The sequence below is a fragment of the Durio zibethinus genome, chromosome 12, assembly GCF_047325235.1.
Source record: "Durio zibethinus cultivar Kanyao isolate XHJ-2024 chromosome 12, ASM4732523v1, whole genome shotgun sequence".
In the NCBI taxonomy this organism is placed as follows: domain Eukaryota; kingdom Viridiplantae; phylum Streptophyta; class Magnoliopsida; order Malvales; family Malvaceae; genus Durio; species Durio zibethinus.
In genome coordinates this window covers 10974519-11118697 of record NC_143173.1, presented here as the reverse complement: position 1 = coordinate 11118697, position 144179 = coordinate 10974519, and the positions used below count along the sequence as shown (strand labels likewise).

General features: G+C 30.5%; 1 protein-coding gene, 1 long non-coding RNA gene, 2 other non-coding genes and 3 pseudogenes across 6 annotated transcripts; 6 read left to right on the top strand and 1 right to left on the bottom strand.

The window, feature by feature from the left end:
- Positions 1-3036: 3036 nt before the first annotated feature.
- On the top strand, positions 3037-7387 carry LOC111296773 (polygalacturonase-like; annotated as a pseudogene). Its single transcript, XR_016325867.1, has 10 exons — positions 3037-3429; positions 4108-4239; positions 4363-4530; positions 4654-4674; positions 5752-5959; positions 6049-6130; positions 6306-6414; positions 6512-6639; positions 6735-7064; positions 7147-7387. The product of XR_016325867.1 is annotated as a polygalacturonase-like (transcript).
- A 1581-nt stretch (positions 7388-8968) lies between these two features.
- Positions 8969-10829, bottom strand: LOC149515671 (uncharacterized; annotated as a pseudogene).
- A 396-nt stretch (positions 10830-11225) lies between these two features.
- LOC111296265 (zinc finger AN1 and C2H2 domain-containing stress-associated protein 13-like) lies at positions 11226-13708 on the top strand. Its single transcript, XM_022890467.2, has 2 exons — positions 11226-11583; positions 12707-13708. Exons 1-2 carry the CDS (start codon positions 11485-11487, stop codon positions 13502-13504), a joined length of 897 nt encoding a protein of 298 aa, XP_022746202.1. The 5' UTR covers positions 11226-11484; the 3' UTR covers positions 13505-13708.
- A 21746-nt stretch (positions 13709-35454) lies between these two features.
- LOC149515670 (small nucleolar RNA R71) lies at positions 35455-35561 on the top strand. Its single transcript, XR_016326368.1, has one exon. It is a non-coding gene; the product is annotated as a small nucleolar RNA R71 (small nucleolar RNA).
- Positions 35562-49165: 13604 nt separating this feature from the next.
- Positions 49166-132911, top strand: LOC111297511 (protein SEMI-ROLLED LEAF 2-like; annotated as a pseudogene). The gene is made up of 20 exons (XR_016326328.1): positions 49166-49187; positions 49601-49728; positions 50109-50180; positions 65957-66074; positions 69394-69503; positions 69643-69774; positions 71131-71390; positions 71466-71659; positions 71851-72068; positions 72555-72639; positions 72802-72956; positions 73067-73428; positions 115039-115112; positions 115741-115896; positions 130688-130885; positions 131229-131429; positions 131544-131691; positions 131747-131821; positions 132014-132242; positions 132318-132911. The product of XR_016326328.1 is annotated as a protein SEMI-ROLLED LEAF 2-like (transcript).
- LOC149515669 (small nucleolar RNA R71) lies at positions 91535-91642 on the top strand. The gene has a single exon (XR_016326369.1). It is a non-coding gene; the product is annotated as a small nucleolar RNA R71 (small nucleolar RNA).
- A 2270-nt stretch (positions 132912-135181) lies between the features above and the next one.
- On the top strand, positions 135182-136525 carry LOC149515668 (uncharacterized). The gene is made up of 2 exons (XR_016326257.1): positions 135182-135284; positions 136095-136525. It is a non-coding gene; the product is annotated as an uncharacterized LOC149515668 (long non-coding RNA).
- Positions 136526-144179: the final 7654 nt, after the last annotated feature.

The window sequence follows — 144179 nt, the reverse complement described above, 5'->3', positions numbered from 1 at the left end:
ACCTTACAATGAAAGAAATGTGTAAATGCATTCTTACTTTTTGAGTTTGAAATAATGATTGATAAATGAATAATGGCATGAAAGATTTCTACATTAAATTAAATAAGTCAAGAGTGATAAAGGCAGAATCGAGATGTTTAGTTCTTGATAAGGACATTGAATTTGGAAAGAGATTTCTTACAGAAAGAATGTGAGAATTAAATGGACGAGATTATTAAGAGTTACACTGGCTCGATCTTAGAAGAATAGTGTAACTTGGTCTTTGAAGAATCAAGGGTTCGAGGCCCAAGAAAAAAGCTTAAGAAACTTAAGTACCATAATTGAATGGGAATTAATTAGCAATTGCATAGTATTCATTGAATTTTTCATGCATCGCATTTCGCATTAGCATATACTGCATTTAGAAAAGTATGATGTATAAAATCAAAAAGCTAGGGTATTCCAAAATCCCACATAAAGAGAACAAATGTGAAGACTTTTTCAAATTTAAGAAAAAGCTTGTCAAGTAAGTTTTTAATTCTTGAAATAGGATATCTCTCGGTATCAGGATCGATTTGCAAGACCTTTGGGCGTAATCTTTTAAAATTCCTTCAAACATGATCTTTGACTCCTTTTGACATGATTGTCAAGGAGTATTTTATATTTCAAAGTTTTATTGCCTCTATTTAGAGGAGCCATTTATTTTCTTGAAAGTTCTGTTGCCTCTATTTAGAGAAGCATTTATTTTTCAAAGTTCTGCTACCTCTGATTAAATGAGTTATTTATTTTTCAAAGTTGTTAAGCCTCTGATTAGAAGAGTTATTTATTTTCTAAAGTTGTTAAGCCTCTGATTAAAGGAGTTATTTATTTTCCAAAGTCGTTGAGCCTTTGCCTAGAGGAGCTTAATCAAAATTTCAACCAAAAAAAAAAAAAAAAAGTCAAGTGGAGCTTTGAATGGGTGTCTACGTCTTTGCACAATTCCTGTTTCACAGAAAATGTGCAAAGATGGGCAGTTATAGACACCTAATTTGGTCCAGGCCTAGATCAATTGGGCCTAGTCCAAATGGGTAAGCCCATTTTGTATTTTGTATTTTATTTTATTATTATTATTTATCAATATATATTTTTTATTATTATTTATCTATTTATGTATTTTTATTTATCTATTAATATATTTTTTATTATTTATCTATTAATATATATTTTTTATTTTATCTTTTTTTTATTGATTTTCGGCTAGGATTAGGATAAAAAAAATTGGATTTGGCCATGACATTGGAGGCTGACAAAATTGGGATTGGATTCAAAGATTGAATCAAATCCCATAGGGAGTTGGGATTGATTAAAAACTCTTCTGATCAATCCCTATAAATAGGTCTATAGATCATACAAGAAAAGGAGAGAGAGGAAACAGAAACTAAAAAAGGTTCTGGTGTGTTAGAAACAACTTTAGGAATTTGTGAAAAAAAAATTTTAGAATTTTTGAAGTTTTTTTCTGGAAATTTTCTAGAATCCAACAAAATTTTTCGATGAGATTGAAGTTTTCTAACGTATTTTCGGCCAACTTTGAAGTTTTCGATGTGTTTTTTCAAATTCTGATAGATATTCAACCGAAATCTGGATTCTATTTAGAGAGAAAGAAGAGAAAAAGAAAGAGGAGAGAGAGAAAGAAAGGTGCAATCTACAAAAAAACTGCGATTGGAGCCTTTTATAACTGTCGAAAATGACGTCATTTTAACCTTACTATTTTCAGAGGATCAGCGCATTTTGAAATCGGGTGACCCGACCTGAGCACCAACCCGCGTCTCTGCCTAGACCCCAGCCAAACCGAGCCGAGCCATTTCCAGTCGAGCCACACGTTTAAACCACTTCTATCTTTTAAGTCGAGTCGCATTAAGTCGAGCCGAGCCGTTCCAAAGATTTTTTTTTATTATTATTATCATTATTATTATTATTAATTGATTACATTAGAATTATTTGCTATTCTTTATTTTATTTTTATTTTTTATTTTATTTTTTTAATAATTTTCTTAAAATAAAATTCTAAAAAATATTTTTGAGGAAAAGTTGAAAACATCTCGAAATTACAGTTTCAGAAAAACAATTTGAGAAAAAGTTTAAAATACCAATTTTTCTTTTTAAAAAAAATGTTTTAAGGAAAAGTTGAAAGTATCAATTTTTTTAAAAATAGAAACTCCTCAAATGCTTTTGAGAAAAAATTGAAAGTATCAATTTTCTTTGTACAAAAGCAATGAGTTTTTGAAAAGAAAAAGATTTATATCTAAAGCTGAATCATTATTCTTTTTTCATTTTATTTCTTTTCCTTTTTGTTTCTTGAATTTTCTTTAAGATTAAATAATCAGACGATGGAGCCTCTGCAAGTAAAACAGTAGTTCCCTTGCATACTCTTGAGGTGAGAAAATTTTTTTAATTTTTTGCTAAAAGTATTAGAGTCAATTGAGAATAATTTTCAATAATTAATTACTTGATAAATTTTAAGGCTTATTGGATAACACAAAATTAAGCTGGTACCATCTTTTGATAGACGTTGTGAGGGTGCTATAACCTTCCTCACATGTAACCGTACTTTCGAATCATATTCTGATTAACAGACTCAAACCTATTCTTTTAGAGACCCTTAAACTTAGGTGTTATTTGAAAATATAGATTCTTTAAGAGGTCAATCGCACCTAAACAAAAAAAGATTAGTGGCGACTCTTAAAGCCAATGTCTAGCGATAGATCATTAAATCTAGACGTTATGACAGCATTAATTTGAAACCATTTTAAAATATATAGTTTTTTTTTTTTTGCCTTAGAGATTTTTTAATAGTATATATATGTATATTCATATATATATTTATATTTATTTATTTGTTTGTTTGTTTGAGCAGTGGATGGAGCAAAAGTCTGAGGCTAAACCAAGAGATTATTTCGTCTGAATCTCTCATAGCCCAGACCATACCTCAAGAGTCTTGCCCAAAGACACTAAACAATCTCTCTTTTCTCAACTTTTTTCCCTATAAATAAAGAATCTCATCATTATACTAATACACCACCAAACCAATCTCTCCAAGCTTTCATATTAGTATAGTTTTTCGTTTTCTTCTATCTCTTACAAAAGAAGAAACATATGGCTCTACAAATCAGACAAGTACTAGTAGTGCTATATTTCATTACCTTTTTCTCTTTTTTCTTATGTTACAACACTTTGAAAGAGTAGCCACCTTCTTCTTATAATAATTACTTTGAAGAATTAGTAGCTGCTGGCTAGGATCCACAAGCATACCCTTCATATTTCAACACCATTGAAGATGGGAAGTTTAAGGATTTGATGAGGTCGAGGATTGAAGTTCTTGGCCTCCAGAGGTTAGGTATGACATCAACTTCAACCAAAACAGTTAATGTGGATGATTTTGGAGCAACCGGTGATGAAACTGATGACACCGAGGTTAGAATATATTAAATTTTGTTGCATTTTCCTTTCTTTTTTTTTTGGCAATTGTACTCTTTACATGCATGGCTATTTGATGATTTTCGTAATTATAGTTATATTGGATCTAATATACTTTAAAAAAAATGAAAATTTTGTTCGTTGATTTGTTTTAAAATCTAAATTATAAATCACATCATTAGTATGTGATTTTTATGTAATACTTTATTTTCATTCATCATTTGAAAAACTTAGTTTTCCTATTCACAATTTTTTTAATCTATTTCAAACTTAGTTAGAAGAATTTGTCACGTAGGAATTATATTCATATTTTAGTGGTGTGTTAAGGGAAGGATAAAACAAACTTAAAAGGTTGCAAATGAAAAAGTCAAGTTTTTTAGATCATCAAAGAAAATAAAACATATATAGCAAAAAAAAAAAAAAAAAGTCATAAAGAAATTGTGCATATGTCAATAAGTTACTTTAGAGATTATCTCAAACTAATTAATCTCTTATAATATATTTTTAAGCAAATTAATCTCTTATACTTAATTTGCCATTACATGTGAGCGTCCATTGCTGCTTGCAACTTGCTAGTCATTTCTTTATCTTTTTTTCTGCTTTTTTCCTTCCTTTTTGATGAGATTATACATGCAAGTCTAATTCCTCGATGTCCATTTTTTCTCTGGAACCAAGGCTTTTGAGAAGGCTTGGAAGGAATCTTGTTCATCAGGGGGTGCAGTTATTCTTGAGGTGCCTGAAGAAAAGTGCTATCTTCTAAAACCTATTAGATTCTCAGGTCCCTGAACGTCGAATCTCACAATCCAGGTTAGCCGAAAACATTTGAACCAATTACTTATATACATTTTAACATTGAATAATTACTTCAACCTCAAGGAATGGATCAGCTGAAGAACTTAATCGACTCGTACGTACTGTAAAAAATTTCAGATATATGGGACCATAGAAGCATCTGATGATAGATCAGACTACAAGGAAGACAGCAGACACTGGCTTGTCTTTGATAACGTTGATAATTTGTTGATTGAAGGTGGTGGGAATATTAATGGTAATGGGAGGATATGGTGGCAGAACTCTTTCAAAATTAACAAAGATCTTGTAAGCCTCCCCCCTCCCCCCCCCCCCCCCTTAAAGTTTGTCTATGTTTGCTCCATATTTTTATGATCTGCAATTCTCTAATCAAACGCTGACTTCTGTTGTATTTCTTTCATTGTTTTGCAGCCATACAAGGAAGCACCAACGGTAGGTCCAAATTTTATTGTTATTTTGTTTGTTTTCTTGCCAACATAGCTACTTATTAACCCTTTAAGTACTTGTCGCCAAAATAACTAAAAAAATCAGATTCACCACAGATTTTCATACGATTAAGACTTTATTTGAATGGGGGGACTTCACTTGAATGAATGGTCGATGAAAAAAAAATTTCATCCTGCCATCACTAAAAATTCAATCCTTAAACAATGTGTTTATATAGTGACAATTCATCAATCATCCAAATGAAGCATAAAAAATAAATACTATTAGGGTATTATTTACATCCTAATGAAGGAAAATCATTCTTTGCACTGTGCTTGTTGAAAACTTATAGTAATTATTAGTTTGTTGGTAGACAAAATTAATTGGAAAGGTTTATGTCTATGATTTTGTTATTTATTAAGTACTTTCATACTGTTGGAGGGACGTGAATTTCCTCAGCTTTGAGTGGAAGGTGGGAACAAAATGTACTTTTTCTTATCAAAATTGCAATTTTACCATATCGAGTTAACTATACCTTTCTCCCATGTTGGCTAAAGATTAAATGTAGCACGGGAGTCGGCTAGAGGTTGGGTAGTAGGGCCGCTGAAGGGCATTAGACTGCCTCCCAACTCTTCCAACTTAGTAAGAAAAACCAGGTTTAGGGCCCGAATTTCTGCTCATTAGATGAGTTTGAGTTAGGCTAAAATTCTTTTGCCCATCAGACTAGATTCAACATGGGCTTGGATCTTTTCTTATTAAGGCCGAGCTTAGGCCAATTCTCTTTAACCCAAAGACTGGCAGAAAAAATATGCTTCGGAGGTGGTGTTGTTGAGTCCAGAGGCGACTGGTTGAAAAAAAGCAGTCTAACGTCAAGTGTTAGGGATTCGAATCTCATATATTTTGGATGCTATCTTTTAAGGCACCGCATGAATAAATTAAATTAAGGTCTGGGTTGCTTTACTTTTTTTAAGTCTTACCTTTATTTTGTTCGTGCAAAGCCATTAAATAGTTTAGTCACAAAAAGTTTAGCCATGTTCATGTCAATTATGGTGTTGTAAAAAGTACTGGAAAACTGTCTTTCAGGCTCCCACCTTCTGCAAGAGCAAAAACTTGATAGTACGAAAATTGTACATCCAAGATGCACAACAAATTCAAGTTTCCTTTGAAAAATGCACCAATGTTCAAGCTTCAAGTCTAACGGTAACAGGCCCAGAGACAAGTCCTAACACTGATGGGATTCATATCACACATTCTCAAAACATCCATATCTCAAACTCTGTCATAGCAGCAGGTATATGGTAATCACACTAAAAAATTCCAAGTAATTTTAATTATTTGCACTACCTTAGTTTAACTTAATATTTTTGTTATGAACTGAAGGTGAGAATTGTGTCTCCATTGTAAGCGGATCCAAAAATGTGCAAGCCATGGACATAACCTGTGGCCCTGGTCATGGAATTAGGTCTTTCAACTCAAACTTAAGCTTATAAGCTTTTATTTTTCATTTTTCATTTTTGTTCTTAACAACAGCTAAGTCAGCCTGAACTGATCATTACAACTCTAAAAACATTGATTAAATCAGTCATCAATATTGATCCCATAGTTTTGATCTATCTGTTTGTGTTGATGGAAGGCAGCATTGGGAGCTTGGGATCTGGGAATTCAAAGGCTTATGTTTCTGGTGTGACTGTTGATGGAGCTAAACTTTCTGGAACCACAAATGGAGTTAGGATCAAGACATGGCAGGCAAATGCAGCCCTGTCAATAATATACATGATGTGAATTCAGGATCCTTTAATTACTCAGCTGACATTAACATCCATCTATAATTAATGATCTCCAGGAAGGGTCAGGAAATGCAGGCAACATCAAATTTCAAAACATTGAAATGTATAATGTGAGCAACCCCATCATCATAGATCAAAACTACTGTGATCAAGACAAACCATGCAAAGAACAGGTGATCAAAGTGCAATTAACTGTTTGTTTATTTATGCAAAAGAGTAATCTATTGCTAGTTCTAATCAGAAGAATTCGATTTGTTCAATTTGTGCAGAGCTCTGCAGTTCAGGAGAAAATGTGGTGTACAAGAACATCAAAAGGACTAGTGCTTCTGAAGTGGCAATAAAATTTGACTGCAGTAAGAGTCATCCTTGCCAAGGGGTTGTGCTACAAAATGTCAACTTACAGGAACAAGAAGATAGAACTGCCTAAGCTATCTGCAACAATGTCAAATTGAGTGAAGGGGAAACTGTTTTCCGTCAATGCCCTCGACCTCGAGAGGAATGGATATCAGTTAGGAGATTGGCCTTGACATGTAAAATATACTACAAATACAAATGGATGTTAATAACACTATCCAGATTATTTGTTAGAGTGAAGAAATCACTTTGGGGGTGAGACAATCACTTTATTTGTTTAAGATGCTTCTTTTTGCTGTCTTATGATTTGGTAAATTATTTCTTGGTGTTATTTCAGGTTTATCAGGGATTAGAACTGCTTGGAGGACTCACTTAGAAACTTACAGAGATTGCTTCTCATTACAATGGCTAGGCTGACTCTGTGAATTAGTCTCTATTAAAGAATAATGAAACCGCCTCTTATTTATTTGGAAATAGATGAGGCAGTTTGTTAATTTGATGTAGGATACACTGTAATAACGTTGTTGTAAAACCTGTGTGTTTGCCTTATTAATAAAATTAAATTCCTATATTCTTGCAGTAACTGAGACTAGTTTAAACTTTACAGCGTGAATCCCTTCACATCAAAGCCGATTTATACGCAGAAAATTTATCGGTTTTCCATTGGCTTCCTGTCATAAAGACTGCAAATATTCTTCATTAAATAGAGATACTCGACTTGGTTCATTTACAGCCTTAATTCTTCTTATGTAAACCACAACCTGAATCCCAGTTCTCCTTTTACCAAAAAAAAAAAAAAAAGACTAATTATAATTATTTCTTTCTTGAAATGGTTAATATCATGAATGATCCTAAATTATAGTAAAGTATTTGATGTGATATCTAAACTAAGAATTTGTTAACTAAAGTAGAACTTGTAGGATTGTTTGTTTATCATGTATCATTATTTGAAGCTAATCATATTATAGGAGAGTACCACATTAATTAATAAATTCATAATTCAGATATCATGTTAGAGATTTTTAAAATTCAGATAATACATTGAATATTTTATTATAGTTTAAAAATCATTCATGATATTAATTTTTTTTGGAAGTTAGAAACTCGAACTAGAACTAGAACAAGAACTAGAACAATTTTTGTGTGGGTATGTACACTAACAAGTTCCTGTATAGCAGGCAAGTAATATTGGTATTTAGTAGAAACTAGAAACCAAGTTTGGTTGCATATTAAAAGGATTTGAAGAGGGTAACAAGCGCTTTGTTTAGGACTCTTATTGTATAGAATACAATCACCATAGAGACATGGAAATGTATTCTAATATTGTGTAGTAGTACTAACAGATGGGCGCACCACTGTTGGAAAGCATTTTTTAATCTACTTAACAATTTCGTTTTGCATTCCATTATCAGATGGTGAATTGTGAAAGTTTAAAAATGAAATGAAAACCGATTATCAGGTTTTGTGCCAATGTTGGTTAAAGATAAAAGCAGAGAAGTCTCTTGAACGTGCAGAGCTGTGGCATAATTAATAATCTGTCTCTCTGGAGTTGGCAAACCTTCAGAGGCGTGGTTGAATATAAAGCCTTAAAGAGCTAGGTGCTCTGGTCATCTTATCCGATCTCAATTTTAGAAACGAGAAAGAGGATGATCTGAGTAGAAAAATAAATTTCCAGGTATGCGAAGTACTCACTTGTGGGATGACCGTAAATCGTAAAGCTATGATTAAACGTATCAATGAAAGTAAAGCATAAAAGATGACAGACTGCTAAAGCTTGTCATTTGTCCATGATCAATCAAGCTTGGACCTTGCGTAGTCAGATGAACATGTTTTACATGATGCTTTTAGTACCATATTTTATCTTTCTGAAAAAGAACTAACTAGCAACGTTAAGTTTTCATAAGACTTTTAAGATTTATGCACCTTATAAAATGTAGTGAAATATTAGCTTTTGGAAAAGCAACATTTGAGTTTAAATTCAAAATCTGGGCCCTGTAATTAGTGTATTTGCCTTTTCAGGTGGTAGACTCCTTCGTGGCTAGCTGTTGCACTGCTTTGACACCTGTAGAAATGGTAGAAAAGCATGCATGATTTCTGGCCTAAAAATTATCCTAAAGTTCCCAACATATAGCATAGATGAAAAATGTTGTTCCTGAGAAAAAGAAGAAATAATTTTGCTACTGATACATGTCATTGATGCTTTTGTGGTAGAGCATTTGTATCTCCACAATATACAATTTGAACTAATCAATAATCACTTACATTTGCATCAAAGCATCTCAACTGTGTGTGCATCTTTCATTTCTTTTCCTCTTCTGTAGCTGGCTTTGATTCTTCTGGGGAAGGTGGAGCTGCAGAAGGGACTCCCCCATCAATGCAACTTCTACACAACTTTTCTATCCATCCTTCAATGTCATTCTCCCCATTTCCACCAAAATGCCTTCCACCACATAGCCGAGCAATGATCCCTGCAATAACACCTATAATAGTGATCACAGCTAGCACTACAATCAGAGTTTCTTGGTTCCCTCACTGCAGGTGGTGCCTCAACTACCGTTACAAAATGATCCTGTAACCTTGCTTCCATAGCTCCCATGACCATGAAAATTGAACTAGATGCTCACAAACTTCTGTTTCTATTTTGGTACTGTAGCAGACTGCGAAGGTTTAGGATATGAAATGTACTATAGGAAACTAGGATGGAAAGAAAAAGTGAAACTTCATGTGTGTATGATGCTTTGGGGTAAATAATGTGGAGAGGAGGGAGAGAGCACTTTGCTTTTTTGGGGTGAAAGAGAGAACACTAAACTGAAATAGGATTCCAGAATTCAAAAAGCATTTCCAGTCTCACTTTTGGGTACTTTGGATCTTCTTTGGTGTGATTATTTCTCTTCCAGCTTTTGATTACTTTATCTGTTTTTTTATATTCTATTCAAATTTCAACGCCTTTTGATAACGATTTCGGTTTCTTTAAGAAAAATCTCAATTTTGAATATCGTGAATAGAGAAAACAGATTTAAGAGAGTTTACTTTTATAAAGATCCGACAGAACTTAATTCCGGATTATTCAGACTCAAAATAATTACCAAATACTGGGAGGTCTCATAAAAAATATATATTTTATTCAAATTGGAGAGCTTTTTGAGGTGTAAAACAGGATTGCCTGCTAGAAACTAAATTTAGAAGGGTACTTCAAACCATGACATTGGTGTGACTGGTGTCTTGAATTCATCTGTGCTGCAACCCTAGTGAAGGATCTTTTAATTCTCTTCCCAATTTGTGCTTACTGGTATCACAAGTTAATGTCAATTAATGTGACTCCCAAGATGAAATGTATTTTAGGTTTTTGGAACTTTCCCAGTTTGTCCCTAGTTGTTTGCTATTTTCTTGTCCCTGTTTAGAAGTAAGAACTCTACAATTTTACTTCCCTTCTCAAAGTCTCGCTCCTCTTGGTCCTGCTACGAGGCCCTGACCAGTTGGCTAGTTTGTCAATTTGCAGAAGATATAGACAGGCATGAAAATGAAACAGCTAAAAGAGTCACCTGACCGAGGAGACCTTTTTCTTGAGACCCTTCAAAGAGCAAGGCCCTGAACCTGAGCACACCATGTGTTAATGCAGGGTGGGAGAAAGAGATTAGGAAATAGTGGCTGGGATTTGCCTATACTTGTGGTATGTCTTACATAAAAGAAAACATCAATTATGGGTCACCCTGGAGAATAAATTTTTAGAAAGAAATACCCTTTTCACTATCATAGCTGTAGATGAATTTAGTGCCTCAGTTCAATAATGCAATCTGGCTTGGAAACTGCACCAGTTTCTGTACATCGTTCTTCTTCCAGGTATGGGAGAAAACAGGATCGAACATTTGATAGTCATCGGAGAATCTTATGATATTACAAAATGAGATTAAAATTTGTATGTTATTTACTCTTTTGAAAAAACGCTTCTTGAATGGATAAACCTTTGATACCCTAATTATTCTTGTAAATTTTTTTTTTTTACATGAGAAAAAAAACACTCGATTCTTTTAAAACAGGATATATGAATTTGTTTATTATTGAGTTAAATACTCATGTATTTTAACTAATTTACTTTAGTATGTATTTTTATTGATTAATTAATATGATAAATGTACAAAAATCATCTCCAAAATATGCATGATCATAAATCTAAAAGGAATTTATTACAAAAATAACTCACATAAGAACCAAAATATATTTGTTTTGTACACACATACATATTAATAATATAAAAAATTACTCCTTCCATATTATTTTATTTTCTTCCTTGATTTTTTAAATGAGTTAAACAATGATTATTATCTTAAATAAAATCATAAAAGTCATAAAATATTTTAAAATAAAATTTGCTAATTTCTAATCATACATATTTCTCTTTTTTTTTTTTTTTTGAAAGAAAAAGGACGACAAAAGGAAGTTTCAACGATTTTTTACGTTCTATTTTCCTCGTCTTTTCAACTTTTCATTCCGCCGTTCCTTAGTTTCTCTCTAGATACGCGGAATTCGAAAGTTAAGTTTCCTTCCCGACCGAATCGTACATCAAATCTCGGATAGCCCCATAAAAAGAAATTCAATCCTCCTGATCTTATGCCTTTTATTTTTTCGTTTTAACCATTCGGATTTTGCTGCTTATTTGGAAGGGAATCGAATTACAATGGGGACTCCAGAATTCCCAGATCTTGGAAAGCATTGCAGCGTTGAAGATTGTAAACAGATTGACTTCTTGCCTTTCACTTGCGATCATTGCCACCTGGTACGTTCCCCCAATTCATTTCTCCTTTCCTTTTCTGGGATCTTTTTTATTCAATCTGTGGGAGCTTGGTTTAGCTTATGTTCTCGGAAAATGAAATTGGGACCTTTGAAAATTTTCCTGGTTAGCTTTGATATCTTGGTTTTATTGGATTCATTGCAGTTTTATACTTTAGATTTATATTGGCTTGTTTGTTACCTATAGACCCTGTATGAAAAAAATTCAGACCAACTTTTTAAAATTTGCCATTCTTTTAACAAAGGAGGCCGTAAAGGAAGGGTTGCAGGTGCTGGGTTTTGAATCTCATACTTGCTGGATGTTACTTTTTATGTTGGGATTTGAATCTCATACTAGCTGGATGTCATTTCTTAAATAGTGGTGGCATAAACCAATACCTGATTCATTTGAAAACTGCATCTAATATCAGATATAGGGAATCAAACATTCTACTGGCTTTATTAGAATGTTTTAGTTTTAACTAATTCATACACAATGTTTTAGTCTGATTCTGATTGCTAATTGTTTTTTCTTACTACTTGCCTTTTTCTTCTAAAGTTTCTAAAATGTAAAAGCTGAAAATTGTAATTGATCAAAGAGGAGGAAATTACTGGAAATCATGTATTGTATTATACAAAATTGAAGTAATGTATTTTGTTAATTGAAGAAAATTGCATTTTTAGCTTTTTATTCTTCAAAAATATCGTTTGCTTTTGTATCTAAACACACATTTTGCTCATAAAAAGCTACAATCAAATGAACTTTAGAGATTGACCTAAACTTCATATAGTCTCAATACTATTGGTTGAGAGTCTAATCTATTAGTCTTCAATGATAAGCTATTATGATAATATCTTTGCTGAGATAAGCTGAGAACCACAGTGCTCATGCATTGTAGCTCTGCTTATGTTCTTTGATTGCTCTGTAGTTTTCTCTGGTTATGTTATTAGAATATGTTGGACTTTAGGATCAGAACTTTCAAATAATTTATATCAGGCAAAAGCTTGAATCTTTCATTAAATAGTTTCTTGTGTAATGGATTGTTGTTGTCCAACCGGTTACTTTGTTAAATTCTTTTGGTGAAATTTCTCCTTTTTATTCCAATGGAATATAACAAATCTTTCAACAGGTCTACTGCCTGGAACATCGAAGCTACATTAAACATCACTGTCCAAAAGCTGATAAAAAAGATGTTACTGTTGTTATTTGTCCGCTATGTGCTAAAGGAGTTCATTTGATCCCTGATGAAGATCCAAACATCACTTGGGAGACACATGTTAATACTGAATGTGATCCATCAAATTATGACAAAGTCACAAAGAAGAAAAAATGCCCAGCTCCTGGCTGCAGGGAAGTCTTGACATTCTCAAACACTATCAAGTGCAGGGACTGCACCATAGACCATTGCTTAAAGCACCGTTTTGGGCCTGACCACAAATGTCCTGGACCTAAGAAACCTGACTCAGGTTTTCCGTTTATGGGTCTTTTAAGCCTGAGTAGAAAAGAAGAATCAAAACCCAACGGAGCTCCTGCCACATCCTCATCTAAGTGGGCAACAAGCTTTCTTAATGCAGCTTCAAGTGTTCGAGCCTCAGCTGAAGCAAGCATGACAAAATTGAGTAGTGAAATTAGTCAAAAATGGCAAATTGCAAGGGATGGAGTGGGGTTGAGTAGCAGTAGTAGCAGCAGCAGCAGCAGCAACAGTGGGAGTGCAGGGCAAGTGGAGGAGTGCCCACGATGTGGAGCAAAATTTTCTTCAGTTACAACATTGGTGGAGCATGTGGAGAAGGTACACGAAAGGAACAACCAGTCTCGAGTCTTTAAGACGTCTATTGATGTCTGCCCCAAGTGTCGTAAAGGATTTCGTGACCCAGTGGCCCTTGTAGAGCATGTCGAGAGGGATCACGGTGGCACTTCAAAAACGTAAAAAGTTTTGGCTGCAAACTATGAAGAGCATACTGCTGGTGAAGTAATTGTATCATCTTCTATTGTTTCCATTTTCCTGGAGGTTTAAAGCTTTAGAGTTGTCTTTCCACTTGGGAAAAAGTTGATGATTACCCATTTTTTGTTTGAAATTGGAATGGTATTTGCATTATTACACCTTGAGTTCGCATTAAGCAATTCAGATCAATCGATCAACACTTTCCCCCCTTTGTTATTTGATTTCTTCCAGGTTGGTTACCCAATAAGTGGATTTAAATGAGCGAAGCCTTCTTTCGAAGGACAAAAAAAAAAGTAAAATAAGTGATGTTTACTTCAATTACACAAAGGGAAAAGGTTAAGTAATTAAATTATTTCCTCAAAAAGTTTAAGTAAAATTCTTTTTATTAAGAAATTTGAGATTAATTTTTGGAGTATGAAAAAATTGAAATTTAAAAATCAAAATTTAATATTATTTTAATAAAAATATAATTACGAACTAAAAAACAACTATAATTAAATTGTTGAAATCTAAATTCAATATAAATTTGAATGAATAAATAAAATTAATTACCATATAAATAACAAAAAAACTCAACATCTATAAACACAATTAAAACTGTCCTGCTCTTTTTTTTCTCTAATTTATTGGACACTTCTTTCACGTCCAAAAAAACAAAAATTTCAGATTAAATTAGGAGATAGAAAAGTTGCTTTCTGGGTGTTTGTCTATATCTTTAATATTTCTTACACACCACTGTCTTAAAAGTCAACAATTTTTTTCTCTTTCTTTTTTTTTTTCTTTACTTTCTTTCGCTGTCCAATCAAAACCAATCAAAACATTTTTTGACTTTTCCACACCAAAAATTCCTTCTTCTCGTTGCTTTTCTATATTCTTTCTTCCTACACCAAATTAAATCCATACTCTATATTTAAAAAAAAAAAAAATGACCATTACTTAAGTCATCCACAAGTCTTTTTTTTTTTTATCCAATGTCCTGCTCATATCTCTTACACCTAATCCATCATTTCACCTTTTCATTCAAGTTTACTCAGCTTTTTCATTGCTTTTCTTTCTATTTTTTTTATCCTTCCGGTCTCATTTCTTTCCACATCAAAATAAAATTTCAATCGCCTTCGTATTACTTTTCATTCATTTTTTTTTTAATTTTTTCTCTTCTTTATTTTCTTTCCCATTCAATCTTTTTCTTAGAAATCTTGATTATGAGTAAAATCAAAGAACACAGATTGTAGAGATAGTAACATTTATTTATTCTAGTGTATCAAAGAATATAACCACATTTATTTTAATATCCATTTATTTATTTTTTTCTTATTTTATTCTCTAATTCATCCATAGCATATGGTGATTTTTTAATTCCAAATTTTTTAATTTTAGTTTGTAGAATTTTAGGAATTTTTGGCCAGTGAATTAAGAAGATATGATTGCTCAATGATTGAAAATGAAATAAAAATGACCTTTTCTTTTTTTAGCCTAAGCTTTTTGTTTTCTTATTTTTCAATTTCATTAGTTTATTTTTAAAAATTTTTTTATGCTTTTATTGTAGCATAAAAAAAATTCATTATTGCATTTTTTAATGTAAAGCACTATAAAGAAAGATCATGAAGAAGCAGGTGAGTTTGCGTGGATAATAGATGTAATTTGCTCTATCTAATATATATCTTTAATTTTCTCAATTGGTTTATCTACATAGTGTACCTATTATCATTCACTCAAAATATAATACAATAATAAAATTTGTCCTATTTGTATGTTAAACATATTTTCTATAATTGATAGTTTTTATTTAGTTGTAATTAATTATTGCCACCTCAAGCCATTGTTACTAGCTTGAGAAGAGAACTTTTTTATCATATGATGCTAGATGTTTTCAATGAATGTCACTTAAAGATTGAGTAATCTAACTTATTTCATTGATGTGTTAAGTGTTCGATAAAGGGTACATGTATTTTTCTGCACCTTCAAGCTTGGCTTTCATCTTTACTTTGTTAAATACTATTTCATTTTTTGGGCTTTAGTCATAGGAAAGACAATAGATATACAGTGAATTGATATGAATGAAAAGATAACTGGTCTTGAAAGGCTAAATCCATTACCAAGGCCAACAAAGTATGTGCTTACACAAAGAATGAATTTTTGCATGTTCATTTTTTGCATGACTTTTATTTGTTTATATAGCTTTCCAAGCTTCCATTTTTGGAAAGTTGATAGAACTTTGAGTGATTTGGATCAGAAGCCCAAGACTTTTCTCTGCTAGAATCATATTTGAGTGAGTTTCTTTTGATAGCTAATGATTTTTCAAATTTTTGAATGATTGGTAGCAAATCTTCTTAATGACCCCCTTTTACTTTGTAGAAGATTCTTCAACATTGGCAAAATTTCCAAAAATGGATTTTTTTCTAAAGGATGTATATACATAGGTTAGAACACGCTTGAAACTGCTTAACTTGGTAAATATTTCCTTAGCAACTTTATATTTTCGATGTAACCATTCCATCTTGTCTCAAAAAATTTCTGTGATTAAAATGCGCTTTAGGTTGTAAATTAAGTCTTAATTGGAAAAATAAATTTTGGTCCAAAGATTAGGAGCCCAAAATTTTATTTTTAGTTTAATTTTTAAGTTAAATTTTAGTTTTATTATTCTTGTTCTTTTAGTCAACCCATCAAAATAAAAAAAAGAGTCAAAAAACCAAAAAAATGTGGGATTTTGTTTTGCAAAAGGAAAGCTATAGATTCAATATTAAATTGCCTAAGGAAAATCTTGAATCCCAATCTATTGAAAAAAAAATAAAAATTACACAAAGAATAAAATTTTAATAAAAATCCTAGATTCAGGAGAGTTATATTTTTTCAAATTGAAATAAGACTCAATGCCTATAAAGGGACTCCCAATTTGTGATTGTGGGATAAGAAGCAATAAGCAAAGAGCAAAAAATTCTAGTAATCAGAGTATTAAAATTTTATTATGGGTTTTGATTATGTCTTTCAAAAATTTGATTTAATCTTTTGATGTTTCCGTGATTGATTTTTGGAAATTTAGTTTGGTATTTTCTTGATTTTTGGAGTTGGATTAGAATTTTAGTTTTTCTAGGATTTTTTTTGGAATTCTATATTTATTCTGGGTTTTACTTGAAATTTTCGATGGATTTACGATGGTCAAAGGGATTTTGTGGCTAGGTTCTAGAAAAATTTGGGAAAAATGTTAAATTTTTTTACATTGGTTGAATTTTTTGGCATCAAATATTGGAATTAGTAGTCGAAATCTAGAAATTATTTAAATTTCATGGTGGGTTTTAAAGACAAGGATGAGAAAACCAAAGCTAGAGAGAAAGAGGGAAAAGAGCCAGTCAAAAGAAAAAGGCTGGAATTATTTTTATATAAGCTCAAAACGACATCGTTTTACACCCTTAAGATCCGCACTTTGACTTGGAGTGGATCTGTGCGTCGACCTATTTAAACTTGACTTGATCACAGGTTTCCTCTTTCCTTTTCACTTTTATTTAATTATTTATTTTTATTTTTATTTTTATTATTGATTGAATTAAAAAAGGATAAGAAAAAAAAAAAACTTTGTTAAGACATTTATAATTTGCATGTTCTAGTTTTTTAGTATGATTTTCTTTTTTGATTTTTGCATGGTTTTTATAATATTTAATTGCATGCTTTTATTTTGATTTTTACATGATTATTATATTTGCATGATGTTTTTGCTTGGTTATTTTTGTATAATTTATTATGATGTTTTTTCAGGATTCATTGCATGATTTTTTTTATATTTATTACATGATTTTTGGCATATTTTTTAATTGGAATAATATTTATTTACATGATATCTTTACATGATTTTTGGTAGGATTTTTATATGATATGACATTCGCATGTCCTATTTTGCATGTTTTGATTGCATAGTTTTTCTTTGATATTATTTTGATAGAATTTTTGTATGACAATGTTGTATAAATAAATAAAAGAAATTGTGATTTGATTTTTGATAAGATATTTAATAAATCTGACAATAGAGTTTCTTCAAGTGAAAACAAGTTTGTCTTGAATACTCTTAAGGTGAGAAAAGTTTTTTTTTTAGTGAAGACTTTTTTTTTAATATTTAAATATCAAAATTAACATGAAAAAAATCATCTTTAATTGAGGTTTAAATAAGATAACATGTGATTACTGAGGTATCAATTTTGGGCATAATAGAATGTTAAAACCTTCCCTACATGTAACTGACTCCCAAATTTAGTTATATTGATGTTGAACAAAATCTATTCTTTTTAGGAACTTTTTATTTAAGCCTATGCCAACCTTAAAAAGTATAGATTCATTTAGATAGCCAATCACACCTAGATAAAAAAATATTGGTGGTGACTTCATGATTTTTGTGTCTAATGGATAGGTTTTCAGATTTAAACATTATGACACCGATCTACACAAGCATTAGTAAGGTCTTCTATATGAAGTGCTCCCCTTTAAACTTTATATTGATGTTCAACTATCATCTTCCTTTTTTTAATCATGCATAGCACCATATTATGGCTTGCTTATATAAATCTTCACTTTCTAAATATAACCAACCTAGACATCTTAATTTTTTTCCTATAAATGTATATTATTATAAAAGTTTATAAAAAGTTTCAATAATTAGACTTTGAAAGAGTACTTATTACTCTTTATAAGCTATATATATAAGTGTGTATAGCTATTTACGTGTCTCTTTCTAAATTGAAATATTGACAATAAACTGAGTATTGTTTTGATAATTATATACATAATTTTTCTTTGTTTTAATGCATATAGCTTTTTGTATTGCTTTTTTTCTCTGAACCCTAATAGTGAAGGTAATGTTTAATTATTTATTTTATATTTTTATTACTCATTTACAGATTATAAATTATTAATCATTAATAATTAGATTATATTTTCAATGCTATAGTGTTCTCTATAATAGAAATATAATGGAGACTACTAATTGAATTTACTAATGGCCAAAATGAATTATTTTCTATGTGTATACTCTAACCTTCATTGTTATCTATGGGTAAGAAAGGGCCACAAATGGAAGTTTTTGCATTTTTAATATATAGTACTAGTCATATAGTACATGTGAATTTAAAACAAACATTCAAAAAAATTATACAAATTTTTTAGCAAATATAGCTTTCTTATGGCTTGACAAACATTTCCCCCAATTCTAAGTTGACAGCAAATCATTTTTTATTTAATTCATACAATTTTTGACATAGAGCTAATTTTGCTATAGAAAGTGTATCTACAATTCAGCTACTAGATGCCATGATGTTTAAGCAAAGGTATTAGTTAAAAGATAGTAATTGAACTGATATTAGATGTTTGCTTTAACATTAATGTTTAATGGCCATTAGTTCTAAAATAGTAATATTATAAGCTAATGCCTTCTTTTTTTCTCTATTGTTTCCTATATTCTAAGCAAAATATATACTTGAAATAAAATTTCAAATGTATTGTATTTTTATTTTACATCTTTGTTTTTGGTGCTTGTGTTTTTTTTGAATAATTCAGCTTTATATTGCTTTAGTTTGCTAATTTTAGGCTTAGTTATTCTCGCAATCATATTTCTTTTCTCAATTTTGTATTTAATGATTAACACCCTGCATTTCTTTTTCTTTTTTTTTTGTTTTAAATTTCCAAGTATTGAAAAGGTGAAAGTAAAAAAATAGTGGGAAGCTTTTGAGGGGTTCGTTGTACATATTGTTTGAATATAGATACTTTCTTTCTCAATTTTTTTTGCTATTTCCTCCAATTGGTAAGCTTAGCTTCGAATTACTTTCCTACTATTTATATATATATATAGATTGTGATAAATATTGCCAAATAAAAGCTTGAACAACTAACCAATTAACAAAAAATTATTTAACAAATGAAACTGATACAAGATTCACTATAGAATCTGCGAATGAAAAAGGCATTCATAATCAATACGTTTAGAAGTCTAAACTTCTTGCTACTAAGATAGATTTAATGTAGTGAGTTGATAAAAAGGCCTTTATAGTTAAAATTTTTTTTTATCTTTTATGTACTTTTTATGACTTTATTTTGTAAGCTCTCTTAGAAAATATTGGAATGCATTATCAATGATAGTGATACTAACATTGAATTGTTTCATGTTCACATTTCTCAATTTCTTTTTCATTTTTAATATTTATCTTTGATCTTTACTGAACAAGAGATCCTTATATCTTCACAATAATTAATAACATATTTTAATTTTTAATTTTTTGCTTTTTACATCCTTATATTTTATTTCTTCCATTAAAGGAGAAAATTATCTATTAAAATAATTAAAACTGTCCCTAAATTCTTTTATTCTTTAATTTGCTAAATAGTTCTTTAATGTCTTAAAAAAATTGGAGAATACATTTGGGGATAGAAAATTTGCTTTATTTATTGAAGATATTTGGCTAAGGGAGAGGGGAAAAGTCTAGAAAGGATAACATTAGAAAAAAAAGAAGACTAATGGGAGAAAAGAATTTTCTAAGTGTGAGAGTTTGTAGAGGTGGCAAAATTTTTCATTAAAAAAAAAGATAAAAGCTTCAAAAGAAAGGATTAAGAAAAAAAAAGACCAATAGGAAGGAAGAGGTGTGGTGGAGAAAGAGAGAGATAAAGGGAAAAAAATGATGACTAAGTTTTTTTTCCCTCTAATATCTCTTTGAGGTATTTTTTTATCCCATCTTTATAAGTATTTTCTATTCCTAATTTTAGGGAGATTACACTTTTTTTTGTTAATTAATTGCTTGGTTAAGTCTGTAGATGAAAAAAATTAAAATCGTGAAAATTTTTACAGTTTCCCTTTTCTTATGTATATATTTTTGGTAGGATAAAGTTTTGGAAAATCAAATGACATTCTAGATGGAGCACTATTGGATAATTGAAATCAAAGAACAAATGGTATCTTTCTTATATATATATATATATATAATTTTGATTATATAATTGGCATTGCATTCAACCAGTCACAAACCTCGTCTAGGAGTAAATATATTTATTTTTATTTTAAAAGATCTAAGATATATAATTTTGACTATATATTATGTAAAGTAAAGGAAAGACATGCATGATCCCAAATGATGAAGGAATAAATTCATATTAACATTCACTTTTATTTTAAAAGATTTAAGATATTCAATCCTTAAATAGTGTGCATCTTTAATAGATGGCTTATAAAGCATGTTTCCTCTTTTTCATTGCATGTAATAATTATTTTGTCCATATATCAGTTTGATCATTAATTTTTCAAAACATGCCCTTTAATTATTACTCTTTAACATGTGTTATAACTATAAAAAACATGTATATATATATAGTTAATGTTACTTTCTTTCTTTTTGTATAAAGTAATATCTTACTATAGAAATACATTTTACTATTATTAGCATGGGCTTAATTTTTTTGGTCCTGTTGAGGTACAATTGTATGAATTTATATGATATTTTTAATTTTTAAGTATTTATATATATTGATAATTTATCACTTTGGTTTTTAGTTAATGTCTTTTTTTATTTTGTTATTACATTTATTTTTAAGTAAATGATTTCTTAGATTCTTTTAACTTTATTTATTATTTTTTGATAGTTAATAATAGTTTGAAATTTTTTTTATATAATAATACGATGAGATTATGAAAAGCCTTAAGGATTTGAAACATAAATAAAGAGATAGGGTTCATATCCTTTTTAAGTTAGTTTTGATCAACATTTTATTGTGGAAATGAAATGATTATTATATATACCATAACATTAGTTGATATAAGTTTCATTACACAAAGAGGTAAGTTTTATGTTCTTTTTAAGTTGATATTGGTGAATATTCTATGGTGAAAATCATATGAGTATTACATTGGGTGGTATTTATAACATTGCTAATTACCTCGTCCATTTTTTGACATTTCAATTTTTTTTAATTTTTTCTGACAAGCTGAATTTCAGAATGTTATAGATTACATTTTTACAATTGGAAAGACTTCATACTTAATAAGTTGATTAGAATTTCAAATTTTTGTTCAAAAGTTTGATCAAAATCCAAATCAATATGACTATGAACTTTTGAAGCTTTCTTATTATTTTTGTTGTAAAAAGATTTATAAGAAAAATAAAGCAAGTTGGTTAAAATAAATACATGATAGTTTGCCATTTAATTTTGATTTCAAACTTTTATATATATATATGTGTGTGTGTTGCAAAAATTTTCATTTTCAATGACAACTTTTAAAAATTAATGAAAAAAAATTGATTGATTAAGGATGTTACTTTTTTTATCGAAGATGCCAAATGGTGCTCTATGCCAGAAGAACCATGATGAAATGGATTTTGAGTTTTTAGGTAACATTAGAGGCAAAGCTTTAGGGGATTCAAACCAATGTTTATGAAAAATGAACCATTTCTATTGGTAGAGAAGAAACATACAATCTTTGGTTTGATCATGCTAATAATTTTCTATTACTACAATATTACTTGAACTAATTCTCAAATCAAGTAAACATCAAAATCTATCCCCTATCTCTTATATGTTAATTGTTGTTGCCTCACTTTTTTTTTTTCTTTTTTTAGTTAAATCCTTTAGTTTTCTTCCTAGCTTCAATCACAACATTTTAACTAATAAAATTTTACGTGATTAAATGTGAACTTGCTATTTTAAAAAATGTGATATGATGTTCTTATTGTAATGTAGGTTGGGTTTATATATTGTACACTATGTGCTCTACTTTTGCTCATAATGATATCCCCTATTTCATTCAACCAGTTTTTCTTTTAATAGTAAAACTAAATTGTTTTATCAGTCTTCTTACTTAGAAATTAGATAACTATAGACAATTAGGCTAGAATTATAGTTTAGGATTATATTAATCAATAAATTATGAATTAATGTAATGAAGATTATGATGTGGTGGAGTAGTACTGATGGTTGTAGATAAAGTTTTGCTTAAGTTTCTATTCATGTTTTTGTCTTATTGGTTTGTTTTTAATGATTGTTATTTTCTTTGCATATTTTTTGTAGACAATATCCCGATAAAAGAGATTAAGAGAACAGATGTTGCACCTATTCATGGATTCTTTTTATCAAGGTGTTATTGCTTCTCCAAGCTATTTAAGTCCAATTTAAACTACCTTAATTTTAGATTTTTTTTTATGCTTTGAATGTTGATTATTGAATATGTTAAAGTCTTATAATATTGCATTTTCACATGCTCTTATATTGATTGAAGTGCCATTTATATTCTGCTTTTATCTCTATAGGTTGTGTTTAAAAGATAAATTGTGTTTCACAATTGACAAAAAAGCATCAATAGTGCAATGCTTTTCTAAATCTCTAATTAGTTACTTTGATTAGTAGGTGAATAATTTAGAAAATATATGTAGGACAATTTTTTGTCATTTCATTTTCAAATTTATTTTGTATTTTATGTTTCTTGGATTCCTTTCATTGAAATCTCATAGAGGTAAACCTACAACATTAATATTACCATCTTTTTTGTTTGAAAGGAAATGCCACAGTCATAAATAATAGTTAAACCCTTTATGATAGCAATTATCAAACCAAAACATATGTGAATTTTTCAATCTCTAATGTTTTGCATATAGTATTTAATGTAGTTTTTTTCTTCTATCCTATAAGCAATTTTCCTTATCAAATTTATTTTTTATTTTTTATTTCTTGGATTACTTTTATTTTATGAAAGTAAACTTGTAGCCTTAATGACAGTCTTCATTTTTGCTTGAAAAAGATTAACATAGTCAATGCTTTGATATGACAATTATAAAGTCTCCTTAAAATCAAAGGTATCTCTCTATCAACTTCCATACCTAGAACCACAAAATCAACAAGCAAAATGAATTTATCTACTTTCACCATTACATCATCCACAATCCCTCGAGGATATTTCAATGACCTCTCAACTAGCTCTAAAGTAATTGAGGTAGACTTTGCCTTTCTTATGCCTAATTTCTTAAAATTTGACCAAGGCTTCAAATTAATAGTAGTGCGTAAGTCACATAAAGCTCTATCGAAGGTTATACTATTATAGTGTAAGGAATGGTAAAACTATTGGAATCTTTCAAATTTATAAGTAAGCCTATTTGAATCAAAGATGTGCACTCACTAGTAAGTACAACTATCTTCTAATCTTTTAGTCTGCTCTTTTGAGAGATAATGTCTTTCATGAATTTGGTATAGGTAGGCATCTGCTTTAATGCATCCGTAAAAAGGATATTGATATGTAACTTTTTAAAAGCTTTAAAAATTTAAAGAATTGCTTCTTTTCTTTTTGCTTTCAAAACTTCTGATAGAAATAAATGTAAAGCCTAGGTGGCTCGACTCTAGGAGGAGCAAGCCTAGATGAACTAGGTAACGAACTTTGTGTAGGTGCTTGAGGTGACTAAGTATAAACTACACTTTTATTGCTTTCTTGCCTTTTTCACCCTTCTAAACTAGGTCTCTCTCAAACTCATGCTCATACTCATCAACTACTGCATCATAAGAACCTACCTGGATCAGGCCACTAGCTACCTATTTCTTATTTCTAAGGGTAATGGCTTTGCACTAATTTTTCTCCTTTTTCCTAGGGTTTATTTTTATGTTACTAGGTAAGTTACCTTGGGCGAAAGTACTAAAGAGTGTAGCTAACTGACTTATCAGGGTCTTTAGGTTTTAATTAAAGTAGTCTAGTTATATAACATGGTGTTTTGAGTCTACATCAAAGAGGTTTGGGCTTTGAACAGGGAACCTAAATGATCCTCTATTGAGGTTTTCTTCTTAGAAGGTGGCATAAGTGGATATGGAGGTGTGTACTATTATGGTTGTTACTATTGTTGATATGAAACAAAATGGAAACTTAGAGGTTCTATGATCTAGTGTATTGGGCCTGTTGTGGTGCCTAAATAGACTGAACTATGATAGGATTACTACATTGCTGATTCCAAGCAAGGACTGTGTTATTCCTCTAGCTAGGGTTGTAAGTGGAAGCATAGAAGTTGTTGGGTTACCTAGGGTTTTATCCTAAATAATGGATGTAGACACCCCATTTTGTCCAAAATTTTCTTAAGATTGAAATACGTTTCGACCATAAAATTAGGCCTAATTGGGAAGCTTTAGGCCTAATAGGAAGATTTCAATTTCAATTTTTGGTTTAAATTTGCTTTTTCAAAAAGTCAAAAGTAAAAAAAAAAAAAAAAGGGTTAAAAAAATGGAAGAGGGAAATTGGGTATTTGTTTGGAAAATCCATCATGAAATCGTGTTTGTGTGAAATTGGCAACAAAATCAAAGCCTTGACCGGAATCAAGTTAAAAACCCTAAACTAAAGCAAGGCTTTAAAGGCAAAATCATGAATAAGATAAAGCATAGATGATCAAATTGGTGATTTGGGGAACTAATGCTTCCAAAATTAAAGTGAATTGAATCCCTTCCTAAACTGGAATTGATCAACAAGCAAAAGATAGAAAAAAGATTATATAAAAACATTTGACAAAAAAAAAGAAATTGTTTAGCAAATTAGAGGAGTTTAGGGTTTTTTATTCTATAGTTTCTGGAAATTTTAGGGAAAGAAGAATAAATGAAAGTTTTCTATTTTTTTAGGGGGTTCATCGTGTTTAAAAATTGGTTTAGGGATTAAAATTCTAGGGTTTTTTTTTTTTAGATTATTGGTTTCTGGGTAAAAATGAGAGTTTCTAGTTTCGATTGATCAGAGTCCTTTTTATTGGAATTTGGATTCCTTAGTTTTGAGTTTCAATCTAATCACTTGGTGTTAGAAGTACTAGATTTGCTTAAGCTTCTGGATCCCTCTGATGTTGAGGTTGAATTTATTGTTTTGGGGAATTTTTTGGGTTTGGATTTGAAGTGATAGGAAATTTTTGGATTTGATTGAAAAATTGGGTTTTTCTGTGTTCATGAATCTCTCAGTGAAGATTGGAAGATTTCGATAAGTTCACCTTGGTAGGAGATAGTGGTTTTTGGGTTCATTTGAAGATTCTAGTGGCCGATTGAAGATTCCGACACTAGAATCTAGGTTCTTGGCTAGATTTTTGGAAACTTTAAATTTCTATTGAATGTTTAGAAAAAGTAAACAAAGAAAGAATTTTAGAGAGAGAATGATTAAAAAGATTTTGAACCAAAGAAAAATTTTGAGCTTTTTATACCCCAAGTAAAACAACATCATTTTGTGGAGGCGGGATCTTCACCCAAACTCGGGGCGACCCACATGTCAACTCGGTTGAAACTTGCCCAATTCATAGGTTTTAATTTTTTTTCATTTTTGTTATTTTCGATTTTGATTTTGATTTTGATTTTTTTCTTTCTTTATTTATTTATTTACTTATTTATTTGATTATTTTTTGTGTTACATTATTATTATTATTATTATTATTATTATTATTATTATTATTATTATTATTTCTAATTAAATTAAGGAATGAAGAAAAGAAAAAGAAAAATTGATAATGATGCTTTATTTATTTATTTATAATAATAATAATATTATTATTATTTTTTGATGATTATTAATTAATTGCATGATAATTTATATTGATTGCATGGTAATTGATATACTATATTATTGCATGATATTTTTTACATGATAATTTTTGTCTATTTTAATTTTAATTTTTTTTCAAATTAAAAAAAATGGTTTTCACAAAAAAAATATTTTTGAATCCTACCAAACTATTGAAGGATTTAAATCTTGAATTAAGTTTTACCAAACTATTGGAAGACTTAATGGATTTTCTTAAAATATATTTTTCACATAAAATGCTATCAATTGATTGAAGGACATTTTTAACTATAAACCTGATTTATAGATATTTATTTTTAGAAGTAAAATTAAATGAATCCGACGATAGAGCCTTTTCAAAGTATGACAAATAGTCTCCTTAAATACTCTTGAGGTAAGGAAATATTCTTAAATTATTACTAGCATATTAGAGTAATTTAAGAAAAAATTTCAATATTAAATTATTTGGTAAATTTCAAACATGTTTTAAGACTTGGATAACTTAAAATTAGACTGGTACCATCTTTTGGATGGGTGCTGTGAGGGTGTTATAACCTCCCTTATGCATAACTGTACTCTTGAAACTAAATTTTGGTTTTATGGACTAGAATTTACTATTTAAAGATACTTGAGTTAATCTTGGGACTACTCCTTAAATGGGATAAATTCTGTCAGATGGCCAATCACACCTAAATAAAAATAAAAGATTGGCAGTGACTCCTTTAATCCATGTCTAGTTGTAAGTCTACGGACCTATACGCTATAATAGTTTGGCGACTCCACTAGAAATATTGAGAGTCAAGCCAGTAAATAATTTCTTATTATTCAAGCCTAACTTAATAAATTTAAGATTTTTTTCCTTTCTTGTTTGTATTTTATTTATTTATTCATTTTATATATCCATTATTTATTTGCACATGCATAACATTAGCTTTACACCTGAGTTTTGTCTCTTAGGAGGGAGTAAAGAACCTACACCTTCACAAGATTTCATATCTCCATATGAGCTAGTGAAAAACTCTCACTCAAATTGAACCCATTCCTTTTGTATCCTATAATGGGTGAGGATTGGGGTACCTTACTAGTCTATAATAGACAATGATGTAAGAGACAATTTGAGAATCCTTAGATGGTCAAACCTTTGAACCTAGTATGTAAATAAACCATAAAGGTCCAAACCTAAGTTAGAGTCATGCCTTATCTTGTGTTAGAAAATCCTAAATAGGATATATGTGGGACATTTATTCTGCTTGTAAATTTATATATTTCTTTATGTTGGCATACTAACCCTTTTGGTTGTTTTTTGTATATATTATTCTTTGTATATATCATGTTTATTAACCCTTTTTCTTTTATTGTATATGCATGCATTTACATCATTAATTTCTTCTTATTGCATTCATGCATTTCTGCATTCAATCTCATGCATAATTGGAAGGTTCCATAAACATCACTTTATATATGCACCCTAATTATGGTAAATCAAGGTTCAAGGATAGCTTGACCAACTCACCACTAATATAACACTTGAGCTTAAGTCAAACAAATGGAGTAAGAAAATGCAAGCCACCTTGAAAAGTTAGAGTAGATTTAAGAAGAAATCAAAGAGGAGTTTAATAAAATCCTTAAAGTAATAAGCAAGTTGAATTAAGGAAAAATTGTAAAAGAAGATGCTAGACCTAATAAACATCTATTGCGGGATATTGTTGATCCTCTATATCCTCCTAGTCATGGCCCACCTTAAGCCCGGTCTATTCAGCACTTCATCGCAACAATTCATATTCCCTATAAGATATACTTATATAAGAATGCTATCTACACCAACTCAAGGGCAATTTCAAAGTTTTACTAATCTTATCTTCATTGAAAAGGTAGTAGAGCCAGTCTCGATTTGTAATTTAGATAACCTCAAAGAGAATGAGAAGCTGAAATTAAAGGCGGTTGAAAGTTTGGATGATTCTAAAGTTGGTCATTGTTAGAGGAGAAACTACAAGCTGTGAAAGGCATTAATTTTTACGGTTCTATAAAAGCTACTAGGCTTTGTCTAATACCAAATATGGTGATACCCTTAAAGTTTAAGGTACTAAAGTTTTGAGAAATATAATGGTACAAAATGCCTCATCACGCATGTTATAATGTGTTGTCGTAAGATGATAGCTTATGCCAGAAATGAGAAGTTACTTATGCATATATTCCAAGACAATTAATTGGTTTTACTATAAAGTGGTATGTCTAGTTGGATAGGACCCGCACCCGATCTTGGAAGAATTTGACCTGTTCCTTCATAAACCAATACCCTATGTTCTCGATATGAACGGAGAAGAAGGCAACGAAGTCCTTCAAAGAATATACCCAATGATGGAGGGATATAGCTTCTCAAGTTTAACCTTTTCTGACTGAGAAAGAAACAACTATTTTGTTCGTAAGCACCCACCCTATTATGAGAAGATAATAAGGAATGTAACAAAGAACTTTGCTAATATGGTGATCTTAGGGGAGATTATTGAAAATGCCATCAAGAGTGGCAAGCCTAAGGAAGAAGAAGCCAGTAGTGCTAAGAAAAGTAGGATGCCTAAGAAGATGAAGCCTAAGCGGTGAGTTTTAAAGGGCAATAGTTCAAAAGTTATGCTATATATCCATGATATGTTCATCCTGCTTACTACCCGGTAGTTAATAATATTGCATAAGTTCCTTACCAGCCTTATTTCCCAACCATGAATAACATTTACCCAAGCCCTTATCAACCAACCTTTCAAGCACCTGCATATAGGCCTAATCTTGTTACTATACCAATTTCAGGGCCTAACAATCAAGCGAGTAGTTTAGGAAGATCCAATGGCAACCTAAAGAGAGCTTGCATTGATCTTATCCTTATAACATACACAGAACTATTTCCAAAATTGGTTAAGAATGACTTGGTATCTCTAGTTTTTTTGGAACTATTGAAGCCACCCTATCCCAAATGGTACAATGTTAGTGCCACATGTGATTATCATAATGGGAATGTGGATCACATTATAAAAGCTTATCCTACTTTCAAGTATAGGGTACAAAGTTTGATCTAAGCAGGCTCGATGAGCTTCAATGAATCAGGAAAATTGAATGTCAATAAAGACTTTTTACCCAATCACCTAGGGGCATAATTTTGAGAAGGCTGATTGAAACTATTTATCATCTTAGAATTTCTTCAGAATATATATCTCTTTTATGTACTTGAATTTCACCTTATTTTTTATCACTTTAATAAAAATGGCAGATTTGATGCATTTTCATGATTTTTTTTTGTGAATCACTGTTATATACTTTTATCCTTTCCCATATTCATTCATTAATTTTTAATAATGAATGTTCAGACAATCATGCTAATAATTTAAGAATCGATTTTAAAAATAGCATTCATGATGATATATTTGATAAATTGAAATTTTTTATTCATTGGGACTGCTAATTAAAAGATGACAAATCTGACAAAGAATTTCACTTGTTGAAAGGTGAAAGTGATGCAGTATATGATCTTTGCAATGGTTCATTCATAAGTCTATTTTTAGTCAATCAATTTTCTCATTGAAAGTATTCATGTTGGAAATGATAAAATGGCTATTTTTCTTCTACCTTTCACAAAAAGAGTAAAATTATCCTTTGCTACCCTATTTGAACTTGTTGAAAATTTTTTTCAAAGAACCTTAACCAAGAATCAACCCTACATTGGGGGTAAAGTTTGGGAAGCTTGTTTATCCTTACTAATCCTAGGGGCAAAACTTTTTTGTGCTCAAATTTTTTAAAAAACATAATAAAAAAAGAAAAAAAAAAGAAATTCATGGGGCAAAATGTCAAGGTGCCCTAGGTGGAAAGAAATGATCCTTGATTTTGATTATCCTTGAAATTAGTTTTGGCTTATTTTATCAATTTTTTTCATAACCCTTTACCCTAGCCTACATTACATCCCTTAAAAGTCCATTTTGATCGAATGTGAATACTAGAATCATAAATTGAACTAAGCTAGATTTGTCATTGGATTGTTTAGGATTTTAGTGTCATTGATGGACCACAGGGAAAAGAAATTAAAAAAAAAAAGATGAAGAGGAGACGTAAAAAAAAACAAAAAAGAAGACTTAAATTGAAAACCTGAAAATGCGGTTTAAGTGAAAATGGAAACTTGAAAAAATAGTTTCATGTGAGGGTCCCAAAAATAAAGATGATGATTGGTTCAAAGATGTAGATAATGATGGAATGTGTTTTTGAAAGCGAATTCTGACTTAGAGTTCAAAATTGTTTGAACAATTATTATTTTGGATTTTAATACCCCATATTCATATTATTTTACTTTTGTTCGCCTTTAATTTACTATTGGCTAGACTTCCTTTTGATAATGAATACTCATTTTTCTTGTTTGCATTCCCTGAATGAATTGAGAAAATGTATAATGTGTGTTATAAATTGGAATGGTGATAAATAAATGAATGACAACATTCATAAAAGATTTTTCCATTCTTTTGAAAGAAATCCAAGATGATAGAAGTCAAAGAAGCCTGAGAAAATTATTTGAAAAGGGCAAATAAGGTGGCCTAAAGATGAATATAATGATGGATTGGTCAACATAACCTATGAGTTATGACCAGATGAGGAAAATGACATGGATCAATTGATGAAATTTGTTCTAAAATCATTAATGTTGAAAAGCTAAAAAGTAATATATGAGATGGAGTCTTGAGAACCTTGTTACTATAATTGAAATTTCATGGCATTGATTTAGTGACATTTGCATTACATACATTGTGTTTACATTGTTTTTTAAATCTTTGATAATTGCATTTGCTTCATGGCTGGGGCATACATTTGCATCATGTAGAAAACATTTGAATCATAGTATGACATTTGCAATATTGTTTAAGGCATGCATTTGCATCGTTTATTGAGAATCTGGATTGTTACAAACATTTGCATCATGACATTTCCTGTACACAAGAATTTGACTTTGATTGGAGAAAAATTTTGACTTTTGAATCATCGAATGAAAAAGATCTTTCATGATGAGATTTTTTTGATAAAGAAAACTTTTCAAACTTTTCAAATATAAAGCATTTGCTTCAAGTAGCTTTTCAAATAAGAATCTTTCAAATTTTGGATGCGAAACCCAAAATTTTTTTTGAATGAGAATCTCTAAACTTTTGGATATGAAGTCATAAAGTTTTTGAAAAAAACTTTAAAAACTTTGGATATGAATCTCTAAAATTTTTCGAATGTGAATCTTTGAAATTTTGATGTGAAACCCATAAATTTTTCAAATAAGAAGTTTTAAAATTTTGGTTGTGAAATATTAAAGTTTTTAAATGTAAAATTTTGAAATTTTTGATGTGAATCTTTATGTTTTTTGAAGGAAAATTTTTAACTTTTGGATGTGGAACCCAAAAACTTTTTGGATGAGAATCTTTAAAATTTTGGTTATGAAATATTAAAATTTTTTGAAGGTGAATTTTTGAAATTTTAGACGTGAAACCCAAAAATTTTTCAAATGAAAATCTTTGAATTTTGGCTGTAAACCTTCAAAATTTTTATGTGAATCCCTAAATTTATCAAATATAAAACTTTGAATTTTGGATGTGAACCACTAATAAAAATCTTTTGAATGTGAATGTTTGAATCTAGGAATTTTGGCAATAACAAAATTCAAATTCTTTCAATTATGAAAATTCCTGCAAACTTTAAGTTCTTGAGAATCTGAAAAGGTTGAGAAATTTTCATCTTTATGAATTTAAAATTCTTATAAACCTAAATTTCTTATGAATCTGAAATTTTTGTGAACCTAAATCTCTTGCGAATCTTTGAAGTTTTTACAGAGCTGAAACTCTTACGAACATGAAATTCTTACAAATCTAAATTTTTGTGAATCAAAATTTTTACAAATCTTCCATTCTTGCGAACCTGAAAACTTTTGCAAATCTAAATTCTTGTGAATTTTCTATTCTTGTGAATTTAAAACCTTTGCGAGTCTGGAACCTCTATGAAATTTGAAACCTTTACGAATTTGAAACGTATACAAAACTTGAAATATATGCAGAACCTTTTATGCAAACCTTTGCAAATCTTGAAACCTTTATGGATCTTGGAATCTTTGATAATCTTAAATCATTTATGAACTTTTAGAACCTTTGTGAAATTTTGAATTCTTGCGAATCTGAGAACCTTTACAAATCTTGAATCTTTTCAAAATTTGAAATCATTATGAATTTTTTTGCGAATCTTGGAGTCTTGGAAATATTCAATTTTTGTTGTGGAACCTTGCGATTCTTTATAGTTTGCAAACCCTTGAATTTCCAAATTGTGAATTCTTGGATTTTAAGATTTTGTCAAATTGTTTTGAACCTAAATAAAATGGATGTCTCTTGTCTTTGCGCAATTTTTGTTTCGCAGAAACTGTGCAAAGAAAGTTAACTATAAACATCCTATTTTGTCTGAAATTTTCTTGGGATCGAAATCAGGCTTCAACCATAAAATTGGGCTTGATTGGGAAGCTTCAAGCCCAATAGGAGAATTTTAATTTTAATTTTTGGTTTAATTTTAATTTTTCAAAAAGTCAAAAAAAAGTCAAAAGTAAAATAAAAGAAGTGGGTTAAAAAAGGGTAAGAACAAAATTGGAGATTTTTTAGGAAAATCAATCTTGAAATCATGTTTATATGAAATTGGAAACAAAATCAAAGCCTTGACCAGAATCAAGTTAAAAACCCTAAACTAAAGTAAGGCTTTAAAGGTGAATCATGAATAAGATCAACTATAGATGATCAAATTGGTTATTTAGGAATTAATGCTTCCAAAATTAAAGGAAATTGAATCTGTTGATAAATTGGATTTGATCAACAAGCAGAAGATAGAAAAAAGTTTATACAAAAACTCTTGATAGAAAAAAGAAAGAGATTGTTTAGCAAATCAAAGGAGTTTAGGGTTTTTTATTCTATGGTTTTTGGAAATTTGGGGGAAGGAGGAATAAATGAAAGTTTTCAATTTTTTTTTTTTAAGGGGGTTCATTCAGGGATGGCAACGGGTCGGGTCGGGGCGGGTTTTTGCTCGCCCCGAACCCGACCCGATTTTAAATATACAATACCCGTACCCGTACCCGACCCGAAAATTTTTTTATTTTTAATACCCGAACCCGACCCGACCCGACAGTGTATAAAATCAAATCCGACCCGACCCGACCCGAAATTAATAAAATATTATTTTAAATATAAATATAAAATTAAATATATATAAAAATATATATAATTAAATGTAAAATTTAAAAAATAATTAAAAAAATAAATTTTTTATATATATCGGGTCGGGTAGGGTCGGGTTTGCTTAAAACCCGACCCCGACCCGACCCCGAAATTTTTTTGACTCTACCCGACCCTACCCGACCCGATACCCGATTTTCAAAAAAAAAAAAACCGACCCTAAGGGGTCGGGTCGGGTCGAAACCCGACGGGTTCGGGTGATTTTGCCCACCCTAGGTTCATTGTGTTTTAAAAATTGGTTTAAGGATTAAAAATTTTGGATTTTGTTTTATTGGATTGCTGGTTTCTGGGTAAAGATGGGAGTTCCTAGTTTTGATTTATCAGTCCTTTTTATTGGAATTTGGATTCCTTGGTTTTGAGTTTCAATCCAATTGTTTGGTGTTGGAAGTCCTAGATTTGCTTAAGCTTCTGGATCCCTCTGAAGTTGAGGCTGGATTTATTATTTTAGGGAATTTTCTAAGTTTGGGTTTGAGCTGCTAGGAAATTTCTGGATTTGGTTAAAAGCTAGGTTTTTTTGGGTTCTTCATGAATTTCCTGACGAAGATTGGAAGATTACAGTGAGTTCATGATGGTCGGAGACTGTGGTTTCTAGGTTCATTTAAAGATTTTGACACTGGAATCTAGGTTCTTGGTCGAATTTCTAAAAATTTAAATTTTTCGTTGAATGTTTAGAGATAGAAAACAGAGAAAAAAAATTTTAGAGAGAGAGTGAGTGATCAGAAGGATTCTAAACCAAAGAAAAGTTTTAAACTTTTTAGATCCCAGGTAAAATGATGTCGTTTAATGGAGGCAGGATCCACGCTCCAACCCTAGGTGACACGCATGTCAACTCAATTGAAACTCGCTCGATTTGTAGGTTTTCTTTTTTCCATATTCTTTTTATTTTCGATTTTATTTTTTTCTCTCTTTGTTTATTTATTTATTTATTATGTGTTACATTATTATTATTATTATTATTATTATTATTATTATTATTATTATTTGCATGATTATTAACTAATTGCATGATAATTTTATAATAATTGTATGGTAATTGGTATATTATATTATTGCAGGATAATTTTTGTTTATTTTAATTTTTATTTTCTTTCTAATTTCAAAAAAATTTCATAAAAAAAAGAGTTTTTCAATCCTACCAAACTATTGGAGAATTTAATGAATTTTCTTAAAAAATATTTATTGCATAAAATCCTACCAACTTATTAGAGGATAATTTTCAATGAAAAATCTTACTGATAGATTGAAGGATATTTCTAACTATAAACTTGGTTTATAAATATTTATTTTTAGAAGCAAAATTAAATGAATCTGACAATGTAGCGTATTCAAAGTATGACAAAGAGTCTCAATGAATACTCTTGAGGTGAAAAAATATTCTTAAATTATTACCAACATATTGGAGTAATTTAAGAAAAATTTCCAATATTAAATTATTTGGTAAATTTCAAACATGTTTTGAGGATTAGATATAACTTGAAATCAAACTGGTACTATCTTTGCATAGGTGCTATGAAGGTGCTATAAAATTTACCACGCATAATTGTACTTTCAGACCTAAATTTTGGTTTTGTGGACTAGAATATACTATTAAAGATACCTACATCAATCTTCGGACTCCTTTTTAAAGGAGATAGATTTTGTCAAGTGGCTAGTCACACCTAAACAAAAAGAAAAGATTAATGACGACTCTTTTAATCCATGTCTAGCAATAGGCCTACAAATCTATACATTATGATAATAGATACTTTTTGGGTTACTAGGAAAAGACTCCCCTAGATGACTTACCCCACATACCTTATAACTAGCTACGGAAGTATGGGTGAACCTGGACTAACTAGGACTTAGCTAAAAGGATGTAACCTTAAGATTCAGTGATTCTAAAGATTTGGCTAGAGAATCTACCCTAGCACTCAAAGCTATAAACTTACTAAGTTTATACACCCCTAAAGCTCTCCTAAGATGTTGTCTATCATTCGACCTCTGGTAGTTATTGGTGGCCATATCCTTTATTAGATCATAAGCACTATTAGAGGTCTTATCATAAGCACTATTAGAGGTCTTGGGCACCTCTTGCTATAGCATATAGGATAGTTATACTATTTGGTATCAACCTATTATAAAAAATCTGAATCTCTAGCCATTTAAGTAATTTGTGGTGTGGACACCTCATCAAAAGCTCTTTGTATCTTTCTCATGCCTCATACAAGATCTTTGAGTCATGTTGGGAAAAGGTTGTAATCTCATTTCTAAGCTTGGCCATCTTAGCTAGAGGAAAAAATTTAGCCATAAACTTCTAAACTAAATCATCCTAAGTGGTAATGGAATTTGGTGGCATCAAGGCTTACCGACTATTAGCTCTATCTTTAAGGGAAAAAGGAAATAACTTAAGCTTAATGGCGTCCTCAGTAACACCATTATATTTAAATGTATTACATATCTCCAAAAAGTCCCAAAGATGGGCATTCAAGTCCTAATCAACCACACCCTATCTAAAGTTAGCGCAATCAAAAGATGGATACGAAACTAACCTAATGATGAAAATAAAATCAAATAAAGCACGAAGCATGAGTATAATGAGATGCAAACTCGCAACATGTAAACTGAGTAAAGAACAAGAATGTATAAAAGCTGTAGCTAAAATAGAATTCAATGACATGAAAATGAATTAAATTGTAAACCTAATCTAAGAATGGAAAATGACAAGTGCAATGAACAAGGAAAATAGTAGCTAAAGAAGTATAACCAAATTAACTAACTTCAACTACCAAGCACTAACTACCTTAACTCACTTCAACTTCCATCTAAAAAAGCAACTAGAAAAATCTTTAGAAATGAATTAAGCAATCTATAAATTGTAAAATACAATAGCTTAACTAAAGTAAAAATAGAATTGAATTAAGAATTAAGAAGTAAAAACATAAAATTCAAAAGAACATGCAAAAACCGAAGATGATGTGCAAAATTGGAAAAATGCAAATTCAAAAAACAATGCAAATTAACGTGCTTCAATTTGTATCAAATTAAGTTGTAAAGTGCAAAAATAGTGAGTTAACTAAAATGAAAACAACATTTACAGTACAATTAACAAAAGAAAATTGCAAGATCTAAGCTAAAAACATGAAACCCAAAAGTGTAAGCAAATCTAGAAACTAAATGATCAACTAGAGATCTAGATCTAATTGGTGTAAAATTAAATGAACGTGAACTAGAAATTGAAAGAATGTCGAAAGAACTATAAGAGAAACAAAATTAAAAGCAAGAATTAAAAATAAACTATAAGAATTTACATAGAAAATTGAAAAACTTAACTAAATTGGAATTTATAACTATCAAGTCATGAAAGAAAAATTAAGATATGGAACTTGTTAAAGGGAATGAACTCAAACTGAGCTAGAATAACCTAGATCTACAAGTTTATAACATGAATCAACAAAGAAATTACTTAAAACAGCTTAAATCCAAGCTTAATGAACTTCAATTTATATAGACTGCAGAAACTAGAAAATTAAAGCAAGTGCAAGAAAAACTAGCGAAATAGCATGTAAATGCAAGAAATTAAATGCAAACAAATAAAAATTAATAAGTCAACAAATGAATTGAAGAGTGTAAAGCATAGGGATTGCAAACCAAATGCCTAGCTAGGAGAGAGGTCCTTTGAATTGCTATTGCTCAATCAAGGTCCAACTCTGCCACTGAGTTCAACCATAACTTTAAAATTAGATCTAGAATTGTGTAGATGGAATTTGAAAGAGATTTTCTCCATATTCAAATATCAATGAGTTTCAAATCCAAGAAAAAAAAGTTGGCTCCAAACAAGCAAGAATTGAACAAGAATCGATCCGACAACCATAAAGAGGTCAAAACCACAAATAGCCAAATAGCTTTGAAGAACACTTGAAATCAATTGAAATTGAACATAAAAACTTAAAGATCTTCAGTATTGAATAAATCAGAAAGTGCATTAAAAATTAAAACAAGTAAATTTTACAGGAAAATAAAGGCAATTTTCTTCAAATTAGCCCTTTAAATGAGCATGGAAACTATTTGGAGTGAAAAAAAAAAGTAAAATACAAGGAAAAGGAAAATGTAAATACTAAGCTAAAAGTCCTTTTATGGCTGGTCACTCTCCCCTATTTATAGAAAAATGGGAGGTGCTTCAACAACTAAGAATGCAACAAAAAATTCCAATAACTATCCTCCTTCTAGATCTTTCTTTCTCAACTTCTTTGAATTCTTGGCTGGCTTGTTTGCTTCCTCTAGTATTCCTTTTAATTCAAGCCTCATTCTCATGATCCAATACACTGCAAGAAGTTAACATTAAGGCCAATAAGAAGCCTTCAACTAGCCAGCTTAGCAATTCCAATTGGTCCCTTTTTGAATCTTTAAGTTTGCAATCATGCTCTTTGATCACATGGCCCATGCATCCAACGACCATGGTTGAAATTTGCCCCTTCATTTTAATGCCAATAGTAAACAACTCTCTTTTCAGTTTGTTTCCAAAATTTAGATCATTAAGTGGATATTTTATGCATTATAAACCCTAGAAAAATTATGGAAAATTACAAGTGCAAAATAGCTTTGAATTACACTAATGCATCTATTACCTTTCAAGCACTTGTAAGAATACTACAAAGGTAATAGTGCACTAATGAGCTAAGAAAGACATTTACAAATGAAAAATATAAGAATTAAGAACTGAAATAAAGTTTCATTAAATTCAATTATGCTAAAGAAATCATAGATGAAAGGGTTGAGGAAGACTCCTATAAGTGGCAATAAAATACAAGCACATTAGTTTTGACCTTTTCTAGCTTTTAGCATAAAAAATCCTTCAAAATGAGTTCAAAAACTCGAAATTCCTCATTTTCCATATTTTTACCTATACATTGAACATTTATGTATTTAGTAGTATTTTTGCCAAATTTCCCAAGGAAGAAGCTAAAATTCAAAAGAAATTGCACTAGAAAAAGGCAAGAAAATGTAAAAATTTTAGTGCAAACAATAATCGCTCAACCTATTTTAGTCAATACTAACAAGTATACCTAATTGCTTGTCTTTATCATATCTAAACCATTACACTACAGCTCATTCCTTGGCTTAGCTCTTTCAAAATTCATCATAATACCTTTCTCATCACTAGATCTTTGTCCCGAAAGATCAAAAAATGAAAAATGGGACTTAAGCACCGTATAGTCTTCCCATGTTGCATTTCTAGGACCAAGGTTGGACCATACTACCAAAAGCTATGTCATTACTTTGTAATTTCATTTCACCACGCGTTTATCTAACACTGCAGTAGGGTATACCAATGGTTGACCTTTTTTATTAATTTTTTATGGTGAAATACTAGGAACCACATTAGCCTCTAATTTTTTTCTTTAACAAACTCATGTGGAAAATTGGATGAATTCTTGAAGTAGTACATAGTTGTAGTTTATAAGCTACTACACCAACTTTAACTAAAAATAGTATAGGGACTGTAATACCTCATAGAAAGCTTCAAATTCTTTTTTAAACCTAAAGTGGTCAATTTATAAGGTTATAGTTTTAGGTACACAACATTCTGAACTTGAAATTCCTTTTCATTTCATTTCTTGTCTGCATAAAATTTCATTTGTTATTGAGCTTTTGCCAATTGGACAATTAATGAACTTGCTAACTTGGTCTCTGTCTCTAACCACTTCTTCCACTACTGATACCTAGGTAGAAGTTTCAACATTCAAGCCTAATTACGAGGCTTATAATCGTATAACGCCTAGAAAAGAGACATTCTTAAAGTTGTGTGGTGGCTGGTGTTGCACCATCATTCAACTAGGGTAGCCACTGAGCCTATCTCTTGGGCTTTAATAAACACATGTATCTTAGGTACTGTTTCACACATTGATTCACTTTTTCAGTTTGCCTATTAGTCTTTATGTGGTAAGGAATGCTAAGTTGGGGATCTGTTCCCATCAATTTCATTAACTTTTAACAAAACATACTAATAAATAGTTTATCTCTGTCAAATATAATAGCCTTAGAGGTTTCATGGAGCTTATGAACTTGGTTTAAGTATAACTTTGCTACATCAATAGCAATATAAGGATAGGTAATTGGCAAAAAATAAACATACTTGGTAAACGTTTCTACTACAACCAATATGCACATAAACTTCTACGATAGAAGTAGCCCTTCAATGAAATCCATAGATATTACCTCCCAAGCTTAAGTAAGAATTGAGATAGGTTGTAAGAGCCCAAGATAAAGAAGGTGTTCATTTTTATTTCTTTGACAAAATCACATTACTACACATGTTCTTGAATTTGCTTCTTAACCCTCTGGTGTATCATGCAAAACTTGGATGATTTTGTCCCTTAGCAATCCATTATTGCCTATATACACCCTCACTTTGAATCTGAGCATTCCATTACCTAATAAATGATGAATAATGAGCTGAAGCCATTTGTTGCACCACCATTGCTTTAATTTGTTGTTAGTTACATCATCATCATTATAGCTTTCTTCAATTTCTTTCACCCATCCAGGTGTGATCACAGTAGAGCACAAACTATTGATTTGTGCTTCTTCTGTGTGTTGTCGAGATAGGGTATTTGCCTCAATGTTCATGCTACCTTTCCTATATTGGATTGAATAATCCAAACCCAACAACTTGGTTAACCTTTTTTTAAATGAAGCAGTTAGCTTTTGCTCTAACAAATGTTTCAAGGCTTTGTGGTCAATCTTGATTATAAAAGAACCTATTTCCAAGTAATGTCTCCATTTAGTTACAGCCATTAAAATGGCTAAGTATTTCTTTTCATATATGGATAAATTAATATTTTTAGCCCTAGTGTTTTGCTTAAATAAACAATCGGCTTGCCATATTGGGATGAGACTACCTCAATTCCATTTTTTCTTGCATCAGTCTTTAAAATAGAATAGTTTGTTAAAATCAAGTAATGCTAATATAAGAGCCATCTAGAGATGTTAAAAAGCTATTACTTTTTTTTTAGTCCACTAAAACCTATCTTTCTTAAGCATTTTAGTAAGTGGCTTACTGATCACTCCATATCCCTTAATGAATTTTTTGTAATACCTTATTAAGGCTAAGAACCCTCTCAAAGACTTTAGGTTTTTTGGTTGGGGCCATCGCTATATTGCCTCTACCTTTGAAGGGTCAGTAGCTACTCCATGTGATGATATGATATGCCTCAAATACTCAACCTATTTTTGTCAAAAAAAAAAAAAACACTTGTTTCTTTTTGCAAACAACTAGTTAAACATTAAAGTCTAAAAAATAGTATGTGATTATTTTACATGTTTTATTATGCTAGGGCTATAAACCAATATATCATAAAAAAATAATACAAAATTTTAGGAGTAAGGTGCAAATATATTGTTCATTAGGGATTGAAAGGTTGTAGGTGCATTAGTGAGTCCAAATGGCATTACCTTGAACTCATAGTGTTCTTGGTGAGTTTTGAAGGTTGTTTTTGGTATGTCATCCCCTTTGGCCTTGACATTCCAATACTCTAACCTCAAATCAATCTTAGAAAAATAATTAGCTCCATTAAACTCATCCAAAAGGTCTTTCACTATAGGTATAGGGAACTTGTCTTTCACTATCATGGGGTTTAACTACCTATAGTCCAAACACAAACTCCACATCCCATCTTTATTTTTGACTAACAAATAAAGTGAAGCAAAAGGGCTTTTGCTTGTTTATATGATAAATGAAGATAGCATTTCAAAAACTTGCCTTTCCACTTCAGCTTTCTGGTAGTGGGTGAACCTATAAAGTCATAGGTGATAGGTTGCAATCCTAGCTTTAGGGGTATACTGTGGTCTTGAACCCTTTTTAGTGGTAGTCCTTTAGATTTTTCAAATACATCATTGTAAGAAACAAGCAACTCCTTAAGTTCTGATGGAGTCTTAGATTCCTCATAATCCATATTAATCATGTATATTTCCCTAAACATTTTTGGTTCTTTGTCTATTAACTTCTATAATTCCTCTCCTAAAATGAGTTACAAACTAGTATTATTACTTCCTTTTACTAATTTAACTTCATGTCCTTCCTTCTGGAATGTCGCTATCATTTCGTTAAAGTCAAAGATCGAGGGATTGCATTTTTTCATCCAATCCACACCCAACATTATGTCACTGCCTCCGATTTACAATACCCTTAAATCATGCTTGAACTTGTGACTCTGCATACACCACTCTAATTGTTTTTACTTGACATCATTGTATAATCTCTCACCATTTGCAATGGTGATGGCTAAAGGATTAGTCTGCATTAACTCTATTCCCTATGTCACCCATTTGGGCATTACAAAGTTATGGGTACTACCACTATCTATGAGTACATTAAGCGGTCTTTCTTTGATAATGCCTTGAATACTGATTGTACTATGATCAGCTTCACCATTCAAAACATTGAAGGAGACATAACTGCTATTATTCCCCTTTTCATGTTGTCTTATGTCATCAGCTTCTTTTTCACATACCTTAGCTTCTTGTATCATTTCGTCTTTTATAATAGCATTCAACTATTTGATCTTGCACACATGACTAGGAAAGAACTTATTCCTATATTAAAACACAAATGCTGTATTTTTTTTTCTATTCTAGGGTCATTTGTTTAGGAATCAAGGGTGTTGTAGTGCTAAGGTTTTTTTGTGTTTGGGTCCAGGGTGTATATGAATTTTTAGGATATTGGTTTACGTTTAGGTTTGGTTTAAGGTTGATTTATGATTTTTACTTTCAAGCTCCAAGGATAATTCATGCAGTCTTACATGTTTATTGGCTATATACAAGGTCACAGGTTCACTAGCTTTGACTCTAAGTTTGAGCTTATCCTTTAGCCTATTGACAAAACTAACAACAAAATAGGATTCTTCTAAATAAAGATTGGTTTGCAGCTTGAAGGGTTTAAGCTCTTCAAATTTTTACCTTCATATTCTTCTACTATGAATTTTTGGTCAATTTGTTAAACTTCTCAATCACATTACTATAGGTTTTATCGTAAAATCTTTGGCATAGATCCATTACAAATTCTAGTCATGTCAGTCTAAGATTCTACATCTAATACCCTTCAAACCAGATTTTTGCCTTGCCACTTAGCTATATTGCTACTATTTCAAGCTTCTTTTGATCTTCTATTCCAAATATAGCAAAATATTTTTGGCACTTCCTTAACCACCCCTAGGATTCACTCCCTCAAATATTGGTAATTCAATTTTAAGCCTAGTGAGAATGCATTCATTGAGCTAAATTTAAGAACTGGCTTTTGGCTTTTAAGAAAATTATTTTGGTTTTGTAGATGATTAAGGCTACTGTTTGGTTGGTGTTTGGGTAATATTCTATGACCATTAGGATTAAGGTTGTATTTACCATACTCATTAATAATGGTGATCTTTATAGGTTCTTACCTTCTTTTCTAGGGTGTGCAACGGGTATTGATTGTTGGGCCTGAAGCAATAAACACAACAACACAAAAGCAATATATCGTAATAAACTCATAGTAATAGACAATAATCAACAATCAACAATGTAAGAAAAATAAAGCACACCTAAATTTATATGAAAAACCCTCTAGTGTAGAGGGAAAAATCCATACCACCAGAAAAATCTTCACTATCAAATAATGGATATACAAAGTTCTTCTCTAGTTAAACTAGAGCTAATCAACAACTAGAAAGACAATTAGATAAATCTCACCTATTACTAGAAAAGATAATTGGAGAAATCTCACCAAATAGGTGACTTAAAAAATATACCCTGAATTTGTTCCTAGAAAGCTTCAAACCCGATCTTCATCATTTAGAATGTAGAGCTTTGAATCATAAACTTGTTGATAAAGTTTCAGCTCAATCGACTACGGATCAACTTTTGTTCAACCAACTCTCTTTTCTTCCTTTTTTTTTATTTTTCCTAGTTTTTCCTCTTTCTTTTCTTAATTTGTGACACCACCTGAAAATAGCCCCACCTCTTTTTATTAAGTAGCTAGTACTCTGTGTAAAAAGGAATACCAAGGCCCATGGCCTTTGATTGGTCCAAACACAACCACATGGGATTGGATCCCATTTTCCTAACAATCTCCCCACCAAGCCCTATTAGAAGGAGATTCATCATCATAACAGTTTCATTTGGAACTTACCTTGACCAAGGAACTCATTTCGGTCAAGTTACTATAAAGCTCAAGGTTTTACCTAGGAAGTATCTTAGTCAACATATCTATTACATTCTCATTAGTATGGACTTTTTTCAACAACATCTGCTGTTCTTCAATCACTGAATGTAACTAGTGATATCTAACATCAATGTGCTTTGTTTTAGCATGATACATGACATTCTTACTCAAATCTAAAGCACTCTGACTATCATAAAACACTACATATTCTTTCTGATTCAACCTTAATTCAAGAAAAAAAATGTTTCATCAAAAGCATTTCTTTACTTGCTTCAATTGTTGCAATATACTCAGCTTCTGTAGTTGATAAAGCAACATACTTCTACAACTTAGAGTGTCAAGACATAGCTCGTCAAGACATAGCTCTTCCTGCAAAAGTGAACAAATACCTTGAAGTAGATTTCCTACCATCAAGATCACTTACCATATCAATATCAGTAAACCCTTCTAGAACTGGTTGTGAAACTCCATAACTCAAGCACATTTTTGAGGTATCTAAAAATCCATTTCATTATTTTCCAGTGAACCTTTCTTCGATTAGAAAAAAATCTGCTTATTACATCAACTGTATGAGCAATGTCAAGCCATGTACAAACCATAAGATACATTAAAGAATCAACTACAGAAGAATAAGGAATACTAGACATAGCTAGTTGCTCTTCCCTAGATATAGGATGAGATTTCTTACTTAAATGAAAATGGTTGGTAAGTGGACTACTAACTAATTTAGCATGTTACATTTTGAATCTATTACGTACCCATTCAACATACTTTTCCTATGATAATCATAGTTTTTTAGCTCTCCTATCTCGGATAATGTCTATATCGAAAACCTATTTTGCTAGACCTAAATCCTTCATATCAAAGGACTTAGACAATTGTTCTTTCAACTGACGAACCATACCAACATCTTGTCCCACAATCAACATATCATCAACATATAATAAGAGAATAATAAAGTTACCATTAGAGAATTTTCTGACATACACATAAGGATTAGCTACCATTTTTTTATAGCTAGATTTACCATAAAAGAATTAAACTTTTTGTACCACTATTGCAGAGCTTGTTTCAAGCTATACAAGTTTTTCTTCAGTTTACAAACTAAGTGCTCTTTCCCTTTCACTTCAAAACTCTTAGCTGATTCATATAAATGTCTTTTTGCAATAGGTTGATTCATATAAATATCTTCTTGTAAGTCACCATGCAAAAATATAGTTTTAACATCAAGTTGCTCAAGCTCAAGATTCAAACTAGATGCTAATCCCAATACCACTTGAATGGAACTCATCTTCACAACTAGAGTGAAGATCTCATCAAAATCAATGCCCGGATTTTAAAAAAAACCTTTTACCACCAGTCGAGCTTTATACCTCACTAGTTTGTCATTATTTTTTTTCAACTTGAACACCCATTTTTTTTAACGACCTCCTCCCTTTTGAAAGTTTAACAAGATCATAAATACCATTTTTTTACAATGACTCTATCTCTTCTTTTATTGCTTTTAACCAGTGTTCTTTATCAGGAGTAACCTGCACATCTTAGAAGCTCTCTGGCTCTCCCTCACTAGTAACTAAAATAAAATCTAAACTTGGATACCTGGTAGATGGCTTGTCCTCTCTAGTAGATCTTTTAAGCTAAAACTCTATACCATCTGATGTCGAAGGTAGCTCATTTTGCTCAACACTCTCAAGTAGAGAGGATTGCTCCCTCTGCTCAAAACTAATTGCATCTAGCTCATCACTAACTATGGTTGGCTTATTCATATCCCCAAGTCTTATTTCTTGCTCATTTTCACTATCTGTGGCTCTTTCTTATGAAATCCCTATTGATGTTGCAACATCACACTCTATAGTAACCCATGTAGTTTTTTCATTTTTCTTAAAGTCTACTATGATTTTTTTTTCATGACAAACCACATCTCTACTTCTGACTATCTTCCTCTTTACTGGATCCCATATCCTGTAGTCAAATTCCTTATTACCATATCCTATAAAAACACATTGAGTGGTTTTACTGTCAAGCTTTGACCTCTGTTCTTTTGGCATATGCATGAATGCTTTACATCTGAAAACTTTTAAGTAAGAGTATGAAGCATCTTTCCTTGTCTACACTCTTTTTGGAATGTCAAAGCCCAAAAGAACTAATGGTGATCTATTAAGCAAATAACAAGTTGTGTTGACTACTTCACCCCAGAATGGCTTTGGTAATTTTACCATCCTTAACATACATCTGACTTTTTCCATAATGGTGTGATTCATCCTTTCAGCTACACCATTATGTTGCGATATTCTAGGTTTTATCATCTCATGCATGATCCCATGCTTTGAATAGTACTCTTTAAAGTCTTTGGATGTGTATTCCCCACCATTATCAATCCAAATACACGTCAAGGGTAACCTTTTTATCTTTTCCACTAAAGCATGAAATTTTTAAAAATACTACAATACTTGATTTTATTTTTTAATATATACACCCAAGTTTTACGTGAAGCATCACCAATAAAAGTAACAAAATACCTGCTACTACCTAATGGCTCAACCTCAATGGGACCACATACATCAAAACAAATCAATTCCATTTTATTTTCTTTTTTTTGAGAACTCTTACAAAAAAAAACTTTACAATACTTACTAAATAATAAATAATGATTACATGAATCGAGAGACATACCTTTGGTCAAAGGAATAAGATACTACTTTGCCAAAACTCGTAACCCATTCTCACTCATGTGTGCCAACCTCTTATGCCACAAGTTTGCTAAAGCATCATCCTTAATAGCATTTATCTGGTTGCCATTCAATTGTATCCATGTCTTATACATTGTGCAGGATAATTTTTCCCTTGCAACTACCATAGATTCTTTGAGAAGCTTTCACTGCCCATTCTTTTGTCAAATCTTATATCCTTTCTTATTAAGGACATTAATAGCAAACAAGTTCATTCTCATATCCGTAATGTGTCTGACATCCCTCAAAGTCAACATGCAGCCTGTACTTGTTTGTACAACAATATGACCAATCCTAACAATTTGTGACACACTATTGTTTCCCATCTTGGTGTAACCAATGTCTCCTACTTTATAAGTTGTAAACAACTCTCTCTTAGAAATACAATGATATGCTACTCTTATGTCAGCTATCCACTCAATGTCGAGATCATTAACATGATTACAATCACCACATATACAAATCAATGTAATTGAATCACTATCTAAATTCATTACTGTAATATTGTCATCATTTGAACTCTTGCCTTTCTCTTCTTTCCACTCTTGCTTTAAGATTTTACAATGTCATTTTACATAACCTGCTTTACCATAATGGAAACACTTTACTTTATTTCTGGACTTGGATCTATGTTTAGACTTACTATAGCCTTTTGAGTTTTAACTTCTATCGATGTTTCTACCCCTGTTCTCTGTGATTAGAGCTTGATTCTCAGGGTTTGAATCTTTTCACCTTGCTTTTTCATTAAGCATATTGTCATTTACTATCTCCAATGTCACCTTGTAATCAGGAGCTAAATTAAGAACAGTCACAACTAGAGTATTCTAGCTATCTGGCAATGAACCTAAAAAAAATAACGCCTTCATTTCATCATCCATCTTAAGCTCCATAGTAGTCATCTGAATTAATATATCTTGAAAATCACTCAAGTGCTCTGTAATCGATCGTCTATCATTGTACTGTAAAGTTGCAAGCTTTATAAAAAGCATAAATTTATTCATACCTGTTTTTCTCTCATATAATGTTGCCAATTTTTTCTCAAACAGTATGGGTATCTATCTCCTACGCTACATGATGGAACATGCTGCTATCAACCCATTTTCTGATTGTAGCTAGTGTTTTCCTACCTAATTTCTTTCAACTTTCATCTTTCATATCTGTTAGTTTAGTTGAATTACCTAACACTGGCTCATACAAATCTTTGCAGTATAAATGATCTTCTATCATAGGCTTCTAAATTGAATAATTTGATGCTATCAATTTTCTCATGAAACTTGTATCACCTTATATGATCTCAAACAAAATTTACTTTTGTTTTGGTTTGCTTCTGTATTGATGTCTTAAAATAACCTCACTTTGATACCACTTGTTGGGGAGATAAACCACACTTGAAGCCCATTGGAGCACATCAGAGAACCGATACATACATGTTGGACACCGCTTGAGCATAAAAGCTTAAGCTATTAGTTTTTGGGTCCTGCATGCATATATAGGACATCTTATTCAGATTTTTTAATGATGTGGGATTCTTTACTCACATATGAACTATATCCCAACATTGGTTACAAGCTGCTAGCCTGAATGTCTCATCCTGCATCAATTTGAGCTGTAACTACTTCTTTCTGCTTCCAACTCTCCAACATCTCAGTCATTCTAGCCTTTAATTCCTTCTCTTCCCACCACTTGGAAACCTTAGATTCAACGGCCTTCATACTCTCCAACTACTTTCATATGATGTTTACTTGTTTCAAAAAAGTTCCACCATTAGAGATTGTTTCTTAACTTTTCCCAGTTTCAACTTGAAATCGTATGGCACTAATACCAAAAATTGTCTCAGACTGAGTAACTTAATAGTAGATGTAATGAAAAGTAGCTTAAGAAATAGAAAAGAAGTCAAGGAAGAAGAAGAATTTGGTTAATCTGTTCATAATAATCCCATCCTATAGTTATCCAATTTTTTATACATAAATGTGCTAATATCTTTTTACAGATTCTTTTAAATTCTAGAAATAATAAAAGTGGAAATCACAAAACAGAAAAAATAACACCTGCCCATGCATTGTCATGCAAACGAGCAATAACCGCTCAACCTATCTTAATCAACAGTAACAGCTACACCCAATTGCTTGTCGTTATCAGCATCCAAGTCGTTACTCCCCAGCTCATTTATCTGCTCTGCTCCTTCCACTTTCATCAGTGATCAAACTTCAAGGTATTTTTTTTGTTACAATGTTCAGAGTATCATTATTGGCAGGCGGCAGACGCCGAACTGATATAGCATTAGGGGAAAAAAAAACGGTATTAGAATTTAGTTTTAGCACATATTTTTAGAAAACGAGGCTAGTTGAATTTTGCGGTTAGGAGAATGTTGGAAACGCGGTGACTGGTTTTCATTGTTTAGACGAATTTCCAGCCCCTGCTTTGCTCTTTCTGGCATTGATCCGAGGTAACTTTGAAATTTTTGTTTTTTGATGAAAACCCATTTTTTAATCTTCATTTCCTGGTAATTTTATCAAAATTTGCATTTTCTAGATATCCTTTTGTTATTTTATGTACTTAATCCAATTATGTTGGGTTCTTATCAAATTTTGATTCAACATTGCATTTTGTTGGTATCCTTTTGTTTTCTTGATGTTTTAATCCAGATTTTGATAGCAGTCAGTCGTAATTTGATCAAAGTTTGTGAACTCATACGCTGGATTGTTTCTATCCACCTTATAATTCATAGTATTTAGTTTGGTTTGATTTGGAGGTTCAAAGTTGTGACACCAGGATTGTTTGTCACAGGTTGGTGACAGGATTTGGGAGGTACCCCGTTTGTTGTCAAGCTTTGTTTTCCCTTCTGGGCATTGAAGTCCAAGTTTTTGATTGATTTAGAAGGGGTAGAAAGCAGAAGGATATCGAACATTTTTTAGCTATATTTTTATCATTTCAAATCTATAAAATATTAAAAAAATGAGCTTCATCTCAGGTGTGATTTCGAGGCAAATACGAAGAAAATTTATATAAGGATTTTAGGTGAAGTGTGTGAAGTTTTTTTTTAAAAGTGATTTTATAAAAATTTTAATAAAAAATTTCAAACCGATAGATTGATAGAGTTTAATGATTGATAGTGTTTAATGTGAAAATCAATAATATGTAAAAAAAATTATTTAAAATGTTATTTATAATTCAAATCTGATTAATATTTATTCAACCGTAAAAATTCTATTAATATTTTTATTAAAAATGATTATCTAAAAATATATATAATTTTTTTTTAATTTTATACACTTGATATATGTAATGAGATTTTTCAATATATCATTTTTTATTTTCAATTTTGATTTTTATTTAATTATTTTTAATTAAAAACTTCACAAATTTCATCTAAAAAATTTTATTTAAATCTTTCCCGACAAGTATTACCTGCATGCGGTAGTCTATGTTCCTTTTGCCCTTCATTGCGGGCAAGGTCCAGACAGCGTGTCAAGAGGTATAAGAAGCTGATTGCCAAAATATTTCCTCGTAATTTTCAAGTTTTATGCCTCATATTTTTTCTTAACTTTGAAGATCAACTCAATGCAAAGTTAAGTTAGCTCGTGCTTGTTTATGTGTAGGACTTGATAGTATTTTTCCAGTTTTGATACATTTGCATATGTACTACTTTATAATGCAGTCACACAGGTGGCCAAAGTTCAGTGACAGATCAATTGAACTAATTTAATTCAATCATTAAATAGGGTTTAGCTAAGAAAACATTAGTCATTAAACGGTAATTTTCTCATTTTAATCATTCTCTAACTGTATCATGGATGGGATTTGCGGCTTTAGCATATATTTGTCTTTCTTAGTAAATTTTTTCTCCACCCACTTTATAAATCATATATAAGTTGAACTTTTTATCTTCTGATATGAGGAAGGACCGAATGATTTCAAGATAGGAAAACTGTGTGAATATCCTTCAAACAATCCTTTACGCATCCCAAAGGTACAATATATTTGCAAGCCTCAGAATAATGTTTTTGATGTGATTAATGGTATTTTTGAAATCTTACTGTGTCATACTTGTGCATGCATTTGTCGTTCACATAAGAGGTTGTTAGAATCTTAATACTTACTGATAAAATGCATGTTGATATCTGGTTGTGACCAATGCCTCCACTTTGCACTTGCTTTTTTTGAGTTTCATGAAATTTTAGAAACATTCTTGAGAACATAAAGTTCAAATAAATTATGATGAGTATGAGTAGAACTCACTGCCAAAAATTAGAAGTTTGTGATAAATAATTTTCAGTTTTTGATTTGGTTGTCTTAAGAACCTGTATTTAAAGAGACAGCTTCTACCCTTGAAGCAAATGGTACTCACTCCTCGGTGAAAAGACATGCTGCAAATGTAGCATGTTTCTATAATCAGATAGGGAAACTCAGAAACCTTCAAAGCTTAAAAGTATTGACATTTCAAGCTTTGTACTTTGGAAAGAAGCTTAAACACTTTGTATTGAAACATGGAACCTATGTTCAAATGAATTTTTGGAAACAATTTCCAAGACTGGCATGATCAGATCTCAAAGTAAGCAATTGTTTTGGAAAGACAGTAATGGTAAACTGCACGGAATGATGTGCTGTTGATCAGATAGCGAAATCGGCATAGTGTATAAAACTGAGCCAAAATGTCAACTGAAAAACAGTGATACCATGTAACATACTGACCATCAATTGGAAAATCTTCGTATTAACCAAATTGGCATTCTATTAATTATTCTCAGTATTTAACTGTACTACAGTGCTGGCTCATATGCACCAACATGAGATTTATACATGATTCTCTGTCCTGTAGTCTGATATAGAGTAGTTGTATTTAAACTATTTCATGCTTAGTTTCCATGCTGAAACAAACCATTATATTCATTAAATCCTCATTACAATATAAAAATTTTTTCGTATACTGACGGTCAAATTACGTTAGTAAAAGAGACATTTACTAACAGATTTTTAATACCGTTAAAATATACCATAACTTTACTAATATTTTATACAACCATTGGTATAGATAAATTTTTTTTGATGGTATATAACTATCAATTAGTATAAATATGTTATATATTGATACTTATCTATACTGACGATCAAATTATGTAAATAATTAGTATCTATACTAACGAATTTTTATTACTGTCAATATAAACAGTGCCTATATCAACATTTTGTAAATTCATCAGTATAGGTAAACTTTTTTTGATGGTATATAAATATCCATCAATATAAATGTATTATATACTGACAGTTATAATAACCGTCAGCAAAAGCTAAAAAAATATTTATTCTTATTTTTTTTAAAATATTAATTCATAATATTTCCCTCTAATAAAAATTTTCAAAAACTATAATTTGATAAAAGCTATAATTATTAATAAAAAAAATTTGTAACTTAATTAATTTTAATTGATAATAAGTTTTAAATAAAATTTGTAAGTATTATATTAATTAATAAATTTATAATTAAATATTATACTCAAAATTTTTTAAATTTAAATATTATATTAATTTGGTTTCAATTAATATTTCAGTTTTAATATGGTTTCATAAAATTTTAAAATCATTCTAGATCGAAAGTCAAATTATAAATAATCTACATATGTAGTAGTATTTATATTAATATAAATATTTTCTATGTTATTTGTAAAATTTTTTTTATAAAATAATATTTATCATTCACTATATTAGTAGTTTGAGATTTTAAAGTTTAAGAAAGTGGAATGAATTTAAAAAATGATCACAAGGGGTTTGACAAAAAAAACACCTTCAATATTTCGTAAGAGAATATTCAATGCGTTTTTTAGGCAAAGACACATTGAATATTTCAAAAAAAAAAAAAAAACGCTGAGATTATTGAAGGCATTTTTGACAAAAAATATCTTGAATAATTCATGGATTATTAAAGGTGTTTTTGGCAAAAAAAAAATGCATTGAATAATCCATGAATTATTCAAAGCATTTTTAGCCAAAAATGCCTTCAATAACCCTATTTAATATTTTGTAAAGAATTATTCAAATCATTTTTTGGCTAAAAACACCTTTAATAATCCCATCATAAAAATTAAAAGGGATTATTTAAGGCGTTTTTGATCATAAATGCCTTGACTAACCCCATTAAATTTTTTCTAAGGGATTATTCGAGGCATTTTCTCATAAAAAATCTTAAATAATCCTCCCAAAAAATAGGAAAGGATTATTGAAGACATTTTTGGCCAAAAATGCCTTCAATAATCCCATCTAGAAAATTGGAAGGGATTAATAATCCCCTTAAATTTTTATGAGCGGATTATTAAAGGCATTTTCAATCAAAAATGCTTTTCAATAATCTACTCATAAAATTTTAAGAGGATTATTCAAAGCATTTATGGAAAAAAATGCCTTCAATTTAAGCCATTTGACTTGACTAAAAAAAATGAAAAAATAGCCGTTACCATTTTGAAAAGCATGTTTGGAAATGAATGTAAATCAGTTATAGGTTTATGCCCAGAAAATATTTTGTTTATATATGTGATACTATGAATTACATTTTAAAATTTACATTACGAATATTGTAGTATTTCAATAAATTGACTACACATTCAAATTTATAACTAATAACATCGCTATATAAATATACTTTTTTCAAATAATCGTACTCAATATATGTGTATTCATATAAGCTGCCAATTGATATAAAAACAAATATATACCAATAACATTAAAGCAATACCCCAATCTAGAAACTTAAGTTATCCATTCAACATGGCACGTTAAAAACATTATAAAAAATGAAATGCATATATTTACACCAAACCAACAATCTCCAACCTCAAGGTGTAGCGAATGATAATATATATTCAGACCACTCTTTACAGACTTCATCAAATTCATCTATCATGAAGATTCATTTACTCTCCCACTATAAAAAAAATCAAAAGTAAATGTTAATAAATGAGAACATAATTTAGCTTTTTTTTGGAAGATATTACGATTGTATGAAATTAATACTAACCTTGAATGGTGTGGTCATAAAATCATATAAAACTATCTCTCTCATAAAACAAAGGACATAATATCCACATTCAGTATATCCTGATCGATGAGATACTTGAAAAATAAATTTAGTGGGTTTAGAAACATTTATCTAAATAAACTTAGCATAAAAGAATAAATTTCACATTTATTAGCAATGACACCCAATTTATCTTTGCTTTTTTTTCAACTCTAGACATTCCCCTAAATTGAAAAGAAAAAAAGTACTTAATATAAAATTAAAAGTAATTATGAAAAAACTGAAGATAATATAATAAGATGTAATACCTCTTTATAAAATTTTGAATATCGAGGTTAGGCTTCGTCATTGGTTGAGCGAAATTAAATAAGTATAGCGTAAAGGAATTGGTATCATAATAAGCTACTAATGATGATTGCAAAATAATAAGAATGATATACTCAGATTAGGCATCAATTAATATTCGGGTAAGGTTGGAATAACTACTTGTATGAATATAACTTATGCAGCATTATACAAGACCAAAAAATAATCAGCCTATTTTTTCAAGCATTGACTCACATGATGATCACAAAAAACGATAGTCCCACTCTCTTCACTAATGCAATTTGAGTTAATGAATCTAAATCTATGGGTCATTTATCTTGCCTTAATCTCTCTATACAGGAACCTGTATGGTAACAATTAATAATATTAGTTAATAATACATCATAATATAGATTAATACATATTGACTTTGTATATTTAAATTTATAAGCTAACCTCATATATGCAACAATATCAGAAGTTGATATTTCATACAAGGTACAATATTTCTTAATCTCAGGCCCCTTAATGTAAGAACCTAATAGATGATCACATAACCCATCCTCAAACTCAACGATAATGAAATTTTCTCCGAATAAATGATCAAGTGCATAATTAAATAACACATCAATGGCAGCCTAAACAAAGGTCATCCTCTAAGTCCCAATATCTTACTACAATATATAATGAAATATAAGTATTAAAACCAAATCAATAAATATAAAAAACAAATAAATATTAAGTAAATAAACAAAATCATACTTCATGCCTAGTACCAGAGGTTAGGTTTCTACTTGACTTGCAACGGAAGCTTGTCCTAGCTAGATGATGTTATCTGATTGGCCTACAGGCATGCTAGGCTATATTACTACCAACATCACCTCCAAAACTACGAGTCATCACTATTGATCATTTAGGAGTTGCTCATGGTCATCAAGTCTTTGCTGTTGTTGCTCAATGATTGCTTCATATTGTTTTTAGGTTGATTACTAAAGAACTTTGATGGCAACACAAATCTACCAACCCTATGAACTTGACTATGTCTTTCTTTCACTCCTAATGCTAAAGATAATGGATCTTTGCCATAATGGGTTGTCAGTTCACTGAATTTAATTTTAGTAGCAAAATCATCCTAAAAGACAATAATAAAATGGGTCATAACAATAAATCTATACAAGTATAGAGTCATGCATATAAGCATAAAGTCAATCATACGTGATATAATAGGTAGTTATACATACAATCTTTTTAGCCATTCTTTTAGTTTTTTCATCGACAAATGATCCATCATTCCGTATATGCTTTTGTTTCCACACATCTTATCTAAAAACTTTAGTGCTAGAGCTAGATGATTCTTAATAAATTAACACTATATAAGATCAGAATATAATAAACAAATGTTCATAAATATTCATTTATAAGTATAAAACAAGTGTGTGAATACTTACAAGCTCATACTTGACATTTGCATAACCCTTTCTCAATGTCCAATGGTGATATACTTGTTTGGCCTAAATGTTCTTTTATTGTTCTTTGATTTTCTAGAAAAAAAATTACATAAATCACATATTAAGATATTGAATATATCACATAAAATCTTATAAATAATATTTTGTAATGGATAAGTGTACAAGAATTCTTCTAATATTCGATCTCGAACAAAATTCATCCAATCTTGATAACTTATAACATCTGCATATGATGAAGGTGGAACAACCAAGATATCACTATGATCAATAAACAGTAAAATATATTGAGTTGTCAATCTGCTTTTAAATTCTCTAAATGCTTTTCCAGTCGATTGCAACACAAGTTTTTTACATTTAATTGGGACATCGAACCATTCTTAATAAATTTAACATAATTAGTATGAACACATTGAATTTCAATCAAATGATCATTTAACAAAATTTATGAAATAGTTAATGAACATACCATAACTGACTCCTATATACGATCTTTTAGATCATTAGAAACTCATCGTTAATTATGGTACATAATAGAAATGCTACTACAGATGATTGCTCCAATATGACTAGCCAACTTAGCAGCTCCATCAAACATAGGCTACCCACTTTGATTGAAGTCAACGTGAATTTTCGTGTTAATTACTTGAATTTGTTTATTTCATCCCCTTACTTTTTTTTTCACTACAGGTGTGTCTCTTCGTGTTCAGTAGCAAGAGAAGTATGTTGTTTGGATTCCATAATACTAGCAATTTTGATCATAATTATATTAAATAAACCAAATTGTCCTCTAAATTTCACATAATATGTAATAATCATACTACAGTTACTACACCAATATATGTAAAACATCCTCAAACCAGTAATATTTTACAAGTACAAGCCATGTTGTGATTCCCACCTTAAATAAAAATTCCATGCAAACAAATGGTGAGTAAAAAAAAATACACACAATTTCCATAATACCATTAAGCAAACCATAATATTTAAACCAAACTACAAAGAAATACCATACATGCAATGAAGGGAGATTGGATGACTAAGGTGTGGTAAATGAATAAAAATATATATAGTAAAGAATGAAAAAAACATCTATATCGAAGAATATAAATAATACAAAAAATAAATAAAATAAGGATATACCAATATAAAGAGAGGTGCGATGACATTCAGTTGTTAAAGTTCGACGATGATAAGAGAAAAGAAACCAAAAGGCAAACTAAATGGGTTTAGGGGTTTTGGTTTGGTTGTAATGCAGCTTTTAATCATTCTCTGTAATAGCAGTGGATTCCAAAGTTAAAGATAGGGGAATAAATTTTAAAAATGATTAGTAAAGCATTTTACCAAAAAAAATGCCTTCAATTTTTTATAAGGGAATGTTAAAGGTATTTTTTGGGCAAAAATGCCTTGAATATTTCTAATAAAAAATCATGGATTAATAAAGGTATTTTTAACAAAAAATTCCTCGAATAATCCCCTCTAAAAAATTGGAGGGGATTATTGAAGGCGTTTTCGACCAAAAACGCATTCAATAATCCATGAATTATTCAAGGCATTTTTGGCTAGAAACACCTTCAATAACCCCATTCGATATTTTGTTAAGGATTGTTCAAGGAACTTTTTGGCAAAAACACCTTCAATAATCTCTTCATAAATGCCTGAAGGTGATGATTCAAGGTATTTTATCACAAAAATACCTCGAATAATCCCCCAAAAAATGGGAGGAGATTATTGAAGGAGTTTTTGGCAGAAAACTCTTTGAATAATCCCTTTTAAAAAATTGGAGGGGATTATTGAAGGTGTTTTTTTGCTAGAAATGCCTTTAATAACCCCATTCAATATTTTGTTAGAGATTATTCAAGACGTTTTATAAAAAAAAAAATACCTTGAATAATCTCCCAAAAATGGAAAGGGATTATTGAAGGCATTTTTTTGTAGAAAATGCCTCAACTAATCCCCTCTAAAAAATTGGAGGGGATTATTGAAGGCATTTTTAGCCAAAAATACCTTCAATAATCCAAGAATTATTCAAGGAATTTTTGGCCAAAAACGCCTTCAATAACCCCATTCAATATTTTGTTAGGGATTATTCAAGATACTTTTTAGGCAAAATTGCTTTTAATAATCTTTTCATAAATGCCTGAAGGGGATTATTCAAGGCATTTTATCAAAAAAAAAAAAAAATACCTTGAATGATTCCAAAAAAATGGGAGGGGATTATTAAATGCGTTTTCTTGACAAAAATGCCTTCAATAATCTCCCGCCTGAATAACCGATGCCCAGATTTTCTAGAGATTATTCAAGGTATTTTTTGGCAAAAAAATGCCTTCTATAATCCACCGTCCTTACTTTATGCTCCCATGTTTGGGGAATGAAAACCTTTTAAAAGAATCTAAACTTATTAAAACAAAAATAGTGAAAATTTTGTTGCTACTATCTTTACCTTGCTTTTCAGTCCTTACCTCACCTGAAGCTTATCTCATTTCACTCTCCCTCACCTTTGATCTTTTTAACTTTGTAGCTAAAATCCTTGTTCAAATTTTCAAGCTTTAAAACTTAGTTTTCCTGGCAAAAATCCCTTATTTCTACACAATTTTTACAAGCTGCCTAGATCTTTTTGCAATTGTGAGTTATTTCAAATATTTTTATTTTTGTTTTGAGTTACTTTCCTTCTATCCTTTGCCTTTCTCTTGCTTATTCAACCGAAACTGATCATGGTTGTGCTTACCCTAAAAATACATAAGTTTAATTATAAAAATATGTCTGAAATATTATTCTTAATGAAAATATGACATTATGCTTACATAGTTTAATTTTATTTAGTGCTTAAATAAAATGCTATTATTTTACTTTAAGTTTTTAAATTAAATATAATTTTATTACTAGGGCAAATCATCTTACATTCTATGGATAAGGCATAGATAAATCTCATGTCAAGAGCCAGTGAAGAATACATAAAAAGAGTCACTAGTTTTTTAGACTTTACCTTTGCAATATGATCTGAAGATGGAAAAATTTGGTGTCCTTATGTTAATTGGTCAACACATTTAGAGTTTGTAGGAGAGATGCATTTGATCACATAATATGTAATGGTTTTCTTAAAGGATATGTTCAATAGGTATTTCACGAAAAGGTCTTGGATGCATGTTTACTTACTGGAACAACTAATGACAAAGAAAGAGGGCTAGGTCCTGACATTCATGATTTATTACATGATATGATGATTAAAGGAACTATGAATGTTGATGTGGGTAACATACAAGCTAGAGATACTAATGAAGAGCAACACCATAGTCATAGAATTGATAGTGACAAGTTTTATGGTTTACTTAAATATGCAAATGAGAAACTATATCCAATTGCGAAAACTTTGCAAAGTTTTCCTTTGTAATCTATTTGTTCCATATTAAGTGTTTTAATGGTTGGGCAAATAAATCTTTCAATACATTGTTAGAGGTTTTGAAACTTACTCTACTAGAGGGTAATACATTGCCAAAGTCTTATAAAGAATTGAAAAAGATGGTTTTTACCTTAAGTTTGGGATACGAAAAAATCCATGTTTGTCCCAATGATTGCATGTTGTTTTGGAAGGATAAAGCAAATGAAAAAATATGTTCAAAATGTGGCACTTCTAGGTGGAAAGAGAGCTTGAATGATGTAAAAAGTGATCCCTAAGATATATTGTCAGAAAAAAAAAGCTGCTAAAATGGTTTCTTTTAATTCTAAGACTACGAAGGTTATTCACGTATTCAAAAACTGTTCCTTTGATAACTTGCATGAATATAAGTGTACTAAGGATGGACATGTAAGACATCTTGTAGATTCTCTAGCTTAGAAAGAATTAGATTCTTGATATCTTGAGTTTTCTTTTGACTCTCATAATATTCTTTTGAGATTGGCTTTTAATGGCTTTAACCCTTTTAAAACTATGAGTGTAACACATAGTACTTGGCCTGTTATATTGATACCTTATAACTTGCCTCTATGGATGTGTATGAAATAGCCAAACTTTATTCTTTCCCAACTTATTCCTAGTCTAAAAGGTTCTAGAAACAATATAGATATATACCTAGAACCTTTAGTATAAGAGTTGCAAGAACTTTGGGAAGTTGGTGTTCAAACTTTTGATGCCTCAAAAAATCAAAACTTTCAACGACATGCAAAATTAATTTGGACTCTTAATGACATTCCTACATATGCCAATTTGTCTGGGTGAAGTACTATAGAAGAGCATACATGTCCTTGTTATAGATTTGATACTGCATCTAAGTGGTTACAACATGGTAGAAAGTATTGTTACATGTACCATCATAGGTGGTTGCAACCTAATCATAGGTTTCAGAATGATAAAAACTCATTGAATGGGACTCGAGAATTTAAAAGTGCTTCTTCACCACCATTTGAGAGTAGAGTGTTAAGACAATTGGAACAATTAAATGGTAATGAAAATGGGCCGAGGTAGAAGAAAAGTATTTTGCTCACATTACCTTATTGGGAATATTTTCTATTGTGTCACAATCTTGATGTGATGCATATAGAAAAGAATGTTTGTGATAACATTCTTGGTACATTAATTGAGCAAGAAGAAAAGTCAAAAGATAACTACAAAGCATGACTTAACCTTGTAGAAATCAGTATAAGAAGTGTTCTTCATCCAAAGACTGATCTTGGCACTAACACCTAATACTTGCCTCAAACTTTATATCAAATGAGCTTAATTGAAGAAAATTCTTTTTTAAAAATTCTCAAAGAAATAAAAACTCTAAATGAATACTTTTCAAATTTCTCATGTTGTGTGCAACTTAAACAATGAAGCTAATAGGGCTCAAAAGTTATGATTGTCATCTTTTAATGTAAGAGTTTCTTTCTATAGTAATACGATGGTCATTACTTGATAAGGTGTGCTTGGTTCTTATTAAGTTATGTTCATTTTTTAAATAACTTTGTTGTAAAGTTCTCGAAGAACATAAGCTTGAATTACTTGAGTCTCAGGCTGCATCAATTTTATGTGAAATGGAGAAGATTTTTCCTTTATCTTTTTTCACAATAATGGTACATTTAGTTATCCATTTGGTAAATGAAGCAAAAATTATTGGTCCAGTCATTTATCAGTGGATGTATCCTATTGAGAGGTATATCTTAAAGTGTTATAGATTTTTTTATTTAAATTTCAACTAGGATGTTAGCTAATGATCTTTTCTATTGAACTTCCATTTATATAGGTTTCTTCTTACTCTTAAATCATATATGTGCAATAGAGCTTGTCTTGAAGGTTCAATTGTAGAAGGGTACTTAGCAAATGAATACATAACTTTTTGTTCAAGATAATTTGATGGGATGGAAACTATTTTTAATCGACCCATCTGAAGTAAAGACAAGAATTCCTTTATAGAGGAAGAAATATCCATTCTTTCTACTATAGGAAGACCATTGGAAACATTAAAACATAAAGGTTTTAATGTTAACAAGCATAAAAGTGTCTCAAGAATTATACTTGATGCTATAACTTTGGTTCAAGCACATCGATATATGCTATTTAATTCTACTAAGGTTGTTCCTTTTATAAAGTAAGATCACTTATCTACATGTATATTATACTTGATAATTTTCTTTTGTAGTATATTATATAGTCTTTTAAGAATTTTTTTCATATAGAAAACATGAACAATTTATTAAGAGGCATAATCGATCTCCTTGGCTTATGCCATATAGATATAAAAGTTACAACGTGAAACTTTTCATGATTGGTTTCATGATCATGTAAGTCACACATCATGGTTTGGAATATGTAATTAAAGTTTTTATAGTTAGATTATTATTTTAACCAAATATAAAATTGGATAGGTTGCTAATTTGGATCAATAAAGAGATGCAAACATCATAGATCAACTTAGATGGCTTACTCATGGTCTAACTGATACTGTTAGAAAATACACTGATTATATTATTAATGGTTTTAGATTTCACACCAAGGCACGTGAGAGATACTTGAAAACTTAAAACAGTAGGGTTGTTGTAACAACCAAGATGATGAGTTATGTATGTACAAGAGATGCATGACCTATTGAGGGGGGAGTTAAATTATTATGGGATTTTAAAAGACATCATCAGTTAAATTATACTGGTAGAATGAAAGTTGTGTTATTTGTGATTGGATTGATATAAATAGAGGTTGTAAGAACGATAAATTTGGTTTCACTCTTGTGAATTTTTCATATCTAGCTTATAGTGAAACTAATTTAGTTCATGATCCTTTTATCTTGGCACACAAGCTAAGAAAGTTTTTTATGTGAATGATGAAAAACATAATGGTTGGGTTTTTGTCAAGCATGCAAAACTTAAAGATGTATTTGATATAGGTGATGAATCATCCCTATATAGAGAGTAAGAGAATGGAAAAATCCATGTTGAATTTGATGAAACACATGGTACTTCAAATTAGTTTAGAGTGAAGTTGATGATGAAGGAATGAAAGTCACACCAGAGATGAAAAATGAGCATGTAGAAGAAGATCCCATAGATGATCATAATAGGGAGGACATTTTTTAATTCTATGTAATAGTTTAAATTGATATTAAGGTTTTGCAATGTAAGACATAATTCACTAATTTTTTTTTTTTTGTGTTACTAGCTTGAATTACTTAATTTTATGTGATCATGTAATATATTAAATTGTACTTGGTGCTTTATATGGTTTGCCACTATCAAGTTCTTTGTTATATTGTACTTAGTATATTTTTTATATTATTAGATTTAGGATGGTAAAGCGTAGACGATTGAATACACTAGGGCAAATCGTGCTCTAGTTCTTAATTGCAAACACAATCTAAAGAACATGTGCCTATAGATCTAGAAACTTTACAACATGAGCCTCTATAAGAATCTCAAGAACCAATTTCTTAATCTACAAATAATGAAAATCAAGATGAACAAGTTGAACATAATTCAAGTATAAAAACACTATATTCTATTAGTACAATTTTTTATGTGTTATAATGTTGTACAATTACAATTTTTAATGAATTTAATTGTTTTTTCTACATGTAACTTTTTTTATGTAGGAAATGTTTAACATAAAAAAGCTTAAGGTCTTACATGTATGGCTGATATTTGGAATTTGGAAGAAGGGGAGCATGTTATTATTAAGGTCAATGATGATGCCATACCTATCAGTGATGAATCTTGCTCTTTAACCCAATTCATTGGTAGCATGGTGAGAATGCCTAGCTTTGCACCAATTAATTATACAAATTAGCATGAAATGTTGGATGATAAGAAGGAAAAAATGTGAAAGTATCAATACAATAATGTTTTAGTTGCTAGCTAATGCCATGACAATAATCTTTCAGTTTCTAGTTAATAGTACCAATTCATATAATATATATTAACATTTTCTTTCCAATTACCTCTTTCAAATTATAATTAAAGTTTGAATTTCAAAATCTAATTCTGATGGGCTCATTGATGAAGAAATATTTCAAAAAATTAAGTCTTGGGCACTAAGAAACATAGGTACTAAATAGAGGCAATGGAAGAACAGATTGAAGTCTAAATTTTATGATGAACACAAGACACTAGAGGAAATGGCTGCAAAGGTTGATGATTTTTTAGTAGACAAAAGTTAACTCCTATTTCTTGCTAAACATTGGTTGACTAATAAAACGTAGGTAAATGTTTACAAAAATACTATTTACTTTATTTGAACACTATGATAATAATTACAAGTTATTATAATATATCTTTTCTTATTCATTTGTTTAAAGGAACAAAGTGAGACAAATAAAACAAGCCATTCAAAATTAAATGAGCCTCATTATACAAGAAAAAAATTATTCTCAATGATCATTCAAACCTTAGTACATATATAAATTTTTCTTATCACACTCAATTAAATGAATATGAAGTTTACTTTTTATATGTGCGATTTTGTCATTACAATAATTAATGTTGTATCTTTGTAGAAACAAAAAGCTAATGGAATTCTACCATCACATGCTGAGGTATATATTTTTTCTTGTACATGTAAAGATGAAAGTGTTTTGAATGACAAGATAGCTGAAATTGTAGTATTTAATTTAGTTATTACTTGCTTTTACTTATGTTTAGTTTCTTTATACTAAAATGTTTGCTTACAATTTTATGAACTCATGAAACAAGGTTTGAGCAAAACTAGTGCTCAGAATTCTAAAGGAAGTTCATGAAAAGATGATGTTTATTCAAAAGTTAAAAGACTAAAAAGAAAAAGGTGTGTTCGTTGCATAGGTATAGTATATACTTCATTTAAACAATATGGTCTTTCATCTTTTGAATTGGTTCAGCATAAGAAAGAGGTACAAGAGTTGAAGGCTAAAATTAAAGACTTGAAAAAAACTTTAAGTACTGTATTATCGATACTTAAAAGGTAATTTTCTAATGAGAATATGGATATCTTGAATATCGTTACTCACATGGTGAATAAAGAAGTATATATAACATCTATTTTAGTTTATATATATGTAAATTATCATTTTGCTCATGAATCTTGAACCTTATTGAAATTTCTTTTGAATTAATTTTGGGTTCCTGATGCTAGTAGTGCTCTAGAAATCACACGTGAAAATAATCGTTCTTCAAATTCAAGCCATCAACCTAATAAAAATAAAAATGGTAAACTCGTCATCACATGATATATATGTGAAAATGCTATACTTGATACTTGTTTCTTAGATAGAATGCCAAAATCAATTTTGAATATAGGTTTTGAATCATGTAATTGTGATATTGAAACATTACCTATCATCTTCGCCATAATCATTAAATTCACTATGATTTAAAGCCTGCTTTTTTTCTCTTGAAAAGGCTTCATTACCTTTGAAAATGCTTTCTTATGATGTAAGCATGCTTTGTAGTTATAGACTTGAATGTTATAGTTAAAATATTTGTTTAATGATAGTTTTATTGACTAAAATAATCTTAGGTTGGTTTCATTAAGTTATTATTTAGAATTAAACTAAAAGAATGAGGAGATTACACATGCAAATTAGGTTATTTCTTGTTCATTCATGCATTACACTAATGAATATTATGTTTATAAAATTATTTTTGCTAGTATATAAATGGATGATTACCTTTTGCATATATGAATGAATAAGATGTTTATAAAATTATTTCTACTGGTATATGAATGGATGATTACCTTTTTACCTTCTGTATATATAAGATAATTTACAAGAATTCTAATTGGATTTTTTTATGCTATGCAGATGCTTTTTTTTTTTGTAGAAATCTATGATAGGATCATTTATTTTAGGAAGTTGTTTATTTACTCGAAGCATTATGTTTCTAGGGGGATTTGGTTTTGTTTTGAATGTTATGCACTTTGTTAAAATAAGGCTATTGTATTTTGTAATGCTTGATTGGTATATTGAATATTGTTAATGAGCTAGTTCATTAAGTTTTTAGTTATATAATGTAGTTACACTTGTTGACTTTTTCAAGATTTGTGATATTTTGTATGAATTAAAGTATTTTGGTTTTGGAAAAGGCTTGTAATAGGTGCATGTATGTTTTTTCTTATTGATGTGGTTTTGCAATTGTTTGCTCGTTTATAGATTTTTTAAGATTATCTTGTTCAGACTTCATTGAAGTTTTAAGGTGATCAAAAGGTCTTTAGGTATCTGGTGATGCAAACTTATGATTGTATTTTTTAGGATAAGGTGGTGTAACTCTTTATCTATGTTTGTTTTATTGATGTTTGTTTTATCGGACTTGGTACAATAACTTTAGTTTTTCACTTATACTAAGTTTGTAGATTATATATAATTTACTTTTAGTTTTAATGGTATTAAATATCTTTTACTTTATTGTGTTTTTTTTTTGTTTATATGAAAACATATATTATGATTATAAATAAATTAATATTAATAATTGAAAATATAATTTTTAAAAAAATTTACCAACGTTTTAACATTTATACTAACACATTTGATCATTGGAATATTTCAGATGATACTAACAGTCACCAAAATATAATAAAAAAATTAAAACATATAAGTCTATACTGACACTCTCTAACTGTCAGTAAAGGTAAGAAAATTAAAGTATAAAATTCTATAGTGACAGTCTCTAACCATCGATATAAGTATAAAAATTAAAAAATACAAGTCTATTATGATGGATGCTAAGTGTTGATATAGGTGAGAAAAACTATAAGTCTATACTGACAAGCGTTAAATGTCAATATAGGTCAAAAAAATTAAAATATATAAGTCTATACAGATGGGCACTAGCCGTCAGTATAGGTGAGAAAATTAAAAACTAAAAATCTATACTGACGGGTTTAAAGCGTTAGTATAGGTAAAAAAATTACAAGTCTATACTAATGATCATTAACCATCGATATAAGCAAGAAAAATTAAAACATACAAGTTTATACTGACGAGTGTTAATCATTAGTAAAAAGTATAACAGTGGAATACACAACAGATGTTATACCAACAAATATACATTTACTGTCAATCTTGAATCATAGGTATATCTCTAAAAGCTATTCTGACACCTTAAAAACTATGAGTATAGGTCTATACTGACAATGGATATACTGACTATTAAAAATTCATCGAAATACACATTTTGACCATCGATATAGAGTTTATGGTGCTATACTAATGGATTTTGGGATTTTACTGATGTTTTTTTTAGCGTCACTATATGTCAGATTTCCTATAGTGTAATTATCCTCTTTGCCATTGGATCGAAGTTTTCTTCCGTCATAATGTCTGATAAAATACCTTTTAAAGTATTTTGAAAATTAAAAATTCTAGTGGCGTCAGAAAAGCATTAATTAGATTATGCTTTTACATTTGCTCTGGGCATGCTCATGTCTATTGATTAGAAGAAATTTCTTTTTCTGTGATTTGCACATTTTGTAGCTAGTTAATTATGTTAATTATTCTTATAATCGGTTTTTGCAAATTTTATGACTAGATCACTAATTCCTTTGAACAAAGGTGTTACAATGAGTTGAAAAATAAGAATTTTCAATCTATGAAAATCGTTATACGTATTTACAAGAAATTGTTGGTCTTTTGTAAAGAGTAAATGTGAGTTTTTGTGTTGCAAAATTTATGGGTTTGTATCTCACTATTTTGGATCATGTGGAGACTATTGCATCATGAAATCTTTTGCGTTTTTTTCTTGTCATTTGCTTTCCTTTCTAAGTGATTTTGATATTCTATATTTCTTTAACCAACATTAAAAAGAAAAAAAAAAGGAAACGTTATTCTCCAAATTCTTATTGAATCAATATTTTTATAGTGTGGTGCTTAGAAGAGAGAGCAAGTCTATGTCAACAAGGAAAATACTCCAATTTCAATAATGAAAAGGCCTTGTGTTATTTAATTTAGTTCTAAACAAAACTTGGTTGAATGATTACACTCATAACCAAATGCTTAATAAACCAAAGATATGAAAATTTACCATACAGCTTTTGTCTGTATGTATTACCTAAGCCCAATTTCGTATTCTAATTAGTTGATCCAACCTATATATTAAAAAATAAATCAATAAAAGAAAATTTTTGCTAGTTTTCCTTTAATAGTTTCTCTAAGAGGAAAAAGAATACAAAAACTAGAAAAAAAAAACTCTAAGGAAGAGAAGAGAATGGTTGAGATTAAGAATTTAATCATATAATTGAAAATTCAGAGGAAAGACTTGTTTTTAAAACCCTTTACTTTTAGTTTATGTGAGAAAAGCCTAAATATTAGGTTAGGTTTTTAATATTTTAAATTTTCAAGCAACATTTTGGTAACTTTTCGAAAAGACTTTTCTAATGGTATTTATGGCACTTTATTTAGTTGACTAATTTATGAGGATTTAGTATTTCAATTTTTTAATTTTTAGGTTTCTGACAATTTTGAGCTACTAGAACTCCATACTCTAGTGGTCGATTTAGTTAAACTTTAGGTGTTTTTGATAGTACTAAATGTGAACTTTCTAATGGTACAATTGGTTTGTTCAGATGATTTATAGGCTAAGAGAATCAAAACCCAAATTAGGTTTTATGAATATAAAATCCAAAAAATATGGGCTATTTGTGATAATTTATCAAGTTTTGGCCTTTGAAACTTAGGCTTCTCGAAATCATTTTTGCTGAAACAAAATTCTAAGTTGTAGTATTACATTCCTACTTTAAATTCATGCTTTCTTTTCTCACTAGGAACTATAGGATATTTGAGATTTTATGGCTCAAAGTAAGTTAAATGATCACAGAATGTGAAAATTTTAGAATTTAAAAATTCTTGATTTTAATTATTTTAAAAAAATTGTTTCCAGCCATTATTTGATTTATTTAGTTATAAATTACATAAGTTTTAGTTATATTATTTTTAATGAATTTTTACTTATTTTAATATATTTTTATTGTATTAATTTCATATTATTAATAATGTTAAATAGTTATTAAGTTATATTCATATTTATATATATATATATATATAAAGATTACTATTAAGCATTAAAAATTAAATATTTGTAAAAATCTATATTGCTACTGATTTTTATGTTTTAATTCTTAATTTCATTTTTATACTTAATTTTAGGCATTTTGCTATATTAAAAGAAAATTTGTTTTCTATGCTAAAAAAAAATTACTTTCAATTAGTTTTGAATTATTGAAAAAATTGCCACACAACCCAATTTACTTTGGATGGCCCACAGAAGATTTGCCTCATTAAATTTATGTTTTCGAGATAAGTTTTGATTTTTGAATATTTCTTGAATTATTAGGATAATCAGAAAATTTAATGATTTGTTGCTTAAGTTTCGATTTTGCGCATCAAGTAAGTGACTTGATATCCTTTCGATTTTTATATCCTTAAAAATCAGCCTTAATATAGTTAGAGTTGAAATATATAATAGATATTGTTTTGTCCATTTGTTTTGTAAATCGGATTGAGTATACAAAATGTATATATGATTTCTTTGTTATGAGTTTTGAATATGGTTTGATATTGTTTTGATTTTCGAATATGATTTCATAATAATATATTTATATATTCATCGTTTGTCAAAATATAAAATTTGTTTTGGAATGATTATGGAATTTTATTTTGTATGAATTATGTTTTGAGAAAATTTATAAATATTGAATTCGTATATGTTGGATAATCTGAAAATATATTGTGATTTTTGTGTCCTAATATGACTATGTTTTGACCTTAACAATAGGAGTTAATTGTTGGCCATATCGACATGTACTTTGTGATGAATCGTGCCACTAGTTGAGAATAGTAATTTTTGTTCACTGTGCCATCAATGATATACTTCTGTCCCATTGCGCTAAAGGAGTTTCTATGATTTTTGTTTTGTCCCATTGCACTAACGGGGTTAATTATGATTGTCGGTGCAACAATCTACTTACTTCTGATATACTTTTGTCCCATTGCATTAGAGAAAAAATTTTGATTCTGACCTATGCCATAAAGGTTAAGTGCTGTCATAGTATGTTACAAAAGACTAAATAAATTTATAATTTTATGATATTTAATTTCATTTTGTGATCTGAGAATATGGTTTTGAGAATATGTTTGTGAATACAAAATTACCCAAAATATTTTTGAATCATTTAGTTAATATTTTGGCCTAAATATTTTGTGGCATACTTAATTCAACTGAGGAGATGTCGGTTACTTACTAAGTTGTCGTACTTATTCCTTTAATTTTTTTTTACTATTTCATATTTCGATGTTTGTATCTTGGGAAGCTTAATATCGATAACTACTTGATTAGCAAGATTAGCATATATCTTTAGCTTGGTATAACTTTTGAGTGAATATTTTATTTGATTCTAAAATATTTGCTAGTAAGAATTTTAATATTTTCGACTAACTCATAAAGGGTATAATTTTATAGATTCGAGATTTTGTATAGTATTAATTTGGAGATTCTCGAAAAGTTTGATTAGTATGATATCTATTGCCTTGCATACTTGTGAGATTCATCTCATGAGTATGTGACAATGATACATCCTAAATTTTAAGGTTCGGGAACGTGAAACTGTATGTTACAAAAGACTCTTTGTAGAACTTAATGATGGACTCCGAATTTGGGATGGGGGAATGGATCATTATGATTTATGATTAAAAAGCTTAATGAACTGACTAGATATTTTAGCTAATTGCAAGTTACATGGCACTGCAAGAGATTTTTCTATCGTATGGTATACAGTGTTTGGATAATCCCCTAAAGGTTAAGTGTTCACATCAATCATGTTCAACCTTTTACCAAAAGATATAAAACATCCAGATCGTATTTTCAAGGGTAATATCTCAATTTAATGTGCTTAAATAATTTTAACTATCTTTCTACTTGTAGTTTATCCATTAACTCACTTGATTTCTGGTTATCGATAATTTTATGGGACACAACATTTTCTGGTAGCTTACTGAGCATTATACAGACTCTGCTGGATCAAAGACGGCAGGATGAAATGCAAATTATAGGATGTCAGACTCATTTTGACTTTGTAAATAATCAGATCGGTACTTTTGGCATTACTTGTATGCTTCTCGCGTTATGAAAAACGGATTTCCAGCTTGTGGTGTAATTTATTTTTATAAGTTAGTAGGTTTATGGCAACATGCTTCAAACTCATTTTCTCTTCCCAAATTTTGCAGAAGGATGGTACTTGCATGTTTAACTTAGAAGGCTTTATTCCAAAAGTCTGTCAGTTAGCTCAAGAAACTGGAGAATGTGAAAGGGAAAGAAATCTATGTTCAGCTGGGCTGCAATCCCTTTCTTCAATGGTATTCATTCACGTGGCTCTGGTTTCTTGGAAATAGATGATAACAGTGAACCTTAACTGGTACTAACGATTATATAGGCTCTGTGAAACTAAACCACAAGAAACTAATATGCAGTATACTTGATGAAGGCAGAAGAAACTAAACCCGAAAGTTATGCAGTATATCACTACAAATAAGCTTTGGTGGAGTCATGCTAAATTATGAAATTTATTTTAGCAATTTATGATATGGGAATCTGGGCTGTTCCAGGGAGGCTAACTTCTTCGAATGATAGAAGTAGACTTCCTTTACCGGTAATCAAAATTGAGTATTAGTGTAATCTTTCCAATTATAAGCTCTAAATGATAGCCTGTGAGTCTAGGCTGTTTCAGTGAGTCTAACTTCTTAGAGTAATGGAAATTAACTTCCTTAAGATTGAGTGTTATATACTTATTGGAACTCCTAATAGTATGGTCAATACCCGCAATTGATATTGTTTATCTATTTATTTATTTATTTATTCTGTTTTATTCTTTTCTGAAAGGGGGGTGGGCTCTTTTAAAGTTTTTCATCCCATCTATTTTAGCATCAGCTCGTTAGTTGGTCTTTACCTCAAAAAGAGTTCAAAGTTTGACTCTCTTTTTCAGTTTAGAACATTAATTTGTTTTTTCTAATTTCCGTAAAACTCTTCTTTGAACCCCTATCCATGATTTAGCATACAATTACAAGGAAAATTGATAATATCTTTAGTAGGGCTACTTTATATTCTGCATTTAGTTACTAGCAAGAGATTACACTTTGTACTTTAACACATGTTGAATGGTAATATTTTGAGATTGACAAAACAAACTGACTTATAAATGCATGCCATGTCTGAGTCAGCGAATTGATTGCTCTCCCCGAGTCATTACATATCTCTAGGTTGTAATTTCACCTTAAATATTTATGCATCAGCACAGAAAACAAGAAGGCTTGGTTTAAGTATTGCAACTAATGAAAGTTCCTGCTCTGCGGTTCTCTTTTTCTTGGATTTGGAAAGTATGCAGCATTATGGGTCCATTAAACATACGTCAGTTCATTTAATTTGAGTGAAAGCCTTCAAGGCTTAATTTAATTCACTTGTATCCTGTTCAAAAGATTACACCCGTTGTGGGGAAGATGCCAAAACTTGCTTTCATTCGTCTTTTATCCCTCAAAATTTTACTTAAACTTGGCTGATGTTTCAGTACATCTATTAACATCTATTCACCCGAATAGTTTGTTCCTTTTTTTGCGGTTGACTTCTTTCCTGCTTTGACCCTCCTCTTTTCCCCCCGGTTTGGTTATCAACATTTTGTATGCAGCTGTTCTGATTAAGAACCTTTAATTTAATTGCAGTCTCTGAATTTTGGGAATATTGTTTCATACCATTTTGCATTAAAGGTGATTTTCAATTATCAAACACAGATTGTTTCAGTAGCTTTCGAAAATTATGGCAGCCCAAGGAAAAATTTAGAGAACCTTAATGGTGCCCAGACTCGGTGGGTGCAAGAAGTGCTAAAAAATGAAGGTGATGTCTCTCCATCGCCAGATGTCCTCGTAACAGTTCCTTCTTGGGGGACAATTGTGAATGACAAAAGAGAACTAAATCTCACGACGTAATCCTGTGACTCAAGTTTTGGATTCAATTTTGCATTTTACTTATTTATTTTAAACAATTACTTTACAATGAGTTTCTTTCTTTTTCCCTGCTTCTGGTCCAGGTTTTGCTTACAGAACATGGCAAAGCTAGCAAAGGAAGCTACAACAACACGGCATGTTCTCGAGTCATTGTTCCGTTACTTTGATAATTAAAACTTACGGTCCCTTCAAAATGGTCTTGCCTTTCCAGTCTTAAAGGATATGCAGCTTTTAATGGATAGTTCGGGTACTTGTGCATTTTTCAACAGTCAACATGTCTCATCTTTTTTCTGTTTTCTGTTTTCTGATTTTTTCTTTTTTTTTTTTTATTTTTTTATCATCTGCTTTCTGATTAATGTGCAATTCCTCTGCTTTTCCTAAAAATTATTACTTGTAAAGGTTGAGAAACTAATACTACTTGTTTTCCCTTGTTTGCAGTACTGAATACACATTTTCTGCTGTCTGTATTAGTTATGCATCTTGACCACAAAAATGTCCTCAAACAACCTGACTTGCAACTTCAAATTGAAAAGGTTACAACCTCTCTTGCTCAAGATTCAAAAGTTGAGCCTTCTATAGCAATACTCGGTGTAATTAGTGATGTTATGAGAAATTTATGAAAGAGCATGCATTGCTTGCTTGATGATGCTACTATTGTGAAGACTTGCACTATTATCCTTTTTAATCCCAAAGTCTTAGATTTTATCTTGTACAAATCATTTTACAAATTTAGGTTTAGATATATATATATATTATATCATATCCACACATTGAGATTAGAGACGTCATATATTCTATAATTTTTTCATCTTTAAAACTTGACGTCTTTGTCAAATTAAGTCCAACAACAAGATTAAGATCACACAAGATTTTGAAATTCTAAAAATGGCTCTCTCACTTAATAAATTTCACGACTTCACAATGTATTATTTAGTGATTCTCATGATTCAACACTTAATTCTCGTTAATTGAAGACTATTATAATATCATTTATAAATACTTATAGTTAATCTTCGAGATATTGTTCACTTTGATATAAAGATTTCATTATTTTATTTTATAAAAATATTTAATAAGTTTAAGTTTAATTTTTTTACATATATATCATATCATATTTTTACATTCTCTCAACATAAAATGAGAGCGTCACGACTATGGGATTTGAAACTATAAATTGGAACAGAAACTTTAATGAAGCAGTGGATAATTGACTTGTAAAGTTATCGCATAAGTTGGGACCGTTCTCTTATCATTCTTGAGTGAATGTTATGTTATTAAAATTTGGGTTAAAAAAAAAACATGTTCTAACTCTTTCTTTTTATTTTGAGTTCCTTTCCCGATCAAATAAACGGGTAACATTGCATTTTACTCCTGTGTTTTATTCTTTAGAACAGGTTGGAGACGCAGGTTCGATTCTTGATGTTATGGCTGTGATGTTAAAGAATATCTCAAATATTACTGTTATAGCCAGAACCACGATCTGTGTTGTCTATCGCACTGCTCAAATTGTAGCCTTAATTCTAAATCTATCCTATCTAAACAAGGCAATGATCATAATTATTTGTTCTTTTTTGTTGATGGAACATTTTATAGTGTTTTCTGTAGTTTTTTTTTTTAATTATATTTGTTGTTTGGTGTTTCTTTGTTCCCATAGGCATCTCTCGAGGCTTTGTTCCATCAATTACTCCCAGTTATGGTCCACCCTGACTCTGAAACACGGATTGGTGCCCACCGTATCTTTTCTGTTGTTCTTGTTCCATCTTCAGTTTGCCCTCAACCGTCCTCTGTTACTCCAGTAAAAAACAAAGCCTCTGGTATGCCAAGAACGCTTTCAAGAACTGTCTTTGTCTTTTCTTCTTCAGCTGCCTTTTTTTCAGAAGCAAAGGAAGGAGAAATCCTTCTTGAGGGAGAATGCTTGTCTAGAGAACAAAGAAAATGTCGCAGCTGCGGGGGAATTAAAAAACAGTAATAATGGGATTCTGATTAGATTGAAGTCATCTTATAGTAGAGCATACGGTATGATGCTGCTGATTCAAGATTTTCAGAGTGTAGAACAGAGAAGAAAATGAGAGAGAAATGTGAGAGTAAGAGAGTACAGAGAGAAGCAAGAGAATTTTGTAATTGATTCACCAAAATTGCACGACAGTCTCAATCACCACATTCTCTAAATATCCCAACGAACATGACGTCAGCCATATAACGAATCCAGCCAAATAACTAATCTCGTCATTAACAAACTTAACTAAATTTTAAAATTGCAATTAAGCCATTGGCCCAACAATGTGAACAGTCCATTTGGCCCACTTGCACACCACTTCCCTACTGTAGCTCATGACAATACTCCTCCTTGGAATGATCCTTGTCTTCAAGGATCAAGGGATGGATACTTCCTCTGCAGCTCATAGAAGATCTCCCAAGTGGCATCTTTAGGAAAACAATTGCTCCACTATACCAACACTCAAGTTACAGGCTTGCCTCTCTTCTTGGTCGTTCTTCGATCCAAAATCCTAATAGGTTCTTTAGCTATTATCCCATTAGTATCCAGTAAAGAAAGGCTAAATTGAGTTGGCTTTTTACCAATATGTTATAGTTGAGAAACATGAAAATTTTGATGTATTCGAGTACCTTCTGGTAATTGCAGTTTTTAAGCAACATTGCCTATCTTAGCCAACACCTTATATGGTCCAAAGAACCTGGTAGCCAATTTAAAACACGGCCTATTGACCAGAGATAGCTGTCAGTAAGGCTGAAGCTTCACAAAAACATAGTCTCCTTTATTAAACTATTTGTCTGATCTATGCTGATCTACTTGCTTTTTCATTCTGTTCCTTGCTCTGTTAAGATGGAATTTCTAGAGCTATATAGCGGCCTCTCGAGCTCGTAAACTTCTATCAACAGCCCCAACATTCGAATAACCAGGCATGTAAGGCATATAAGTGGGTACAGATTGACCATAGACAACCTCATAAGGAATAGTTTGAATGGAGGTATGATGGCTGGTATCGTATCACCATTCAGCCAAAGGAACCCACTTAGACCAATCCTTGGGTCTTTCACCTAACACATCTAAGATAAGTCTTAAGACACCTATTGACCACCTCTTTTAACCATCTGTCTGAAAATGGTATGATGTTGACATCTTTAACTCAGTCCCAAGTAAGTCGAAAAGTCTTTGCCAAAACATACTACTAAATACCCTGTCTCTATCAGATACAATGCTGTTGGCAATACCATGCAACTTGTATATATTATCCAAGTAGGCTTGAGCTACTGTGATGGCTAAGTAAGGGTGAGAGAAAGGAATGAAGTGAGCATATTTGCTCAACCTATCAACTACCACCATAATCACATCCTTGCCAAAAGATTTGGGTAAACGCTCAATAAAATCCGTAGACACATCTGTCCAAACACTTTCTGGAAGAGGCAGTGATTGCAATAGACTAGGTGATGTTATTGTGTCATATTCGTTCTTTTGACATATCACAGATTTACCTTAAAAACTACTTGACATCCCTCTTCATTTCCTTCCAATAAACCACACTTGCCATTCACTTCATGGTTGCTTCAATTCCTGAATGTTCCCCAGAAACTGAATCACGAAAATACTTCATCAACTCATTCCTAAAGTCAGCATTGGCTTTTACCATCACTTTCCCTTTCCTCTTCAGTTACCTGAATGCCAAGAATACTTGGAGTTTGAAACAGATCTACATTGCAACCTATGCATGAGTTTGATCATAACAAGATCCTCCACCCATGAGTGTTTGATCCTGTCAGCTAGATTACTATCAATTGCAGAAACAACATAAAACAGAACACCAGGCTTCTTAGATAAAGCATCTGCTACATAAAACAGAACACCAGGCAATAAGCTACCTTTCTAGCTCAACACTGCTTTAATTCCAATACTAGAAGCATCGGACTCAACTATAAAAGTTGAGTTGAAATCTGGTAAAGCAAGCACAGGAGCAGAAACCATGGCCTTCTTAAGGTCTTCAAAGGCTTTGGCAGCATCATTCAAGTCAAACCCATTTTTTTTCAGCAAGGTTGTCAGAGTTGGGCTATGGAAACATAACCTTTGGTAAATCACCTATAATGTCCTGTTAATCCCGAAAAACCTCTCAATTCGTTGAGACTTTTAGGAAATGGCCAGTCTAGAACACAATCAATCTTTTTAATATCCATGGATACTCCTTGCTTGCTTATTACATGTCCTAAATATTCAATACTTTCTGTACGAAGCTCACATTTGGGAAACTTAACAAGTAATTGATTTTGCTGTATTACCTCATATACTGTTGTAAATGAGACAGGTGAGTTTCCCATGCGGCAGAATAGATCAACATATCATCAAAGAATAATAGCACAAACTTCTTGAGAAAAGGCTGAAATCTTGAAGGAGTATTTTTAAACCCAAAAGGCATCACTAAAAATTCATAGTGACCATGATGAGTTCTAAATGCAGTTTTGTATATGTCCCCTTCTTCCATCCTTATTTGTTGACAACCGGCCTAAGGCCCAACTTAAAAAACCAACTAGCTCCTGTCAACTTATCAAAAAGTTCTTCTACCGGTGGAAAAGGAAATTTATGCTCGATAATGAATTAATTTAACTGTCTATAGTCCACACATAAGCGCCATAATCCATCCCATTTTTTCTTTTTGAACTAATACCACATGTGAAGGAAGAAAGCTTGTGCTATCCGTTATGACACCAGATTCTTTCAATTTTGCTACAAGCCTTCAAATAACCTTGAAAATTTAGCCAACAATTGTTGTAATAACAGCTTACCCTCCCAATCTCTCCCACGATCATGCAATGAATTTGCTTCCTGGAATCCAGTCAATAGTATTAGGCAAGTGCTATTACTAGCTAGCTTCAATTTAGCGAGCTACTTCTTGGTTGCTAATTGAACCTTTCCATCTATCATACATTGCAGAATATAGCAATTAGCATTCAATTCGAACTGCATGGTTAAAATAGTGAAATCCCATAGAATAAGACCCAAGGTTTGCAACCAATGAATGCCCAACATCATATTAAAGCCCATTAAGGTTAAAAATGAGAAAATCAGTATGTTGCTTAAGCCCTTGAGTTTCCCGGCACACCCCTTCGCACATCTGTCTAACAACCAAATTGTCTCCATTGGCCACAATGACAGTAATATCATTCACTAAAATAGTCTTACACCCTAATCTTTTAACCACAGCTTGGTCCAGGACGTTTTATGTACTTCCTGAGTCTACCAAGATTACTAACGATTGGTTCTCAATTTTCCCTTTAATTCTTATAGTTTGAGACCAGCTGTGCTAATTAAAACATGTAGGAAATGGTACAACCTCTACTCCACGAAAGTTTGTTTCTCCGAATGGCTCCAAACAATCAGAAAACTCTTCTTGCTCATTGGTATTATCTACACCCCCATCTACCAAAAGCTAATACAACTGTGAGTTAATTCATCTATGCCCCCTAGTAAACTTAACCCCACACTACATAAAGCCGCCCTTCTTCTTCCTTTCATCTCTTTCCTCGTTTATGGGTAATTTATTGTTTTTAGGTACAAGCAAATCTGTTTTGCTAGTATTCAGTTTGTAGTTAATGGCTAAGGCGGAATTTTGGTTGACACTTTTAGTGGGCTAGTTATAAGATAAAAATGAGGTTTTAGGAGTAGGCAATAAAGGTGCAGAAAAAGGTTTGATATGACTTGGTGCATTGGGCTGTAAGGTTGGTGCTCTTAAAGGATTTTATAGGGAATTATAGGTTTTTTTAGGTCGGTTGAATATCAATGACTCCGTTTGTTTGGCTAGGTTATAGGCATGCGTTAAATTTTTTGGAGAAACATCCTTACAGGCTTGGACATCTCAAGGTTAAATGTACTAATAAGGGTGCTAAGGGCATGTTCATTATATAGTTGTATCATGTTTAATAACCCTTCAAACTCTACATAATATTCTTCCACAGAATGATTTTGTTTTAAACTAATAAGCTCAAACATTTAAAGAATTCATTTGTATCAAATCTAGCCCGCATTTCACCAAAATATTCCTCCCAAACTACTTGAGAAAGCTTACCTCTATTTTTCATGAACCATTGATAACATTATAAGGCTTTTCCATCCATGTGCATCATAACCACCCTGATATTGTCCTGACTTCTAGTCTGATCTGCCTTAAAGAACTATTCCATTTTCGTCAGCCAACCTCAAAAATCGCCCTTGTCAAACCTTGGACACTCTATCTTAGAGTACTTTGTTTGCATTCCAGAAGAAAAAGAAAGCTCGCCAACTAATGAGGCCTATTTCATACCACTGAACTGCATCCTTTACTTTTGCTTTGTTGAGGGAGTAACAGCTACAATAGCATCCTCGATGTCCACCATTTTCAAAGAACCCTCGCTTTGCACCAATAACTGGTCAAACATCTTATACATTTTGGCTTCCAAACGCCCAAGGCCATTATTCATATCACTTTTGGGCAGTAATGGATCCCATCTTGGAGTTTAATTTCTCCAGCTCCTTTTGCAACTAACCAACATCCTTTGGCAATGGGCCAAACTCTTTTTATAGTTCCGTGGTAACCTAGTCTGCCATGCCAAGAGCAAGCTTTGATACCAATGATATGATGCTGCTAATTCAAGATTTTCAAAGTGTATAATAAAGAAGAAAATGAGAGAGAAATGTGACAGTAACGGAGTGGAGAGAGAAGTAAGAGAATTTTGTAATTGATTCACCAAAATTGCATGATAGTATCAATTGCTACATTCTCTAAATATCCCAAAAAATATGATGTCAGCCATACGACTAATCCAGTCAAATAACTAATCTTGTTATTGTCATAATGTATAGGTCCATAAACCTATCGATAGACACAACTTAAGAGTTACCATTAATCTTTTTTATTTAGGTGCAATTGGTCACTTAATTGCATCTATCATTTTAAGTAAGTTCTAAACTTGATTAAGGATTCCTAATAGAATAAGTTTTGATTTGCGTCTTAGAACTAAGTTTATGAGTTTAGTTACGTTTGGGGAAAGTTATAGCACATCTATATGCTCATCTAAAAGACAGTACTACTTAATTTCAAATTATTCTAAAGATCTTAATTCTAATAATCTTCTATTTAATTTTAATGTTTAAATATTGAAAATAACTTCTAAAATTCTCCATCAATTTGATAGAATTTCTACAAATTCTTCATCACCTCAAGAGTATTTAAGAATTACATTTGTTTTCTTAAAAAGGCTTCGTCATAAAAAAAAAAAAACTTAATCATCTAATTTTTTATTAAATTTTTCTTTATCGAAAAAATATATAAATCTTCCACTATTCGGACTAAATTTAGAATATTTTATTACTTTGAAATTTCTTAGAAAATAATCCATTTACAATTACTAAGAATTTCATTTAAAATTTATTTTTTTAATTTGTAAGTTTTATTTTTAATTTTATTAAAATTTTTTATAGAAAATATATCTAAATCTTTCACCATTTGAACTGAATTTAAAAATATTTTATTACTTAGAAATTTCTCAGAAAATAATCTGTTTGCGATTATTAAGAATTTCATCTTGAACTTATTTTTTTGATTTGTAAGTTTTACTTTTAATTTTTATTGTATTAAAAATATATCTAAATTTTTCACTATTTAGACCAAATTTAGAAGAATTTTCTTACCTAGAAATATTCTAGAAAATTATCCATTTGTAGATTTTAAAACTCACATCATAATGCTTTATTCATTATTTACTTCTTAATTTTTAAAATGAAAATAAAATGGCAATTATATATTTTTTTGAAATCTTATCTAAACTCTTTCACCATTTTGGTTGAATTTAAAAAAAAATTTTACCTAAAAAGCTCCTAGAAAGTCAACTATTTATGATTTTCTTAGGATTTCATCATTGGATAATTGCCATATATTTTTAAACAAAATTATAAGATATACCTTTTTTGATTTGATTAGGAGATAAATGTAATTACTTTTGTTGAAATTTCGTTTAAATTCTTCAATCATTTAGGTTAAATTTAGAGAAAATTTTCATTAAGAAATTTCTTAGAAAATTGACCATTTGAATTTTCTAAGGATATCATCATCTGACAATTATTAACTCATTCTTAAAATTTTATAAAGTTTATTTATATTTTTTCTTTACTTTGAAAATAAATATTAATAATTGTTATTGAAATTTTATCTAAAATTTTTCTTCATTTTGGTCAAAGTTAGAAAAATCTCTCACCTAAAAATTTCTTAGAAAAGTTTTCATTTGTAATTTCTAAAAATTTTTTTTCCGATAATTATGATTTATTTTAAAATTTTTATTAGTTTTGTTTTAACCTTTATTATATTTGTTATAATTTAAGATAACTTCTCATAATAATTTTTTCTAAAAAAATTTAATCAAGCAAAATATGTCAAAATAAATAAAATAAAAAGAGATAAATAAAACCCATGAAACAATTTAAAAAATTAAAGGAAAAAAGGAAAACCTATGGTATTGGTTGGGTTGAAAATAGGTCGGTGCACAGATCTTAGCATGTCGACACACAAATCTTGAAAATTTTTTAAGGACCAAAATGACATTGATTCATAATGGAATAAAAGCCAATATTTTTGTTTTCTTCCTCAAACCCTTTTGTTCTCTCTATTTATCCTTTTTTTGTCTCTCCTAGGCAATTTCTTGCCACTAGTTTCTATCGAATCTAGTTAGAAATTCAACTACTTTTGGAAAACATCGTTGGATCATTTGAACTTCTTTGGAAGTTGGTCAAAATTTGGGAATGATCACTGGAACCTAGCCGGAATATGGGAATGGTCATCGAAAAATTCAAGGATCGTCAGAATACTCATTGAAAACTACAAATTTTGTTGGAAACTGTAAATTTCATTGGAAAATTTTGAAGGGAATTATGTATCATTATTAGAGTTAATGCATCAAAATTTTAAAAAATTTTAATTCCCTAAAGCCAAGATTAATCAATAACATTATAAAAACAAACAACTTCATAAGTATGCATAAATTTCAGCTTAGGTGCTTACCTTGGATGCCAAAATTCTTTTGGTTCAATTTGGCGATCTTTCAAATAGATTTCAAGCTAAAAAGCTACCTAAGTGTTCAGCTTCTAATGGTAATCTACACTAACTCTTATGAAAGAAGCTTCCTAAGGTTTGGTAGAACTTTAAGTCATACAATAACTAATAAATGTTTGCAAGACCTCTTGTATTTTCTTGAGTGAAACCTTTTTTTTCTTATAACTTGATCCAAGAGAAGGCATCTTGATGTTCTTTTTATAGGGGATGCATTCGGCCACATTAGGTTTAATGCTTGGAATACAAATTTTCACAATTAATACTATGCTAGCTGAATGTGCCAAACAAGGGAAACTCTTTCTCTTGTTTTTATTTCCTCTATTTTTGGTCATACCAAAATCAAATTAAGTCTAATTTAATTTGTTCCAATTTTAATCTTTCTTAATTGTTCTATTATGTGTGACCCATTAGGTTCTTTAGCATATTGGCAATGCACATAAGCATTGTAAGCTTTAGTATCTAGCTATAGATGAAACAAACTTTTTATCTTCATCACCAATTCTTCAATTAGCCAATCTTATTATTGTAGATCATGATCAATGCTAACTTCATTGCCATGACCCTCTATTGCTAAAAAAAAGTCAATATAGCTTGACAACCTATCCGTGAATGGTCATAGTGCATAATTAATAGTATCTCGATTTGAACATTGAGTGTAGTTTAATATCTACTCAACCTTGTTCAACCATGTTAAGTCTTATCCTTAACATTAACTCATCAATAAGCTTTAAAACCATTCTAAACTCTTATTTTACTTTGACCAAAGATTTCTCAAGTTAATTCAATCAAGACTAGTTAAGGTACTCTTTTGATCACATAAGGTGATGAATCCTATCTTGATTACTTTATGTATCTTTATATGCCTCATGTTATACCCAACAATACTTAACTAGAGCATTTTTAGTTAGAACCATAAGTAAAGTAAAGTCAAAACATAACATTTATCATATTAGATCATAAGAAATCTCGAGTTAAAGGATCACTTATACAACCATCACATGAGAATATAGCTATAGACACTATGCAAACTATTATATAGCATTTTCATATTAGGTCACATTTAGTGAACTTGTTCTTATAACAAGCACTCACATGTTCGTTCAAGTTTACCCAAACTTCAACTTATGAGATTTGTTGCTTACTTCATAAGCAAAAACATAACCATATGCTAATCTCAATACATTTTGTCAATGTCCACTTATTAATAAAGCATCAATTAGGAACACTTTGGGAACATATAACTTTGATACAATTATGATCTCATAATTATAATCTCATTGTAATTCTTTTACAAAGCTTTATTTATATTCTGAGGATTTATCATACAAGCATCAATATTGAAATATATGTATACAAAATCAATAATAAAAAAATAAGACCTTTATAAGATATCAAATATCAAAATACTATAAATATGACAATATCTTAGCCAAAATATGATTCAGCTTGAAGTGCAAATACCAACAAATTCAAGTTTTTTTCAAAAATTTTCTAGAAAAAATGCTAGAAATGCCAAATCAAATCTTTTGGGCCTCTTGGATCCTTCAATAATTAATTTTTCAAGATTAAACTGGATCAAACTCTAACAAAAAATTGAATTCCTAATAACCAAACCTCATCTAACTAAAACCCTACATTTAGACTATATTCTTTTATTTGCTCTCTCTCTCTCTCTCTTTATCTATTCCTATTCTATGATTATTGTACTAAATATTAGCTATTTATAAAAGAAAATCAATAGCAATTTCAACTCATCTAGGACTACAAATTTAAATTTTGAATTATCACAAACTTAAATTTATCTTAAAAACAAAATCCTAATCCCAATCCTAAGATATCCTATTTCAATAAGCCTAAACTCTATTCAAATGCCTTTCTAATTCTCTTAATACTTTCAGTTTTTTCCTTTTTTTTTTAATAAATATAAGCAAATAAAATACATGAAATAAACTAAGACAATATGAATAAATAAAATAAAGATGAAATGTTGATAAAGGAAAAAATAAAAATAAAGGTGAAATAAAAATAGCTGGATAAAATAAACATAAGAATAAAGAACTAAAAGGATAAATATAAATGAAAAAGAAATAAAATATAAAATTTGGATCTTTAGGCTTAAACCTATATCAAGCCCAACGAACTTAGACTTCAGACTAAATAGGATATCTACAGTTACCTATCTTTATATAATTTTTGTGAAACGGGAATCGCTTTTCACAAGAATTGTGCAAAGACATAAACATCTATTACATCTAGCTCCAAATTACTTAACATACGTTTTTTTTCCAAAGGCTTATTGGAAACAGAAGCACAAAAAAAAAATTTTTCAAAGCTCCTTTAAAAAGAAGGCACACAACTTTGAAAAAATTTAAGACTCCTCAAAACAAAGTCACACGACTTTGAAAAAAATATATAAGGCTCTTTCAAAATGAAAGCACACAACTTTGAGAAAATTTAAGACTTTTTCAAAACAAAGCCATATAACTTTTTTAAAAAGTAAGGGCCTTTCACAATGAAGGCTCACAACTTTTAAAAATTAAGGGCTTCTTGAAAACAAAGGCACCATCTTTGAAAATTAAGGATTTTTTTACACCATAGTTTAATTTCTTAACCAAGAATGTTTTCTCCTTCAAAACTAAAATCTTACCTATGAAATTTTTCCTTAACTGAGGCTTAAAGTCTTATCACTACATAACTTTCACTAAAAAATTAGAGTATCCTACCTATAATCTTTTATTCGAGGACGAAAATCTTTAACTCTCTTACAAGTTCAATTCAAAACCATAATTTTAATCTTTCATAAATGCATGCATTAGATGTTCTAAATGCAATATATGTAATGCAAATAAAAATAATGTTATGCATTTCCACTTATGGTAAAAAGGTTTTCAAGATTTATTTCCACTTTTATACTTTCAGTTCCTATTGTCACATTGCATTGTCTAAACAACTAAAACCTTTGAATTCGCCTATGACCTTTAACCAACAACATTAACTATTTATATTCTCCACATTTTATTTTCATTCCAAAATCTTAAGTCTAATGTCCTTACCAGATTTTATACTTTTATCCCATTTGCCATTTACCCCTATTACTTTCTTTTTTTCCCAAGTAATGCGAGAATCTTTTATGCTATTAATCATTTATTTATCATCATTTCAATTTCACCAAAAATAAAATGCAATAAAAAATTTCTTCTATTCATTAGGGGTAAGTAACAAGAATAAGATAGGAAATGGCACGAAGAGAGGGATTTTTTTTAAAGAAAAAAAATTTGTCAAAAGGATAATAGGAAATCTAAACAAATTACAAATATAGGTGTTTAGATGGGATGAAAGTACCTAAAATAAATAATCAAAAAATCATGACAAATTAACCCTAGATTCTTTTTCAAAAACTCAACCAAATAATGTCCTTGATTCTTTAGAATTCATGAAAAACACCTGCCCTTATGTTATAAGATCTTTAACTAATGTCGTACCCTCATTCTATCAAACTACCTTTCTAGGTTTTCAATTTAGATAAACTCGCTTTGACTTAAATCGCTTTTTTAAGTTTTTAATCTAAGGCCTTCTTTTTTTTGTTATTTTTATTTTTTTTCAAATAAAGTACTTCTTCCTAGCATCAAAGTTTATTGGGTTAGGTAAATCATCTCCATCCATTTTTGCCAAGATTAGTGCTTCGTCTGAAAATACTTTCCACAACATATGGACCTTCCTAATTCGGTGTCCATTTTCCTATACTATTATGCTAACTTGGGAGAATTTTCTTCAAAACCAAATCCCTTTCTCGAAAACAATGAGGATGACTTTTCTTGTCATAAGCTTTCATCAACTTTTTTTGGTATAGATGATAATGACAAAGTGATGTAAGACTTTTTTTTCTCAATGAAATTCAACTATTTATATCAGTCTTAGACCCATTCAGCTTTCTCTAATCCATCTTCTCTTAAACCTCTTAAAGATGGGATTTTTACCTCCACTAGTAGTATAACTTTTATCTCATAAACTAAAAAAAATGAAGTTGCCCTAGTAGAAATACGGGTTGATGTTTGATAAGCTTACAAAGTAAATGGTAACTTCTCATGCTAGTCTCTGTAGGTTTCAAACATTTTTTCCAAAATTGTTTTACTATTTCCACTACCCCATTCATCTTCGAGCGATATAGTACTAAGTTATGATGATTGATCTTAAATTAAGCATACACTTAATTTATCATCTTCTTATTTAAGTTCATGGCATTGTTGAAAATGATCATTTCTAAGAGTTCAAGTTTATAGACTATCTCCCTTTTTATGAACTTGCATACCATAGAGTGTCACATTACCATATAAGGATGCCTTTACCCATTTCGTGAAATAGTCAATCATAACGAAAATAAATCTATGCCAATTTGAAGCCTTAAGGGTGATATGACCAATAAAATCTATGCCCCTCATAGAGAATGACCATGGTGGTGCCAAAATATGTAAAAAAAATAGGAAAAAAACAAATCTTATTAGCATAGTTTTGGCATTTGTGACATTTTTTAGTGTAATCAATGTGTCACTTTCTAGTGTGAGCCAATAATAACCAACCATCATGATATGCCTAGCCATCATATGTCTGTTTGCATGGGCTCTACAAATCCTCTCATGAACTTATTCAAGAATCTTCTTCACTTCTACTATCTTCAAACATTTTTAAAGTACATGATCTTTATTCATTTTATAGATAATGTCTATATCGATAAAGAACCCTATAGCTAGCCTTTTAATGACCCTTCTACCATTTTCTGTTGCATTCTCTGGATATTGCTGACTCTTAATATATCGTAAGATATCATGATAGCATGGTTTTCTGTCAGTTTTTTCTTCAATACTTAAACAATGTATTAGTGAGTCTTTGACGTCTAACATGATCGGTTAAATCTTGGTATTTGCATCTATCTTGATAACTACAACCAAAGCAGCTAAAGCATCAATGATTTGGTTTTCCTTTTTAAGTAGATGCTTAAATTGGATCATCTTAAATTGTTTGACCAATTCTGAGATATACTTATGATATTGAACTAGTTTAAAGTCCTTTGTTTCCTATTCTCCTCATAACTGATAAACAACCAAAGCTAAATCACGATAAACTCGTAAAGCTTTCATTTTTCATTCAATCGATGACACAAGCTTTATATTCAGCAACATTATTTGTGTAATTAAAATTCAATCTAGCTGTAATAAAATTATAGTGTACATAAGGAGATATTAAGATTGCCCTAATTCCATGTCCTAAAGATTTAAGGCTCCATCAAAGTACATCCTCAAAGATTTCTTAATGCATTCCTCTTCACCAACTTGACAAACAACTATTAAATCTTCATGTAGAAAACCAAGTCTCATTGGCTCATAATTTTTAACAATATGATCTACAAAGAATTTAGTTATGGCACTTCCTTTAATTGTTTTTTGACTCACATGTGTGATGTCGATTTCAAAATGCATCACTACCATCTTACAATTCTCTCAAACAATGAAAGCTTTTTTAAAAATTTACTTGAATGGGTCTAACTTTACTATCAGCCAAGTAGTATGGTATAACATGTATTGCTTAAGTATTCAAGTTGTCCAAGCTAATGTGTAACATATTTTTTTCAATGATGAATACTTAGACTTATAATCAGTAAACTTCTTGCTCAAGTAATAAATGACTTTTTTTTGTTTGTTTCATCATGTTGCCCCAACACACATCTCATTGAATTTTCATGTACTATCAAGTATGAAATTAGTGGTTTTCCTAGAATAAAAGGCACTAACACATGCAAACTTGATAGGCATTTCTTGACTTTGTCAAAGGCTTCTTAACATTTCTCATTCCATTCACCAAAATTGTGTTTTCGAATAAGTTTGAAAATAGGATCACATTCAAAAATGAGTTGAGAGATGAAACAAAAGATGTAATTCAATCTCTCTAAAAAATGACATGCTTCTTTTGGTGTACGCGAAGGAGACAAATTTTAAATAACATGTATCTTAACCAAATCCATTTTAATTCTTCTTTCACTTATCATGAAGCCCAAAAACTTTTTGAATTTTGCACTGAAATTACACTTAGTGGGATTCAACTTGAATTAGAACTTTCTCAACCTCTTAAATACTTTTTTAAGATTGATGATATGGTCATCTCCTTCACTAGATTTAGTAATCATGTCATTGACATGCACCTTGATTGCTTAGTTTTTTAATGCTCGCAAGTGTATAGATCATAATCAAGTTAAAGTGATATGAGTAAAAGTATTATCCCACAAAGATTATAGAATTAAAATGTTGGGTGGATTTCAAGTAACAAAGTTGATAAACTGATCCCTTATATCTAAAATAATGAAACTTGATTTGATTTGCGATAAAAGTAAACAAGAACATAAAAAATATATAGTATAAGCCTAGATCTACTAAATCAACTATCACTTGGCAAGCATTAAGGTTGATCAAATATAACTAGAAATTAATATGAAAAATGCTTGAAAGAAAGAAGGTTTGTGAAGGCCAAATATTGTATACGCATAAAAGAAATAATTGAAATAAAGATCTCATGAAAATTAAAAGCTTGAACTTGTAAAAGAACTATGGCCGAAGCTTGTAAACAATAAATCAAGATGTAAACTGAAACCAGAAATGAAAGATTGCTTTGAGAAAATTAGATCTTGAATAAAATAATACTTGTATTGAAATAAGAATTTAGAATACAATTTTAGCTATGGCTAATCTGTCACCTTCGACAAACTGTAAAAAAATGTAAAGAAAACTATGTACTAAAGAAATTGAAAAGAAAAAGAAAAAAATAGAATGTGAAGAGTGGGATTATGGAACAAGAACTGGCCTCCCCTTTTATAGAGGTTGGTTCAACTAAAAGGGTAAATATAAGTTCAAAGCTTTAATCCTATCAAAACTCTAAAGAATGTAGTTATCTTAATCTCTAAAGAAGGTGGTCGAATGTGGTCTCTTGCTTTTTGAATCATCTTAGCTAATCATGTTACTTTGAGAACTCATTTTGGATGTTAGATCTTGGAGTGCTTTATCTTGATCTTGCTTCTTGGTAGGTTTGGCTAAGGCTTGCAATCTACGACTTGGTATTTGTTTCTCATCCAATGTCTTGATTTTTATCATGCATAATCTTTTTTGAATCATAACTCTTTGAATGGATGATCAAAAGAGTTATTTTTGAACACAACTTGTTTTGGCCAAATGTCTTCCAAAGTTTTTACTTGTATAGAACTTTTGAATTATCACATGTGTGCATGAAATCCTTTTGTAAATGATGTAGCCAAATACATGTAGGTGTTTTTATAGTATCCTAACTCCTACTTCAAGTCAAATTTAGTAGTTTTACTCCAAGTCTAATTCCATTCCATCATTACATGCTTGTCTTAAAATTACAAGGATAATGCTTGTCTTGATCTTGCATCATTTCTTACATGAAAATCATAGAAATTCTACTCCAAGTAGAAAAACCTAAATATCAAGAAAATAAACATTAAATGCACCAAAATCAATCAAATTTTAAATTTTTTCCATTAAATTGAACATATAAATCACTATATACTTAAGTGCTATATTTAAGTCAAGCAAAATTCTTCAAGTCTTTGCTTGTCCTCAAGCAAAATTCTCAAATCAACATCACTAAACTTCAATATACATACTTACAAAGTCAAAATTTCACAACTTTCATTCATGCATTATTGCATAATACAAAGATAATTACAAACATAGATTCATAAGAAAATCCAAAAGTAAGCTCTCAATATCTTATAATTTTCAAGCATATGAAATTACTCCATCTCTAATCTATACATATAATTTAAATAAAAAGAATGAAGAACATATCATCACATATCAACACAAAGATAGAACAAACTTCATATGTCTACTTTCTTTTTCCCTCTTCTTAATGTTAAACTTATATAGTTGACTTAAGATCAAAAAGTATTTAAGGCTTGTAATGTAAGGCTTGAGTTCAGGTAAGAAAAAGGAAATTTAGGCTAAATAACCCTTTGCTTAAAGATTAAGAATTTGAGAACTTTTGAAACTTCTTCAAGACTTTGAGGCATCTCTTTATTCTTTTTTGAAAATTTGTTTATAGCCATTTTTAGCTTTTTATTTAGGCTATGCCTAACTTTTTTATTTTTCCTTTCATGCATTGCGTCTTCCTTCCTCTTAAATAAGTCAATAATAATTGTAAGCACATTGGGTTAAGGTAAAACAATAAAAAGGGATAATAATCAGAGAAAAGGCTTTTGGCTTTTTATTATGACTATAATAAACAAAGAAAAGGATGTACATATGGCTAAAAAAATAAGGGACTAAGGATGCATCATTTAAAAGTTCACTTGAAAAGGCTCAAATAGTCTAAAGAAATGCCTAGATCACTTTTTAAGTCAAGTACAGTCTAAAATTTTACCTCAAGTGTTGAGTAAGTAAATTCTAAACTAATATTCTTTCTTCAAATTTTTACGTAACTTGACATCTCACAAACTTTCTACCAAGATTTATGCATCTCATAGATCAAGAATAAAAGAAATATCCATAGAAATCATTCTCTAAAGAAAAGCATACTCATGAACTTGTTTCATGCTTCACTACATTCATACCTATCCTTATATCATACTCAAGTCATTCTTGAAAAATTAATGAAAAATCAACTAAGCTTGCATAATAAAGAAATTAGCATGTAAATTTGGTTTGAATCATAAAGCAAAAATGGTTTAAAAATTTTGAAAACATGTTTAGCTCAACAACCATTCTTTTCCCCCCACACTTACATTAAACACTACTTCTAAACAAAGCAATTAAAAACAAGGAAAAAAATACTCCCTAAATTTGTGTCAAGGTCGAATCTTCTTGTGTTCTTTATGAGGCTTGACATTACATCACTTTCCATTCCTATAACACAAAACAAAAACAAATCAAAGCATACCTATCCTAAAAATAAGAACAAAAAGCATAAACCACTAAAGTAAAACTTAGGTTGCTTATAAAGCAGCAAGTTTTAGTTAAGTTTGACCATCCCTAATTCTAAAAATTAGCTTACCTTTCAAGAGATAGTTTACCTTATTGCATCGTTCATTGTGGTATCACATAAATAGAATTAGTTCTAAGAGGTGTACTAGCTTTTCTTATAGGAATAACATAGGTTGGACTAGAATTCAACATGGGGGTTTTTGGTCTAAGGGTTTCACTTACAAAATTGCAAGGGCTAAGGTTTGAGGATTTTACTAAGTAGGCTTACTACATTAGGTCAAGAAGTTTAAACATCAAGCTTAACTCCCAAAGGTTATCCTTTTTCTTAACTTTTGTTATTAAGTGTACATCATCCTTATCTCTAAACACATATCCACCAATTACAAATTGTATTGTTTTGTCCTTGAATCTTATAATAAGGTCATAGTTATACATATCAATTAAAGCTTTTAAGATTAATTGGAAAGGTCTACCTAAAAGCAAAAGGGCTTCATTATCTTCTACATCTAAAGCAATAAAATACATAAAAAAAACATGCATACTAACTTTTACTAGAACATTCTCTAAAATTTCTTGTGGCTTTTTAATAGATTTGTTAGGAAATTTGATGGTGAATGTTGAAGGCTTCGACACTTCACAACCTAGTTACATAAAAACATTCATAGGCATAAGGTTAATACTAGATCCAATATCACAAAAAGTTTTTTTAAATTTTAAATGGTCAATTTTACAAGAGAAAGTGGAACTTCCTGGATCTCTTTGCTTTTTTGAAAAGAGTTATTGATGTTTAGGATTGTAATCTTCAACAAAAGTGGCATTCTACAACTCTTTGAGTAGCATTTTTGGTATTGGCATTGGTGGTGCTATCTCAATGGTTTGTCTTCTAGTAGACATTCTAAGTTTCATCCCCAACCTCTTATTTTCTTTGATTTCTTCCTCCTTCACTTCAAGTTGAGTATTCTTCAAAAGTGTTGTTCCCACTTGCATGAACATTTTTTCTACTTCACTGATTCTTCAATGAATTCCTTAGGATCTTTCTTATGAACATACTGTTCGGGATCTTTCTCAATTTAAAATTTTCTCTTTCCTTTTCATACTGCTCAATGCTTTCAGTGGCTTCTAATGTCATTTGATCAAAGCTTCCTAAGATCTCCCTACCATACCTTAATAGTTCCTCATCGTCCATTAGATCATCTCTCCCAACAAGGTCTACCTTAGGTTGTTTAACAAAACTAGGAAGGTTAACCACCATAAGTTCATCCATAATGTCATAATTATTAAAGTTATACATATCTTTTTCCCCAAATGAGTGCATAGCATTGCATGCTTCCTTGCCTTATTTTTTAGGGTTTGACTCAGTGTTACTAGGGAAGGTTCTTATAGGTCGGTTGGCTATAACATGACCTATATGGCTTTTAAGGTTTTTGATTGATGCAACTTGGCTTTGGATGTTTTTATTCCTTGCTTGCATCAATTGGGTCTATATTTCCTTAAAATTGGTTTTTTTTTTTTTTTTACGATAGGTTATAAGGTTATGGGTTAAGGCAAAAATTGTTATTTTGGTTAGTGGCTTGATGGTTGGGTTGATTCTAAGAAAAGTTAGGGTGGTTTTACCAATATAGGTTATATATGTTGTTGCATGGGTTGTAAGTGGGGTTAAACTGTTGGGTAAACATGATTGTTTCAATCCTAAACATCACTTATCACTAGAATGAAGTCCATCACATATTTCACAAGAAACAAAAAGGTTTTGAATGGTGTCGATTTGGTTGGTTTGAGATGGGTTCCAAATGCTTCAACATTTTAGTTAAAGCTACCAATTGTGAATTAATGGAAGTGAAGGCATCTAACTCATAAACACTAGTAGGCTTTTTATGTACCATTTTTTTCATACCCCATTGATAATTGTTAGCGGCCATCTCCTCTATCAATTCATGGGTTACTTTAGGAGTCTTGCTTATTATGGCTCTTTCAACAACTAAATCCAAAGTAATTCTCATGGATAAAGTAAGACCATTATAGAATATCTAAATCTATAGCCGTTGGGGAAGATCATGATGTGAACATTTCCTTGATAGGTCTTTGAATCTCTCTCAGGCATCATAGAGATTCTCACCATCCACTTGTAGAAAAAGTGGTTATTTCATTCCTTAATCAGGCAATCTTGGCAAATGGAAAGAATTTTTCTAAGAATTTTTGTACCAAATCCTCCTAAGTTGTAATTGATCCAGATAGTAGTGAAGATAGCCAGCTTTTCACCTTATCCTTATGAGAAAAAAAAAAGCCTTAGTCTTATTGTATCATATGAAACATTGTTATATTTAAAAGTATTGCATAATTTTTATATGGAAAAAGAGTTGGACATTAATAGTCACAATTGGTCTCTAACAAGGTTTTTTCACTACTGGGTTCATCTTCTCATCATAATAAATTGTCAAGGGTTTGCTCACAAATTTTAAAGGTATGTTGATAGTGGAAACTTTAGCATTTCTCGAATCTTTCTCCTTTTTGTTATAACATATAGATCCGTGGACCTATCGCTAGACATAGACTTTAAGAGTTGCCACCAATCTTTTTTGTTTAAGTACAATTGGCCACCTAATTGAATCTATCCCATTTTTAAAGAAAAGTCTTAAGTTTGACTTAGGTATCTTTAAATGGTAGATTCTAGTCTACAAAGCTAGATTTGGGGTTCGAAAATGTGATTACGTGTGAAAAAAAATTATAGCATCCTCACAACTCTTATCTAAAGGATGGTATCAGTCTGATTTCAAATTATCCAAGCTTTAAATAATCCTTGTCATTTACCAAATAATTTAATTATTGAAAATTGATCTTAAAATTACTCTAATAGTTTGATAGCAATTTAAGATAATTTCTTCACCTCAGAAGTATTTATGGAGACTAGTGTCCCACTCTGAAGAGGCTTCGTTGTCGAATTCATTTAATTTTCTAAAAAAACTTTTGTTCACTATAAAATGAGACTTAGAATCTTGATATTGAAAATTATTATCTAAACTCTTTAATATGTTGGTAAAATTTAGAAAAGACTTTATCGTGTAAGAATTTACATAGATATTGCTATTTGCAATGCCTTTAGTAATTACTTCATCAAAAATTCAAAATCTAATTTTTATAAGAACAATTTATTTTGACAAATATTTTTCAATATGTTGATAAGATTTTTTGTAAAACAATTATCTTCAAATACGTTGGTGGGATTGAAAAATTATTTGTTTCAAGAAAATTAATTAAGTCCTTCAATAGTTTGGTAAAACTTTATTCAAGATTTAAATCCTCCAATAATTTGATAGAATTAGAAATTTTTTTTTGAAAACCCTTTTTTAAATTTGAAAAGAACAAAAATCAATTAAAATAAACAAAATTATCATGCAAAATAGTATCATGCAATAAATATAAACTATCATGCAATTAAGATAAAATGTCATGCAAAAATAAATAAATAAAAACATCATAATAATCTTACCAAATTTCTTTTTTTTTTTCTCTTCATTATTTAATTTAATCACTCAACTAGAATAATAAGTAGAAAATGAAGAAATAAAATAAGAAATAAAACAAAACAAAAATCAAATTAAATCAAAAATTGAAAATCAAAAATCAAAAATTAAAAAGAAAAAGAAAAAGGAAAAGGAAAACCTGTGCTATGGGTCAGGTTAGCAGTGGGCAGGTGAGTGGGCTAGCTGGGTTCAAACGAGGGTCAGAGGGTTTGCTAAAATGGTATCGTTTGGTGTTGATATAAAATCCAAGTCCATCTTTCTAATTTTCAGTTTCCTTATACTCTTTTTCTCTCTATTTCAAATTTTCTCTGACTTCTCTCTATATGTTTAATTAGAGAACAAGAACACAACCAAAATTTCTAGAAACTAGTGAAAAATTCCATAACACAACAAGAATCCTAGATTTTAGTTGCCGTGAAATCCTCTAGTAGCCGCGATTTTAGCCAAAAAAATTCAAAGACTCTCTAAAAAATTTAAGTTTCAACTAGAAAATTCATACAAACCCAGTAATTATCCAAAATTCAAAATTTTCTTGAAAATTCTCCAAAAAATTTTTAGATTCTAAAATTCAAATTAAGCACCAAAACAAAAGATCCCAGCTTTAAAAATCAAGCAAAAATTTCATTCAAACCAAATCAAAATCCCAGAAACCCAAAATTCTGAAATAAATCCCAAAATTCCAAAAAAGAACTAAAACTCTCAACTAAAACCCAAAAACAAACTAACCTTAAAAATTCCAAACAAAACCCAAAAAATCAAGAATCAAACCCTAAGAAATTAGAACTCCAAAAACTGATTTCAAGAACACCCAGAATCTCAAAAACACAAACCCAGAACATTTTCACTGCTTTTTACTTCTTTTTCCTATTCCTCTCGTATGATTTTTATATTTGGTTTTATTTATAGGGATTCAATCCCACTTAATTTGGAAACTAAATCAAACTGATTTTGTGATTAATTCTGTGAATTTGTGTGACTTGATTTGATTTGACTTTCCATTTTCATGAAGATTGGGATCCAAAATCATTAAGTCCAATTTAAAACTAAATCTGAGGTTGAAAAAAGAACAAATCCCACATTTTTTATTTTTGGTTTTTTGGCTTTTGACTTTTCCTTTTTTTTACTTTGTTTAACCTTTGACTTTAAACATAATAAAAACTAAAATTAAAAGCAAAAAATCCAAATCAAAGCCAAAATTAAAACTAAAACCAAAATTAAAATTTCCAGGCTTTTAACGCTTTTGGCTCAAAATTCATTTTTCATATTAAAGCCCAATCTATGATCAAAGCCTATTTTCAATTTCGAAAAATTCTCAAACAAAATGGAGTGTCTATAGCTATTCCTATTTGCACAATTTCTATGAAACAGGAATTGTATAAAGACATAGATACCCATTACATTTGGGCCTAAATTAGTCAATTTATTTTAAAGGAATCTTCTAAATGAAGGCATGCGACTTTCAAAAAATTTTAAGGAACTCCTCTAAATAAAGGAATAAAGCTTAAAAACTTCAAATAATTCCTTTAAACAAAGGTTGAACAATTTTAAAAATTTCAAATATCTCTTTTAAACAAAGGCTCAACAACTTTAAAAAATTTTAAATGACTCTTAAGTAGAGGCTAAAAAACCTTTAAAAATTTTAAATGGCACCTCTAAACAGAGGCTCAAAACTTTAAAAATTTTAAATAGCTCCTCTAAGTAGAGGCTCACAAACTTTAAAAATTTTAAATGACTTATCTAAGCAGAGACTCAAAAACTTAAAAAAATTTTAAATGAAGAAATCGGCTCTTTTATAAAGAGGCTCAATAACTTTAAAAATTTTGAATTCAAAGATTCACAAGGTTCCTTTGAAAAATTCGCAAGACACAAAGATTTGCAAGACTTTCATATTTGCAAGAACTCAGATTTGCTAGAAGGGAAGATTTAGAAGAACTCAAATTTACAAGAACAGAGGATTTGCAAATACTTGGATTCGTAAGATTTTAGATTTACAAAAAGTCATTTTCGTAAGAATGAAAGATTCGCAAGAACTCTAATTCATAAGAATTTCAGTTTCATAATAATTTTTAGATTTGCAAGAAATTCAATTTCATAAGAATTTCATATTTTCAAGAAATTTTAGATTCGCAAGAACTCAAATTCGTAAGAATTTAAAGATTCATAAAAATTTCATATTCATAATAATTTCAACTTTGTCATCGTAAGGATTCACAATTGTAATTTTTAGGAATCCATATCCAAAATTTCTAAAGTCACATATAAGATTCAAAGATTCACATTCAAAAGATTTTTGTTAGTGATTCACATCCAAAATGTAAAGTTTCATATTCAAAAAATTCATGCATTTACATTAAAGATTTCAAGACTCACGTCTAAAATTCAAAGATTCTCATTCAAAAATTTTATATATTCACACCAAAATGTTAAAGATTTTCAGTCAAAAGATGTAAGGATCATATCCAAAATTTCAAAAGTGCTTATTCAAAAAATTTTAAGGTTTCACATCTAAAATTTCAAATATTCACAGTCAATCAATTTTAGAGATTCACAATCAAAATTTGAAAAATTCTTATTCGAAAAACTTTAGTAATTATGCTCAGAGGTCATATAAATTATGGCTATTTTTGAAAAAAAGCTCCTTTAAATAAAGGCTCTATAACTTTACTATTTTGGAATGTTTTCCTTGTTAAGAAAAATCTCGCCATGAAACATTTTCTTCTAATAAAGCCAAAAAACTTGTATGTGATGATAACAATACAAATGCCTTCTAAATGTTACAAATGCAAGAACCCAGATTCTCACTAAATGATGTAAACGCATGTCCTAAATAATAGTATTCTAAACCATAATTCAAATGTACACTACATGATACAAACGCATGCCCTAACCGTGATGCAATCAAAACAAAGACTTAAATATTCACCAAATTATGTACTTGTTTAGATGACATGCAAACTCACTGCCATGAAATTTCAATTGTGGTAAAAGGTTCTCAAGACTCCACCATCTCATATATTCTTTCTTAGCTTCTTAGCACTAATAGTCTTAGAACAAATTGTGTCAAATGATCCATATTATATTCCTCATTTAGTCACAACTCACAGGTTAAATTGATCAATCCACCATCGTATTCATCACTAGGTCACTTTATTTGCCCTTTTCAAATAATCTTTCAAGTCTTTTTCATTTTTCATTTTCTTTTTGCCTATGTCATCTTGGATTTCTTTCAAAGGAATGGAAGAATCTTTTATGAACATTATCATTCACTTCTTTTATCATCATTCTAATTCATGACAAATATGATACATTTTTCAATTTATTTAAGGAATGCTCACCCGGTCAATAACAAGAAAAATGGGTATTCATTACCAAAAGAAAGTTTGGTTAAAAGCAAAATTCTATGGCTGTTTAAATAAGATATCAGCATCTAGAATAATAACTATTCAAATAATTTTGAACTCTAAGTCAAACTTCTCTCTTAAAGACACATTCCATTGATATTCTCAATCTTTGAACCAAACATTATCCATATTTCTGGGATCTCCAAATGAAGCTGTTTTCTTAAGTCTCTATTTTTACTTAAATCACCCTTTCGTGTTTTCAGTCTAAGTCTTTTTTTTATCTTTGTTTTCTATTTTTTTCTTTTTTTATTGCATATCTTTTTCTCATTTTTCTTTTCATTTCTTTTTTTTTTTTGATTCATCAGTGACATTTCAATCAAAATCTCAAACAATCCAATTGTAAACCTACCTTAGTTCAATTCATAATTTTCTAATTTAAGCACCCACATTTGATGAAAATAGGCTTTTTAAGGTACTTAACATGGGGTAAGGTGAGGGTTTACGAAAGAAATGGACAAACTAAGCCTAAAATGTACTTAAAGGATAATCAAGCCAAGGGTCATTTCTTTCATGTAAAGCACTTTGATATTTTGCCTCATCAATTTCTTCTTTTTTTTTTCTTTCTTTTTCATTTTTTTTACCTTTTTTAACTTTTTTCTTTTTTTAATTTTGTATTTTCCATCATTTTTCCAGAATGATCTAAGCACAAAAGGGCTTTACCCCTGAGCTCATTAAAGATTTTCACTTTTCAAGCTTATCAAACTTTGCACCCAATGTGCGGGTGATCCTCAAAAAATTTTAATAGGCTCAAATGGTGTAGCAAAGGATAATTTTAATCTTTATGTGAAAGGTAGAAGAAAGATGGTCATTTCTCATTTCAAACATAAATAGTCTAAATGAAAAACATTTATCAACTAAAACCAAACTTATGAATGAACTATTACAAAGATCTATATCTATTTCATCTTTTAATGAGCAAAATTCTTTGCTAGACTTATCTTTTAGTATTTAGTAATCCCAATAGATCAATCATATCAATATGAATGATGCTTTCAAAATCAAATCTTAAATTATTGTCATAATTATTTGAATATTCATTATTTGGTATCAAATAATTAATATAAGAAAAGATATGAAAAGGTAAAAGCATACAATGGTGATTCACACAAAGAGGAAATGTCATGAAAATGCATAATATATGCCCCTTTTATTAAAATGATGAAAAATAAATGAAATTCAAGTACATAAAGAGATCCATCCTAAATTGACAAGCAATTTCAGTCAATTTTTTCATATCTTTCCCAAAATTATGCCTCTAATTCATTATTGACATCCAATAAAGGATTGGGCAAAGGATCTTTATTGATATCCAGCTTTCCTAATTCATTGAAGCTCACCAAGCTTGCTCGAATCAAACTTTACACTTTATGCTTGACAATAAGGTAAGTTTTTATAGAGTGACCCATATTCCTATTATGATAATCACATATAGCATTAACATTGTACCATTTAGGATAGGGTGGCTTCAATGGTTTCAAATGAATTAGGGATACCAAGTTATTCTTAAACAATTCTAAGAATAGTTTAGCATAGATTGGTTATAAGAATAATGCGAGCCCTCTGTTGGTTGTTCCTAGGTTTTATCAAACCACTTGTTTAGTTGTTAGGCCTTGAAATTGGTGTACTGATAGGACTAGACCCTTATGCAGGTGTTTGAAAGGCTAGTTGGTAAGTGGATGGGTAAACTAGTTGTGAAGCAAATTGGTAAGAGACTTGTGCAATATTATTAACTATAAAGTAGTAAACAGGATGAATAAATGATAGATATATAACATAGCTTCTAAATTGTTGCCCTTCAAAACTTACAGCTTGGGTTTTAACTTTTTTCTTTTTAGGCATCCCACTTTTTTTGGTATTGTTGACCTCTCTTTCTTCTAGCTTGCCACTTTTAATAGCATTTTCAATAATCTCTCATGAGATTACCATGTCAACAAAGTTTTTTATTGCATTCCTTATTATCTTTTCATAATATAGTGCCTTCAAAGTGCTAACAAATATTATTGTAATTTTCTTCTTAGTTAAAGGTGGTTGAACTTGAGCAGCTATATCCCTTTACCATTGGGCATATTCTTTGAAGTATTCTGTTACCTCTTTTTTCATGTTTTGTAAAGAAAAGTGATCAAAGGCCAAGCCAATGATGTGGTGATATTGATTAATAAATGCCTAAGCTAGCTCCTTCTAAGAATGGATGTGGATTTGATTTAATTGAACATACCACCTTGCAACTTAGTAAGGCTATCTTAGAAAATATGCATCAATAGCTTCTAATCATTAGTATAGGTAGCCATTTTTTATAGTACATAGTAACATGTGTGATGGGACACTTAGTACCATTATATTTTTCAAACTTTAAAACCTTAAATTTTGGCAAAATCACAACATCTAGGACCAAGCAAAGTCTAGTAGCATCCATGAGGCCATAAAAGTCTATAGCCTCAATGGCCCATAGTCTCTCTTCTAATAGGTTCATCCTATGTTCAAACTTTGAGTCCTTTAAACTTTAAACCACCTTCAATTTTAGCTTTTCATCCTCTTTTGCGTTATCTAAGTTGGGGACTAGGATTGGAACTAGTTTAGTTGCCTATTTAAAGATAGAATTAGCAAAACTTTGAAATTGCTCATGAGTCGATGTAGAAGACATCCCAAAAGAGGTATATCTTGCAAAGAATGTGTATTGTTATAGAGGAATTCTTTGAGTGGGTTGGGTTGAATATAAACCATAACTGGAAAGATATAAAGGATCAATAACATCCTGCAACGTATGGTCTTTGAGGCTAGCATCTTCTTTGATAGCTTTTCCCTTATTCAATTATTCAATACTTTAAGAATTTTGCTAAACTCCCTTTTAATTTCCTTTTTTTTTTTTAATATCTCAATGCAATTTGCATTATCTTACTCTATTTTTTTAGTTTAAGCTTCAGTGTTATACTGATAGTGAGTTGGTCGAGCTATCCTTAAACCTTGATTTACCATAATTATGATGTATATTTATAATGATGTTCATGAAATCATCCAATGAAAATGAATGTAGGAATGCAAGAATGCAATAAGGATAACTTACCACATAACAATTGTTAATAAAAAAAATATTTATTAAATTAAAAGATATTTCTAACCAAATCCAATATTACATCTATGAAAAGTCTAGAATTTATTGAAGAAAGAAATCCCTAATTTGTCAATATTGACTTTGTAATTCATTAAGGAAATCTAATAATTCTTGGCCATGTGCTTTCATTGGTGGCACCCTTATTTTCCATTGTTCAATCTTTTCTACCATGTGCTTAGCTTTGTAAATAGTCATAATGATTTGGTTAAGTAGGGACTCCAACTGGTTCTCTTTCTCACCTATGGCTCATTTACTTGCTCACATTCTTCATCACAACCCCCATTTATGTTCTAATTTCAACCACCACTTTATTAAGCATTTGGGTATGCCTTTTGTGCCTTAAAAAGTGCCTTCTACCTTTTTTTGTAACTTTTCTTACAATTTTACATTTTTTTTCAAAAAGTTAAGTCGACTCTTGAGTAGTGGTTGATCATGTTGTGTTAGGGTCAGTGAATAAACTCTTGCATTCATTTTTTTCTTGTTAAAGCTTAAACTTCCCTTTTTAACATTTTGTTTGCAAGTTTCAACTCTTCGAACTCCTTTTTTAGGCCAGTAGAAGACTTTGCTAGCCTTTCTGTTAATGTAACTAAGATTCTTCTTACTAAAATTGTTTTGTGCCAATTACTTCTTATGATAAATCTAAAGATGTGAATGCATGCACAATAAAAGAAGAGGGTTAGTATGCATATAATATATACAAATAGCAATATAAAGAGTTAGTATGCAAATAATATATACAAAAAACAATATATAAACTTACGAGTAGAATGAATGTCCCATTATATGTCATATTTAAGATTTTCTAGTATAAGAAAAAGTATGACTCTAACTTAGGTTCAAACCCTTATGGTTTATTTACATGCTAGGTTCAAAGGTTTGACATTCTAAGGGTTCCCAAATTATTTCTTACATCATTGTCTATTATAGACTGTAAAGCACCCCAATCCTTACCCATTACAAGCTGCAAGTAGAAAGGGTTCAATTTAGGTAGAAATATTTTGTTAGCCAATGTGGAGACATGAAATCTTATGAAGGTGTAGGCACTTTATTCTTTTTTTAAGGACAAAATCAGGTGTAAATGTCATAAGCTCTTACCTATGACTTAAAATTTGTGCAGCCTTAGACTATGAATGTGTTCTTTAGGTCTAAATCAGTCTAAAAACCAAGCGTATGGGTAGACAAATAGTTGGAAAGACAGAATATGCAAGTTAGAGAAAACATAAAGAATGCTAAAATATGTAGTATATTACTAAAGAATAGTGTGTCTGATGATGTACGACTAAGGGTAGAGTGACCCTTTTATTTATAGTTGAGGCCCCTAGCTCTACTTATAGCTATCTCCTAAAATCAAGAGATTTACAATAGTCTTAAAAATTAGGAATTACAAATTATTAAACAGATTACATGAGGCTCATCCTAATTTTCAGGGCCAACCATATTCTCCTATTGAATGTTGCTAATCTTGGATGCCTTTAAAAGATTCTGGATCAACCAGGCTCCCTTAGGTCCACCTAGATGCAATGCGAGCATGTTGTGGGCCTAGTTTTAGCTGTACAGGCAAGCCTACATGCTATGCGAGTGGTCTGGACTCTTTTCCCTACTTATTACACCAACCCCTATAACTGTCATTAGTGCTCGAGCCTTAGTCCCTAGTGCTTAAACTTGAATGCCTAGTGTGCCCACCTAGGGCATGACATTCTCCCCCACCTAATTGCGTAATGCCCTTGTTGCATCCTTTACATGAAACTACCTAATTTGATCTTAAAAGTACCATAAGTTCTCCACTGGTTCCCAGCTCGTCTCATTATCTGAAAGTCTCTTCTAATGCACCAAGTACTCTTGTAGGCTGGTAGTTTTTCTGTCTCACCTCTTGGTCAGCAAGAATGTTGTGAACCCCCTCTCATATAAGGCCATGGCTCTTAATGGTGAACGTTTTGACTTTGTCTATCATGGATCTTCTTCATCATCATAGAACGACCTGAGCATGCTAACATGGAACATCGAATTTACCCTTAACTTAGGTGGCATATCCTGCTTGTAAGCAACCTTGCCTACCCTCTTAAGAACTCTAAAAGGTTTATCATACCTCTGGATTAAGCCTTTGTATAGCCCTTTATGGTACACAATAGGGTGTAGCTTCACCAAAATCAAGTCCCTTACTTATAACTACATATCTCATTTCTTCTAATCTGCCCACTTCTTTGACTTCTGTATGGCTTTATGTAGACAAACTTAGGCCAAGTCAGCATGCTTCTGCCAAGCCTTGGCAAACTTGTACATAATTGGATTAGGCCCTATATAAACTACAGCAATCAAACTAGGTGTTAGCAATTACTAACATGTCACAATCTCAAAATGACTCTAGTTTGTTGCTTCACTCTTTCATAGGTTGTAGGAAAACTAGGTGACATCTAATAGCTTTGGCTAGTCCCTTTGTATGGCACTTACATAGTGCTTGAGGTAGACCTCCAACAGTTCATTCACTTGTTCAGTCTGTCCATCAATTTATGGACGCATACTAGTGGAAAAGTTCAAGTCTGACCCTAATAGCTTGAATAACTCAATTCAAAACCACCTTATGAAACACCCATCCTGATCACTAATAATGGTCCTCGATACTCCCTAGTACTTCATCACATTTTTCAAAAATAAAAGAGTTACCTCTTCAACTGGGCACTTCTTGGTTACTGAAATGAAAATCCCATACTTAGAAAACTTGTCCACCACTACCATGATGTTTTTGAACCCCTCTGCCTTAGGTAGATTAACTATGAAGTCTAGATTGACATTCTCTCATGGTCGTTCTAATATCGACAATGGCTTCAAGAGACTGCTTGGTTTTTTAAGCTCTATCTTATCCTATTGGCACACAAGATAAATCTTTACATAGGCTTCCACATCATCCTTTACGTGCAGTCAGTAGTATCGGTCCTCTAGCAAAACTAAGGTATGGCTCACCCTCAAGTGACCAGCCCACTTGGAATCATGGCACTCTAGCAAAACTTCTCTGTGGAGCTTCTCATGTTATGGCATAAATAGCCTACTACCTTTGGTGTACAACAAATCATCCTACAACCAAAACTACATATTCTTATCTTGCTTGGCATGCTAGATGAGAGCCTTGGCTGTAGGATCATGTGCGTGCCTTTTTTTTATATATGGCACTTAAGACCCCTCTGGTTAGCTAATGGCACAAGGTTCACCTTTTTGCTCAAGGCGTCAGCCACTGTGTTCACCTACTTTAGCTTATACTCTAACCTATAATCAAATTTCATAAAAAAAAATCATGCCAACAAACCTATTTAAGGGATAACTTTTTTTATGTTTAAAAGCAGCTAGTTATCACATTGTCCATTCTGACCATGAACTTCGACCCTAACTAGTAATGTCATTAAGTGCGCAAGTAGTGCACTACTATTATCATCTCTTTCTCCTAGATTATGTACTTGTATTTGGTCTCATTAAGCTTCCAACTTTTGAACATGACTGAATGGTTCTTATGCATTAGCACTCCCTCTATCGTAAAGTTTGATGCATTCGTATGCACTTCATATGACTTAGCATGGTCTGGCAACCCAACATTGGCTTTTCCATCACTGCTTTTTTCAACTGATCAAAGGTATCTTGGCTTTTAGTATTCCACTCCCACATTCTCCCATTCTTAAGCAAATTTGTTAATTGTGTGACTATAACTGAGTGGCCTTTATAAAGCGTCGATTATAGTTAACCAACCAAGGAATGACCTCAACTCAGTTACCTAGGTTAGTAGAGCCCAATCCAAAATGGCACACACCTTGCTTGCATCTATGCATATCTTGCCACCTTTCACTATGTGGCCTAAAAATGGTACCTTTCACTGGGCAAATGAGCATTTCTTTTTCTTTACATATAGCTTATGTGCCCATAACACCTCAAACACCTATATTAAGTGGTCTACATGTGCTTTCAATGTATGGCTATAGATCATAATATCATCAAGATAAACCATAATAAAATGTTCAAGGAATAATTGAAGTACCTTATTTATGAGTGTGCAACATATTATCAGGGCATTAATGAGTATAAATGGCATAAACTAGAACTCATAAAAGCCATAACAGGTGACACACACTATCTTAGGCTCATCTCCTTCTGAGATCCTAGCCTGATAATAACCTGATCTCAAATCTAGCTTGGTGAACCACCTTCTGCCTCTAAATTGGTCGAATAAGTCCGCAATAAGTGGGATAGGGTACTTGTTCTTGATGGTCAGCTTGTTCAATGCTCGGTAGTCAATACACAACTATAAAAACCCATCATGCTTGCATTGGAACAAAATTTAAGCACCATATGGTGCCTTAAATGGCCTGATGTAACCAACATCGATAAACTCCCTAAGCTCTTTCCTTAGCTCCTCTAACTCTGGTAAAGACATTCAATAAGAGACCTTAGCTAGTGGCTTGGCCTCAAGCATCAGCTTGATCTTATGGTCCATCTCTATCTTGAGTGGCAACTTACTAGGTAGCTTTGTAAGCATCATATTGCTAAAGGTCTCTAGTACCTTTAGCATCTTCAAGGGGGTATCAATCTCTTGCTCCCTTCATTTTTCATACTTTAAGGCAGCCAATAAGGTATCTTCATCCCTGCTCACTGCATTGGCAAATTGAATAGCCAATAGCACTTTAGACCTAATCCTAAACCCGTGCCTCAATGGTCAATGATACAAGGCATTGGCATCGTGCATCCAAAATGCATATATAGTTTGCAAAAAGCACAAAGAAAATGTTAATCTGGATAAGGTATTACCTAATCACAAACTCATAATCATCCAAGGGTATTACCTTGATGGTTTCTTGCCCTTCTAAACTTCAAGATGTATTTCCACTCCCTACACCACTCTAATGGTTGAAACTACCTTAAAGTTCATCGTCTTGATGGTACCAATCCCTTTTTGCACCTTTAGTATGAGTTTCTGGGCTTTATCACCTAAAATAAACAAATGCAAGGCACTTGTGTCCACCAATGCACTCACTTTCCTGCTTGTAACCATCAGATCCACATACCTCAATCCTTTTAACTTATGGCTCCCCTTACCCTAGACAACATTAAGCACTAACGACCCAAACTTTACTTTTCATTTTTTGGCTCCTTACCTAACTCCCTGTCTACAGTAGCCAGCTTACCTTTTCTTGAGCAGTTTCGAGCTAAATGTACTTCCCTACATAAGTAGTATGAGATCAGCTATCGATCTTTTTTTGCCTTCCATTTCCTTGTTGATGGCTTGCCTTGGACACCCTTGTCCGAATAGTCTCTGTCTCAATCTCTATCCTTAGATTGTCGGTTATGGTCTCCTTTCTTGGATTACTTCTTTTGGTTTCTTTTGTCCTTGCCTTTCCCTTTAAGCTTGGTAAACTCTGACTTATTCTGTAGCTTGAACTCCATCAAGGACTCAATTGTGGTCATGGCTTTGGCCAACTCATGAACTCCTCTCCTTTGTAACTCGTGCTTCAACCACGGCTTGAGCTTATCCATGAAGGCAAACAGACCCTTGTTCTCACTCATATCTTAAATCTAAAGCATCAATTTATAGAATTTTTGGACATATTCTCTTATGTCCCCTACTAAGTAAGCCAGCGTAACTTTGCCTGTGCCTTATTATTTGCATACTTCAAGTAAAACTACTTTTTAAACTCTTTTTGAAACTCCTCCTAAGTTTTAATTAAGTCACCTTTATGCCTCACATCATCACACCTATGCTTCTACCATAATAAGACAATATCAGTAAGATACATTGAAGTAATGCTTACCTTAATAGCCTCATCCTATATACCCGTAGCTCGGACTACTCCATCCCCCATAGATAGTTGTCTACTTTCTTGGCCACTTTAGTCCCCTTGAATTCCTTGGGCTTGAGAATCTCCACACAAGTCTTATGCACTCTAGCAATCACACCATTCCTAATAGTAGTCTTGCAAGCAATAAGCTCCCTCTTGAGCTCCTCCATCTCCTTATGCATGGTCTCCATCTGAGCCTCCAAGGTTGCATTTCACTACATGATCATGTTAATACCCTCATTCAGAGCAGCTTGTAACTTACCTTTGAGCTCTTCCTTCATGAAGTCTAATGCCTCGAAGTGAGCATCTATCTTGTCAAGCTTTTTTTTCACATCACCCACTATCACCTCCACCTTGACCATATGCCTCTCTAGGGTAGACCAAATGTCCTTCGAACTAGCTTTCTTACCTCTTCCATAGCCTTGCTTCTAGGCCTCTGGTTGTTTGCTAGTAACATCACTCTAGGATGCCATTTTCGTGAATGCCTTGAGTATGATCTTAACACCACAAAACAGAACTTGTGCATAACCTCTTATGAAACCAACTATCATGGCAAAACAGAACTTGTACATAACCTCTTATGAAACCAACTATCATGGGCTCCGACCTCTGACACAGAATCAATGCAACTTTAGACCAAAAATGTGTTCCTTGGGTCTAAGTCAACCTAAAAACCAAGCATATGGGCAAACAAACAACTAGAAAGGGAAAATACGTAAGTTAGAGAGAACACAAAGAATGTTGGAATATATAGTATATTACTAAAGAATAATGTGTTTGATGATGTACAATTGAGGGTGGAGTGACCCTCTATTTATAGTTGAAGCCCCTAGCTCTACTTATGGCTATCTCTTAAAATCAAGAGATTTACAAGATTCTTAAAAATCAAGGAGTACACATTATTACACATATTACATGAAGCTCTTTCTAATTTTTAGGGTCAACTAGATCCTCCTATTTAATGCTGCTAATTTTGATTGCCTTTAGAAGATTCTGGATTGGCCAGGCTCCCTTGGGTCCACCTAGACGCGATGTAGGCATGTTATGGGCCTGGTCTTAACTATGTAGTCAGGTCTACATGTAGTGCGGGTGGTCTAAACTCTTCTCCCATGTTTATTGTGCCAACCCTCATAACTATCCCTGATGCTCGAGCCATGGTCCTTGATGCTTGGGCTTGAGCGCCTGGTGTGCCCGCCCATGGTGTGACATAAAGCTCATGTTATACATGTGCAAATTAATGACAGATATGGAAAAAATAAATAAAAAAATACAAACAAGAAAAAAATTCTTAAATTTATTAAGTTAGGCTTGGATAATAAGAAATTATTTACTGGCCGAACTCTCAATCTCTCTAGTAGAATTGCCAAATTGTCATAATGTACAGATCTATGGCTCATTGCTAAACATAAAATTTAGAATTCACAACAAATCCTTTTTGTTTAAGTGCGATTGGCCACTAAAATAAATCTATCATATTTTAAAGAGAAGTTCTAAGTTTGACTTAAGTATCTTTAAATGGTAAATTCTAGTTTATGAAACCAAATTTAAGGTTCGAGAGTGCAATTATAAGTGAGAAAGGTTATAACACCCTTACAACACTTATCCAAATGATAGTATAGTTTGATTTCAAATTATCCAAGCCTTAAATCATTTTTTATAATTTATCAAATAATTAATTATTAGAAATTGATCTTAAAATTACTCTAATGGTTTAGTAGTAATTTAAGATAATTTTTTCACCTTAAGAGTATTCATGGTGACTAGTGTCCCATTTTAAAGAGGCTCTCTCATCAGATTCATTTAATTTTTTAAAAAAACTTTATTCATTATAAAATGATACATAGAATCTTGATATTGAAAATTCTTATCTAAATCATCTAATATGTTGGTAAAATTTAGAAAAGATTTTCTCACCTAAGAATTTACATAGAGATTACTATTTACATACAACACTCTTAGTAATTTCATCATCTGATATTCAAAATCTAATTTTTATAACAATTTATTTTTAAAAATATCTTTCAATATGTTGGTAAAACTTTTTGTCAAAAATTTTCATCTAATATGTTGGTAGGATTGAAAAATTATTTGTTTCAAGAAAATTCATTAAGTCCTCTAATGGTTTAGTAAGACTTAATTCAATATTTAAATCCTTCAATAGTTTCATAAGATTGAAATTTTTTTTTTGAAAACTATTTTTAAATTTGAAAAGAAAAAAAATCAATTAAAATAAACAAAAATTATCATACAAAATAATATCATGTAATAATATAATATATCATGCAATAAATATAAACTATCATGAAATTAAGATAAAATATCATGCAAATTAATTAATAATCATGCAAAAATAAATAAATAAAAACATCATAAATAATTTTTCCAATTTTCCTTTTTTTCTCTTCATTTTTTAATTTAATCACTTAATTAGAATAATAAGTAGAAAATGAAGAAATAAAAGAAATAAAATAAAACAAAAACAAAAACAAAACAAAAATCAAATCAAAAATCAAAAATCAAAAATCAAAAATCAAAATTGAACATTGAACATTGAATATCAAAAATCAAAACAAAAAATAAAAAGAAAAAAGAAAACATCACAACAAGTCAAGTCAGAAGTAGGTAGGTGCACGGGTCAACCGGGTTCACACGCAGGTTAGAGGGTTTGCTAAAGTAGCATCATTTGGTGTAGATATAAAATTCAAGGCCAAGTTTTGTGTTTAGTTTCCTTATCCTTTTTTGCTCTCTAGTTCAATTTTTCTCTAATTTCTTTCTAGGTGTTCAACTAAAGAATAAGAACACGACCAAAATTCTTAAAAACCAACAAAAAATTTCAAAACACGATGAGAATCCCAAATTTCAACTGTCATGAAATCCTTTGATAGCCTTGATTTTGGCTAAAAAATTCAAAGACCTGTTGAAAAATTCAAGTTTCAGCCAAAAAATTCATACAAACCCAAAAATTATCGAAAATTCAAAATTTTCTAGAAAAATTCTCCAAAAACTTTTTAGAATCTAAAATTCAAATTAAGCATCAAAACAAAAAATCCTAGCTCTAGAAATCAAATGACACTCTGATTCAAACCGAATCAAAATCTTAGAAAACCAAAACTCCAAAATAAATCCAAAATTTCCAAAAAAGAGCTATAACCCTCATTCAAAACCCAAAAAAAAAAAAAAATAATCTCAAAAACTCCAAACCAAACCCAAAAAATCAAGAATCAAACCCATAGAAATTGAAACTCTGAAAACCAATTTTAAGAACACCCAGAATCTCATAAACACAAACCTAAAACACTTTGATTACTTTTTACTTTTTTTTCCTATTCCTCATTCGTATGATTTTTGTATGTGCTTTTGTTTATAGGGAATGAATCCCTTTCAATTTGGAAAATAAATCAAACTAATTTTGTGATTAATTTAGTGAATTTGTCTAATTTGATTTGATTTGACTTTCCATTTTCATGAAGATTAAGTCCAATTTAGAACTGAATCTGAAGTTGAAAAAAGAACAAATCTCATGCTTTTGTTTTTAGGTTTTCTGACTTCTAAATTTTTCTTGGTTTTTGACTTTTTCCCTTTTTTGACTTTTTTTAACCTTTAACTTTGAAATAATAAAAACTGAAATTAAAAACCAAAAATCAAAATCAAAATCAAAATCAAAATCAAAATCAAAATCAAAATCAAAACCAAAACCAAAACCAAAATTAAAACTACAAGCAAAATTAAAATTGCTAGGTTTTTAATGCCTTAGGCTTAAAATTAATTTTTCATATTAAGGCCCAATTTGCTATCAAAGCCCATTTTTTATTTCAAAAAGCTTTTTGGACAAAATGGGGTGTCTACACTCTTCATGGAACTTGACCTGACATTTGTCCATTAATTTTTATACTTCTCGATGAAATTGATCACAACTTTTAATAGAATATCCCATTGCTCTTTTAGAGTACTTACAAGTTTTGGTCAAGTTAAACATCCCTTGGTAAGCACAAAATTCTATTATGCAAACCATATCGGCCTTGACGAAAGCATGAAATACTTCATCCAATGGTCTCTTGGCCTCATCTACTTTTTTTTTTATATAACAGGCTTGGCCCTTATTCAAAATATTCATTGATGCCCCATCATGGTTCAATAAAGAGTTTTCACTTACATTTAGAGTAGTTTTCTTGCTAGTATCAAAGTTTATCAAACCAGCTTTAAGTAGGCCTTACACCTTATGCAATTTTCATTAAAATGGCTTGCATTCCCATAATGGTAATCACAGTGCACATTAAGGTCATACCATTTTGGGTAAGGAGGTTTCAATGGCTCTAAATGAATAAGAGCAAGCAGGTGATTCTTAACAAAGTGGGCAAATAAATTAGTGTAGGTCATTGGGATGGGATTGAAAGTGGTTCTTTTTTACCTATTTTTTGGTCTCTTAAGACCACTAGTTTGGTTATTGGGTCTTAAAGCTGGTCTGGTGGGGGCTACGATCATTGAAAATTTGCTCAAAAGAACATGGATAAGCAGATGGAAGGATAGGTTGATAAGGGTAAGGTGCTATGCTATTTGTAAATGGATAATGAAACCGATACATCAATTATGGATATTAGGGAAAATTTATGAATTGTTGACTATCATAGCTTACAGCTTAAACTTTAACTTCCTTCTTCTTGGATACTTTTTTTTTTTGCATTGACAGTCTTTCCTTTATCTAACTTGTCATTTTTAATGGCATTTTCTATTTTCTCATACGAGATCATCATGTTAACAAGTTTTTTATGGCATTCCTATCCATCCTTTCATAATAAGGCACTTTCAACATGTTGACAAATAGAATAATGGTTTCTTTCTTGGCTAGAGGTGGTTATACTTGAACAATCATTTCTCTGTTCATATGTCTTAGAAGATTTTGTTGCCTTTTTCTTCATGCTCTATAAAGAAACGCAATTTGGAGCCATATTAATTTTGTGCTGATATTGAGTAATAAACACCCTTGCATGGTTTTTCCATGAATATATTCTAGTCCTGTCTAGCTAGACATACCATCTAGCAGTAGAGCCAGCAAGGCTATCTTGGAATACATGGATTAACAATTTTTCATTGTTGGTATAGGTGACCATCTTTTGATAGTATATGATGACATGAGTCATAAGGCACTTAATACCATCATACTTTCAAATTCAGGGACTTTGAAGTTAGGTGGAATTACAACACCAAGATCCAAGCAAAGTCCAGTTGCTTCCATAAAGACATAAAAATTCATTCCTTTTATGGGTCAATGTCTCTTTCTACCAAATTCAACTTTTGTTGTGAACTTGTATCTTTCATGGTTTCTAGAACTTTCAACTTCAACTTCTCTTTTTCTTTAAGATCATCTAGATTAGGGACCTAGATTGATTTCGATGCTCTCTCTAAAGACTAGATTGATATAACTTTTGAAATGCCTTTACAAGATAGTAAACAGCATTCCTAGATGTATGTATGGATATGCCTTAAGGAAATATGCTTGCACCCATTGAGAAAGCTAACCTTGATAAAGATTAAATCCAAAAGGAAACAAAGGATCAATTACATTTTGCATTGGAAGTTCTGGCTAACTTGGGCTTTTTCTACCCTCTTTTCTTTGCTTAAATTCTTTAGCATTTCCATAGATGTAGATACGAGATTTGGTTTATCAATAATTGATATATGGTGAATATTCCTTATATGAAAATTTAAATGATGCAAATGCATAAAAATGATTAAACAAATAGATTATAAAATAGTAAAAAAAAATCAATATATAACATAATTGTTCCTTTTTGTGTCTTAATTTAGGTTACATCTAACAATGAATGGGAATGGCTTTATCTTAAGGTTAGCCTTTTAAATGTGAACTAGATATAGCGCTAAATGATTTGGACCACTAAAGATTCCCAAATTGTTCCTCACATTGTTGCCCATGATAGACTAGTAAGGCATTCCAATCCTCACCCATCACAGGCTACCCATAGAAATGATTCAATATGGTAGAAATATTTCACTAGCCATTATGGAGATTATCATCTCATAAGAGTGTAGGCAATTTACTTTCTTTTAAAATGGGATGAAACTCAGGTATAAAGCTCATGAAATACAAATGTGGTATTATGTGTGAATGAACATATACAATTTTCAACCCTAGTTTCCCTAAATCACACAGAAAATGAAAAATAAAAGAAAAAAGGTTAGTAAACAGATAAAATAATTATTACAATTAAATACCATTAAACCAAATATTAGGATGAGTTTAAAATTTATGGCTAGACTCTCCAGCATAAGTCCCCAATGGAGTTCTCAAACTGTCACAACATATAAGTTCGTGAACTTATCATTAGACACCACTTAAGAGTTGTCACCTATCTCTTTTATTTAGGTACGATTAATTACCTAGGTGAATCTATCTCTTTGAGGAAGTCTTAAGCTTGACTAAAGGTTCCTAAATAAATAGGTTCTAGTTTGTGTTTCAAAACTAACTCTAAGAGTTCGGTTACATTTAGGAATGTTATAACACCTCCACATGCTCGTCCAAAAAATGGTGCTACTTAATTTCAAATTATCTTAAGGATCTTGATTCTAATGGTCTTCTATTAAATCTTAATGTTTAAATATTAGAAATAACTTCTGAAATTTCTTCATCAATTTGACAAAATTTCTAAAAATACTTTATTGTCTCAAGAGCATTCAAGAATCCTATTTTTTGTAATAAGCTTCGCTATCAAAAAAAGACTTGATCATTTTTTTAATTAAATTTTACTTTATCAAAAATATATCTAATCTCCCATCATATGGGCCAAATTGAGATACATTTTATCACATAGAAATTTCTTAAAAAATTATCAATTTGTGATTACTAAGAATTACATCATCGGACTTATTCTTTATTTAGTAAGTTCTATTTCTAATTTTTTTATTGTATCGAAAATAAATCTAAATTTTTCACTATTTAAGCCAAATTTAGAAACATTTTTCTTACCTAGTAATATCCTAAAATATTATCCATTTATGGTTTTTAAGAGTTTCATCATAGAGCTTTGTTTAGAGATGTCAATGGATAAGGTATGGGTAGGGTAGAGCATTGCCCATCCCCATATCTGAATTTGTATATTATACCCATTTTCGTACTCATACCCAACGAATATTTTAAATTTATCCTCATCCCCTTCCTCATGAGTATTTAATGGATATAGGTAATCCTTATACCCTAAGTTTAAACAAAAAAAATAAAAACTAAATTTTTTTAACTTTTTTTTATTTTTATCTTGTATATTTAGTAATATTTTTATAAATATATATTAATATATATATATTTCAATAAAATTATATTAATTCTAATTAATCTAAAATAATAATTTATATTATTTAATAAAAAACTATTTACTAAATATATATAAACATATATAAGGTACAGGTACGTGCCAAGTACTATATTCTTTGTTCCCATTCCCATACCTAAAAAAATTTAAAATCATGTTCATCCACATCCTCATACCCACAATATAATACCCATCTTCATCCCCATTTGGATAAAAAGTTAAGTTCTTCATTGGGTATGGATAAGATTGACATCCCTAGTTTTATTCATTTTTTACGTCCTAATTTTTAAAATAAAAATAAAATGCCAATTATTTTTTTTTTTTTGAAATCTTATCTAAACTCTTTTATCATTTGGGTTGAATTTAAAAAAGCTTTTTGCTTAGAAACTCCTAAAAAGTCCACCAATTATGATTTTCTTGAGACTTTATCATTAGATAATTGCCATATATTTTCAAACAAAATTATAAGTTATATTTTTTTATTTGATTTGGAAATGATGCACTTACTTTTGATGAAATTCATCCAAATTCTTCCATAATTTGGGTTAAATTTAAATAAATTTCTCATCTAGAGATTTCTTAAAAATTGATTATTTCAATTTTCTAAGAATATCATCATCATACAATTGTTAACTCATTCCCAAAATTTTATAAAGTTTATTTATATTTTTTTCTTTACTTTGAAAATAAATAATAATTATTGTTATTGAAATTTATGTAAATTTTTTCTTTGTTTGGGTCAAATTTAGAAAAATCACACCTAAACATTTTTTAAAAAATTATTCATTTGTAATTTCTATGAATTTTATTTTCGAATAATTATAATTTATTTTCAAATTTTTATTAAAGTTTTATTTTAACCTTTATTATATTTTTTATAATTTAGGATAACTTTTCCTAATAATTTTTCTAAAAATTTAATCAAGAAAAAATGTTTGAAATAAATAAATAAATAAAAATAACAAGAGATAAATAAAACCCATAAAACAATTAAAAATAAAATAAAAGGAAAAAGCGAACAAAGAAAAAAAAAAACTTGCTGTATGAGTTGGTGCACGAATCCTAATGGGTTGACATGTGAATCTTGAAAATTTTTTAAGGACCAAAACAACATCATTTTATAGTGGTATAAAAACCAATAGTTTTCTTGTTTTCCTTAGACCTTTTTTTTTTCTTATTTGTCTTCTTTTTCATTTTCTTCTTCTTATTCTTCTTATTTTTCTTCTTCTTTGTCTTCTTTTTCATTTTCTTCTTCTTATTCTTTTTCTTTTTCTACTTCTTTTTCTTATTCTTCTCTTTCTCTCTCTCTTTCTCTATCTTTTTCTCTCTTTTTCTTTCATCTTTCTATTTTTCTCTAAGCGATTTTCAACCACCAATTTCTATCAAATCTTATTGAAAATTCAATAGTTTTTAAAGAATGTTGCTAGATCATTTGAATTACATTTGAAAGTTAGCTAAAATCTAGGAATAATCATTGAAATATGGAAATGATTATCGAAAAATTCAAGGATTACCAAAATACTCATTGGAAACTGCAAATTTTGCTAAAAAATTCAAGCTTTTTCAAAAACTTTCCAAAAAAAAATTCAGAAATACCAATTCCTTTTATAGGCCTCCTAAATCCCTCAATAATATTGATTTCTTCAAAATTAAATTAGATCAAACTCTAACAAACAATCGAATTCCCAAGAACCAAAACTCTTCCAATTCAAACCCAACTATCAAACTATATTTTTTTACTTGCTCTCTCTTTATTGTTTTTTTTTTTTATGATTATTGTGCTAAAAACTTAGCTATTTATAAAGAAAAATCAATAGGGATTTCAATTTATCTAGGATTACAAATTTAAATTTTGAATTATCACAAACTTTAATTTATCTTAAAAATAAAATCCTAATCCCAATCACAATCTCAATCCCAAGCAATCCTACTTTGATAAGCCTAAACTCTATCTGAGCCCATTTTTAATTTTCTTAATACTTTCAATTTTTTTTCACCTTTTTTTAAAATATAAACAAATAGAAAAAATGAGATAAACTAAGACAATATGAATAAATAAAATTAAAATAAATAAAATAAAGATGAAATTTAGATAAATGAAATAAAATAAAATAAAGGTTAAATAAAGATAACTAGATAAAACAAACCTAAAAAATAAAAAATACAAGAATAAATATAAACTAATATGAAATAAAATTTAAAAAATTGGATCTTTAGGCTTAAACTTAGATTAGTCCAACGGACTTAGATTTCGAACTAAATAAAGTCTTTAAGGTTATTAACAAATTTAAATAAATTTTAAATTGTAATTAAGCCGTTGGCCCAACAATGTGAACAGCACATCCGACCCACTTACACACCATTTCTCCTGTCATAGCTCCTAATAGCATACAGTTCAAAAAGTCTACCTATACCTTTGGCAATAGATGAAAATCCTCTGTTCAATTCAAATTTGGAATCTGTGCGTGTTTGGCAATCTCTTCTCTAAAATTATTTATCTATTCTCTTAAGGTTAATGCTCTTTTCATAGGCCCATTCTGTTCAATTCAATATAGGTCTGGTCCTTGCACAAAAAGTCGCTTGGAAGTATGGCCTTGATTTTTGTAGTTACTTTTAATTCCAGTTGGACCTGATCCTAGATCTTAATCTAAAGCTCTACCAGCATGATAATGAACTCACTAATAAAAAAAATGTTTTACCACTATAAGATAATGATATTGGGTGGCTAAGGAATCACAGAATAAAAAAAAGGTGGGGAAAATCTTTGGTGATAAACCAATTGAACATTATGAAGGAGAAAAGAAATAATAGTACCCTCAATTGATATAGTAAATGCTTCATATCATAACTTTAGTAGTGACTGAATCTTTTAAATTTTTATTATAGATGGGCATAAACTTGGATTATAAGAGGCACATGTTTTATAGCAAATAATATAATAAGGTATAATACCTAATTTGGGTAGTGAGTTTTTATCTATATGCTTAAAGCCCCTTGCAAAATGAATGGTTCAAATGATTAATCATATGAATTGTTTGAAATTGGTTTCATTGTCATCTATTTTTATATGGCTATTTCTATTTATCAAGTCTCAAGAGTCCAATTCAATACGGCTTAGTAGCACCCATATTAGTCTCTTGCTTTCATCAATTTGGGCATGATTTATCTCTCCTCAAAATACACCACAAAACTATAAAGCAATTGCTCGTACATATAGCCTTGTTTTACTTTTCTCTCAAGCCAAGGTAATTGCTTAATTGATGCTATCTTCAAAAAGTTTTTTTTACTTGAGTTACTGATTTTGGGACCAATTTTTTAACTTAGGTCTTGGTTCTTTTGTTATGGATATATTTTTATTATGGGCATTTTTGGGTCCAAAGAGCAAATTGGTCTTTTGTTTTTATTAGTGATTATTAGCAAATAGGTAGGGGCATTCGACTTTTGGGCTAACCTAACATGTCAGGCTGAGTTGACATGTATAATGCTATATCGACTCGACTATGTCATTTTTCCACCCCACAGACCATTCACCTTCCACCTCTAAATAAAGAGATCCAGGTACTATTTATCGAATCCCACTTTTTCTTTTACTTTCCTAATTTTTTCTCCTTCTGACCTCCTTATTCCGATCTCTGATTTACATGTTGAGTGCAATTGCAGGAAACACCCCCTGCCTTGACTCTTAACTATTTTTATTTCTTTCTTGTGATTTCAAGGTCCTTACCCTAAACTCAAAACTTAGTATAAACATTTGACGCATCAGGTAGGGGATACATATTTTAGATGAGCTAAACACTATGCCGCCTAGAAAAAGAGCCAACAAGGAAAGAGAGCCAACCATTCTAGCTAGGACCCTACCCATAACAACCAAGCTATGGATCACCAACCCTGGCACAAGTAAGGCTAACCATGGAACAATTCCAAGCATAATCGAAGTGCAAAACCTTAAAACAAATTAACAAACCTTAAAAATCAAGGAAAAACATAATAACATAAACTTATTTAATCAATAACTACTTAAATCAAAAGAAACATGCAAGAAGTTAAACATATAAATTGAGAATTAAACCTAAACATGCAATCTAAACCAATTAAGCATAAATCGAATTTAACCCAATCTTTAAACTAATAACTGTTTAAACCATAATTAAACATGCAATTGAATTAATTAAATTAAATCAGAACAAGAACCAAATAGATCTAAACAAAAATCAAGCAAGAATGCAAATTATATAGGCAAGAAAATGAACTGAATGTAAAGATTGAATCTTTAAACTAAAGTGCATAAACTGAATTGACAAAGAACTTAAAACCAGAATTTGATTGCGTACAAACTTAAAAGAATGTATTAAAACCAATCTGGAAAACCAAAAAATTAAAAGAACAATAAATCATTAAAATAAAAACTTAAAAACTAAAGAAACCTTTAAGAAAACTTAAGAACAAAAAAATTAAAGTTAACGGGTTGGTCTATCACCCCAACCCCTTACACCTTTTTTCTAAGAAGAATATGATGTATTTATAGGCAAAAGAAACCCTAAAGATCCCTAGGTAGTTTTGGCTAAAGTAAGACTCCAAGAAGATTTCATAGTTTCAATTAGACTTTGTTTCTTTAATCTAAGAATGCTTCTTCAATTAAGCTTTAACAAATACTCTTAAAAAGAAAGCTTCTAGGTCTTTACTATACCATAACTTATCATGTAGTAACTCTTCCATACCATATATAAACTTACCAAAAAAAAAAAGAGTCTTGCTAAATCAAGAAAGTGCATTTTCAACCTTACTAAATTTAGCTTCCACATAGTTTGCTTCAAATCCTTCCATCTTGATCTTCATCTTCTCTCCCATGCTTTAACTTGAATTCTTGAAGAAAAATAAAAAACTAACTTCATCCAAAAAACTTCCTAAATACCCATACAAGTTGGATTTATAACCATGCAAAATCTTACTCTAAGTAGAATTAGGAATAGTTCATCACTAAAAAAACAAATCCAACTCTAAATAGGAAAAGAAAATAGAATTACCACCTTATCATGCCATATCATCTTCCTTAACCAATAAGAAAACATTTAAAGGCCATGTTATCACATAGTAATTCCATGCATGTGCACCTACACAAGCTACCCTGGACTTACAATCATGTGAAAGTATAATTTTGCCCTTATTCATTGTCAAAATTCCATTTTAAGTTATTGCGTGAATTTTCATCTTCTTTCTTCAAGATTTATCATCTTTAACTCCATAACACTTCCCAAAGCCAATCTTGAACATTTTTCCCATTCTTGAATTTCAAGATTTTCATGAAATCAAGAACTTCCATGAACATCTCAACTATCCATTATATGATCAAGAATCATCCAAAAAACATCAAGAATCTTCAAGAATCTTCAAGAATTACTCTTTTTTTAAAAAAAAAACCTACAAAACAAAAAATTCACCCATTTAGGAGTAAAAAGAACTTTATTTTTCTAAGAATCAAGCAAAAAACAACCATAAAAGCATTAGAAATAACTCTATAAAATAGAGTTATCAAATGCCTAAACTTGAATTTTTGCTTGTCCTCAAGTAAAAAACTAAGAAAAATAGAATATAACATGCTAGAGATCATCACACACTCTCAATAATAGATTCTTATGAATCCTCAAAAATTGCATGATAAGTATATCTAGAAAGAAAATCAAGAGCATAAATGCCACACTAAATTCATTCAAGAATAATTTTGCATTCCAATCACAAATTTTTGTGTGTGGGCATGAATAATCCATCTCAAATCAACACAAGGTATCCAATCAAAGCTAAGCAAACATGAAATCAACAAATCCCTTCAAAGCATGAACAAATTTCATAAGTTTACTTTTCACATACCCTCTCCACTAGTTTAGCCATAAACTTAATCAAAGATCATAGGTCTTTATTAAGCTTGTAATGTTAGGCTAAGGCTAAGTTTGGGCTCATGAATCTCAAACATGCATTACATAGGAACTACACTTTTAAATAGAGAGCTTCAAAGAAAACTACAATACCCCCAAACTTAAATTCTTCTTTCTTTTCTAAACATACAGTAACTTTCACTTTGATTTGCATAAATAACTTTGCTTTGTGGCTTTTCTTTTTCTTTGTCTTTTTCTTTCTTTTCCTTTCTATTTATTTCCTTAATCGACAACTTCATTGATTTTCAAGAATACTTTTACTAATTTCACTTTTCTTTCTTTTCTTTGTCAATTTTGTTTTTCTCTCTTTCTTTAAAAAGCTAATTTTTTGCTTTTGTTTTGCTTTTTTTTTTTTTCTTTTTGAAACACAATTTTAACAAATATTTTTCTTTTCAAGCTCCAAACTCCACCCTTCCATCCCAATGTACATAGCTCTCATAATACTTTGATCCATATACATATAGGGTAAGGTAGAAAGATAAAGATAATAAATCCAAAGGGGTGGCCATTTATGTAGGTGAAAACAAAGAAATGGAATATATAATAGGCTTAAAAGAGGTAACTAGGGATCAACATATATAAAGGTTAGATTAAAAGACTCAAACGATCCAAAAATAGCCTAAATCATCTTCCTAATTAAGTGTGGCCTATTATTTCACTTCGAGGGATGTTTAAGCAAATTCTAAAATAAATGCATAACTTTAAAGATCAATGTAACTCCACATTTACATAAACTTCAACCAAACATACATGTATCTCAAAGATCAAGATTAAGTGCTCAAGATTGTGGAAATGTTACAATTAGAAAAAAAAAACAAATTCAAGAATTCATCTTATGCTTCCACTTTATTCAATCTTTTCTAAAAAGCTATACTTAAAGTCAATCAAAGTTACTATCGTTGGATTATGAGAAAATAATAAAACGAATGATATAATGATTCTATACATGAAAAATTAAGCTCAAAAGCAGAAAATTTGAAAAATTTTGAAAAACTTTTGGAACAAATTATCTCTCCTTTAAAACATAAATAATACATTGTCCCCAATGTGTGCAAATAAAGCATAAAAGCATGAAAAAGAAAATAGATACTCCCTTAAAGTCCAAAAGCTGAATTGATTTTGAATGAGATCAACCATTGCCGAACCTTGTTCAAGCTTTCTTGCTCTTAATTCTTAAAAAAATAAATGAAAGAAAACCAAAACATTATATGTTCCTAAAAAAATAAAAGTAAACAATAAATGTAAATATGCAAAACTAAAATTTAAAAACTTGGGTTGCCACCTAAGCAGTGCTAGTTATAGTTAAGCTTGACTTACACAAAAATCTTTCCACTAGGGTTAGTGATTACCCTACACTTGATACCAGCATCCGCCTACTTGATTCTCTTTCTACTTACCACATCTTCAACAATGAACTCTAAATGATAGTGCTTAGTGATTGTGGTAAAAATGGATATATGACATACCCTAAGCAATGTTTTTAATATAGCACTAGTTGAACTAAGGTAGGTATCCACTGGCTTTGGTACCAGTGAAAATGGTATCACCATGAAAAGTATAAGGTTAGGCTTTAAAGTGAAAGATTCCTTCATAAATGGTGTAGTATTAGTGAATGACAAAGATGAAATGACTAAGGGTTCTGATTAAGAATCAAAGGTTGGGGAAGCTTTTAAACAAGTAGGGAATTATATGACACCAATTTTATCCTTCTCATCATTGTCTTTTAAATTTAAGTATCCATTTAAACATTTTTTGATCCTATCATCACTCAACTCTCTTCTATTATAATTTTTTGGCATTTCTTTCAAAAATGCCTCTATTTCATCTTCTTCATTACACTCAACAAAGGGTGTTTCTAAAGGTATAAAGAAATCATCAAATATGTAACCCTTATCAATATGTTTTTCCACCTCAATTATCCCTAAATCATCTAGTGTTTAATCTTCAAAGGGCTGAAGAAATGACATAAGTGGACTATAAGGCTCAGACTTTCCTTTAATAAGACTAATGCTAGACTCCTCAAGAATGTTGATCCTATAGCTGATTCTTCTTCCTCTACTTTTATTTCACAAGCATGGTTTTCTACTTCCATAACCTTGTCATCCATCACCTACTCAAATGCAGGCATATTAATTACAATAAGCTTATTATCTTCATCATTGTCAATATATGCTATACCTCTTTTCCTCCAATCATCCTTAAATATGCCCTTTATTCTTTCCAACCAATTGGGATCTACTAGTCTAATAAACTTTTCAAAGCAACTATCTGGGTTTAAAGGAGGTTGGTTTGATTTTGGATGAATTTAGTGAAAGATTCCTCATATGAGGGTTTAATTTCTTGTAGAGGTAGTGGGTTGTGTTGAGTAGGTAATGAAAAGTATTATAGTGGTATATGGTATAGAATAGGTGGGTCATAGGGTGAAATGTGCTGTGATGGTGGGAAATCAAGGTGTAGGTACTGTGGTGAGTAATAAGGTGAAGGAGACTCAATAGGATAAGGAAGAGTGTGTGTAAATGATAAACTAAAAGACTACCCTTGACTACTTGCCTATGAGACTTCTAACCTATTCTCTCAATCTTGAGTGTTAGTGTTTGGGGAAAAATAGGAGTGTTAATCTTATGTGCACCTATCACTGTAATAATCTCCACCATCAACATCACCATCTAAGCAATTAAATGACTATTAAGCTTATGAATTCTCCAAAAAGAAAGTAGCATAGTCCCTAGGGTTCCTAGCCTCATATGAAATGAACCTTAACATAAAAGAAAATAAAATAAAATAAATTAGTACAAAAAAAAATTCCAAGTCACAAAAATAGTGATTGGTATCAATATTGAAAGTACTCTAACAATCCTTGGCAATGGCACCAAAAACTTGATTGATGATCTGCAACTCATAGAATCATTCAAGTAATATAATGATAAATAGAGTCTCACTACCACGAGGATTGTGTACATGAAAAATCAAACACTAAAATTGTATCACCCTTTTTTATACTTGGAAAATTCAATTAAAAGATAATAGAACTAAGCAAAAAAAACGTTTAAATAAATCAACTTAAGCAAAACAAAAACTAAAATATGCAATATATAGCAAAACCAAAAACCGAATACTTTTTATAACCTTGCAACTAACTTAAATTAACCTTTAAAGATGCAATAGAACCGAAATAAACCAAAACAGAATTAAACTAAACTAATTTATGAAACCCTAAAAATTAAAACCCTAATTTCATGCAATTTCTTAAACCCTAAAAATAAAAACTCTAAACCAGTTTTCATTAAGCCTTAGCTGTAATTAAATAAACCCTAAACATGCAAAACCCTAAAACAAATAACAGACCCTAAAAATCAAGTGAAAACATAATAACATAAACTTATTAAATCAATAACTACTTAAATCAAAAGAAACATGCAATAACTTAAACATATAAATAAAAAATTAAACCTAAACATGCAAACTAAACCAATTAAGGGTAAACCAAAATTAAACCAATCTTTAAACTAATAACTGATATTTAAACCACAATTAAACATGCAATTGAATTAATTAAATTAAATCAAAATAAGAACCAAATATATCTAAACAAAAATCAAGAAAACAAACCGAATGTAAAGATTAAATCATTAAACTCAAGTGCATAAACTGAATTGAAAAAGAACTTAAAACCAGAATTTGATTGCTTCAAAACTTAAGAAAAATGTATTAAAACCAATCTTCAATACCAAAAAATTAAAAGAACAAGAAATCTTTAAAATAGAAACTTAAAAACTAAAAAAAGTTTTAAGAAAACTTACGAATAAAAAAACATAAGTTGCTAGGGTTGGTCTATCACCCCAACCCTTTACACCATTTTTCCAAGAAGAATATGATGTATTTATTGGCAAAAGAAACCCCAAAGATCCCTAGGTAGGTTCGACTAAAATGGGACTTCAAAAAGACTTCATAGTTTCGGTTGGACTTGGTTTCTTTAATCTAAGAATGCTTCTTCAATTAAACTTCAACAAAGACTCTTAAAAAGAAAGCTTCTAGATCTATCCTATACCATAACTTATCATGTAGCAACTCCTCCATACCATATATAAACTTACCAAAAATAGAATCTTGCTAAATCAAGAAAGTACATTTTCAGCCTTACTAAATTTAGCTTCCACAAAGCTATTTCAAATCCTTTCATCTTGATCTTTATCTACTATCCCATGCCTTGACTTGAATTCTTGAAGAAAAATAAAATATTAAGTTCATCTAAAAAGCTTCCTAAATTCCCATCCAAGTTATATTTATAACCTATGCAAAATCTTACTCTAAGTAGAATTAGGAACACTTCACCATTGCAGAAAGAAAACCAACTCCAAAGAAGAAAAGAAAATAGAATTGCCATCTTATCATGCCACATCATCTTCCTTAACTAATAAGAAAACATTTAAATGCAATTTCATCCATAGTAATCCCATACATGTGCACCTATACAAGCTACTATGGACTTGCAATCCTATGAAACTACAATAATGCCCCCATTAATTGCCAAATTTCCACTTTACGTTTTGGCATGAATTTTCATCTTTTTTCTTCAAGATTTATCATCTTTAACTCCATAACACTTTTCAAAGCCAATCTTGAATATTTTTCCCATTCTTGAATTTTAAGATTTTTAAGAAAATCAAGAGCTCAAAAAAAAATCTAAACTATCCATAATGTAATCAAGAATCATCTAAAAAATTTCAAGAATCTTCAAGAATCACCAAGAATCATTCTTTCTTCAAGAAAACTTACAAAATAGAAAATTCACCCATTTATGAGTAAAGAGAACTTTATTTTACAAAGAATCAAGCAAAAATCAACCATAAAAACACCATAAATAACTTTATAAAATAGAGTTATCACGAAGTAGCTCAGTCCTGATATTATAGTCTAAAACCAAGGTCCATTACTACTTTTAAGGAGCTCAACCATTACTTTTTATTCAAATTTGCCACCAGCAAAAAAATAAAAAAAAAACCACCTTAAGCCTGATGTCTATCCATCAAGGTAGAAATAAATCTTTAAATGACTATGTGAAACATTTTAATATGGAAGCTCTACAAGTGAAGGACCTAGAGCAAACGACTGTAGTAGTCGCCATCACCAGTAGACACAACGATAAAAAGTGCTCAGGGAAATACATGAAAGAATTTATGGCAATCACCTTGGACCCTATCCACTTGCCTAAAGGTACTCAAACAAGGCTACTATTGACCAACTATCAAAATAGATGCAATAAACATCTATCAAGTTGGTCCTTATTCTTAGTCCTTAGCCCTTCACGTAATGGAAAATAGAGGTCCTCTGACCCTTCACCTTGATAATAAAGCAAAGAAGATTTGTAATAATAGCAATGGACTATTTCATAAAATGGCTCAAAATTGAAGCCCTAGCTACAACAACGTAAGCTCAAGTTAAAAAGTTTGTTTGGAAGAACATAGTTTATAGGTTTAATCTACCTCTATTCGTAATAACGAACAATGTTAAACAATTTGACAATCCAAGGTTTAAGAAGTGGTGTGCCAACCTTCATATTGATTTGATGTTCACTTCAGTTACCCATTTTTAATCTAATGGGTAGGCCAAAGCAGCTAACAAAACTATATTGGAAGCACTAAAAAAAAGCTAGACAAAACCAAAAGTAAATGGCTGATGAACTGTCTAGTGTATTATGGCATCTCGTTTTCACCATTAAAGTCTCGACTAAAGAAACACCATTCCATCTAGCATTTAGGACAAAGGCCATGGTGCCCATAGAAATTAGGCTCTCGAGCTTATGAGTCAGGCTTATATTAGAAAAAAATAATGAAAAAGCCTTGAAAGCCAATCTGGATTTGATTAAAGAATAAAGAGATATAGCTCTAACCAGAAAAATCTCCTACCAATAGAAGGTAGTTAACTTTTACAATAAAAAGGTTCGACGTAAAAACATAAAAAAGGTGACCTGGTACATAAAAAGGTGGAAGCCTTAGGAATTGATGACTGAGGTGGAAAATTGGCCCCAAACTAGGAGAGACCTTACATTGTTAAAGAGATCATCCATGACGTGACTTATAGATTGCAAGACATGAATGGCAATCCTATTCTAAGGACATAGAATATAGAAAACCTTAAAGTTTACTATCAGTAAAAGATATAGAGCCAAGCTCACTTTTTTAATCTTGAAGAATACTTGTTGAATAAAATTCCCAATTACCAACAGTTTGTCTAATCTAATACTTGGCTAAATTTCTACTCAATCTTTCCAAAATGAATCTTTAATCCGAGCTAACACTTGAATAATTAAAATTAGTTTATTAGATTGAATTCTCAAGTTAATTTATTAAATTTATAAGTTGTTCACATGGTTATGTTCGAGCTAAAACTTTGATTATTTTTAACATATCTCACTATCTTATTCAAGATGAAACTTGGAATGCTCATTTTGATAATTTGAAGTAAACAATAAAGCAAAAGCTAAAAGCAGAGCTAAAACTTAAACAAAAATTATTTGTATTGATCATGACAGAATTTCATCACAGTGATTACAAGTTGCCAAAAGTTTTGGTGAGTTGATTAATTCGAGGTCATTACAAAACCTTACCCCTCACTTAAATAAAAAAATATAAAACAATAAAAGATAAATTCTTCATTCTCTTTAGTCTTATTTTTTCTCAGCAGTAGTGGTGGTTCCCTTCGTACCCTCAAGCGCAAGAGTAGCATTAAGCTTGGTATCCATGGCTGCATCCTCATGTTCATCATCCTCTTCTTTTTTTCTTTTAGATTGTACTAGAGACCTAGTCTTGAGGTTATCCATTTTGATGTCAAAAAGGTCAAGGTTCAGACTTGCATACTTCAATAGCACCTTGTCCTTACATAGCTTGAAGGCATCAAGGATGTTCTCCTGAGAGAATTTAACCTGAAGATTAGAATATCTTTAGGAAGCCATCAACTCTTGGATAATTCCTTCCTTGCCTTCTCCCTTTGCCACTTCTTTGTTCTTTCACTTAACCCCAATCTCAGACCTTAGCTTGGTAATCTCAGCTTGACCATCATTAAGTTTGAGCTTACCTTGTTCTTTTATAAACTTAATTGAGGCCTTCTAGACCTGCATTTTTTCAATTTGATCGCCAAGTCATCAAACTTCTTTCTTTCTTCCTTTTCCTTTTTATACGTGACAGATAGATTGGTTGGGAGCTTGGCGATCACGTCATTATTCTTGTAATTTTTTTGAGCAAATTTTTTAAAGTCTGCTCAGTCTTTAGATAGTAGGCTAGAGCTAAAGGTGTAAATGATACATTAATACTCGCAAGCTACTTGGATTTAATTCGAATAAAACTTGAATTCAGCTCAATTATTATCGAGTTAAGCCTAAGCACTAGTAGCTTGACTTATCGATCAAGCTAGTTTAAGTATTTTTATACCTGGCTTAAGTTGCTCATGAGTCTAATCGAGTTTTTATATTTTAATATATTTTAATTATTTTAATTGATAAAATATCTCGAATTCGAGTTTGATTTTGAGCATAAATAATCAAACTTTTATCGAATATAAGAATCAAGCTGATTTTTACATGTTAATCAAGCCTAATCTAGCGAACTTGAGTAGCTTGATTTTTATCTCGAATCAAACTCGAGCTAAAAAAATAAAATTCGATCGAGTTTAAGTCGAGTTTTAAGCTTCAAATTTAGAGTCAAGGTCAAGCTCGAGCTTAATACTATATCGGCCCAAACTTGAATGATTAAACCCCTAGCTAGAGCTCGATAGGAATGGTGTATGCCTTCGTTGGCTGATTAAGAAGGAATGGCTTGAATCTTCTCATAAACTATAAAAAGAATCAAGCTTAGACTTTAATACTCATTTCTTGGAGGGACAGCGACCTTTGTAAACTTCCTTGCCATGTTAACATCTTTAAAAAGATTTTCATTAGAGTCATACTTTAATCCAATAAAGAATCACTCCAATGTGGACTTCAAAATCTAAACCTTAGGAGCTACTGTGGAAAAAGAGGCCTTAGTCTTCTACTTTTTTTAAAAAAGGGCCTCCAAACCCACTGTTATCTTTTGCTTACCTTTAGAATCAACGGAAGCCTAAGCAATGAAGCTTAGCTTTTGAAAGATAGGAGGATCAATTTTTTTAATCCTTACCTTAGAAAGAGCCTTGAGCTGACGGGTTATTTTTAGCCTTTTTTCAACCTTGGTTGGTTGAAGAACTTGCAAAAGTCAAATGTCTTAGATGGCTGGGTATTGTCAGACATATCTATAAGATGAGCTAAGTGTTAGAAAAAATTTACAAAATCAAGTATCCTACGAGGTTACCTTAAACCTATCCCAATATCTGGTCTCAATCACTACTTCAATAGAGGCCAACTCGTATACATTTATGACCAAGTCTCTCTTTTTGGTGAACTTTAAAATCTTGTCTTGAGCAATAAGGTCATCATTGTGAGAAAAATGGGTTCATCTTTAAAAGTCTTAGGCTCATTCAAAATCTCTCACATTTTTAGTTCATTATTTTTAGTTTCTTTCTCAACATAGAAAAAGAGCAACTTTCAATTTTTTATTGAGCTTAAATAGTTTGTGAATATACTTTGGCTGGATAAGCTATGATATAAAACCACCTCTTATTATTTGGATATTTCTTAATTGAAAAAAACTCATTGAATAGAGGGAGAAAAGGAAAATACCTAACTTTTTACAAAAATAATAAAAGCTGTTATATACCATAAAGAATTTAGAGTGACCTAAATGATAGTTAAATTATAAGAAAGAAAAAATTTAACAATAAAAAGATGTAAAGGGAATCTCAGATTAACCACTATAGAATCTTAGTATTCCTAAAGTTAGAGACCTTTTAGGGGAAAAGTGATCCAATCTTCGGTGGTTGGCATTAATACACTTTACCCCTCTTTTAGAAGGTTAAAGTTGACTTTAAAAATCATACATGATGAGTTAAGCACATGTTATGATAGTTCTCAAAATTAGCCTTACCATTTAAGCTCTTCATTAAGTCCTTAGAGTTTAAACCTAAAGAACAAGGAGTGAAAAAAAGAACATGAACCAAGGCATTTAAATTTGATGATGACTCATCTTCATCCTCACCTTCTTTCATAGCTTGGTCGATCTCTCCTTATTGCTCTCTACCAAAATCTTTTTCATCATCAAAGTCTTCATTATCAAGAGACTCAAACTCCCGAGTAAAAGTAAGATTTTGAGAAAGAATAGTACTAAGATCACCATGACATTAGAAAAAAAATGGGTATAGAGACTTCTTAGACAAAGAAAAAAAATGAGGGACATCAACTGAAGCTAGGTCAGTAGAAAAGGGGATGAAGGAAAAAGAAATAGAATGTTTGACTTTAAAAATATGAACAATAGAAAAAAAAGAAGAAAGGTAAGTTGAAAAAGCCAGATTGACTTTAGACTTTGGAACTATGAGGTTTTTTAGCAAAATGATAGAAAAATGAAAAATGAAGACCCCAACAAGCCCTTTATATAGCCAATGATAAAGTCAAATGAATGCTTCAGATTGTGCCATGTGTTCAAAAGTTATAGAGGATGACCTTTCACCTTTTTAGCTTTAGGTTTTTACTACCCAAATATCCCTCTTTTCATTAAATGAGATTTTTAGATAGCAAAGTGAGAAATCAAACATTCCACCTATTCAAACCAATTAGACTAGTCACAAAACCTAAGCTAGACTAACTAAATGAACCAATTGCAATGTAAACCTTATACTAGACCTAAAAATCAAACTCCAATACTAAAAAAAAACACAAGTCTTAGGTTGAATGTATAAGTCAGTCAATAGTTACTTATAAGCTTGCTTGGCCCAACCTCAAGCCACTTTGGCATAAAGTCACTCATTTCAACAAACCTGGAATGGACCAGTTAAGCATATAACCTAAAATCCATGCTCAAGACCAAGCTTGACACTTATGATCACACATTAGGTCGACACACTCTAGAGCGATCAGGGCTACACTCAACAGCCTATCATTGATCATAAACCTTTCTTACCCGACCCTCACATCAACCTCAAGAACATTCAACCTCAACAATGTGAGGTTGAGTCCAAAGCATAAATTCCCACACTAAAAAAAACTCAAGGTTGGACAAGCGAACATGTAAGCCAAAAGGGCTCAATCAAGCTCCTATCAATATGATATTTAAACTTTTTAGTAGGAATGTTAGAAGTATTTTAAGTCCAAAGGGTAAATTAGTCTTTTCCCTTATTAGAGACTGTCAGCAAATAACTAAGGGTATTTTTTTACTTTTAGATCGATCTAACATGTACATTGCCATATCAGCTCAGCTACATCATTATTTTACCCTACAAACCCTGCATATTCTGTCTATAAATAGAGCCATCCAAATACTATCTATTGAATCTCACAGGTACTATTTATCAAATCTCACGTTTTATTTTATTTTCCTACTTTTCTCTTCTTCTGACCTCTCTTATTCTAATTTTTGACTTACGCGTCAGAGTGCAAATATAGGGAACACCCTATGCCTTCGCTCTTAACAACTCTCTTTCTTTTTTGTGATTTTAGGGTCCTTACCCTTAGCTTGGAGCTCAGCAATTTAATACCAATTTTACATTATATTTTTAGTGTTCTATTTCATGTGTCTATCATCAAAGGCATTTTCTTTTCAACTAGGACATTCTTTGCATCCCAAGTTAGACATATCGAAAGTTTTTTGAAATGAGTCTGGTTAATCAAGTTTATAATTCCAAATTAGCTTCAAAACCAGTGGTAGTAGTTATTATCTTGCCTCTTTTGGCTCATCAATAATAGTGCTGGTAATTATGTTTTATGGAATTAATTGCAATAAACTCTACTGATATTAGTGACATCTACCCTAGAGTATGCCTTGAGAAAAGGATTCAGCCCCTCTAGATTGATTGGCTATGGCCTGGAAGTATGTTAGGACCATCAAGAAATTTGTGCAAGTTTTACATAGTTAAGAAAAAAAAAGGAAATTGTGAGAGTGGTTTTCATTTTGTTTAGATATGTAAATGCTACAGATTTAAGTAAAGTGATCAAGCTTGTTATTTTAGGTATAGCAACTAAAATTATGGAGAGTAGACTTTGTTTTATTAATAAATTAATCCAACCTAACACAATTTGGCAAAAGGTGGAGAGGCACAAATACATCAAATCCAATACTTAAATTATGAGATATTGGACCGCACAACACTCTGCCTCACATGTAAGCCTAATACTAACAACCAAAACAAATAGGCCCACCATCTAAATGAGTGCATAGGGCATTAAAAAACCATTAATAACAAACTTGAGATATGATAATCCGAAGAAAAACAATAGTGCTACCTAGTCTTATGGTCCCATTTTTACATGATAAAGAAATATGTATAAGTCATCCTAAGATCTTTAACTTTACAAATGATTTGTTTATTGTCTATGGTAAGATCTTATTGAGTCTTTAAGTCGCATCTTATTTGAAATGTATTGATATAGTTGATTGTTTAAGTTGCTTTCTGGCAAGAAAACAACAAAACTTAGTCGCATAAGTTTAGTGTATGTATACATGGATGACACCAAGGTTTCTCCTACAAAAGGTAAAAGGAAACAATGATTCTGTTAGATTGGAAATGTGAGAAGCTCTCTTAAGGACATGAATCCTGAACCCAGTTGAAACTATAGTAGATTTTTTTTTCAAATCTTACTTTTGGATGAACTTTTAAATGAAGCATTTTGGCAACTGCTAGCTTGCCACATATCCAACCTATAGTCAATCTTTGGCATGTTAGATTGGATGTTTTGCGTGATTGCACATTAGCTAGTTCAAATGTTAAAACATGAAATAGGTTTGCTAATAATCTATTGCACTAAAAATTTCTTTACAATACTTCTTGATAACCTTTCAAAAACTTTTTTTTTCATGAACGCTACACATGATAAGGTGATGAGAATGGCTTAGGAAGATGTCTTAATTCATTTATGATTAGATTTAGAACACAAGTCCTTAGAAGAAGTTACACCTAAATAACTTTTTTTTACCTTTTTGCCTTTCTTCATTAGTTACATAGGAGGGAAAGAAGTTTTTTCAACTTTTTAATATCAAAAAAAAGAAAGGGGGCAACTAATTTAATCTTCTGTTATCGGGATGTCATCTCTTTAAGCTGTACTTCCACTAATGCTGGTGGGCCACTTCAACCATCACATCGTAGATCTCTTTTCACCTTGGCAACTTCGATGATCCCCTTCTCATCAAAAGCATTTAATATTCTCTCTTTTGTCTATTGCGCCAAGGTTGCTCTTACAGAAAGAACGGTATGGAACTTATCACTCATGAAACCGTCTTCACTACTTGTTTTTCCATGCTAGTTATTGCTGGAATGTCTTGAAGTTTCTATATTTTCTATGCAAATATTTATCATTTTTTTCAGTTTGTATGGTATAATGGAGCAAACTAATTAATCTAATGTAGATGTACGGTAGTGTCCTTATTTTCTTTTCTTCTACCTGCCTTTCGTCCTCTTCTTTTTTTCTTCTTTTTTTTTTTTGAATTAGGGTACTCGCTATGGCAAAAAATTGGTTGTTCTGGTTTTCCATATTTTCTTTTCATCTCAAAACCAGATATCTTGTTTTGATGTCGTTGTTCTACGATTAATAGGTTGATCCATTTTTGCTCTTGGTGGAAGATCAAAAGTTGCAGGCAGTTGACACTGGGTCTGACCAGCCAATAAATGTTTATGGGTCTAAAGAAGATGATAATTTGGCTGTAAAGACTCTCTCGCAAATTCAGATAGCCCCAGAGCAGTGTAGAGAAACCCTTGCTTCTGAGATCATGAAAAGCTTGGGAAATTTCTCAGAAGTAAAGCTTTTTATCCCAGATCTTTGAGAATCTCGAACTCCAATTCATCATCAAAGAACTATTGTTTTTCTATTTTGATTACCCTACATTAATATCTGGTGACTACATGCGCAGCCTGAATTGTCTACTATACGGGCATAGCTGTTAAATGAATTCGTGCCGGATGATGTGTGTCCGCTAGGTGCACAGTTGCCTATGATGGCACTGCTTAGAAGAGAATAAATCTATTAAGGAGGTAAATCTCCTTGCACCACCTTCCAAATTTTATCTACCAATGCTTGGAACTCAAGTGATTTCTTTTGTGGGAAGCTCCAATTTTGTCAATAGATGATGGTTCAGAGTTGTCCTTGGAAATTCCAAACCTTTTGAATGTCAATCAACTCCTATAATCAGTATTTCAGCTATGTCATTCTGTTTTACTCTGTCTGAAAGCATGAGGGGCACCTTTTACATCCTTTATTAAACAGCTTTTCTTTTTTGTGAATATCTCATATTTCATAACATTGGTAACATGAGGCTAACTGGTGATAGTCATCAATTATTTTGCGAGATAGAACACATAATTATTTTCTCTAACTGCACAGGTAATGGAGACAGCACATCGGTTTGGAAGAAGTTCCGTCTCCACTGCACCTGACATGTCTTACAAGGAAATAGCTCTTCAATGCCAGGCACTCCTAACAGGGAAGCAGCAGATATCATTTGATGAGTGCCCAACTGAGAAAGAAAGCTTGATTAGCTTATCTTTTCAACATCCTGATAATAAGATAAAACAGGTAGCCTCCAATTCCCATGTCAATAGGAATTCACAAGGCCCTTGATTTAAGGAAATTTATGCATGCTATGTTTATTATACATGTTCTATGCATCTAACATTCAGAACCTAACTTAAAAAGCAGGCTGGTCCTGCCCTTGAGCAAACTGGTAGTACCAATCCATTCAATCAATCAGTTGGCACTCTTCCAATGCTTCTTGCAACTGAGTACTAGAATCATCCCGTTCTTCAGTTTACCAGCCTCAAGTCCATTAGATAACTTTCTAAAAACAACTGGCTGTTGATCCTGTAAAAGTATGGAGTTAGATTTAAAAAAAAAAAAAAAATGGAGCGAGTATTCCAGGACAAAAATTTTCATCTCGGTATGTGGAGTAAGGCCAGCACTGTGATTTAAATTAGTTGAGTTGGTAACTATTCAGCATTCAATTTATTCATTCCTTTCCTTTTTCTTCCACTCTGAGTGAAGTTTCCAGAAGATGCCAAGAGTTCCCCTCTATTCATATTGCAAGTAATTTACTTATTTCTTATTCTTTTTATCATCATGATTGACATGAATGTAAAATACAAGACTGGATCTCATAACTTTTGGGATATGAGAACCCATCTAATGAAATGTTAGTTTATAGAAAAATTTTCTCATTGTACTGCTAAACTTCAAGGACTTTTCTTGTTTGCCCACCTGTATAAAACTCAATATCAGCTCATGGATGAATCATACATTTTGTTCAAAAGATTAGTTAGTAGGTGGGAGGCACCAATTTAGGTTAATTTTAATGGATTAATTGTAACCAAGATTTGTTTAAAAACAAAACAAAACAAAACTTGAATTTTTTTTGCGATTTTACAATGATGCAATAGTTTAGGTAAGGACAGATCCAAAATTTATACTCAGTGGAGGCAAATTTATTATATTAACTACCAATAGTAGTGGTATAATAATTTTATATTTACATCATGATATTTTACCTATTCTTTTAATACACTCATATACCTTTTAATATTACAAAAAATTTATATTTAAGTATTTATTTTATAATTAATGGGGTCTAAAATAAAATAAATATAAAAATATTGAATTTATTTATAATAATTTTACTTACTTTTTTATATTTTAATAGAGACAAAATATAAGAATCGTCAAAATTTTGGGTAACTATTGTGGGTTAAGCCTCTATTAATCAAATAATTTTGATTTTAAACATGACCATAAAAGAAATATTTTTCGAAAAGAAATAGGGTCGACCGAACAATAGGTTGACAAGTATGCTTGGTAGTTGAGGTTGTATCAATATCTTCATTGTTTGTTTCCTCCTTTACATCTACCTCATCACTATAGACCTAAAAAACAAAATGTTTTATTTTTCTCACTCAGAACTCAATAAAAACAAAAACAAAAAAAAAGAAAAGGGTTCTCACGTTGCAATCAATTGAGCAAAACTTGGATGCTGAACATTGTAGTTCATAGCCACAAACTTCACACTTATCAGCCTTTCGACCATTATTGATTATGCGATTTTCATGCTCCTGCCTTCTTTTTCTATTGATATAAACAAGTTTAAAAGAATTGCAAATATAAGTTTGGATATCTGAAACATCCAACAAATTCTTTATGCCACAAATCCTAATCTCTGGTCTGCTTGAAGATTTGTACACCTTCAAATAAACAAATAAATAAATAAAAACCAAAGTAACATGTTTTGTTTAGTCATCCAGATATTGATATTTTTACTTGTAGATTTGATAATTTTAAATACAATACAAAAATGATATAAAAAAATATAAAAATAATAATATTTAAATTTTATATATGAATTTGTTAAAAGATTTTAAAAAAAATTATAAAACATGAATTATGATATGATAAATTTTTATTTTATATATGTTTAACACAAAATAAATATTAACATAAATACTAGAAATACAGAATCAATCTGCAAGTTAGCTAAGCAATAATTCTTTAAAAACCTGACAAAACTTGCTCGTAGACTTTGATGGCCTTGGTGTTTACGAGGGTCATTGTAGCAATCTTCACAGAATGGTGATCCCTTGCAATCCCTACAATAAAAACTACAATGCTTTGTGCTCTGACATTCACACAACCTATAAAAATCCGCTTGCAACAATGGCTTTAGCCATGCCAAATTATCAGTCGTTGGGTTTCCTCCCATGCTCTTTTTTTTGCTTGGAGACTGATTTTTCATGAATATTTTCTCCAATTGCTTCATGCATATATGTATGTATATATATATATATGTATATATGTATATACACACTTATGAGTAGGAAGTAGGGTTAGACCACCTCAAGCTGGTAATAATCTGATTAATTCTTACTCTTACATACCCTGCTAAACGGGTTGAAAACTTAAATTTAGTTTTTCTAAATGCTTTTATTTCACTAAATATAGGAAATAATCTAATCACGTAAATCCAAGTAACAAAAACAGTTTAATTTTATTATTATTATTATTATTAAACCTTCAATCAGATTTTTTAATAAAAAATAAATTTAACTTACTTGATTAATTATTCAAATTATTTGGGTTAAAAATATTTTAAAGTGACGTATATTTCTTAAAATATATTAAAAATAAAAAAATAAAAAATAAATCATGTCAAATTTTTATTTACAATTGCGAAATTAGAAATTTTCACTAACGTTAGATAAAAATGAACTCTTTTATTTTAATAAATTTGTTCAATGATTTAATAATTAATTTGTTTATTTAATTTAATTTTTTAATTTATTATAATAAAATATAATATTTAATTATAATTAAATTTTTTGGTTTTTACCCTTTCAGTTGAAATAAGACTTCCAAAAGTTTTTTCCTTTTTATCTTTTTCTAAATTATAATCCAACCATCTTAAACCGTCGGATTAAAAGAAAAAGAATGTGGCCGTTGGACCAAGAAGGCTATTGAAAAAAATATAAAACCTCCATTCACAAAGCAATTGCCAATAACTCATCCTGATATTCTACTCTTCCAGGCAGCTCCATTCCCTTTCTTCGTCTCTAGCTTTCTGCTACCCCAGATCGGCAACCCAGTTAGGTCCGGTCCGATCCGAACATCGTAACGGGTATAAAACCCAATTTTGCATCTTTTCTAGATATATGGGTTTCATTTCATAATTTTGATTTTAATTCATTTTGAGTTTGTTATTAAGAAGAAATAGAAATGGTTTTCTGGTTTTATTTATTGGTATGGCATAAAGAGTTTTGCTTTTTATGATTTGAGTTTGCGTGGATTTAATTAAGATTGGATTGAATAAGATCAAAGAGCAATAGTTTCATGGATCGAATTTGATTGTTGTTGTGTTCAAGATATCATTTCGGAAGATGGGTTTTGTTTTTGGTTTCTTGTTTTGGTTTCCTTTAGAAAAGAAGGGAAGCAGAAATGGGATGATGTAGGATTGGCTAGGTCATTAGGGCTTTTCGGGCAGTTTTTAAGATTTTTAATTCATGATGAAACAAAGGAAATTGAATTTTTCTCTTTAAAAAAAAAAAGAGAGAGAAGAGGAAGTCCTATTTCTTGGGGTGGTTGAGTCTGGCCTTGCAGTTAAGAGTCATTCTTAGTTCAGAAAATTGGCTGTGCTTTTTATTTTTTATTTTTTATTTCAAACTCAATCTGGCCGAAGGAGCCTTTGATGATGATGATATCAATCTTACTAGATCTCAATAAATTTCTGTGAAGCAACACCAAACTGCTTATTTGCATCTTCCAGGATTCTTCAAGTATTGACCCCTAATAAACTTTACAGATAATGTGAATTGCTAGCTAATATAAAAAGGCTGATTATTTCCCTGGTATTTGCCTACTTAGCACGGGTTCATACGGACCTTTTTCTCAACCAGCATTGTATAATCAATTGCTTGGAATCTTGTTACAGGATGATGTTTTTGCAGCTTTTTTTTTTTTTTTTTTTAACATAAGATGTGCATAACCAATGGAAGAAGGGACGGGAGGCTTTGTTTCTAAGGGCTGAGGCTGCTTTGCTTGGCCTTGTTAATTAAACTTAAGCCATTAATGTGGAAAGGTATCAAGGATTATTCAGATTGATCCTTAACCGTCCTTGATGTTGCTTATGAATACTACTGCGTTATTTAGGATTGCCTTGTTCTACCTCTGCAAAGTGCAAGGCCATCTCATTTGTAAATTGATTTTTTTTTTTTATTGGCCATAACATACTTTCCTCTGGAGTTCACATGGCTTTGGATGAAAGATGTTCTTAGAACCCTTGTTACCTACTTTCCAGGATTGATTTATCATTTTGATGTTTTCTGACTTTGATTATTTCTATTTCTATTTCTATTTTTTTTATTTGGCTTTTATCCGCTTTTATCCACTAAATCATCATTTCCTACAAAATATTAAAATATTTTTTCGTATAAAAGTATAAATTCTAAAAATACTAAGAATGATTGATTTAAATACTTTTAACAATTTATTATATTAATAATTTTATTACTTATTTTATTTATTATTAATTAAATAATTTTTATTATTATCAAAATTTTTTGTTAGACCCTTACTTAAACGCACCGATTGCAGTAGTAGTAGTCTTTATCATGTTATGTACATACAAGTTTATAAACCTAAAGAATCATACTATTTTGGCAATTACAACTAGAGATTAAGGTTAATTTGTCACTACACTATGATTTCTTATTAAATTTTGTTATTATATTTTTATTTTGTTAATTTGTCAATAGAAAAGATCAAAATTGGAATATTTTATACTTACTCAATATTAAAATTTGTAATTATATTTTTAATTTTATTGATTTTTTAACAAAACGTAAACAGAATTGGAATATTATGTTAATGACAATATCAAATTTATTCATTATATTTTCAATTTCATTGATTTAAAAAATAATAAAATTGAAATATTTCATAGAATGTTTTGTAAATATAAATGGCAAATTTTCATGAAATCTGCTACTTTAAATTAAAAAATAAAAAAAGTAAAAGTAAATTTGATGCATGCATGAGCATAATCAACAATGAGAAGAATGCAATATAACCCTATTTAAAGATTGTTAATGTTATAAGTTTAGAAAAATAAGAATGAATAAAAAAAAGAAATAAAGATATTGAATTGCAATATTTTTAAGTTCTTTAAGATTTACATCAATGGATTACAATGATATGAGATATCAATCTAATTCATTTATAAATTACAAAAAATAGTTAAAGTTCTATATCATGTTGTTATGAACAAAAGAAGAAGCTACTGACTCATAGTATCAAGTTCTGCAGCAATTGTTTTCCAATGCTATTGCCATGCATTATGGTGAGATATTCTTGTAGAATTGCGGAATACAAGTAACAAAGTTTTTAACCTTACTAAAATTCAATTTTAGTACCCATCATCTCTAATAAAACAATAAAGAAACCATTGGAAAACAGAAAGTTTGAACTGATCAGTACTTTGAAGCTCCATTTTAATAGCAAGTTTGTTTGGCATAAACTAAGTAATTATTTTAACCCACCTATATGAGAAAAAAAAATTCTGAGGTATACAACACAGCATTTGAGAACTAAAGTGAACAAATTTCTAGCTTAAGAGAACCAAGGAACTGGCAGAGCATTGATTCCTTTGATATAACCAACTTATGAGAAACCAAACAAAAAATAAACAAATCAGAAAGGATACTTGGCAAGATTATACGACCTGTTATGCCACAGACTCTTCTAGACCATTGTTTGATCTTACATTTATGACATTACTTATCCTAACTACGACTAAACAAAAAATTAGAGACAATTTTTGGGTAAATACAAATGCAATGACCAATCCCATAATGCAAATTAAGAAAATTAAATTTCTATTAGTGAGTGGCCTTGCGCCAATAGATGGACTTAAAATTGTATATCTCAGTTCTTGTTTCCTTATCAATTATTTGGTTCAGGAGTTGATGTCTAACAATTTACTAACAAGGCTAAAGACAAATTTCTTGATTGACATCCTGCTATGCAATTCCACCAAATGAAATATATTTATCATTTTTTAGTTTTCTGGTATTGTTCTACATGCTTCATTTCTAAAGAAACTTCTTTTATCCTACTTCATGATTAAATCTATCAACAGCCCAGACGCACCATTAACATAGCCACAAAGCAAAATAAGGATCAAACTTAGTAGAATCTAGATTTCTCTAAGAAAATCGTAATGAATGATATCCATACAAAGTTTTACTCAAAAAATGAAAAACTACTTATTTCGGCCCACCAACAAAAGACACAACGTGCTTAACTGGATAATCAATCAATATGCAACCATACCGATAAAAAATTAATCTTCCTTTTCTTTTTTATTTGGCACTGCTGTCAAAGTGGCTTTGGTGAAGTCATGGAAGAAAATAGAAACAAAAAATGAAAACAAAATTTAACTAAAAAATTTAAAAGAAAACAAAATTTTTTGCATTAGTTTTTGTTTTGACCAAATCATTCTTCCTCTAAGCTTCAACAATTCTGTGCACAAAACAATCATAACCCAAAAATCAACAAATTAAACTAAAAATTTAACATTTCCTTAACGTCTCACCCAAAAAAGAAAGAAAGAAAGAAAATTGACCATAAAAACCATAATTTGAAGCTTTGGTTTGAACTAAAAAAAATGACTTGAAAGACTGTAGAATATGTGGCATCTTAGTTGGCATTTTCCTTTAATTTTATTAGCTAACCACCTCACCCTTGACTTATAAATAAGAGGGTTGGCAAGGCATTTAGTGGGACTTTTTCATTTTTTTTCAATTTTTTTACTTTTCTGCATTTTACTTTCTTTTCTCTCCAAACAGTTTCCTCTTTGTTCTTTTAAAAGGCTGTTTAGGAGAAAATTGCTTTAATTTTTTAGTAAAATTTACATTTCTTGCCTTTATTTTACATGCACTTTAAGATTCTTTCAATAAATGTTCAAGTTTTTTAAGATTTCTTGTTCCATTTCATGTAATTTTCATTTAATCTTAAATCTGTTTGGCTAATTTTGCATCAGACCTAGTTGCAGTTTTTCTATTGGATCTCATTCAATTTTTGTAAGTTTCAATCCAAATTTTTTTTATGTGCATTCTTGATTGATATTTCTTTAAATTTGGAAAAGATCATACTCAAATTCACTTTACAATTTTCTACAAATTCCAAAAACTTTTGGTAGATCTTGCAGCAAAGTTGAAGCTTAAGTGAGTAAGAACACTTGAAGATTCTCCTCCTAACTAGGCGATCGGTCCACTATTTTCTTACATTGCACTTCTTAATTCATGTGTTTTCTTGCTTAGATTCATTTGCTTGCCTTTAATTTCATGCTTTTCAATTCTGTTTTGGTTGAATTTTGCTTAACTGCTTTGTTTTTGTTCTTCATTACATGTGGTTTTAGATCAACTTCATTGAGCTTGATTTTTTATTGTTTCTTGCGATTTCTTTATTGATTTAGATATTAATATTGTAGATCTAGTTTACTTTAGCTTAGTTCTAGTTCATTTATCTATAGAAGTCTATATCTAAATTTTTCTCTCAAATTTCGATTTTTCTAGATTTGAAATTTTTGTTTCAGTTTGAATTCTTATTTTTGATTTTGTGATTTTAATCTTTTAATTATACCTCACTTGTGTTTTGATCTTTGTTCACTTATTGTTCTTGCAATTTAGAAGTTGTTTGGATCAAGTTTTAGGAAGTTTCTAGATTTAATTTTATTTAGAAGTTAAGGATAGTTAATTCAGGTAATGTTTGGCAATGTTTTTGTTTTCAGTTTTATGTTTTTGTTTTGAAAATTTTACAAAATAAAATAGAAAACATGTTTGGAGGAGTTTTTTTTTTTTTTTTTTATTCAATTTTACAAAACCCACAACAATATTTTCAAATGTTTTGGAAATTACATGAAACATCAACTTGGTGTTTCCTACAATTTCTAAAACACTTTCAAAACAAGTTTGGCCAAAAACATAGTATGAATAGTACATTTTAATAAGGTTTTGCCTTCGATTCTCATAAATGATAGCTTTCTTTCATTTTCAGACCTTTTCTTTCTCTTTATTAAAGAAACTTGTATAATTTTTCTTGTTGCAGTGCCATTGTTGCATTTTTTCCTCCCCCCCTTAAAGCTCTCATCTCCATCTACATTTTCAAATCGTTAAATCTCTTACCCAAACTCTTTGTTGTTTGTCATCCTATCATTGTTGGAAAACAAGTGGTTTTGAGTAATGAATTGGTAGGTGAATAGTTGAAAGAGCCACTATGAAAGAATAGAGGAAGAAAAAAATGAGAACATAGGAGTTGAGAAAGCTACTAGACCAAACTTTATTTTTCTTTTACAACTTTTTTTTTGTCAAGCTAGTTTTTTTTTTTAAAAGCTTTGTTTTTTAGGGATTTTGTTGTCTACCGGTTATGATCCTTTTTTTATTGCTCATTCAGCATTTTATTTTTTCTTTTTAATTGTTATATATTTGTGTTTTATTTTATTTATAACATATAAAAAGTATTAGATTTGTGAACCTATAATTAGTTAAATTCCATATAAATATAAATTTAAATTAGTTATGAACTCTTAATTCCATGTTTATAATGCTTTATGTATATTTGAATTATCAGTTTATCATTGCAAATAAAAAAATTTAATATATCAATTTTTTTTAAAAGTGTAAAATATCAATAATATATAATTTTAATATATTATATCAAATGTTCCACATTATTAAATTATAAAATGAAAAATTATTATTATATTTTAATTTATCATACTTACCAAACATGTTTTATGTTTTCAGTTTCTAAAATTTAACAACAACATAATTTAACCAAACATGTTTTCTGTTTTTAGAATTTTAAAACAAAACAAAAGAAAACAAAAACAAAATTTTTAAAAAAAAAAAAATATAAAACTGACAACAATACCAAATGACCCCTAAGTTACTTGTTAGTTGTTTTCGATTATCACTTGTAAGCTACTGTTTAGTTGTTAATTGAGCTTTCTATTTTTGGTTTCTTAGTTTAGGTTTACATTTAAAGCATGTTAGATTCAAGTCAAGGTACTTTAGCTACTGTTTTGATAAAGTTTACAAGAATGCTTATTTTACATTTAGTGAACTTGCTTTCAGTTATTTGTATTACTATTTTTAGGTTTTCTATTCTTGTTGCTACTAGCTTACTTTTATATACTTTTTTCAATTGAATCAACTTTAGATTAGATGTGGTGATAATAGGTACTTAGCCTGAACTTCTTAGCTAATCCCTGTGAGATGATATCTTGACATTTTGATCACTATTATTACTTGTAAAATCTATACACTTACAGGAAATATCATAATCAACTTTTTGACAATGTTGTTGAAGATTAAGTATCAAGAGTTCTTAGGCTAATATCATGCTTCGACATGCTTATTTATAGATTAATTCACCCATTAATGTACATAACTGTAGCTTAGCCTAGATTAGAATACATGCATCTCTCTTTACTTTGCATAGCTTTAGTATAGATAGGTTAGCGTAGATAGTTTTGATATACATAGCTACTATATTTTTGTTTAGGTTTTATTTTCCTTTTCATGTGAGAATCAAATCTTTATGAGGTAACTGAGCATCTTTAGGACCATGCTAGACCTTATTTTTTTAATGATTACTTAGTGTAATGGCCATATGCTACAAATAAAAGCCAAAAGAGAGTTAGCCATTAAACTTTATCCCAAAAAGTAAACTCTCTAGCAATTCACATTGAGGCCCTTAAAGCTAAGAGTGATCCTAAACCTAGTCTTGTCCATCAATTCCAAAGCCAATACAAAAAATGGTGAACTACATGATGGAGACTACCATATAGTTAGGTGTCTATATGATCAACAATCCCAATCTCATTCAAATACCTACATTACTCAAGGTTATGAAAGTCATCTTATACACATATGGGATACTAGTTCAAGGTATTCTTTTTGTTCACCATCTAAGTAAACCCCGACTTACCTTACCAAACATTCATTTTCACAATACCTTCTACCACCCCAATATTCGCTACCATCACCATAAGTCCCTCAAGTTTCACATTATGTTAACCATAAAAACATTTTTCTTCATCACAACATCATTTATCTTTACATTATTTTCCATCAATATAATATTTACCATTATCTCTTCCATAAAGAATGAAACCATCCCTTGAAGAGACATTCAATGAATGGCTCCAAACACAAGCAAAAATCTACAATGACTTATAAGAGGTATTCAATAGGAATTTTGGGTCATTTGGTTAAAATGAACATACGACAAATACTTATTGTCAAGATTCCATGCCTAATACTATAGTGTCAAAACCTAATTAGGTAGATCATTGTAAGAGGAAAACTTTGATATGGTTTGATACTGATGAAGCATCATGTTGAAAAAAACACATTTTGTAAAAGTTATGAAGAAAGAGATTATGGAGGTTGAGGATAAGCCTATGATTAAGAAAGTTGATGATAATGGATCATTTAGAGAAGTTGAAAAGGAAGATAGCATTTAAGAAGAAGTTGAGCTTGATATTCGACTCATGCCATTTCTCAAATTCTTTGAAGATCAATGACCTTATTATTTGAAGATGGATGAGGTGGATAAATGTGTTGATAAGCGAGCTTATTAGATAGATCACTTAAGCTTATTGAAATTTTTTATTAATGTCACAACTTGGTTCTCTTTCTTAGAGAATTTTAAAGTTGTCCTTTAATAAAAAGACTTGTTTTACCTTATTATCCATGCTCCTTTTATAACTCATGCAAATCTTACTCCAAATAAAAATAGGAATACAATCCTACTAAGAATAGGAAGTCCAAATTTAAATAGGAACAATCAATGACTTTTTAGTTTTTTCAAATATAATAGAATTGCCACCTTATCATGCCACATAAGCATCCATTTCATCTTCTTTAACCAATAAGGAAAGACTTGTTGCCACGTTATCCATTAGTAATCCCATGCATGGGCACTTGCATAAGCTATCACGGACTTATATTCACTTGAAATTATAATTTTACCCTTCATTATAGTTGAACATGCCTTGATTGATTCTTGCATGAATTTTTTTCATTTTTCATTAAGATTGAACAATTTCAACTCCTCTAAATTCAGCAAAACCAATCTTGAACATCTTTTTCGCTTATTTTCCAAGATTTCCAAGAATTCAAGAATTTCCAAGAATTCAAGAATTACCAAGAATATATCAAGAATAGTCAAAAAATTATTCTAATGTATCAAGATCATCCAAGATTAATAAAGAATTATCAAGATTCTTCAAGATTCAACAAGATTCACTCTTTTCATTAAGATTTCCTATAAAATAAAAAATTAAGCCCATTAGAAGTAAAAAAAATATTATTTCACTAAGAACTAAGCAAAAATCACTCAATTAAGCTTTGAAAAGAACTTTATTTTATAGTGTTATCAAGAACTTTCCAAAATTTTTCATGAACAAATTGGCAACTAAATGGTCCTTAATTGGCTAGAATTTGAAAAAGAGAATCAGTTATAATTGGTACCTACAATGAAAACAAAGAAATCAATCCAAACCATATGATGTATTGGTGATGATCAAGAATGATTGGTACCAATTCTTGGATTCAAAGAGGAAGCAATCAACAATTGCTTAGTTTGTATTTTGGAGGTTTCTAATTGGATATAAGTATGACTTTTGGAGCTTACAATATGAAAGAAAGGAAGCTAGAAGTGAGGTGAAGTAAAGAGAAGCAAATGAAGAAGTTAAGGAAGCTAGATAGATGACTTGAAAGACTTTAGAATATATGGTAGCTTAGTTAGCATTTTTCTGTAAATTTTATCGGCTGAACCACCTCATTTTTAGCTTATAAATAAAAGGGTTGGCCAGCCATTTACAGGGACTTTTTTTATTTTTTTCAATTTTTTTACTTTTCTGCATTTTACTTTATTTTTTCTGTAAATAGTTTCCTCCCTATTTTTTTAGGGGGTTGTTTGAGAGAAAATTGCTTTAATGTTCAAGCAA

What these genes read in the sequence shown, in the direction of transcription:
- LOC111296265 (XM_022890467.2), top strand. Translation starts at nt 11,485, where the DNA reads ATGGGGACTCCAGAATTCCCAGATCTTGGAAAGCATTGCAGCGTTGAA. An exon ending in CTTGCGATCATTGCCACCTG is followed by an intron (nt 11,584 to 12,706) that starts GTACGTTCCCCC and finishes ATCTTTCAACAG; the next exon opens with GTCTACTGCCTGGAACATCG.